Source organism: Macaca nemestrina, chromosome X (assembly GCF_043159975.1).
Source record: "Macaca nemestrina isolate mMacNem1 chromosome X, mMacNem.hap1, whole genome shotgun sequence".
In the NCBI taxonomy this organism is placed as follows: Eukaryota; Metazoa; Chordata; class Mammalia; order Primates; family Cercopithecidae; genus Macaca; species Macaca nemestrina.
In genome coordinates this window covers 136,700,294-136,822,189 of record NC_092145.1, presented here as the reverse complement: position 1 = coordinate 136,822,189, position 121,896 = coordinate 136,700,294, and the positions used below count along the sequence as shown (strand labels likewise).

General features: G+C 42.8%; 2 protein-coding genes across 5 annotated transcripts; one reads left to right on the top strand and one right to left on the bottom strand.

Moving 5' to 3' along the window:
- Positions 1-424: 424 nt before the first annotated feature.
- On the bottom strand, positions 425-75,739 carry LOC105478233 (apolipoprotein O). Of its 2 annotated transcripts, none has more exons than XM_011735356.3 (9): positions 75,494-75,739; positions 48,573-48,680; positions 46,669-46,788; positions 42,067-42,121; positions 36,508-36,603; positions 25,474-25,565; positions 23,121-23,201; positions 6,719-6,783; positions 425-682 (listed from the first exon to the last, which is right to left on the bottom strand). In XM_011735356.3, exons 1-8 carry the CDS (start codon positions 75,500-75,502, stop codon positions 6,748-6,750), a joined length of 597 nt encoding a protein of 198 aa, XP_011733658.1. In that variant the 5' UTR covers positions 75,503-75,739; the 3' UTR covers positions 425-682; positions 6,719-6,747. The 2 variants fall into 2 exon arrangements, with proteins under 2 accessions (XP_011733658.1, XP_011733657.1); XM_011735355.2 differs by having other exon boundaries at positions 425-580; positions 75,494-75,698.
- Positions 75,740-75,804: 65 nt separating this feature from the next.
- Positions 75,805-108,357, top strand: CXHXorf58 (chromosome X CXorf58 homolog). 3 transcript variants are annotated; one of them, XM_011735361.3, is made up of 9 exons: positions 75,805-76,128; positions 78,673-78,808; positions 80,128-80,227; positions 84,468-84,562; positions 84,985-85,096; positions 95,539-95,670; positions 103,920-104,149; positions 107,393-107,540; positions 108,090-108,357. In XM_011735361.3, exons 2-9 carry the CDS (start codon positions 78,693-78,695, stop codon positions 108,147-108,149), a joined length of 993 nt encoding a protein of 330 aa, XP_011733663.1. In that variant the 5' UTR covers positions 75,805-76,128; positions 78,673-78,692; the 3' UTR covers positions 108,150-108,357. The 3 variants fall into 3 exon arrangements, with proteins under 3 accessions (XP_011733663.1, XP_011733660.1, XP_011733661.1); XM_011735358.3 differs by having other exon boundaries at positions 107,393-107,546; XM_011735359.3 differs by having other exon boundaries at positions 75,835-76,048; positions 107,393-107,546; positions 108,090-108,349.
- Positions 108,358-121,896: the final 13,539 nt, after the last annotated feature.

Genomic DNA, 121,896 nt, shown 5'->3' with positions numbered 1-121,896 from the left:
TTCATCCACTGGCAGAGGGCAGAGGCCTCTTCATTCTCAATCTCCCACTGGCAATCAAGAATTGCAAGTTCTGTACAAACTAGGAGGTGACAGCCACAAGAAGGGGTCACTGTTACTGTTTCCTTTTATATGTCTTCTAATCATTGTCAGGGAAACTGTATTACAAGTTTTGGTCCTTGTGCTGGTTATTGAAGCATCTTTCGGACTCCAGAGCTACTCTTCTATAGTATGTGTTGTGGGGCCCAGACTCTGCAGGCTGCAAGCTGATACTTCCCTAAGAAGAGTTACCTGTTGGCTCTAACTCACATACACCATCCATACCACACACACACACACAAACATGCACCACACACACAAACCATGCATACACACACCATACACACAGGCACCAGATACACTTAGACCGTCACTCGATGATACCGGATTTTTTTTTAACTTGGGTTTTAATTAGGTACATAAATAGCAACATGAGAACGAGGAGTTCTAAGGCTTGTACATTATCTCTAGGTGAAGGGATTCCAGATTAGTTTGCTTGTAGGATGATATCACAGAAGATAACAGAGGTCTGGTCTAGTTTTTCCTGAAGAAGAAAGCCAATTTAATACATTCAATACTGACTTCTCTGCCATTTTTCTGTAGAAATACTGATTTATTCTATGGAGTTTCCAATGTTTACCTATAACTAAAAGAAGGAAGAGAAAAACATAAGTAAACTGTGCCAGAAAAAATTTTGCATCATGAAAATTCTTCAGATTTAAATAGAGAAACCAGGCTGGGCGCGGTGGCCCATGCCTGTAATCCCAGCACTTTGGGAAGCTGAGGCGGGTCGATCACCTGAGGTCAGAAGTTCGAGATCAGCCTGGCCAACGTGGTGAAACCCCATCTCTACTAAAAATACAAAAAAATTAGCTGGGCATGGTGGCAGGTCCTGTAATCCCAGCTACTCAGGAGGCTGAGGCAGAAGAATTGCTTGAACCCAGGAGATGGAGGCTGTAATGAGCTGAGATCATGCCATTGCACTACAGCCTGGGCGACAAGGATGAAACTCTGTCTCAAAATAAATAAATAAATAAACAAATAAAGAGAAACCATAGACAATATTTACATCACCATTATATAACCATAAGAAACATGAGCCAGAGAAAACTGTAATTATTCCCATTTTACAGATAGTTAAACTAAGAATCAGAAAGAAGGCCGACTGTGGTGGCTCACGTGTGTAATCCCAGCACTTTAGGAGGCCGAGGCAGGTGGATCATCTGTGGTCCAGAGTTCGAGACCAGCCTGGCTAACATGGTGAAACCCCATCTCTACTAAAAATACAAAAAATTAGCCGGGCATGGTGGTGGGCGCCTGTAATCCCAGCTACTCGGAAGGCTGAGGCAGGAGAATTGCTTGAACCCGGGAGGCAGAGGATACAGTGAACTGAGATTGAGCCATTGCACTCTAGCCTAGGCGACAGAGCGAAACTCTGTCTCAAGAAAAAAAAAAAAAAGATTTTGTGTTCCATCAATAGTACATATACTACATTCAGATCCTCAATTGGCTGTGTACCTGAGCGTAATTAACCAAATGGATGGGTGAATAAATAAAAAATAAATGTCTAAATGGCACAGTACACATCACATCTGAAGATTAAACAACTACATTTCCATCTATCTGCTGGAAAGCATGATTACATCACCCTCAGTTTGATGTGTAATTTTCCTCACATCACCCTCATCATACTTTTCTGGAATAAAATACACATATATTCAAAGACAAGTCAAAGACAAACCGAGTCTTCTCCAGATTGCTTTTTTCATAATTTTTTTTTTTTTTTTTTTTTTTTGAGATGGAGTCTTGTTCTGTCACCCAAGCTGGAGTGCAGTGGTGCGATCTTGGCTCACTGTAACCTCTGCCTCCCGCGTTCAAACGACTCTCCTGCCTCAGCCTCCTGAGTAGCTAGGATTACAGGTGCCCGCCACCACGCCCAGCTAATTTTTTATATTTTTGGTAGAGACAGGGGTTTACCATGTTGGCCAGGCTGGTCTCAAACTCCTGACCTCAAGTGATCTGCCTGCCTCAGCTTCCCAAAGTGCTGGGATTACAGCCGTGAGCCACCACGTCTGGCTTTTTTTCATAATTTGTAATGAATATACTCAGCAATTAGAGATTTCTTTTTTTTTTTTTTTTTTTTGATTCAGAGTTTCGCTCTTGTTGCCTAGGCTGGAGTGCAGTGGTGCGATCTCGGTTCACTGCAACCTCCACCTCCCGGGTTCAAGCGATTCTCCTGCCTCAGTCTCCTGAGTAGCTGGGATTATAGACATGTGCCACCATGTCTGGCTAATTTTTTGTATTTTTAGTAGAGATGTGGTGGGGCAGGCTGGTCTCGAACTCCTGACCTGAGGTGATCCGCCCGCCTCAGCCTCCCAAAGTGCTGGAATTACAGGTGTGAGTCACCGTGCCTGGTGCAATTAGAGATTTCTAAATATTTTAGAGGCCAGTGACTATTCACTTGATTTTTTAATATACAACTAAAAATTCTTAAACATGTAAACTACTAGCTTATTTTTTCTATCTCAGTTTATTAATCTGTTTTTGTCTTCGGTAGGAATTTGACAGATTTATTGCATTGTTAAAAACTAAAAACTGGAAACAACCTATGTTGATAAGGATTAAGTAGATCATGGTAGTCCATACTAGGAAACCATTAAGCAACTAGAGAAGGAATGGGTAGATCTATAAGTACTGAAAGGGAAATATTTACACAATATGTTATATAAAACAAGTTCATTCATTCATTCAACATAGCTTAACATAGTACTGTCTATGGCATTCTTAGCAAAAAAAAAATTGAACCTAAGTCTAATTAAGCCTTCAAATCCAACTATAAGTTTATGGGAAATATAGAGAAGAAAGGAACCAAGAGATAAACAGAATGATACTAAATGGATACATTCGGCCACAGCCAGAACATGAGAAATTCTTTTTTTCCCCTCCCAGCTCAATCCTTGTAGAACACAGGAAATTCTAAAGGACAAATAAGCCAGGTTTTTCAACAAACAAATAGCAAGGAACAGAGAGGGAGCAGAAACTTTTACAGTTCTAAGAGACCTACCAAACACAACAGGCAGATCTTATTTGGATCCTGGTTCAAACGAACCAACTGTAAAAAGTTATTCATGGAACAACCAGGAAAATGTGTACATTGACTGGATATTAGATGATGTTAAGGAATTAGTGCTAATTTCTTTCTTTCTTTCTTTTTTTTTTTTTTTAGACGGAGTCTCTCTGTGTTGCCCAGGCTGGGAGTGTGCAGTGGCACGATCTTGGCTCACTGCGACCTCTACCTCCCAGGTTCAAGCAATTCTCCTGCCGCAGCCTCCTGAGTAATTTGAACTACAGGTATAAGCCACCATGCTCGGCCTTAATTTCTCTTTTTTTTTTTTTTTGAGACGGAGTCTCACTCTGTCACCCAGGCTGCAGTGCAGTGGCGTGATCTCGGCTCACTGCAACCTCTGCCTTCCGGGTTCAAGCGATTCCCCTGCCTCAGCCTCCCGAGTAGCTGGGACTACAGGTGCACGCCACCATGCCTGGCTAATTTTTGTATTTTTAGTAGAGACAGGGTTTCACCATATTGGCTAGGTGGTCTCAAACTCCTGACCTCATGATCCACCCGCCTCAGCTTCCCAAAGTGCTGGGACCACAGTCGTGAGCCACCGCGCCTGGCCCCGGCCTAATTTCTTTTTTTTTTTTTTTTTTTTTTGAGACGGAGTCTCGCTTTGTCGCCCAGGCTGGAGTGCAGTGGCCGGATCTCAGCTCACTGCAAGCTCCGCCTCCCGGGTTTACGCCATTCTCCTGCCTCAGCCTCCCGAGTAGCTGGGACTACAGGCGCCCACCACCTCGCCCGGCTAGTTTTTTGTATTTTTAGTAGAGACGGGGTTTCACCATATTAGCCAGGATGGTCTCGATCTCCTGACCTCGTGATCCGCCCGTCTCGGCCTCCCAAAGTGCTGGGATTACAGGCTTGAGCCACCGCGCCCGGCCGCCCCGGCCTAATTTCTTTATGTATGATAATAAAATTACAATTATATGCCTTCAGAAAGTTTTCTGTGCAGCTACTCAGAAGGGTGAAGTGGGAGGATCACTTAAACCCAGGAGTTGAAGTCCAGCCTGGGTAACACAGCAAGATCCCATCCCACCAGATAAATAACAGTAAAAAGAAAGTTTCCTGTGAACTTGCAGAACAATATGAGGAATATGATCCCATTTTGTCAAAAAAACAAAAACATGCATGTATGCATGAAAATATTATAAATATATAAATTTATTTAATTTATACATTTTAAATATAAATAAATACATATATATTTGTTTTTGAGACAGGGTGTCACTCTGTTGCCCAGGCTGGAGTGCAGTGGAGTGATCATGGCTCACTGCAACCTGTTTCTCCCAGGCTCAGGTGATCCTCCCACTTCAGCCTCCAAGTAACTGGGACTACAGGTGTTTGTCATCACACTCAGCTAATTTTTAAGTTTTTCTGTAGAGACAGGGTTTCGCTATATTGCCCAGGCTGTTCTTGAACTGCCAGACTCATGTAATCACCTACCTCGGCCTCCCAAAGCGCTAGGAGTACAGGTATGAGCCACTGCACCTGGCCTATCTATCTATCTATCTATCTATCTATCTATCTATCTATCTATCTATCTATCTATCTATCTTTAAAAGTCTGGAATGATACACCAAACTATTAACAAAAATTACCTCTGGAAACAAGAATAAAGCGGCCAGACATGGTGGCTCATACCGGTAATCCCAGCACTTTGGGAGGCCGAGGCAGGTGGATCACCTGAGGTCAGGAGTTCGAGACCAGCCTGACCAATATGGTAAAACCCTGTCTCTACTACAAATGCAAAATTAGTTGGGCATGGTGGCGCATGCATGTAATCCCAGCTACTTGGGAGGCTGAGGCAGGAGAATCACTAGAACCTGGGAGGCCTCTGAGGCTGCAGTGGGCGAGATTGCACCACTGCACTCCAGCCTGGGCAACAAGAGCGAAACTCCATCTCAAAAAAAAAAAAAAAAAAAAAAAGAAAAGAAAAGAAGAAAGGATAAGACAAGCTTTTAAAATAGTTAGCTAAAAACATTTTTTACAACCAACACGAATCACTTTTATAATTAAAAGCTACACCTCCTCCAATGAAGATCTAAAAACAATAAAGAATGAAATCAAGGTTGTGTATTACAGCAAGCTGAACTCTGGTGCAGAGTATCTTTGAAAACTGAAATGGATACTTACCTAATTTCCCTTTATTCTATGTCTTTTTCATTGTCCCTGTACAGAAATATAACCATTCTGGCTGACAAGGATTTAAAAAAATGAGAGAAATATAACCGTATTAAAAGTCAAGTCCCTAGAGGACATGTGTCACTCTGTGGCTGCTCACCCTCTAGTCATCCTTCTAATGGCACATCCCATGCATAACTGGCAGATATGCATTCCCATGCATTCACCAGAGATACTGATTCTGGGGTGGCCTTTGCCTTTTACCAACTCCCCGGGTAATAGTTTGTATCTGAGAACCTACTGATTTTGGGTTACTGTATGAACGGCTATGCAGTGAAAGAGGAACTGGATTTGTTTTCTGTGACCACTAAGGAGACATATTTTTGCTTAGCAGAAGAAACAGCTTCCAAAAAATCAGAATTGTCCCAGGATGGCTGCCCCATGGGGTGAGTTTCCCATCAGTGCTGGTGTAAAAGGAGGAACATACAGGGCTTCAGGGGAGTCTGCTTGAGGCTGGGGGTTCACTTTCAAATTCTCAGTTTATGTGACTCTTTGGGTCTCCAAAAATATAAAGAAAGCTTGAAGAAAAAACCCTTCAAACTCAGGGTTTTCCTAAATTTTAAGTAGGGGCCATGATTTACAATAAATGTAACACCAATTTTCAAAAAATTTTCTGATTATAAAACACATATTCATTGCAGAAAATTTTTAAAATACAGAAAGTTATAAAGAAGAAAAAATAGAAAAATCATCATACCACTGAACGATACACACTTTCTGTTGTATCTCCTGGCTTCTTCCCCTCTATAAACATATCACACTACCTTTTTTTCATTTAACAATAATTGTGCACATGTTCCCATGCAATTAAATACTGTAGAAACAGAATAATAATATTCCACTTTATGGATATACCATAATTAAGCCATTTTCCTATAGTTGAATATCTAGGTTGTTTCCAATTTCAATTATAGTCTTCTAATTACCAGGAAATCACAAGTGCTATTATACAATTTTTCAAATATACACAAACAATATAACTACTGTTTTGAGCCTCTGTGTAACTGTCATGCATTCCAGTGTACACTGAGTATTAGATAAATACAAGTGTACTTACTATAATAAAGTGTTGTTTGAAAAAAATAAACCTAAGGAATAATGACACTTTCCAATTGTTTGAAATACATTTGTAGACAAATCCCAACTGTCTGATTCTAGCTTGTCTAAAAAACCCAGGTAATATCAGTGGAACAAACACAAACATATAAGTCACAGCATTTAAGCCCAGAAATTAAAGATGGAAGAAAATATGACCCTTATGTTTTCACATCAGTGAAACTGTTTCACAACAGTTTCAACTGTTACAATTAAATTAAATTAATTAAACACAACTCATTTCAGCTGGCACTACAATGCTGAGAACAATCACAGAGATTTCTTGTTCTTTACCTGATTAAGATGGCAGAGCAAGGAGTTTTCTACTTAGTTCCAGGTGAATTCTTCACATTTCCTGGCTTTTAAAACAAAAGAAAGAGCTTGAATGCAGTTTGAAAAGAAATAGTGCAACTCCTTAGTGTCCTGAGTATTTGGCTGAACATGAACATTAAAAATTATTATGCGGGACAGGGTCAAACTATTTTATTGAGGACTTGGGGGGTTGTTGAAGAAAGGCTGAGGAGGACAATGAGATCCCACATTCTCGCAGTTGCCGACCATTAAATATTATTATACTGCAAAGTGATCCATCTCTCAGTAAATTGAAGAAGTTACTAGGGCTCTCTGAGGGCCCTGCTGTAGAATGACTTGGGCAGAGAGAGCAGGAAATAAAGCGCCATTAATCCTCATTACGCAGATTCAGCCAAACAGTTGATTCTATTAAAAAAATCAATATATCTTCCTATTTTATTTCCTGAAATAAAGGTTTTACACCTACGGGAAGGCTTCCTGTAGGTATTTACTCCATGCGTTATTCACCATTATCCACCATAAGGGCCAATCCACAAAACATGTTTACTGTGAAAGAAGTTAGACCACACCCATTCTGCCTAGTGGCCATCCGAGAACATATAATTAGGTCATGTAATCCATAAGAAGCAGTGTAAGAAAAGCTTCTAGTGGGAAAAGTTCACGTGCTAAACTTTTAAGGCCTTACTTTCTTTTCTATATGTTTTTTAGACTTTAATTCTCAAAACACATTAATAGAGATCAGATGGCAGTGTGAAAAACAGGAGGCTGCAGCTGGGTGGGCTACAGTGCTATGATTCTGTTGTATAGACTTGGAGCAGTTTCTCCCGGTGCCCCTCTTTCATAGTTATTCATGGTTGAAGGAAGGGGAAAAGGTGAGAAAGCAGGAGCACGTGACTAACCCTGTCATTTCAGAGCACGGTTTCTAGGCAACTTTGGGGCTCCCTGGAGTGGCTGAGAACTGGTCTATAAGTACTGTTTTATATCCATTGTCCCAGCATAATTAATAGTGTCCCCTTTCACTCTCAAGAGTATCCTGGTTTGCCGCGTGTGTTGGCTCACGCCTGTAATCCCAGCACTTTGGGAAGCCGGGGTGGGAGGATCCATTGAGCCTAGGAGTTCAAGACCAGCTTGGGCAACATTAAAAAAAAAAAAAAAGTTTTAAAAAAATGAATATCCTGGTTTTGATGATAAAGTATATGGTCACCACATCCGCTTGATGATGGAGTTCTGGGAAACAAGGCCATACGAACTGCTTGGTGGACCAATGATCAACAGACAATTCTCAGCTCTACTTGACATTCTGAACAGGAGTGCTACAGGACTGAGAATCTGTGCCCTTCTCCTCCAGAGCCACTCCCCACCCCGCCTCCTCACATGCATGCACACAAGCAAACACACATACACATACGTGAACACACACCCACCGACACCCCAGAGGCCTTTTTGCTGTTGCTCGAAATTGCCACACTCCCTATTGGGACAAGACCTTTGCAAAATATACCCCTTGACCAAGACCAGTCAATCCCAATTTTTGCCTAGCTAAATGTTATTCATCCTTTACATCGAGGCTTTCTTTGTACCCTGTCCTTCAATTTTGCAGAATCTTCTATTCCCTTTCACAGCACTCATGTACTTTCTGATTGTGTAATTATTTCTTTCATGTTTGAGTCTTTCATTAATCTGTAAGCTTCATGAGGGCACACTATCCCTAGGGCCTCCTAGCACATACTATTCAAATATTTGTTGCATAAACAAATCGAAAGCCGGGGCAGTGGCTCACATCTGTAATCCCAGCACTTCAGGAGGCCGAGGCAAGTGGATTACTTGAGCCCAGGACTTCAAGATCAGCCTGGGCAATGTGCTGAAATCCTGTCTCTACAAAAAAATACAAAAATTAGCCAGGTGGGATGACACATGCTTGTGGTCCCAGCTACTCAGGAGGCTGAGGTGGGAGGATCATTTAAGCCAGGGAGGTTGAGGCTGCAGCAAGTTGTAACTGCACCACTGCACTACAGCTTGGGCAACAGAGTGGGACCCTGTCTCAAAACAAACAAACAAACGGAATGGGGTAGAACTTAGAGATATGATGACTGTAAAAAAGTTTGGGTTTCTATTTTCTTAACACGTTCATGAACACGAATAACACTTTCTGTTAGCAAAATTAAAACTTTAAAAAAATCAAAACATTGATTTCTAATTAGTATGACTGCCATGTGAAGGCTGATTGCCAGCCAAACCTTTGAGGTACAGCAGCCTGCTGAAATGTCTGGGTCCCTCACCAGATTAATGAAGAACAAGAAGAGAGAAAAAAAGGCTTATGAGGGCCAGCGAGATAATCATGTCCAACAATTGGGTCTGGCATAAAAACAAGGTGGTTCTCGGCAGGGCGCAGTGACTCACACCTGTAATCCCAGCACTTTGGGAGGCCGAGGTGGGCGGATCACCTCAGGTTGGAAGTTCGAGACTAGCCTGAACAACAGGGAGAAACTCCAACTCTACTAAAAATACAAAATTAGCAGGGCATGGTGGCGCATGCCTGTAATCCCAGCTGCTCGGGAGGCTGAGGCAGGAGAATCACTTGAACCCAGGAGGCGGAGGTTGCAGTGAGCCGAGATCACGCCACTGCACTCCAGCCTGGGCAACAAGAGCGAAACTCCATCTCAAAAACAAACAAAAAAACAAGGTAGTTCTCTACCTAAATATAGTTTAGGTCTGAATTAACATACTGCTTGCCAAATACTTCCAATGATAATCTTATATATTCTACTATCTATACTCGCCAGTACCTCAATCTCAAAAAAAATAAGATGCTAAATTCACAAGCTTTTTTATCTTTTGGACAATAAGAAAATGAGCAAACAAAAGCATTCTTCTGATTCAGGAAAACAACTTTGTTGCTAGGAAAATTTCCTTGTTTGGTTACATATCACTTACAGTATAACAAAACATCACAGTCCAATATCTCATTAAAAAAACATTGAGCCCATCCACCACCCTATTACAAATCAGATCTCTCTTGGCAGAGAACTCCAAGATCTCAGACAAAACAACATTCTGACTTCAAAAAACAGTTCGTGATTTAGCACAACCCAGAAATCAATTTTTTTTTTTGCATTTTCAGACAGAGAAACAGTTTTATCTAGAATATTTTATAACTTAACCATTTTAATACATATCTGATTTCAGTTTTTATTTTCTTACCACGTCCATGAACACAAATGACAACTTTTTTTCTTTTGAGACAGAGTTTCCCTCTGTCACCCAGGATGGAGTGCAGTAGTGCAATCTCAGCTCATGTAACCTCCACCTCCTGGGTTCAAACGATTCTCCTACCTCAGCCTCCCGAGTAGCTGGGATTACAGGCGCCCACTACCACGCCCAGCTAATTATTATAGTTTTAGTGGAGACAGGGTTTCACCATGTTGGCCAGGCTGGTCTCAAGCTCCCGACCACAGGTGATTCACCTGCCTCGGCCTACAAAGCGCTGGGATTACAAGCGTGAGGCACCGTGCCTGGCCACAAATGACAATTTCTGCTAGCAAAACTGAAACTTTTTAAGAAAATCAAGACACTGATTTCTAATTAGTATGCCTGCCATGTGAAGGCTGATTGCCAGCCAAACCTTTGAGGTACAGCAGCCTACTGAAATGTCTGATTCCCTCACCAGTTGAATTATTTTAAACAATTACTTAACTTCTCCAAAATGCAGTTTCCTCACTTATAAATGGAGATAATAATAGAACCCACCTCAAAGACTCTTCCTGAGCAAAGAGCTTAGCGCCAAGGGCCAAGCTCACAGCAAGTAAGTGCTCAATAAACATTATCTATCCTATATGGTAGGCCACTTTATTTTTTGGATGAAGAAAATAAAAGGTAAGGATAAATGACCTGTTAAAGATCCCAACAAAATTCTAGTTTACTGGATGAGTAGGCAGAATAATGGCCCCTCAAAGATGTCTTCTATTTCTGGAACCTGTGACTGTTACCTTACATGGCAAAAGGAAATTAAGGTTGCATTGGAATTAAGTTTACTAATCAGTTGCCCTTAAAATAGTGAGATGATCTTGGATTATCTGGGTGGGCCTGATTCAAACATATGAGTGCCTGTAGTCTAAGAGGGAGGCAGAAGAAGGGGTCAGAGGGGGAACCTGCAAAGGACTTGTTGCAGGCTTTGACAATAGAGGAAGGAAGCTGGAAACAGCCCTCAGCCAGCAAAACAGACCTTGGTCCTACAACCTCGATGAACTGAGTTCTGTCAACAATCTAAATGATCAGGAAAGAAATTCTCCCCTAGGGCCTCGAGAAAGGAACGCAACCATGCTGACACCTTGATTTAGAATTGGACTTCTGACCTACAGAACTAAGATAATCATTTGCATTACTTTCAGCCTGTAAATTTGCAGTCATTTATTTTGGCAGCAATGGAAAACTAAAACAATGACATAAGAACTCCTGACTACAGGGTATGGTTCCATTTTCTATTAGTGGACATTATCTTCTCAGGCAGAAGCGAAAATGTGCAGTATCACATGAGTGGTGGTTAATGACAATCATGTGGCTAGAGTCCATCCATTGCATATGTTCCTCACACAGATAACCTTACTTAATCCTCAAAACAGCTCCAGGAGGGACTATGCCAGTTCCCACAGTGCTGGGGTAACTTCCCAAGGTTTCAGGGCTAGTTAGAGGCAATGGTGGGGTAGGAGTCTGGTGCTCCTGCTCCTCAGTCCACTGGACAACGCTGTATCCTGCCCACTGATACCAATAGTGCATTCCTTTCTAAGGAAGAGATGACAATTATTATTCAGGATTTCTAACTTTTTGTTTTGCCAAATAATGGTGTTTTTTAAAAAGAAAGAAAAAATCATTTCAAAATCATTTCCTAATACCTGTAGTTCTTAGAATTTTAGACAGCAAAAAATTACAAAGAACACAAATTCATAACTTTGTGGAAAACCCATCAAGCTGTCATTTAAAAAAAAATACAGTGGTAAGAATACTTAACATGACATCTGCCCTCTTGGCAGCTTTTTAAGCGTACAATACAGCACTGTTATCTATAGGCATGATGTTGTGCAAGGGGTCTCTAGAACTTATTCTCCTTGCTTGACTAAAACTTTGTGGATTACCAACTCCCTATTTCTCCCTCCCCCAATCCCTGGCAATTGCCATTCTATTCTCTGCCTCTATGAGTTTGACTATTTTAGATACCTCATACAAGTAGAATCATGCAGCATTTGTCCTTCTGTGACTAGCTTACTTCAAAGATGAACATTTTAAAACCACATGACTTACTTTCAGCCAAACTTTGCTGTGTTTAGAGAGCCGAGGAATTTCTAATGGAGGAAGAAAAAGCAGTGCATGTTTACTCAGGGTGGTGGTTGCTGCTTCCCTTTCATTTTCCTGCTGAGCCAGCAAGGGCCTGAATAAGACTATTAACAGCTCAGCTTTAGAAGTTCTGCTCAGTTTTCATGTTGGTAACAGGTTTATGCTTCTTTATTAATTTCCTGCCCTTTAAATAATTAGTGTTGGCCTTTAACAGTCATTCTACAATTCTGTGATAGTAATTTGTTGCATTAAAAAAAAAAGATAGTGAAAAACTAAAATATGATATTTATTGAGACATACTGCTGTGTTTAGCTAATTATAAGACAACTCTAGGCCGGGTGCGGTGGCTCACACCTGTAATCCCCTTCGAGGCCGAGGCAGGGGGATCACCTGAGGCCAGGGGTTTGAGACCAGCCTGGCCAACATGGCAAAACCCCGTCTCCACTAGAAGCACACAAAAAAATTAGCCAGGTGTAGTAGTGAATGCCTGTAATCCCAGCAACTTGGGAGGCTGAGGCGGAAGAATCGCTTGAACCCAGAAGGCGGAGGTTGCAGTGAACCAAGATGGTGCCATTGCACTCTAGGCTGGGCGATAGAGCGAGACTCCATCTCAAAAAAAAAAAAAAAAAAAAGACAACTCTAGTCTGGTGCAGTGGCTCACGCCTGTAGTCCCAACACTTTGGGAGGCTGAGGTGGGTGGATCACTTGAGGTCAGGAGCCCAGGACCAGCCTGGCCAAGATGGTGAAACCCCGTCTCTACTAAAAATACAAAAATTAGCCGGGCGTGGTGGTGCATGCCTGCAATCCCAGCTACTCGGGAGGCTGAGGTAGGAGAATTGCTTGAACCCAGGAGGTGGAGGGTGCAGTGAATGAGATCGCACCACTGTATCACTGCACTTCACCCTGGGCTATAGAGCAAGACTCCGTCTCAAAAAAAAAAAAAAAAAAAAAGACAACTCTAAAAGAGCCATCTGTGACCCTGAGGACTGACACCCACAACTGGCCTTCATCTCTGATACTGAGACCTTGGGTTAGGACTATTCTGAAAGGGTTTCAGATTAGCAATGGACAATCAATAAGTATTTCATGCTTTTATTAAGCTCCTAGAGTCAAAGAGTGAAAAACCATAATGGAAAAGGTCAATAAATCAACATGAAGAACTTCTGATCATCGAGACACCAAAACTGAAAAGACAAGTCATATTGAGAAAAGATATCTGCAAACATCTGGCCGAAACTATTAATATCTAGGAAAAAAAAATAAAGAACCCTTATAAATCAATAAGGGACAAATGACCCATATAAAAAGTGGCCAAAAGACATGAACAGGAATTTCAAGAAGAAGTCAATAAACCTGTGAAAAAATGTTCAACCTCATTAGTAATCAGGGCAACGTAAATGAAAACCATGATGCGAAATTCTGGGAACATCTTCACATGCTAGATAGTGAGGTAACTATCCAGACTACTTGGGTCATGTCAAGAGGACTCAGAACCAACTTCCACTAACAAAATGGGACAGTTTGAACTTGAATAAAGACCAAGAATTACAAAGCATTCAAAACTATCAAATATGTTTAAATCTATAAACCCATAATGATTTTTAATTTATTATTTTAAGAAACGGTCTCAGCCAGGCGTGGTGGCTCACGCCTGTAATCCCAGCACTTTGGGAGGCCGAGGTGGGCAGATCACGAGGTCAGATCAAGATCATCCTGGCTAACACGGTGAAACCTCGACTCTACTAAAAATACAAAAAAATTAGCCGGGCGTGGTGGCGGGCGCCTGTAGTCCCAGCTACTTGGGAGGCTGAGGCAGAATGGTGTGAATTCTCCTGCCTCAGCCTCCCGAGTAGCTGGAACTACAGGTGCATGCCACCACGCCCAGCTAATGTTTTTATTTTTTTTAGTAGAGACGGGGTTTCACCACGTTAGCCAGGATGGTCTTGATCTCCTAACCTTGTGATCCACCCGCTTCGAACCCTCAAAGTGCTGGGATTACAGGCGTGAGCCACCGTGCCTGGCCCTATTTTTTTGAGACAAAATCTCACTCTGTCACCCGGGCTGGAGTGCAGTGACGTGATCTTGGCTCACTGTAACCTCCACCTCCCAGGTTCAAGTGATTCTCCAGCCTTAGCCTCCCGAGTAGCTGGGACTATAGGTGCGTGCCACCACACCTGGCTAATTTTTTATTTTTTGTAGAGATGGGGTTTTACCATGTTGGCCAGGCTGGTCTCGAATTCCTGACCTCAGGTGATCCACCCGCCTTGGCCTGCCAAAGTGCTGGGATTACAGGCATGAGCCACCGCACTTGGCCGATATTTTTAAAGAAAAACTAACAGGTGATCTTCTGAGGAAAGGGAATGAATTCATTATTTTGAAACTGGATAAATAAGAGAAAAAAAATCAAGTAATTATCTTGTTTTTCCTATATAAACTATAACCGGGTAACTAGTAGATAAGGGGTTCTTTATCAAAATATTTCAGCTAATATGAAAAAATGAAACAACAGAAGTAAAACATCACCATTTTCTTTTTTTTTTTTTGAGACACAGTCTTGTTCTGTCACCCAGGCTGGAGTGCAGTGGCATGATCTTGGCTCACTGCCACCTCTGCCTCGCAGCTTCAAGCAATTCTCCTGACTCAGTCTCCTGAGTAGCTGGGACTACAGGCATGTGCCACCATGCGTGGCGAATTTTTTTTTTTTTTTTTTTGAGATGGAGTCTTGCTCTGTCCCCTAGCTGGAGTGCAGTGGTACGATCTCAGCTCACTGCAAGCTCCGCCTCCTGGGTTCACACCATTCTCCTGCCTCAGCCTCCCGAGTAGCTGGGACTACAGGCGCCTACCACCACGTCTGGCTAATTTTTTGCATTTTTAGTAGAGACAGCGTTTCACTGTGTTAGCCAGAATGGTCTCAATCTCCTGACCTCATGATCCATGTGCGGCTAATTTTTTTGTATTTTTAGTAGAGCTGGGGTTTCACCATGTTGGCCAGACTGGTCTTGAACTCCTGATTTCAAGTGATCTACCCTCCTCGGCCTCCCAAAGTGTTGGGATTACAGGTGTGAGCCACTACGCCCGGCCAGTATCACCATTTCTATCCCCCAAAGATTCAATGGGTCTAGGCATTGAGCATCCACAGCTGCTAAAACAAACAAAAACAAAGCAAAAACCAAACATATGTGCCTACGTGGATCTAGAGCCTTGCCAAAAGAATCAAACAGGATCTGGATCAAGTAGCCTGTGGATCTAGCTGCCAATGTGCAGCGAGTACAGAGAACACGTTAAACTACAGCATAAACATGTGCAAAACCCAAACTGTTAGAAACTCTATAGGTGAAATGTGCCAGATTGTTTTAACAGATAAACTGTAAGGAAGTCAACTCCAAAATATGGAAGGGGAGCCTGTAGATTAAGAGAGACGAAAGAAAGAAAGAAAAGAAAGAAAAGAAAGAAAAGAAAGAAAAGAAAGAAAAGAAAGAAAAGAAAGAAAAGAAAGAAAGAAAGAAAGAAAGAAAGAAAGAAAGAAAGAAAGAAAGAAAGAAAGGGCCGGGCATGGTGCCTCACGCCTGTAATCCCAGCACTTTGAGAAGCCGAGGCGGGTGGATTGCCTGAGGTCAGGAGTTTGAGACCAGCCTGACCAATATGGTGAAACCCTGTCTCTACTAAAAATACAAAAATTAGCCAGGTACGGTGGTGTGCGCCTGCGGTCCCAGCTACTCGCCAGGCTGAGGGAGAATTACTCGAACCCAGGAGGCAGAGGTTGCAGTGAGCCGACATCACGCCACTGCACTCCAGCCTGGGCGACAGAGTGACACTCCATCTCAAAAAAAAAAAAAAAAAAATCAAAAGTTGTTTAAGGCAAGTACGTTATTGGGGCAACTAGGGAAATTTGAACATGGGCCATATATTAGATAACATTTGTGTAAATAATGAAGTGTCAACTTTCCTGAGTACAATAACAGTATTGTGATTATATAAATGAATGTCCACGTTCTTTGGAAATACATGCTGAATTAGATACAAATGGAAAATGCAATGATATCTACAATTAATTCTCAAATGGTTCAGGAAAATAAAATATACTCGTGTGTATTAACACCATGCATAGGTAAAAAATAGATTATGCAAATGTAGCAAATGTTAGTGAATCTAAGTGAAGGGTATATTCATTGTACTAGTCCTGCACCTGATTTGTAGTTTTAAAATTTTCTCAAAATGAAAATTGGGAAATAAAGTAAAGCCACATACACATATACTCCACAATGAAAAACTCTTTTAAAGTCACCAGACTGGCAAAAATGGAAACAATTACTTGGCATCATCTAGTAAAACTGAAGATATGCAGACCTTATGAATCAGGAACCCTGGTCTAGAAAAACTGTTCACAAATTATGAAGCCATGCTGTGTTGTAATAGTAATATACTGAAACCCACCCAAGGAGCCACCAACATGGGTATTTTCCCATAAAGAAAATATGACCAGGCACGGTGGCTCATGCCTGTAATCCCAGCACTTTGGGAGGCCGAGGAAGGCGGATCACCTGAGGTTAGGAGTTTGAGACCAGCCTGACCAACATGGTAAAACCCTGTCTCTACTAAAAATACAAAAATTAGCCAGGGATGGTGGCGCATGCCTGTAGTCCCAGCTACTCAGGAGGCTGAGGTGGGAGAATTGTTTGAACCCAGCAGGCGGAAGTTGCAGTGAGTCATGATTGCACCACCGCACTCCAGCCTGAGCAACAGAGTGAGACTCCTAAAAACAAAAACAAAAACAAAACAAAACAAAAACACAAAGAAAACAGTCTACAGCAGTGAAAATGAATGCACTGCTGCCATACATAACCCATAAACAAAATGTTAAGGGAACAAAACAAGTTGCAAAACAATATGTAGTAAGATCCACCTAGATAAACTTATATATATATAATATGTTTATTTAGACTTAAATTTGGTATATTTTTATAAAGGCAAAACCAGGCAGGCTCAACTACAGTATTTCAGAATATATACATATATGGTTAAACTGGAAGAAAAGTTTAAAGAAAAACAATGGGATGAAATAAAATTCCAGATAGTGGTTCCCTCTGGGGAGACTTGGGGGTGAGGGGACCCATGGAAGACCTGAAAGGCACTGGTAATTTCCTTTTTTTTTTTTTGAGATGGAGGCTTGTTCTGTTGGCCAGGCTGGAGTGCAGTGGCGCGATCTCGGCTCACTGCAACCTCCGCCTCCCGGGTTCAAGCAATTCTCTGCCTCAGCCTCCCGAGTAGCTGGGATTACAGGCACCCGCCACCACGCCTGGATAATTTTTTTGTATTTTTAGTAGAGATGGGTTTTCACCATGTTGTCCAGGCTGGTCTTGAACTCCTGACCTCGTGATCCACCTGCCTCGGCCTCTCAAAGTGCTGGGATTACAGGTGTGAGCCACCGTGCCTGGCGGTAATTTCCTATTTTTAAAGGTAGATGATTGATTGGTACGTACATGGTCATTATAGTGTTGGACTTTAAACTGTATATATACGTTATATATTCTTGTAACTTAAAAGAAAGCCCCAGACTCTACCAAGATGACAATATTTCTGGACACACCTATCTTTGCTTCACAGTTCTGACAAAAAGTTCATTTTAACTGAAGCAGATAAATTCCTCTTAAGTAACCAATGATGACAAACTGAAACACCACTTTATTGGTAGAAGACTCAGCATAAACATTTAGAATTATTTTTTAAGAGGGAAAAGGGATGTGGCAGAGCAGCAAAATGCCACAGACTTGTTTGGGGTATTTCAGAGTAATATAGCCCCATGGGAAAAATACCGTTATGAATTGTGCCATCATTCCTAATTTAAAAATTTTCAGTGCCCTGTTTTATGTATGTATGTAGATATGTATTTAGAGACCGAGTCTCGCTCCTTTGCCCAGGCTGGAGTGCAGTGGCACAATCTCAGCTCACTGTAACCTCCGCCTCCCGGGTTCAAGTGATTCTTGTGCCTCCGCCTCCCAAGTGGGTGGGATTACAGGTGCATGCCACCACGACTGGCTAATTTTTGTGCTTTCAGTAGAGACAGGGTTTCGCCATGTTGTCCAGGCTGGTCTCAAACTTCTGGGCTCAAGTGATCCACCCGTCTCCACGTCCCAAAGTGCTGGGATTACAGGCATGAGCCACCACACCTGGCCAGCGCCCTGTTTTAAACACAATGTCCACAATTTCTCTGACTATGTACAACCAAAAGCCAGTACATCTGTTACATGATTAGAATACAAACAATTGGCTGGGAGCAGTGGCTCACGCCTGTAATCCCAGCACTTTGGGAGGCCGAGGCAGGCAGATCACGAGGTCAGGAGATCAAGACCATCCTGGACAACATGGTGAAACCCCACCTCTACTAAAAATACTAAACCCTGTCTCTACTAAAAATTAGCCAGGCATGGTGCCATGCACCTGTAATCCCAGCTACTCGGGAGGCTGAGGCAGGAGAATGGCTTGAACCCGGGAGGCAGAGGTTGCAGTGAGTTGAGATCGTGCCACTGCACCCCAGCCTGGGCCACAGAGCAAGACTCTGTCTCAAAACAAAAACAAAAACAAAAACAAACAAACAAACAAAATATATATATATATGAATTAGATGATACCTAATTGAGACTGGTAATTAAAGCCAGACTTGAAAACCAACTCCCTTGAAACAAGCTAAGAAACAAAAAAGTCTCCTTCATGAAGTGTCCCTTAATTCCCCTCAATGAAGACAAGATATCTTCATCCAAAAATCATACCTTTTTTCCTGTGCCTTTCTTCTGGCATTTATCACATTTTACCTTGTATTTTGGTCATATGCTTTCCTCATCTCCTTTACTAGATTATGAATTATTTGATAGTCTATGAAGAGAATATACTCAGCTCCAGGGTCCCAGAAAGATTCATTTTCCAGGGTAGCTTAAATCTTAGCTCTCATTAAAAAAACAAAAACAAGTCCGGGCCCGATGGCTCACGCCTGTAATCCCAGCACTTTGGGAGGCTGAGGCAGGTGGAGCACCTGAGACCAGCCTGACCAACATGGTGAAACCCCCATCTCTACTAAAAATACAAAAATCAGCCGGGTGTTGTGGTGTGGGCCTGTAGTCCCAGCTACTCAGGAGGCTGAGACAGGAGAATGGCTTGAACCCGGGAGGTGGAGGTTGCAGTAAGCCGAGATTGCGCCACTGCACTCCAGCCTGGGCAACAGGGTGAGATTCCATCTCAAAAAGAAATAAATAAACCAAAAAATAAAAAACAAAAACCCCCCTGAAGCCCATGAAATCTAAAGTGGGGGTGAAACAAGATCAACAAAAAACAATGACACTTCATTATATCAAGTAATTCCTGAACTCTAAGAATATTGAACTTTGAATTAATAGGGCCCTCTGCTATTTTTTCCTTTAAAACTTGTAATAGGCCAGGCATGGTGGCTCACGCCTCTAATCTCAGCACTTTGGGAGGCCGAGGCGGGCGGATCGCGAGGTCAGGAGATCGAGACCACCCTGGCTAACATGGCGAAACCCCGTCTCTACTAAAAATACAAAAAATTAGCCGGGCGTGGTGGCGGGCGCCTGTAGTCCCAGCTACTTGGGAGGCTGAGGCAGGAGAATGGCGTGAACCCAGGAGGCGGAGCTTGCAGTGAGCCGAGATTGCACCACTGCACTCCAGCCTGGGCGACAGAGCAAGACTCCATCTCAGAAAAAAAAAAAAAAACTTGTAATAAAAATTTAATGCAGTCAACATCAATTTTATTACCTTTTATTTTATTTTTTTTGAGACAGAGTCTTGCTCTGTTGCCCAGGCTGGAGTGCAGTGGCACGATCTCGGCTCACTGCAAGCTCCGACTCTCGGGTTCATGCCATTCTCCTGCCTCAGCCTCCCGAGTAGCTGGGACTACAGGCGCCTGCCACCACGCCCGGTTAATTTTTTGTATTTTTAGTAGAGACAGGGTTTCATCGTGTTAGCCAGGATGGTCTTGACCTCCTGACCTTGTGATCTGCCCACCTCAGCCTCCCAAAATTGTGGGATTACAGGCGTGAGCCACTGCGCCCAGCTGTTTTTTTTTCTTTTTGTTTTTTATACAGGGCTTCACTCCCATTCCCCAGGCTGGAGTGCAGTGGGGTGAACACGGCTCACCACAAACTCCACCTCCTGGGCTCATGAGATTCTCCTGCCTCAGCCTCCCAAGTAGATGGGACTACAGGTGCATGCCATCACACCTGGCTAATTTTTTTTTTTTTTGGTAGTTTTTGTAGAGACGGGGTTTTGCCATATTGCCCAGGCTGGTCTTGAACACCCAGGCTCAAAGCGATTTGCCTGCCTCAGCCTCCCAAAGTGCTGGGATTATAGGTATAAACCACTGTGCCTGGCCCTGATTTTATTACCTTCTACTGAGAACAGACAGCTGTCAGTAAAATTATGCTTGGAGAGTAACAAACAGGAGAAAGTCTTAAGTTCTCAATGACTCTGAAGAAGGCAAGGGTATAAAGAGAGAGAGAAACACAAACCAATTAAAAATCTTTATCACCTCACTCCAAAAAGATCTGCATACAAATTTGAGTAGTTTTAATATCTAATGTTTTCAAATTATCAGAAAATGTTGGCCTGCTTAACTGGTATTCTAACCACAGTCCAGTTGCTTCTGCACTGGGCTGAATTCTTAGCACAGTCAGAGAATGCCGTTTCCAAGCCAGAGGCTCCCACAGCCCCCACTTTAGCTTTGGTGTGCGTGTGTGTATGCACAGACACCACAGTGAGCACTCCAGGGAGCCTACGGGACTCCCTCCAGCTTTGGTGTGCCTCAGTCTGCAGTCACACCACAATGAAGGCTCGCAGTTGAGGCTTTTAGGCTCACTTTCCACATTTCTGTCTAGGGCTGTGTAGAGATTTCTTGATATTTTACTTCCTTTCCCATATAAAATTTAGTGGGCATTTGTTTTTTTGTTTGTTTTTGTTTTTTTGAGATGAAGTCTTGCTCTGTTGCCCAGGCTGGAGTGCAGTGGTGCAATCTTGGCTCACTGTAACCTCCACCTCCCAGGTTCAAGCAATTCTCCTGCCTCAGCCTCCCAAGTAGCTGGGATTACAGACGTGCATCACCATGCCCAGCTAATTTTTGTATTTTTTTTAGTAGAGACAGGGTTTTGCCATGTTGGCCAGGCTGGTCTCGAACTCCTGACCTCAGGTGCTCCACCCGCCTTGGCCTCCCAAAGTGCTGGGATTACAGGCGTGAGTCACCGTGCCCGGCTGCATTTGTTAAGGAATTTTTTAAGAAAGGAAGCTTCCATAGAAAATATCAGAGAAATAAAACAAAAACAAAAAAACACCTATGAATGTTTACTCTTTAAAAGGGATTGCCAAAAGACACTTGATATTGGTATAGTACTTCCTATTCAAGAGCTAGTTTAAATAGGCTCAAGAGGGACTAATTCCTTTAGAAACCACCAGTATAAAAAGTAGTGGGTTTTTTTTCTTTTTCATTTATTTATTTATTTATTTATTTAGAGACAGGGCCTCACTGTGTTGCTCAAGCTGGAGTGCAGTGGCGCAATCATGGCTCACTCTATTTAGCCCCTTACCTTCTGGGCTCAAGCAATCCTCCCACCTCAGCCTCCCAAAGTATGCTACCATGCCTGGCTAATTTTTTTATTTTTTGGAGAGATAGGGTCTCACTATGTTGCCTAGGCTGGTCTCAAACTCCTGGGCTCAAGTGATCCTCCCACCCTGGCCTCCCAACGTGCTGGGCGTGAGTCACTGCACCTGGTCAAAAAATGAGTCTTAAGATTTCACTGGAAGATTACTTATGTAAATAATAAAGGGGGCTTATAATTTATTCTGTTACTTCCAAATCCCAGTTCAAAATTCTGGATTTTAATTCTGAGATAGTTATTTATATGTATTTTTAAACTTAGTGATTTGAAGCTCATTTATATTTTTTAAAAAAGTATTTTCAGCCGGGAGCAGTGGCTCAAGCCTGTAATCCCAGCACTTTGGGAGGCCGAGACGGGTGGATCAGGAGGTCAGATCGAGACCATCCTGGCTAACACGGTGAAACCCCGTCTCTACTAAAAAAATACAAAAAATTAGCCGGGCGTGGTGGCGGGCGCCTGTAGTCCCAGCTACTCCGGAGGCTGAGCCAGGAGAATGGCGTGAACCTGGGAGCTGGGAGGTGGAGCTTGCAGTGAGCCGAGATCGCGCCACTGCACTCCAGCCTGGGCGACAGAACGAGACTCCTTCTCAAAAAAAAAATAAAGTATTTTCATTGAAAAATGAATTTTCTTCAATTAGTGATGTAGAAGGTATATTAATATAAGAAGTCCAATTCTTCCTTAGCTGGCTGTGCTTCTGAGTGCTTAGTAGAGACACGATACCTTATTCTCTACTCATTCTTCCTTATCAGTGGGAGAAGGGAATGTTCCAAGCGAACATAGGCAAGATTTAATCAGCTATGTGGCCACTAAAAGAGATGAAAGGTGACAAGTTCTTGCAATTACACAACTTCTTCCCTCCGTTGCTCATGTACTAGACAGCACAGAGAACGTGGCCTTTAGCTGGTAGCTAGTCCTCAACATACCATGGCTCACACCCTCAGCTGAGTTGAGAAGCCTGGGGGATAAACAGAAACGGCAGTGCTAGGGAAAGAACAGAACTTATGATAAGTGAAAAACCAAGAGGAAGAGGCTCTCAATTATGTCTTTTTCCTGGGAGCACAGTACATTCCCTTTGAATTCAGTTTCAATAAAACTTTTAAATAATATGCTATACTTGGAGGAAACTATGAATACACTATAATGGAAAATATGGTCTAAGACTATGGTGGAATGCATTGCATTTTATGGTCAGCACTTATTTGGCCCTGCTGATAATAACCAAATGCTCAGAAGTTCTACTGCTCTACCAAGGAAGGTCACCTGAAAAATCTGAGCTGGAGACATAACTAGAAGCAAACAGAAAAAGCAATAAATCAACAGGGTTATCAAATATTTTACAAAACCCTAGAGAAACCACATATTTAAACCAAAAGGAAGAAGATGAAAAAGATGTTTCTCACCTTTTGAAAGTTCTCCTTCCACAAATCTTCTATGACTATATATCCTCGTAAACCCCAGTCATATAATCTCTCCCCACTGACCTTGAAACAAAATAGAAAAGATCTTACCATTTGACCCAGCAATCCCTACTATTGGGAATAATAATGGAATGATGGAATATAAATCATTTTACTATAAAGATATATGCATGCATATGTTCATCATAGCAGTATGCATAATAGCAAAACATGGAATCAACCTAAATGCCCATCAATGGTAGATTTTTTTTTTTTTTTTTTGAGATGGAGTTTTCGCTCATTGCCCAGGCTGGAGTGGAATGGCGCAATCTTGGCTCACTGCAACCTCTGCCTCCTGGGTTCAAGCAATTCTCCTGCCTCAGCCTCCCAAGTAGCTGGGATTACAGGCACCCGCCACCACACCCAGCTAATTTTTTGTACTTAGTAGAGACAGGGTTTCACCACATTGGTCAGCATGGTCTCGAACTCCTGGCCTCAGGTGATCCACCTGCCTCAGCCTCCCAAAGTGCTGGGATTACAGGTGTGGGCCACCATGCCCGGCCAATGGTAGACTTGATAAAGAAAATGTGGTACTTATACACCACAAAATACTATGCAGCCAAAAAGAATGAGCTCATGTCCTTTGCAGGGACAGGGATGGAGCTGGGGGCCATTATCTTAAGTGAACTAACATAGGAACAGAAAATGAAATACCACATGTTCTTACTTGTAAGTGGAAACTAAACCTTGACAACAAATGGACACAAAGAAGAGAACAGAGACCAAGGCCTACTTGAGGGTGGAGGGTGAGAAGAGGGCGAGGATCAAAAAACTACCCATCAGGTACTAGTCTAATTACCCAGGTAACAAAATAATCTGTACACCCAACCCTCATGACACACAACTTACAATAACAAACCTGCACATGTACCCCTAAAGCTAAAAGTTAAAATAGAAAGAAATTAAAAAAAAAAAAAAAAAAAAAGAGACTCCTACTCTGGAGACAGCCACATAGGCTTCTCAACCAGCAACCAAGTTCACCCTCTCCACTCCAGCCATTTACTGCTTAAACCATAACAGGCTGAAATAATGTTTCATTATTTTTATATCTAGGGCTGGAAGATGTTACTCACTGTTCCTGGCCTGGGGCTGGAGCAGGGACAGAAGCATTAACTATCTGCCTCCAGGACTGTTACAAACAATGTTGAGCAAATGCTGGAAAGTATTGGTATTTGTCACCAAAGCCATCAAGCTCCCTGAGCTGGGGCCACTGGACTCCCACATACAACCGTAGCCCACTTTAGGCATCTGGACTCAATTCTGTCATGAACAACCAAGGGAGCGCAGTCTCAGGTCAGTCTGGCTCAGAGTCCAATTCGGGTGACTGCACTGGGTCTGCTCCTGGAACTGAGTTTCCATGTGATGTGGTAGTTCGAGCAACTAAAGTCCCTGTGTCCACAATCTGCCCAGGACCTCAAAACCTAGAGCCTGCCTTGCTCTTACCAGTTTCTGAGGGACACCATCTCTAGCGTTCCACTAACTCCAGGTATCACCCTTTTCAGACTACCTACTGGTCTCCATCAGTGGTTCTCAAACAACATAGGCATTAATAACAAACCACCGGAGGGCTTGCTAAAACACAGACTGCTGGCCCTTATTCCCAGAGCTTCTGATTCAGCCAGTCTGGGGTGGGGCCTGACAGTTTGCATTTCTAACAAGTTCTCAGGTGATGCTGCTGCTTCTGGTCTGGTAATGCACTTTGAGAATCGGTGGTACAACTTTATCCATGTTGCCTGCCACTGTGATCGACCTGCCTGCCAGGGTACCATAAGACTGAGGCTTCAAGGGTAAGAAAGGAGCAGTCAATTGAAAGCCCCGAAAAGGGCACTCCCAGCAGAGGGGATTACAGTCCCCAAAGTCCTCAGCAAGGAAAGCAAGGGCACCAGTACCAGGGAGTAGAGGAGGTCAGAGCAGTCTGTGTCTACAATACCAACAAGAGCAGGTTGTGACTGGACACGCATAAACTGAGTGACCCATAATTATCAGCTTTGGAATTTGAGTCTGTAGACTTTCATGTAAGTATACAAAAAATGTATCTTAAATTTTTGCTGATGAATATTCAAACAATCATGCAAATTCGTGTTCAAATTCTGTGAACACTGGCATTACTGGAAGAAGGACCAGAACTGAGACATATAGTGGAGAAAATAATTTAAATTTGCTGTATTCACCTATATGTACAAACAAATTTTAGTCTGGTGTCATAAGAACTGCAAAATAAAATAAAATTAAGCGTCAGATTCATACACACACAAACAAGAATGAGGGACATCAGGGATTACAGAGTTTCTCTTACCTGGGCAAACACGATGGCTTGTTGTGGATAATAGAGGGAGGCAGCTAATCCCATGAAACCAGGCGGATACACTAGCTTCTTTATTTTTGAACCTAATAAATAAAAGGTTGTACACGCCATCAGATGATTCATTATCCTCACCATCACAATTTACCTTATCCATTTAACACGGAACGAGGCCAGGCACAGTGGCTCACGCCTGTAATCCAAAAGCTTTGGGAGGCCAAGGCGGAAGGATCACTTGAGGCCAGGAGTGTGACACCAGCCTGGGCAACATAGTCAGATCCTGTATCTACAAAAGTTAAAATAAAAAAATTAGCCAGGCGTGGTAGTGTGCGCCTATAGTCCTAACTACTTGGGAGGCTGAGGTGGGAGGATTCCTTGAGCCCAGGAGTTCGAAGTTACAATGAGCTATGATCACACTCTGCACTCCAGCCTGGGTGACAGAGCAAGACCGTGTCTCTTAAGAAACCCAAACAACAAAACCAAAATAACCCCACCAATGAATAAGATTTCTTTGGTCCTAAACTGAAAGAATGTGCCAAATAAAGTCGTGTGCACCAAAACGCTTTTGCACAGCTTTATTGAGATAAAATTCACATTCACCCATTTAAAGTACAGTTCAATGGCTTTTAGTATATTGACAGAGGTTTGTAACCATCATTACAATTAATTTTACAGCTTTTTCATAAATCACCAAAAGAAACCCATTAGCAGTCACTCCTCAACTCCCCTGTACTGTCCAGCCCTAGGCAACCACTGATCTACTTTCTATCTCTTTATGTTTGCCTACTCTGGATATTTCTTTCTTTCTTTCTTTTTTTTTTTTTTTTTTTTTTTGAGAGTTTTGCTCTTGTCACCCAGGCTGTAGTGCAATGGTGCAATCTGGGCTCACTGCAACCTCTGCCTCTTGGGTTCAGGCAATTCTCCTACCTCAGCCTCTCGAGTAGCTGGGGCTACAGGCACACACCACCACGCCCTGCTAATTTTGTATTTTTAGTAGAGATGGGGTTTCGCCATGTTGGCCAGGCTGGTCTCGAACTCCTGACCTCAGGTGATCCACCCGCCACAGCCTCCCAAAGTGCTGAGATTACAGGTGTAAGCCACTGCGCCCGGCCCTCTGGATATTTCATATAAATGGAATCATGCAGTAAATATATGGTCCTTTGTGACTGGCTTCTTTCACTCAGCACCAAGTATTTTCAAGAGAACACCTTTTTTTCCCTAAGAGAGCAGAAAAAAAGATCGTTTTAAAAACAAACAAATGAGTATTTTGGTTTCTAGGGTTTATGTTCTTTTACAGCAGTCTGGCTTCCTATTTAAACACAAGCGTTCCTCTTCTCCCCTTTCTGCAACCCTGTTAAAAAAACAGTAAGAAAAAACATTAATAAGCCAGGCGTGGTGGCTCACACCTGTAATCCCAGCACTTTGGGAGGCCGAGGTGGGTAGATCACAAGGTCAGGAGATCGAGACCATCCTGGCTAACATGGCGAAACCCTGTCTCTACTAAAAAAAATACAAAAAAAATTAGCTAGGCGTGGTGGTGGGCACCTATAGTCCCAGCTACTTGGGAGGCTGAGGCAGGAGAATGGCGTGAACCCAGGAGGCGGAGCTTGCAGTGAGCAGAGACCATGGGCCACTGCACTCCAGCCTGGGTGGCAGAGCAAGACTCCATCTCAAAAAAAAAAAAAAAAGGAAAAAACATTAATAAATCCACTATGAAGAGAAAATGTGTGGAGGGGCCACTGGCAGACAGGAAGTGTCAATCAATTTTCAGAAAATGGAGAGTGAATGGAAATAAGAGGACACACTGCCTTGAAATCTTGAAATCTTGAGGAGGAGTGCGGCCTCAGAGGGAGCGGATCTGTCCCAGGCAGCCCCAGGGAGATTCCAGATCCAGAGACGGCAGGTACTGTGGGGAGTGGAGATGGCAACCAGGGGGCAAGACAGGGGGACAGGACAAATGCAAGTCCGATGCAGGGACCAGCACGGCCCTTGCTTCCCCTATGCCATCCCAGTACAAAACTACCCCTGGCCAGGAAGTCACACCAGGTCAAAATGTTAAAAAGGGGCAGGGTTACTGGACACGGTGGCTCACATCTGTAATCCTAGCACTTTGGGAGGTCAAGGCATAAGGATTGCTTGAGGCCAGGAATTGAGACCAGCTGGAGTAACATAGCGAGACTCCGTCTCCATTTCTTTTCTGTTGAGAGAGGGTCTCACTTGGTCTCCCAGGCTGGAATGCAGTGACACAATCATGGCTCACTGCAGCCTCGACCTCCCAGGTTCAAACTATCTTCCTGCCTCAGTCCCTCAAGTAGTTGGGACTAGAGGTGCAAGCCATCATGCCTGGTTAATTTTTTTTTTTTTTTGTAGTTTTTGTAGATACGGGGTTTCCTCACATTGCCCAGGCTGGTCTTGAACTCCTGAGCTCAAGCAATCCACCTGCCTCAGCCTCCCAAAGTGCTGGGATTACAGGCGTGAGCCAGTATGCCTAGCCCCCTATCTCTATTTCTTAAAAAAAAAAAAAAAAAAAGTGAGCCAGATGCAGTGGCTCACACCTGCAATCCCAGCACTTTGGGAGGCTGAGGTGGGAGGACTGACTGAGCCTAAGAGTTTGAGACGAGCCTGGGCAACTTAGGGAGACCACATCTCTACAAAAATTAAAAAATTATCAGGTGTGGTGGCATGGGCCTGTGGTCCTAGTTTCTCAGGAGATTGAGGCAGGAGGATTGCTTGAGACCAGGAGTTCAAGGCTGCTGTGAGCAGTGTCTATGCCACTGCACTCTAGACTGGGTAATAATTTGGATGTTGTTCCCTCTGAATCTCATATTAAACTGTAATCCCCAATGTTGGAGGTGGGGCCTGGTGGGACCTGACTGGATCATGAAGGTGGATTTCTCACAGATGGTTTAATGCCATTCCCTTGGTGCTGTCCATGTGCAACAGTGAGTTCTCTTGAGATCTGGTTGTTTAAAAATGTGTGACACCTCCCCCACCTCTTTCTCTTGGTTGCACTCTTGCCATGTGAGACACCAGCTCCCCCTTTGCCTTCCACCATGATTGTAAGCAGCGCAAGGCCTCACCAGAAGCCGAGGAGATGCTGGTGCCAGGCTTCCTGTACAGCCTGCAGAACTGTGAGCCAAATAAACCTCTTTTCTTTATAAATTACCCAGTGTTAGGTTATAGCAATGCAAGAATGGCTTAACACACTGGGTGGCAAAGCAAGATCCTGTCTCAAAAAAAAAAAAAAAGAGTTAAAACAGTAGGGGCAGGGTATCACTAAAGAAACACCATGGATTTCCTGCTGAGAACCAAGAGAGCTGGAAGGGGTGAGTATGTCAGTGCCTGAGAGTAAAGCCCTCTTCACACTGGCACCCTCGTATATGGTCACTTCCTGTCCAGCTCCCCTGAGGTAGAACCTGCCTGTCAGTGGGTCCCATGTATGGACAGGGAGTTCTTTTTTTTTTTTTTTTTTTTTTTGAGATGAAGTCTCACTCTGTTGCCCAGGCTGGAGTGCAGTGGCGCCATCTCAGCTCACTGCAACCTCCACCTCCTGGGTTCAAGCGATTCTCCAGCCTCAGCCTCCTGAGTAGCTGGGATTACAGACACCCTCCACCACACCTGGCTATTTTTTGTATTTTTAGTAGAGATGGGGTTTTGCCACGTTGGCCAGGCTGGTCTTGAACTCCTGACCTCAGATGATACTCCCGCCTCAGCCTCCCAAAGTGCTGGGATTACAGGTGAGAGTTCTTATTAGCATTTCAGCTGCCTCACTTTGAAACATGACTGGATAACCCAGAATCACCAGTCATTTGTGGAAAGTCTGAAGCATAAAGGAGAAAGACCAAGACAAGCCCAAAGAAAAAAAAAAAAAAGACCCCACAGGAAACAGAATTTCAAAACAAAAATAAACCTATTACTAAGTATCATCAAATAAATTTTAAAAGCCACTACATTAAAATAAAAAAGAATTCTATGAAAAAAAGAACATTCAAAGAACAGGAAGGAGCTCTTGGAAATGACCAAAGCAAAAAAAAATTCAAAAGGAACAAAATAAAGTAATCAAGAAAATATAAGAGACGCATAGGGTCCTTTTAAATAACCCAATTGCTAATTAATGAGTTGAGGAAGGAAAAAGAATGAGAGTAAATTTTCAAAGATACACAAGATAGGCTGGGTGTAGTGGCTCATGCCTGTAATCCTAGCACTTTGGGAGGCTGAGGAAGGAAGACTACTTGAGCTCAGGAGTTTGAGACCAGCCTGGGCAACATGGTGACACCTGGTCTCCACAAAAAATACAAAAATTAGTCAGGCGTGGTGGTGCACACCTATAGTCACAGCTACTCAGGAGGCTGACATGGGAGGACTGCTTGAGCCTGGGGAGGTCAAGACTGCAGTGATCCTTGATCATGCCACTGCACTACAACCTGGGTGACAGAGTGAGACCATCTCTCGGGAAGGGGAAGGGAAAAGGAAAGAGAAGGGAAGGATAGAAAGAAGGAGGGAGGGAGGGAGGAAAATAAGATACTTTCCTTCAGCTGGATGCTGCAAGCCACCATATTGTTTAAGCAAGAATGAAAACACCTATATCCAAGGCCGGGCATGGTGGCTCATGCCTGTAATCCCAGCACTTTGGGAGGCTGACGCGGGTGGATCACTGGAGGTCAGGAGTTCAAGACCAGCCTGGCCAACGTGGTGAAATCCCGTGTCTACTAAAAACACAAAAATTGGCCGGGCGCGGTGGCTCAAGTCTGTAATCCCAGCACTTTGGGAGGCCGAGACAGGCGGATCACGAGGTCAGGAGATCGAGACCATCCTGGCTAACACGGTGAAACCCCGTCTCTACTAAAAAATACAAAAAACTAGCCGGGCGAGGTGGCGGGCGCCTGTAGTCCCAGCTACTCGGGAGGCTGAGCCAGGAGAATGGCGTGAACCCGGGGGTGGAGCTTGCAGTGAGCTGAGATCTGGCCACTGCACTCCAGCCTGGGCAACAGAGCGAGACTCTGTCTCAAAAAAAAAAAAAAACAAAAAAAACACAAAAATTAGCCAGGCGTGGTGGTGCATGCCTGTAATCCCAGCTAATCGGGAGGCTGAAGCACGAGAATCACTTGAACCCAGAGGTGGAGGAGGTTGCAGTGAGTGGAGATTGTGACAGTGCACTCCAGCCTGGGCGACAGAGACTCTGTCTCAAAAAAAAAGAAAAGACCTCTATCTAGTCACAACACCACAGAAATCCAGAACACTAAAGATTCACAAAAGATCTTCAAAGCTTCCAGGAAGAAAAAAAAAATGTATCACCTGTTCAGAAGCAGCAAATATCCAGACTGGCTATTGACTCACATCTACAATGCCAGATGCTAGAATACATGGCTTTGAAAGTTTCGATGGCAAACAAATTCAGTGTCCAACCAAACTATCACATGGTATGAGGGCAGAAAGTGATTTTCAGACATGGAAGGTCTTGGGAAGTTTACCTCCAACTTGGTATGCTTGGGAAGCATACCTGCACATGCTTTTTTGAAAGTGACTTAAGCATGTAGTTCGATAGCATGGCAGAGTAAACCAAGGAGAAGATGACATGGAACCCAGGAAAAGAGGGCTTAAACCCAAGAAAGTGTGAAGAAGACCAGTCCCAAAACAAGAACTGTGTTGAAGTCTCAGGCCAGATTGTAGGAGGATATAGAGCTGTGGAGCAAGGGGAATGGACAGAAGAGATAGCAGGACACAGAACTTGGAGAAACCTGAGAATGAGGTTTAAAAAACCAGTAGAGGATGAAACTAGAGAATACACATGGCCTTGACTCCACTGAGAGGCACAGTGTTTTTGTTATGGGACCCATATATATGTTAGCAGAATGTGTGTGTTATTGATTTTTTTTTTTTTTTTTTTGATAGAGTTTTGCTATTGCTGCCCAGGCTGGAGTGCAATGGTACGATCTCGGCTCACTGCAATCTCTACCTCCTGGGTTCAAGTGATTCTCCTGCCTCAGCCTCCCAAGAATCTGGGATAACAGGCATGCGCCACCATGCCCAACTAATTTTGTATTTTTAGTAGAGATAGGATTTCACTATGTTGGTCAGTCTGGTCTCGAACTCCTGACCTCAGGTGATCCACGTGCCTCGGCCTCCCAAAGTGCTGGGATTACAGGTGTTAGCCACCATACCTGGCCGATTTTTTTTTTTGAAATGGGGTCTCGCTCTGTTGCTCAGGCTGGAGTGCAATGGTGCGATCTCGGCTTGCTGCAACCTCTGCCTCCCGGGTTCAAGTGATTCTCCTGCTTTCGCCTCCCAAGTAGCCAGGATTACAGGCGCCAGTCACCATGCCTGGCTAATGTTTATATTTTTAGTAGAGGTGGGGTTTCACCATGTTGGCCAGGTTGGTTTTCAACTCCTGACCTCAGGTGATTCATCCGCCTTGACCCTCCGAAGTGCTGGGATTACAGGTGTGAGCCACTGTGCCCCGCCAGAATGTGTATGTTAATCCTTAAACAGTTCTAATCATGTAAGTGCTGCTTATTGGCTTTAAAACTTTAAACAGACAAATCCCCAAAGATGGAACTGGGGTTGCTGAAGAGAATACAAATATTATCAACCTAGACTATTAATGATTTACTGTTTCTCTCTTGATCCTGTTGCGTGAATTGAAAGGGTGTAATTCTCCTGGAAGAGAAAAGCCTGTCATAACCCTGCATAGTGCTTCTCCCCTGCTCCCACCCACTTGAAGCAGCTCACCCAAGTGAGGACCAGGGAAAGAGCAGCCAACCTGCCACCCAGTCATTTCTCACTCCTCCAGGGAGAGCCGAGAAGTGGCAGCTCTCGGGCCTCCAGCTCCTGCTGGTTCACACAATGAGCTGGGGACCCCAGAACTTCAGGAAGGAGGTGTAATCATATTCACCGGCCCCTACTTCCATGCCCACATCTCCCAAGAGGCCAGTGGTATGGGTTGTCACTATCAGCACTGCCAGGGGCTGGGGGAACCACTGGTGCCAATGCTGGGGAGAGCCACCAGAAAGCAACAATAGTGTCAACAACCATGTGTCATCTTGGAGTGGTCCGGCTGGGCCCACCTCCTCTGAATGAACATCCATTCACCTCTCTGAGAGCCTCTTGTCACCATCACAGTCATGGCAATCCTCATCAACTGAAGCAGACTACCTTAGCAGATATGCTCAAGAAACGCCACCAGGCTGGGCATGGTGGCTCGCAACTATGATCCCAGCACTTTGGGAGGCTGAGGCGGGAGGATCACTTGAGGTCAGGAGTTCAAAGACCAGCCTGGTCAACATGGTGAAACCTCGTGTCTACTAAAAATACAAAAATTAGCCAGGCATGGTGGTGCATGCCTGTAGTCCCGGCTACTTGGGAGGCTGAGGCAGGAAAATCACCTGAACCCAGGAGGCGGGGTTGTGGTGAGCCTGAGATCATACCACTGCACTCCAGCCTGGATGACATAGCAAGACTCTGTCTCAAAAAAAAAAAAAAAGGAACCCCATCAGGAGGGACCTTCTGCACCTACCCATCCTGCTGCTGCCCTCAAAAGGGACCATCCACCTGGAGGGGCCTGCAAACCACTCTGGCTACCCACAGACATCCCTACCACCCCACTCATCCTGCTTGGTGAACCCCTCTGATGCTACTCACCTCAGGCCTTTCTATACCCAGAGCTCGGGGGAAAAGACCTGCTAGTGCACATGTGTATGTGCGTGGCTGCATGAAATATTTGTGAAAAAGAACTAAGGTGTCAAATTATTTTAATACTACCAAGCTCTCCCCAGGAAAAGGAAGAAGAGAGATAGAAACAAACAAAATCAGAGAACTAGGACCCACTGTAGCAGATATCCTCATGCTGCTGCTCTGGCCAGGAGAGCACGGTCTCCAATCCTCCTTAGGATGGTCACCCTAGTGGGTGTGCCGGGGACAAACTCTCGGCACTGTAGGAACGTACCCACAGCACAGAAAAAGTTTTCTTTGGACCTGGAAGACTTCCCTAGGGCCACGCTCTAACCACGGAGAGGGAGGGGGAAGCTCCTCTCACTCACTTCTACATTCCTATCTCCCTAACAATAGCTGAAATCCCAACACCCTGGCCTTGGGATGTTCATCAATCTCAAACACTATCTAAATAAGACCGAATGCTCTTTTGAACAGCTTTGCAAGAAATGAGGTGAAAGAAGTTTAGGGGAAAATGTTGGTTCATACGTTTATGACAAAAAATAAGCTGGAAATTTAATTCTGACATATTCTGCATGAGACGGGAGGAGGGCATGAAGACTGTGACATGAGTTGCTTTCACAGGTGAGCTGGTAGTGCCACCAGGGCAGTGTCTACCCTCCAGATTAAAAAATAACAGCCATTAGCAGGGCACGGCAGCTCATGCCTATAATCCCAGCACTTTGGGGGGCACCAAGGGAGGTGGATGGCTTGAGTTCAGGAGTTCAAGACCAGCCTGGGCAACATAGTGAAACCCCATCTCGGCCGGGCGCGGTGGCTCAAGCCTGTAATCCCAGCACTTTGGGAGGCCGAGGCGGGTGGATCACGAGGTCAGGAGATCGAGACTATCCTGGCTAACATGGTGAAACCCCGTCTCTACTAAAAATACAAAAAACTAGCCGGGCGTGGTGGCGGGCGCCTGTAGTCTCAGCTACTTGGGAGGCTGAGGCGGGAGAATGGCGTGAACCCAGGAGGCGGAGCTTGCAGTGAGCCGAGATCATGCCACTGCACTCCAGCCTGGGAGACACAGCGAGACTCCGTCTCAAAAAAAAAAAAAAGAAACCCCGTCTCTACTAAAAATACAAAAATTACCTGGGCATGGTGGCAGGCGCCTGTAATCCCAGCTACTTGAAAGACTGAGGTGAGAGGATCACTTGAGCCCAGGAGGTCCAGGCTGCAGTGAGCTATGATCACACCACTGCACTCCAGCCTGGGTGACAGAGTGAGACCCTGTCTCAAAAAAGAAATCAACTTAAAAAAATAAAATAAGGCTGGGCGTGGTAGCTCACACCTGTAATCCCAGCACTTTGGGACATTGAGGCAAGCCAATCACTTGAGGTCAGGAGTTGGAGACCAGCCTGGCCAACACGATGAAACCCCATCTCTACTAAAAATACAAAAATTAGTTGGGCGTGGTGGTGCACATCTATAATCCCAGCTACTTGGGAGGTTGAGGCAGGAGAATCATTTGAATCCAGGAGGCGGAGCGTGCAGTGAGCTGAGATTGTGCCACTGCACTCCAGCCTGGGCGACAGAGCAAGATTCTATCTCAAACTAAACTAAACTAAAGTAACAACTATTGCATGTAGAGGGAAGATTTTTTAAATTGGAGGAATAGGACTGATACAGTTTTAATGATTCTATCCTCCAAATCTCATGTTGAAATGTGAATCCCCATGCTGGGAGGTGTTTGGGTCATGGGGGTGGATCCCACATGAATGGCTTGGTGCCCTCCCAGTGGTAATGAGTAATTTCTCACTCTGTTAGTTCACACGAGGGCTGGTTGTTTAAAAGAGCCTGGCATCTCTCTAGCTCCCTCCCTCACCATGTGACGCACCTGCTCCCCCTTTGCTTTCCACCACGATTGGAAGCTTTCTGAAGCCCTCAACAGAAATAGATGCTGATGCCATGCTTCTTGTACAGCTTACAGAACTGTGAGCCAAATAAACCGCTTTTCTTTTTTTTTTTTTTTTTTTTGAGATGGAGTCTCGCACTGTCACCCAGGCTGGAGTGCAGTGGCTCGATCTCAGCTCACTGAAAGCCCCGCCCCCCAGGTTCACGCCATTCTCCTGCCTCAGCATCCCAAGTAGCTGGGACTACAGGCGCCTGCCACCACGCCTGGCTAATTTTTTTGTATTTTTAGTAGAGACGGGGTTTCACCGTGTTAGCCAGGATGGTCTCGATCTCCTGACCTTGTGATCCGCCTGCCTCGGCCTCCCAAAGTGCTGGAATTACAGGCGTGAGTCGCCATGCCCAGCACCTCTTTATAATTACCCAGCCTCAGATATTCCTTTAGAGCAATGCAAAACAAACTAATACAGGGACCAAACTAGTCTCTATGGTTCTTTTACTGCGGTCTGATTACAGGGTTCATAAACTTTCTTCATTAGGAACGATGGTAACGTCAGAATTTTATATCATAAACATTAAGTTTCCAACCAGTGAAACTTCAAGTAGTTCATAACAAACTCATCTCATCATAGCAAAGTATTTTATCAGCCTTTATTTCCTATAGATATTTTATAATTTAGCAGTATAGTAATACTTTTAAGTTGGCATTTGTTAGCATTTAATTTTAAGCATTTTTAAAGTTTTTGTCATCACTGAAGTCATGACAAATCAAGAAGGTAATAAAATCTCTATTAAATCACTGCCGTATTTACTGTGATTAATATAGCCTGATCTTTTTTTTTTTTTTTTTTTTTTTGAGACGGAGTCTCGCTGTGTCGCCCAGGCTGGAGTGCAGTGGCCGGATCTCAGCTCACTGCAAGCTCCGCCCCCCGGGTTTACGCCATTCTCCTGCCTCAGCCTCCCGAGTAGCTGGGACTACAGGCGCCCGCTACCTTGCCCGGCTAGTTTTTTTTTTTGTATTTTTTAGTAGAGACAGGGTTTCACCGTGTTAGCCAGGATGGTCTCGATCTCCTGACCTCATGATCCGCCCGTCTCGGCCTCCCAAAGTGCTGGGATTACAGGCTTGAGCCACCGCGCCCGGCCTAGCCTGATCTTAATAGTGAAATGTTTAGGAACAGTTTCTCAGGTGTGAAAGACTTTAAAATTTTGCTCTTTCTGGACCGAAGAACAATAGAGATTTGATCAAGTAAATGTGCCTATAAAGGATAACTTCTTTTTTTTTACCAAGATTATACAATTTCTATTTATGTTTAAAATCAAATATGATAACCGTATCAATTATACATTAAGAAAGCCATATTTAGGAACCAACTCATTATTCTGAAACCTGGTAAATGAAGGGAAAGAATGAAACATATATTCTATCTCTGCTTTATGAGCTGACTGTTAAACCCACAAAATTGCACCTACCTCTAGCCAAAAGGAGTCCAATAAGGCCAGCAAAACCAATAACACCAAGTCTTGGAAAAAATCCAGGAGGTGCATTTTGGAGATAATCATAGCTGTCTACAATAGAATTAGACCAGGAAGCAGTTCCATAAATTTCTCATTAAAAAACAAAACAAAAAGTCTTATACAGTATATAATATGTATATACAATATCAAGGGCTTTTCAAATCACATATTCTCTGCATTCTGCTACTGTACTTCTTTTCAACATATTCTTTTTATGTAACATATAAACAAGATTTACTATTCACATAACAAGTGTCCAATTTTCTTTTCTTTCTTTTTTTTTTTTTTTGAGATGCAGTTTTGCTCTTGTTGCCCAGGCTGGAGTGCAATGGTATGATCTCAGCTCACAGCAACCTCTGCCTCCCGAGTTCAAGCGATTCTCCTGCCTCAGCCTCGAGTAGCTGGGATTCCAGGCGCCCACCACCTCACCCGGCTAACTTTTGTATTTTTAGTAGAGATGTGCTTTCACCATGTTGGCTAGGTTGGTCTCGAACTCCTGACCTCAGGTGACCCACCCGCCTCAGCTTCCCAAAGTGCTGGGATTACAGGTGTGAGCCACTGCGCCTGCCTGCAAGTGTCCAATTTTCAACTACCTTTGGTCTAACAACTTACTGACAATGAAGTAATGTTAAATTACTTTCATATTCCTGAAAGCAACAGATCTGAATCAGCAATTTGCACAGGGAGGAATACAAACACAGGGATCCTATGCTATTCAAATTCTTGTTATGTAAACACAAAAACAGAATAGATTTGGATAAATCTTTGGATAGATCTATTGCTATCTGAAGCTTTGCTACTTGCTCTCTGAAACTCAGGAACCAAAAACAAGCTGTGAGTGATGGCTCATCCCTATAAGCTCAACACTTTTCAAGGGTAAGGCAGAAGAATCACTTGAGTCCAGGAGTTCAACGCTGCAGTGAGCTAGGTCCGCACCACTGTACTCCAGCCTGACAGCCTGAGCCACAGAGCAAGACACAGCCTCTTAAAAAAAAAAAAAAAAAAAAAAAAAAAAAAGGCCAGGCGCGGTGGCTCACTCCTGTAATCCCAGCACTTTGGGAGGCCGAGGGGGGAGGATCACAAGGTCAGGAGTTCGAGACCAGCCTGACCAACATGGTAAAACCCCATCTCTACTAAAAATACAAAAAAATTAGCTGGGCGTGGTAGCACATGCCTGTAATCCCAGCTACTCAGGAGGCTGAGGCAGGAGAATTACTTGAACCCGAGAGGTGGAGGCTGCAGTGAGCCAAGATCATGCCACTGCACTCCAGCCTGGGTGACAGAGTGAGACTCCTCAAAAGAAAAAAAAAAGAAATCAAATACCTTAGACTCAGAAAAATAAGTATCCTTTGCCATCTGAACTCATTATTCAAACTCAAGAACAGAATAAATTTGGATAATAAAGGAAACTTGTAAGTTCACTCAGGAAATAGCCACTGTTGACCACCGCTGATGGTGATAGAATCAATAAAAATAAGTACAACATGTGAACCTATTCATCATGCCTGAACATGCCTTCTGACTTCATTCACATAATGCCTCCTCTCCTTTCCACTGAGCCAATCCCACCTCATAAAAGCCAGCTTGAGTCCTACCTCTACACAAAAGCCTTTCCTAAGCTCATCAGTCCATACCTCTCTCCCTCCTCTAAAGTCCCATCATATTTATTCTCTGTACCATCACTTGGTACCTAATCCTATAGTACCCTGTGTTTAATTATTCAGGTGTGTATCTGGTGTCTCCCCAAGGAGAATGTAAGCTCCATAATGATGGATTGCTTATACTCCTGTGTTATCTTCCTTCAGTGGTAATAACGGATGTTCATTCAATAGATATTTATTAAGAATGATGGCCGGGTGTGGTGGTTCACACCCGTAATCCCAGCACTTTGGGAGGCCAAGGTAGGAGGACTGCTTGAGTCCAGGAGTTCAAGAACAGCCTGGGCAACATGGCAAAACCCTGTCTCTCCAAAAAGTTTTAAAAAAATTAGCCAGGGGTGGTGATGCATGTCTGTGGTCCCAGCTACTTGGGAGGCTGAGGTGGGAGGATTGCTTCAGTCCAGGAGGTCAAGGCTGCAGTGAGCTATGATCATGCCACTACACTACAGCCTAGGTGACTGAGACCCTGTCTCCAAACAAAAACAGGCCAGGCGTGGTGGCTCACGCCTGTAATCCCAGCACTTTGGGAGGCTGGTGAGGGTAGATCACAAAGTCAGGAGTTCGAGACCAGCCTGACTAACATGGTGAAACCCCGTCTCTACAGAAAATACAAAAATTAGCCAGGCGTAGTGGCGTGTGCCTGTAATCCCAGCTACCCAGGAGGCTGGGGCAGGAGAATCACTTGAACCTGGGAGGCAGAGGTTGCAGTGAGCCGAGATCATGCCATTGCACTCCAGCCTGAGCAACAGAGCAAGACTCCGTCTCAAAAAAAAAAAAAAAAAAAAAAAAAAAAAATCACACTGCCAGGAGTTGATAAATACTGGATGAATTAACAAATGATTTTTAGCTAGGTCATGACTTAAACAAAGCCCTTGTCTCCTTCTCAATCTCATCTTCAGCACTCCCTATCTGCTTAGGGTTCCTCAAACATCCAATACCAACTCACACCTCTAAGCCTGATCATGCTGTGACCAGTGCGCAATGCCTGCTTCCAGCAGTCCCATCCCCACCTTTTGGTGTGGCTAACACTGTTCCTTCAAGATTCACTTCAGAAATCCTTCCCTGACTGCTCCCACCTCCTCAATTTCGATTAAACTAATTTCCTTCCTCTGAACCTTCAATAACGGTCTGTGATTATCTCTGTATTTGCACTAGTACTGAATAATGTGTTACATGCATCTCAGTGGTTGTGACCACTGTCTTAACCAATCTCAATTTTCAAGGTCTGGCAGAATGGTGACTTGAAAATATATGCAGAACTGAAGTAATAAACTGGAAAATTCAGTAATTCTGTCCCCTAAGTAATACCAGATACATGCCAGTTTTCCTTTTCCTGGGTTCTTTGGGAAATGTGATCATTTTAAATACGACTATAGGACTTGTATTATGTTTGCATTAATTACTGTCTGGCCTGTTACTTATTTTGCCTTTAGCCTAGTTTTTACTTTCCATCCTCTAGTCTGGGTCATTTGAGGCAATTTTTTACTTCCCTTTATTTTTGCCTACTAGCCCAGTGTTGCTCAATTCTAGATGTGTACACAGAGCAGTTGACAGAGGGACACCCAGATGGCTGTGGTGAGCTGGGCCAAAGTGGGTAAATCACAAAGAAAGGGGAAAGAAGATATGTTTTAAGACTGCACAGAGTCTGGGCAACAAAGTGAGACCCTGTCTCTACAAAAAAATGGAAAAAATTAGCTGGGTGTGATGGCACATGCCTGTAATCCTAGTTATTCGGGAGGATGAGCTGGGAGGATTGCTTGAGCCCAGGAAGTCGAGGCTGCAGTGAGCTATGATCATATCACTGCATTCCAGCCTAGATGACAGAGTAAGTTCCTGTCTCAGAAAAATTTAAACAAGAGACCTCTCAGCCACACACGTACAGATAAAAGACTATATCAGGAGTTCTCTAGTTTCCTCAGATAAAAATGAAGATAATAAGGTATCTGTCAGGTTGTTATGAGGATTAAATTAATATATATATATATATATATTTCAAATTTTTGTGGGTACATAGTAGGTATATATATTTACGGAGTAAAGGAGGTATTTTGGTTCAGCCATACAATGCATAATAATCACATCAGGGTAAATGAGGTATCCTTTACCTCAAGTATTTATCATTTTTCTTTGTGTTACAAGCATCCCAATTCTACTCTTTTAGTTTATTTACAATAACTAAAAGAGTATAGCTTTTTTAGTTAAATAAAATGTACAATAAGCCAGGCATGGCGGCTCACACCTGTAATCCCAGCACTTTGGGAGGCCGAGGTGGGTGGATCGCCTGAGGTCAGGAGTTCGATACCAGCCTGACCAATATGGTGAAACCCGTCTCTACTAAAAATACAAAAAATAGGCTGGGCGTGGTGGTGTGCGCCTGTAGTGCTAGCTATTCGGGAGGCTGAGACAGAATTGCTTGAACCTGGGAGGCGGAGGTTGCAGTGAGCCAAGACAGTGCCACTGCACTCCAGCCTGGGCAACAGAGTGAGAATCTGTCTCATAGAAATAAAAAATAATAAAATAATAAAAAATAAAATGTACAATAAAGTCTTGTTGACTGCAGTCACCCTACTGTGCTATCAAATACTAAGTATTATTCATTCTAACTATATTTTTGTACTCATTAACCATCCTTACTCCTCCCCCAATAAACTGGAATTTTTAAAGCACTTAGAATAGTACCTGACATTTAAGTCTTAAATAAGTGTTTATGAAATTAATAAAATTAAGATGTTACTTATTAACATGCCTTAATAATTTAAAGAACAAGTAGGGGGCCGGGTACAGTGGCTCACACCTATAATCCCAATACTTTGGGCCAAGGTGGGCAGATCACTTGAGGTCAGGAATTTGAGACCAGCCCGGCTAACAAGGTGAAACCCTGTCTCTACTAAAAATACAAAAATTAGCTGGACATGGGGTGCACGCTTGTAATCCCAGCTACTCGGGAAGCTGAGGTGGGAGAATCGCTTGAACCTGAGAGACAAAGGTATTAGTGAGCTGAGATTGTGTCACTGCACTCTAGCCGGAGTGACAGTGAGATTTTGTCTCAAAAAAAAAAAAAAAAAAAAGAACCAGTAGGCAGCTATTACTATGTCTGTCTTCTAATGATAAATTTATCTGACAGTCTCAGAAATATCAGGACATCAATACACTATGATGATCTTAGCAAAGAAATAAACTGTATTCATGTTTATTTTGTTCTATCATGGAAACAAACCCTTGTAAAAACAAGATTTTGTTTCCGAGATACCGAATAAGGGGAATGAAATACGATCGGCAGCTTTACTAAATTCACCAGTCTCTGATGAACATTAGTCAGAACATGGACTGTGAATCCAGTTTGTGAGTATATGTGATAAGTGGCCCACAACTGAAAAACAATCAAGGAAAATAAAACCAAATGAAAAAAAAAAATGTAAGAACACTATCAATTATGCAATAAGACCTTTCACAGGAGTACCAGCTCAGCTCCTTCCTGCTTCAAAACTTCTAGAGCATGTAATTGCAATGCAAATGAACTATTCCGATTCAGAAAATCTATTGATGAATTAGTATGGTGTATTACACTGCACCTGGAAATGAGATTCTTTTTTTTTTTTTAAGCAGTGTATCTGTACTTGCTAGCCCAAGAATCCTAACGATCTGGAAGAGACTTACCTGACTATTTGGGGACACTAGTTGCCTGAAATCTGATGAAAACAACAGTTCCTCTTCCCAGAAAAATCCACATAGCTCTGAAATTCTGCATATACTTTTAAGGAATCCACAGATTTCTTGGAGCTCATTCATGGAACTCCGATTAAAGAGTTCAATGTTAATGAAGTAGCTGATTATGCCTAATTTAAAATCAACTTACCTAACCCCCATTGAACCAAATTTTGCATCTTGGGCTTAGTTTGGGAGTACGTTTCCTAAAAAGGTAAAAAGAAACTGAATGAAACTATTCACAGGATCTGCTGATTAGAAAGTTAACAGAATAAATATACTTGTCTTTACTGAATAAATTATCATGTTATTAACACTTTTTGAACAAAGGGATACACTGTCTATCTGGGTCTTTTTGTTTGTTTTTCCTATTATAATCTTCCCTTCACTGCAAATAACTCAGCAGAATGGCTTATTACTGCCACAGGAAGCAGATTCCAAGCAGAGTGGTTTCAACAATCCAGCCGTTTCACTCTTCCATTAAAATGGAAAAAACAGACTAAAAACCAATCTCCTTGATACTTAACTGGCAAGCTTTTCTCCATGAGATTAAATCTGTCTTTCATATTAACTACTTCCTGATCTGCCATTAATTAGAGCCTACATCTGGAAACTGCCCATTTGAAGCAAGAATGACCAGCTTTAATGAGACAAAGAAGCCTATAGCCCAAAGCAAATGAGGTGTCAACATTCTCTTAAAAACAATAAAAAGGCTTTGTGGCCAGGAATGATGGCTCCCTCCTGTAATCCCAGCACTTTGGGAAGCCAAGTTGGGCAGATCACCTGAGGTCAGGAGTTGGAGACCAGCCTGACAAACATGGTGAAACCCTGTCTCTACTAAAAATACAAAAATTAGCCGGGTGTGGTGGCACGCGCCTCTAGTCCTAGCTACTCAGGAGGCTGAAACAGGAGAGTCACTTGAATCCAGGAAGCGGAGGTTGCAGTGAGCCGAGATGGTGCCACTGCACTCCAGCCTGGGTGACAGAGCGAGACTCTGTCTCCAAAAAAAAAAAAAAAAAGGCTTTCTACATGAACATCACATGACCCTAAAGAAAACAAGGGGACCGCAAGAAGGTACCCACCTTCAAGAAGTCTACAGTGAAGACAAGAAGAAATACATGGGTATCAGAAGGTATCAAAACTAGTTGCCATTTGGAAAAGGATTTTTTTATTTTTATTTTTATTAATTTTTTTTTTTTTTTTGAGATAGAGTTTCGCTCTTGTCGCCCAGGCTGGAGTGCAGTGGCGCAATCTCTGCTCACTGCAACCTCCGCCTCCTGGGTTCAAGTGATTGTCCTGCCTCAGCCTCCTGAGCAGCTGCGATTACAGGCGCCCACCACCACACCCAGCTAATTTTCGTATTTTTGGTAGAGACAGAGTTGCACTATGTTGGCCAGGCTGGTCTCCAACTCCTGACCTCAGGTGATCCGCCTGCCTCAGCCTCCCAAAGTGCTGGGATTATAGGCGTGAACCACTGCGCCCCGCCTGGAAAAGGATTTGTTTTGTGTGCTTCAGTTCAAGTCAGGACAAGCTATCCTCATTCTTTTAAATGACCTGAAACAATAAATGCCGAATTAGGCAGAAGATCTAAAGAACTGAATATCACTTCATTAGAATCCATTATTTCACACCTGTAATCCCAGTACTTTGGGAGGCTAAGGCAGGAGTATCTCGTGAGGTCAGGAATTTGAGACCAGCCTGGGCAACAGCAGAGACCCCATCTCTACAAAAAAATAAAAATATTAGCTGGGCATGGTGGTATGTGTCTGTAGTCCGAGCTACTTGAGAGGCTGAGGTGGGCAGATCTCTTGAGCCCAGGAGTTCGAGATCAGCCTGGGCAACACGGTGAAACCTTGTCTCTACTAAAAAAAAAAAAAAAGAAAAAAGAAAAGAAAGGAAAGGAAAGGAAAAGAAAGGAAAGGAAAGGAAAGGAAAAGAAAAGAAACGAAACCTTCAGATCAATATCTAGAATGATTGCCCACTTCTTTTGATAGCTTAATATTTTTACTATTAAAAAAAATTTAAGGCTGGGCACAGTGGGTCATGCCTGTAATCTCAGCACTTTGGGAGGCCGAGGTGGGTGGATCACAAGGTCAAGAGATCAAGACCATCCTGGCCAACATGGTGAAATCCCATCTCTACTAAAAATACAAAAATTAGCTGGGTGTAGTGGCACATGCCTGTAGTCCCAGCTACTTGGCAGGCTGAGGCAGGAGAATCACTTGAACCCGGGAGGTGGAGGTTGCAGTGAGCTGAGACTGCGCCACTGCACTCCAGTCTGGCGACAGAGCGAGACTCCGTCCCAAAAAAACAAAAACAAAAAACAAAAACAAACTTAAATTGGTTCTTCAAGAAAAGGGCCAGAAATTCCTGGTCTGAAAAAGGAACCAGGAATTAGAAATATTCCTATTCACGAAGACTTTGTTCTACCCAGGAAAATAAAACCATTATAATTACAAAAGCTATTATAATTACGAGAAAGTTTTTATATTTAGTAGTAGTGGAAATAAACATGTAGATAACTAATCTATCATCCAGAGAGCTATTTTGCTGCACTGAGTATCACGCATGGAAGAAAAGGTAAAAAACAAAAAGCAACCTTAGGCTAAAAGGTACAAAGTACTTTTATTGCCAAAAAAAAAAAAAAAAAGACAGACTACAAATAACAGTAGTCATGCCTACATGATACAAAAATATCCACACAAATTTGCTGACTATATCTTAACTACCAGAAGTTTAAAAATCTTTTAGAACAAGAGAATAAAGTCTAGTCATTTTACAACACATTATGTATAAAGTCTTTAGGTATTACTTAACTCAATAATATGGTTATGATACTTAAGTATAACGGCCTAATTTATATTGTTGATAGAGTCCATGCTTACTATTTTCTTTCTAAATTGGTGAACAAAAGTTCAACAGCAGCATAGGCAAAGGAAATTAAAAATTTTTAAACAAGCTCTGGATGAAAATTGAATTTAGGCCAGGCATGGTGGCTCACACCTATAATCCCAGCACTTGAGGAGGCCAAGGTGGGCAGATCACTTGAGGTCAGGAGTTCAAGATCAGCCTGGCCAACATGGCGAAACCCCATCTCTACTAAAAATACAAAAATTAGCCAGGCATGGTGGCTCGTGCCTATAATCCCAGCTACTCGGGAGGCTGAGGTGGGAGAATTGCTTGAACCCGGGAGGTGGAGGTTGCAGTGAGCCGAGAGCACACTACTGCACTCCAGCCTGGGCAACAGAGCGAGAATCCGTCTCAAAAAACAAACAAAATAAAAAAACAAAAACCAGGCCGGGCGCGGTGGCTCAAGCCTGTAATCCCAGCACTTTGGGAGGCCGAGACGGGCAGATCACGAGGTCAGGAGATCGAGACCATCCTGGCTAACACGGTGAAACCCCGTCTCTACTAAAAAATACAAAAAACTAGCCGGGCGAGGTGGCGGGCGCCTGTAGTCCCAGCTACTCGGGAGGCTGAGGCAGGAGAATGGCGTAAACCCGGGAGGCGGAGCTTGCAGTGAGCTGAGATCCGGCCACTGCACTCCAGCTCAGATGACAGAGCGAGACTCCGTCTCAAAAAAAAAAAAAACAAAAACAAAAACCAAAAAACCAAAAAGACTAAATTTATAAATCTCAAGCAAGGTAAATCTAGACAATTTCCCACACATCTACATCTATTAGTTTTTATTAAATTTGTCCTCAATTTTCAAAATCAGGATCAAGTATAGCAAATATATGTATCAAAGCCTACAAAAGCATTCTATAGATTGTAAACGTTGGTTACTTATGTTAAAAATCACATAAATACTTTTCATTTACGTAATGACAAATGCCTGACCTAAAACGCAGGCAGGGACAGACACCCATCTGTATATGTAGTTCTTTGGTCACTAGGACAAACAATTCAGTAATCTAGTATGGAATTCTACCCTATTTTAGTATCTACCCTCCTATTATGGCATTCAAAATGCCATTTCCACTCCTGGTTTAAGTGGCACTGATTTGTATACTGGGGGAGAAAAACTTCGCAATTTTTATGTAAGTGTTTACACTGCATCTTTTTCCTTTGTTTAGAGTTCCAGGCCACAAGCCTCCCCTGGTAGACAACAATGTTTTCATAACTGCAAGCAACAAGGTAGTTCCTAGCCCCTCTGCTCTCTAGTCAAGGTGTTACGCACTGCCCAGGGAGAGGGAAATTCTCTCTGCAGCTGTGGCAACAGCTGTCACCAGGAAGCTAGAGCATCTCTACACCCCCTCCTCAGATGGCACTGAAGAACATCTGTAAGTCAGGCACTTTTAACTTGGAGCCTGTTATTTAAAATTTTTTTGTGGGTATGCAGTAGGTACACACATTTATGGGGTACATGAGACGTGTTGACACAGGCATGCAATGTGAAATAAGCACAATATGGAGAATGGGGAATTCATCCCCTCAAGCATTTATCCTTAGTGTTACAAACAATCCAATTACACTCTTTAAGTTATTTTAAAATGTACAATTAAATTATTGACTGTAGTCACCCTGTTGTGCTATCAAATAGTAGATTTTATTCATTCTTGCTATTTTTTTTTTGCACCCAGTAGCCATCCCCACCTTTCCCCCAGACCCCCACCCACTACCCTTCCCAGCCTCTGTCAGCCATCTCAGGGCCCTTTATCATGCCTTTTTCCAAAAACATGCAGCCAATACAGACTTTTCTCTATTGACTCTAAACAGAAATGCGTTCACTCCATTTTCAGAACAGTTGTACCTGACACCAGGTTGTGTATGGCTCGCAATAGTGTCGGAGCTGTGAGATGCTTTCTTCAAGCTGGCTCCTTGCCTCCTCCACATACTTCGATTGACCCTCGGGAACTGAATAGAGTGAAAGCTGCACACATTAAAACAAAACAAATATTTAAAAGACGTATTTTCTACAGGATAAATTTACCAAATTTGTAAGTATTTAATATAATATTTCTAATAATTCATGAATTACAGTGACTCTGTGGTCGGGTGTGGTGGTTCACGCTTGTAATCCCAGCACTTTGAGAAGCCAAGGCAGGCGGATCACTTAAGGTCAGGAGTTCGAGACCAGCCTGGCCAACATGCCGAAACCCCATCTCTACTAAAAATACAAAACTTAGTCAGGTGTTGCGGTAGGCGCCTGTAAACCCAGCTACTCGAGAGGCTGAGGCAGGATAATCGCTTGAACCTGGGAAGTGGAGGGAGCGGTAAGCCAAGATCTTGCCACTGCACTCCAGCCTGGGCGAGAGTGAGACTCCATCTCAAAAACAGTAATAACACTTCATGAATTCCAGTGACTCTTAAGGGTTACGAGCAACCTGAACTTTACCTCGAACCATCTCTGCACCTTATTTCCTTAATCAACAAGGCCAAGGCCAAAAGGGCAGGGCTATGAGGTGTCCTACCTTCTCCCCACCCACTGACTGCAAACAAAGCAGCTCCTCTTTATCCATTTTATATACTGGTATTTGGTATTCCACCTTAGATTGAGTTTGGAAAAAGGATTTTATTACTCTAAAGGGTGGGTAAAGGGGTTAAAAAAGCTTGAGAGTAACCAAAGGGCATGTCATTCAGTTCAAATGATTGGTCTGATGTTAATCAAAGCAGGAGAGCAGGTTTGTTCCCCACCCAGAGAACTTCTCACAGCCACGGCTGGCTGCCTTCTTCACCCTCAAAAAATGCCACTGTGCCAAGGCCTGAGAAGAGAGTAAAGGGCAAAAGATAAGCTAATTAGCTTTATGTAAACACCAATCAAGTAACCCTACCCAGGACTGAAGGTAGATCCTTACCTCACTTTATTCAAAGGCAACAGAAACTGAATATCCAAAATAGTTAGTGGGAAGTACAGACCAAAAAGGAATGTAAACAGTAGAGAGAAGATTTCTTGTTTTTTTAAATTTAGTATTTATTAAGTATATACTTATGAGCGTCTCCTCCAGCCAAGAAACAGAAAGGATCCAGATCTCTAATTTCTTAGAGAAGAAAAAATGTGAGTATCTTCTTGGCTTGATAAGAATCAAGATAAGCCAAGAATCAGAGAGACCACTTAGAAAAGTGAGTTGTGCTTATAACCTATCTGGACACAGTGGATTCCCCAGTAAACATTTATAAACTATTCCTTAATTGTGCCCTTAGCTAAGTATCATTAAAGTTTACCTGTTGAAAAAGCCATAGTTTAATAATTTCCCACAAATTAAACAAACTATAAGGAAATATATTTTCTCCGTTTAAATGTCTTCCGGCTGGGCACGGTGGCTCACGCTTGTAATCCCAGAACTTTGGGAGGCTGAGGCGGGTGGATCACCTGAGGTCGGAAGTTTGAGACTAGCCTGGCCAACATGGTGAAACCTCGTCTCTACTAAAAATACAAAATTAGCCAGGTGTGGTGGCACATGCCTGTAATCCCAGCTACTTGGGAGGCTGAGGCAGGAAAATGGCTTGAACCCAGGAGAAGGAGGATGCAGTGAGCTGAGATCGCACCATTACACTCCAGCCTGGGCAACAAGAGCGAAACTCTGTCTCTAAATAAATAAATTAATTAATGTCTTTTAAACAGTCACATCTTCCTGATATACAATTTGAAAAAAATTATCCTACAGTAACTAAATCAGACACTCAAAATATATCACAACATGAACAACATGTTACCTCATCGACCTTCACGGAATTTTTGGGAGGTGAGTCCTTTTTTGGTGCTGCATAGACTTTGAAGGTGAGCAAGCTCAGGCTGGCTGGCCCCACGGACCTCTGAATTACCTGAAATGCAGAAGCAATCTTAAACCTTCTATCTTACAAACCGAATGTGAAGAACATGAGCATATTTATAACCTCAGCCACTCCACACCCTGAAAAGCTTACTGTGCTTTATTTTAATTTATTTTTATGTTTTCGAGATGGAGTCTTGCTCTGTTGCCCAGGCTGGGCTGTAGTGGCGTGATCTCAGCTCACTGCAACCTCCACCTCCCAGGTTCAAGCGATTCTCCTACCTTAGCCTCCCAAGTAGCTGGGATTACAGGCGTCTGCCACCACACCCGGCTAATTTTTGTATTTTTAGTAGAGATGGGGTTTCGCCATGTTGGCCAGGCTGGTCTTAAACTCCCGACCTCGGGTAATCCGCTCGCCTCGGCCTCCCAAAGTGCTGGGATTATAGGCATGAGCCACTGCATCTGGCCTACAAAATATATTTTTTTAAAAATCAGCCAGGCATGGTGGTATGTGCCTGTAGTCCCAGCTACTCAGGAGACTGAGGTGGGAGAACTCTTGAGTTTGAGGCTGCAGTAAGCCATGATTATGCCACTACACTACAGCCTGGGCAACAGAGTGAGACTCTGTTTCACACACACAAAATAACTGCTCCAAAAAAAAAAAAAAAAAAAAAAAAAAAATGATGGGCTGAGAGGAGGGGAGAGCTTTGGGTTTATTAATTTAAACTGTAAATATAAAAAATCTGCTCACGCCTGTAATCCCAGCACTTTGGAAGGCAAAGGCAGGTGGATCACCAGGTCAAGCGTTCGAGACCAGCCTGACCAACATAGTGAAATCCCGTCTCTACTAAAAATACAAAAAAAAAAAAAAAGAAAAAAAATTTAGCGGGGCATGGTGGCAGGTGCCCATAATCCCAGCTACTCAGAAGGCTGAGGCAGGAGAATCACTTGAACCTGGGAGGTGGAGGTTGCAGTGAACCGAGATTGTGCCACTGCACTCCAGCCTGGGTGACAGTGCCAGACTCCATCTCAAAAAAAAAAAAAAAAAAAAAAAAAAAAAAAAAATTCGGACCCCTCCTGTGAAGGTCGTGGCAGTTTTCTAGGAGGGATATTGCTCTCCTTAGGTTGTATCCTGGTGCTGCTGGTTCTGCCTAATAACTGTGATGGGCACAAACCACATGAACAAATGTAGCTGGCTAACACGTATTGCAGAAGCAAAAGAAATCTATAGCAAAACTGCCTTGAAATTAAGACCTCAAGCTGCATACTTAATACTTCAAGATGTATCAATTATTTTTAAACCAGTTAAAGTAATAACCACTCTTTTTTTTCTTAATGGATTTCAGCTCTTTATTTGCTTCTGAAATATGGGAATTTGCAGGCATACATTTCAACAGACATCTTTGTTATATTTTAGCTGGTATTACGCTTTGCATTACAGAACAGCCTCGTCTTTCACATTATAGGCACTGCAAATCTCAGTAATATGATTTCCAAGATACTAAATCATGCCCAAATAGTTAGACAGAAATCAATCACTCATTTATTTTTCACCTCTCCTCCATCCATTTCCTTTGTCTCATTTTAGCAGGAAATAAACAATTATTGAGCATGCCTTGTGTGTTAGGTACAGCCACAGAAATAGGAATATGGAGTAAGACATATCCTCACCCTGAAAGGGCTTCCATTCTGGTAGGAAGAACTCGATAGATGTAAAAAAATGGACAAACTTTTTTTTTTTTTTTTTTTTTACACAGGGTCTTACACTGTCGCCTAGGCTAGAGTGCAGCGGCAGGATACCTGCTCACTGCAACCTCCCCATCCCAGGTTCAAGCACTCCTCCTATCTCAGTCTCCCGAGTAGCTGGGACTACAGGAGTGCACCACCATGCCCAGCTAATGTTTGTATTTTTTTGTAGAGACAGGGTTTTGCCATGTTGCCCAGGCTGGTCTCAAACTCCTGGATTCAAACGATCCACCCACCTTGGCCTCCCAAAGTGCTGAGATTATAGGCATGAGCCACTGCACTTGGCCTGGGACGAATTAAAAAATAAAATAAGGGAGGCTGAGGCACAAGAATCGCTTGAACCCGGGAGGTGGGGATTGCAGTGAGCCAAGATACTGCCACTGCACTCCAGCCTGGGCGACAGAGCGAGACTCTGTCTCAAAAAAATAAATAAATAAAATAAAAGTGATAGGGGAGGGGCAGGCAGGGAAATGCTGGGTAGAGAAGGGCATGGTCCCTGGCTAGGGCTCCACCCCGGGCCTGTGCCCACAGACCTAGGTGAGGACAGGCATTTCTGTTTTTGTGCCCAAATGCTGCATTTCCCAAGACTACCCTGGCCCACCACACCCCCAATCTTGTGCCTATAAAAACCCCGAGACCCTAGCACGCAGGCACACAAGTGGCTGGACGTCGAGAGGAACACACCGGCAGAAGAGCACACAAGCAGCTGGACGTCAAGAGAAGCAGAGGCGAGGAAGAACACACCAGCAGAAGAACACACTGACAGACGCCGGCAGGCCACCAACAGCAGAATGGCAGGACAACGCAGAGTTTGGCTGAGGGCGGTCGGAGGAGAGCCCGGCTGCTAAGCGGTCTGACTCCAGGGGAAAACCACCTTCCCACTCCATATCCCTTCTGGCTCTGTTTCCATCTGCTGAGCGCTACTCCCACCATTCAATAAAACCTTGCACTCATTCTCCAAGCCCACGTGTGATCCTATTTTTCTGGTATACTCAGGCAAGAACCCCAGGATACAGAAAGCCCTCTGTTCTTGCGATAAGGCAGAGGGTCTAATTGAGCTGATGAACACAAGCTGCCTACTGACAGCAACACTAAAAGAGCACATGGTAACACATGCCCACTGGGGCTTCAGAAGCTGTAAACATCCACCCCTAGATGCTACCATGGGGTTGGAGCCCACACTCCCCACAACCTGCCCGTCTGCCTGCTTCCTCTAGGGGTTTTCGGCAGTGGGGCACCTAAGAAGTGAGCCACACCCCCATCACATACCCTGTAAGAGGGACAAGGGAAATTTCCTCGTTTCAAAAGCATGAATTCTCCCTGCTCTTAGGCAGTTCTACAGAAAGACAAAACAAGCATAGGACATTACAGACAGAGGAATCAGCATGTGTGAAGCCATGAAGCTAGGAAACCGCATGGGAGAAACATAGGGAGTTGGAGTTTTGTGGGAGGGGACAGAGTGACAGAGACTCAGAGAAGCTGGTTGTAGCCAGATCACAATGCGACTCGTGTGGCTCACATGAAAGTCCTCGGTAATAAATACCAAAAGATCTCAAATAAGGATACAATATAGAATCGAGTTTGCGTTTTAGAAAGACACATTTCTCAGTGTGGTGGTTTAAGTCATTAAAGGGCCAGATGACCAGTTATGGTGCTGCTAAAACAATGCAGGAAAGAAATGAGGGCCCAAGGAAAGACTGCACAGGAGATGAGAAAGAGGGGAAAGTAGAATTGAGATAGTTTAATAGGCAGAATTAGCAGGACTTAGTGACCAAGGGGAAAGGAGGAGTGACAATGACCTTGGTTTCTTTTTCATTTTTCATTTATTTTTAAATTAATTTTTAAACTGACAAGAATTGTATATATTTATTGTGTACAACATGCTGTTTTGAAATATGTATACATTGTGGAATGGCTAAATTGAGCTAATTAACATATGCATTACCTCACAATTTCTGTGGAATCTAAAAATGTTGAACTAATGGAAGTAGACAGCACAGTGGTAGCTACCAGGGGCAGGGGCTGGGGGTAGTTGGGGAGATACGGGTCAAAAGTACAAAGTTTCAGTTAGACAGGACGAGTAGTTCAAGAGATCTGTTGTACAACGTGGTGACTACAGTTAATAACAACGTATTGTATTCTTGAAAATCAGGAAAAGAGTAGATTTTAAGTGACCTTGGAGTTTCTGATGAGTTTTTCTAGTTGGGTGGTGACACAGCATTCCTGAGAGAGGAAGTAGAAAAAGAGGGGCAAGTCTGAGGGAAAAATGATGAGTTGGTTTTGGACATGTTCCAGAGACAGAGAGACAGCTAGAGTCTAGTCATCTATCTATGTATCTTTTATTTTACTTGTAAAGCGAAAGTAGACAAACTTAGAAACTGTTGTATTTTGGAAATTAAGAAAAAGTTGACCTGAAATTTTAAGTCCATGAGAACATGTTTTTTGGGTCTGGACTTCCTCAGCACTTCAGGGGTGCATTTATTTCTCACAAAGCACAGTAAGGCTGGATGCGGTGGCTCACGCCTGTCATCCCAGCACTTTAGGAGGCCAAGGTGCGCGGATTACCTGAGGTCGGAGTTCGAGACCAGCCTGGCCAACATGATGAAACCCAGTCTCTACTAAAAATACAAAAATTAGCCAGGCATGGTGGCAGACGCCTATAATCCCAGCTACTCGGGAGGCTGAGGCAGGAGAATTGCTTGAAACTGGGAGGCGGGGGTTGCAGTGAGCTGAGATTGCGCCACTGCACTCCAGCATGGGCAAATATATACATATATATTATATATATTTCTCTCTCTCTATATATATATATAACTATACATGTAACTATATATATATTACACTCTCTCTATATATTACTATATATATAGTACAGACAGGGTCTCATCATGTTACTCAAGCTGGTCTCGAACTCCTGAGCTCAAGCAATCCTCCCGCCTTGGCCTCCCAAAGTGCTGGGATTACAGGTGTGAGCCAACATGCTCAGCCTATCTTTGATTTTTAAATCTCAGCTCATTTACTTTAACATTTTATTGGATTCTTAATTATTAATTTCTACTTTACCTTTCCCTCTTATCTTACTTGTTTTTCTAGTTTTAATATTATTCTAGGCCTGCCTCCCTTTACTGCCTAAACTGTTTTCTTCTTCCTCTTCTCCTATTAGTTTTCCTCCCTAAGCCCACCCTGATACCCATCCCGCAGCAAGAATTGTGGCCACAAGGATGGTAGCACCAAAGAAAGCTGGCTCCTGCAGTGGCCTTCTCAGCTTCCAGCAGGCTCTCAACAGACAAGCAAACAAAACAAAGAAAAAGCAAACCTCACCCCAGGAGACCTGGGAGACCTACAAATGAACACTCCCCAGGGCCATAAATCCTAGGTTGCAGAGAACACATGATTTACTCGAGGATTTCTCAAACTCAGCACTACTGACATTTGGGCTGGGTCCTTCTTCGTCGTGGGGCTGTCCTGTGCACTGCAGGAAGTTTGGCAGCATCCCTAGTCTCTACCCACTAGATGCCAGTAGCACCTCCTCCCAGTCACAAGAGTCAAAAACATCTCCAGACACTGCCAAATGTCTCCTGGGGAGCAACTCTCCCACTGAGAACCTCTGATTTACTTGAGTAAGTATTACTTTCTGACATCTCTCACCATCCAGACTTGAAGAAAATCTGTATGTTTTAAAACCCATGGCTTCAAACATAGTGAAAGAAACCAGAACAATCACTACTAGGCTGGGGAGGTGGGAGTTGGAAGTGGACTTACTGAGAAGGGGCACAAGTGAACTTTCTGGGGTGAAATAATCTGTATCTTGATTGGGGTGTGGGTTATTCAAGGTGTATACATTTGTCAAAGCTCAAATTGTACAACTAAGATTGTACAACTTAAAAATCTATGTATTTCACTCTATGTAAATCAGACTTTAAAAAAAATCCATCAGCTCTAGCATACCTAATCCATGCCAAGCTCATTCCTAAGAAGGAGCCAGCCACACACCTGACCATGGTAAGGAACTGGTATAGATCTGTGTGATGGAAACCCATGGGAGGAGCCTTGGTAAAAGGTCCCCAGGCAGACAAGGTTGAAGGTGATGCACTCAACATCTTGGCTGATTCATCTTCCTTTCCGGCATCAAAGGGGGCTCCTCCTGGTGTGAGATGACCCCACCCTGCCTCAGCATGCTCACCACCTTTCCCTCTAACAGTAAAAAGGAAGCTGGCCAGACGATGTCATCACAAATGGCCATCTTCGACACTGTGTGCCTGCCAGGTGGTTATCATAATTTGTTAGGGATCATATTGAGTATTCAGGCCAACCTATTCAAAATCAGGATTTCAGAAGGGAAAGGCTAAGATGCGTAGAGATCACCCCAGGACAGTGTAAGGGCACAAAGAGGAGATGAAGAACCTTCTTCAATATTTTGTCTCCCCAAGGAAGAACAATTCAGTTCTTTGAAGAAACAATCAACTTTCAGGGTCTGGGACATAATAAAAAAAATCTCTAGCTTTATCAACTTTCCTCCTGTTCACACTCTGGATGGGTTGCTTTCTAAGACATGAACACAAAGGTATTCTTCTCTCCATGAGGAGTCCTGACCCATTATGGTATGATGGGACTGAATATACCTCCCAAGAAGTGAAATCTCCCCCAGACTTTTTCTTTTTCCCTTTTTTTTTTTTTTTTTTTTAAGGCGGAGTCTCCCTCTGTTGCCAGGCTGGAGTGCAGTGGCGTGATCTTGGCTCACTGCAACCTCCGCCTCCCGGGTTCAAGCCATTCTCCTGCCTCAGCCTCCCAAGTAGCTGGGACCACAGGCGCGCACCACCACACGCGGCTAATCTTTGTATTTTTAGCAGAGACGGGGTTTCACCATGTTGGCCAGGATGGTCTCAATCTCTTGACCTCGTGATCCGTCTGCCTCGGCCTCCCAAAGTACTGGGATTACAGGCGTGAGCCACCGTGCCCGGCCTCCCCCAGACTTTTTCTGATGCAGGGCTGGAATCTCTAAACTGCAAGTACCCATGCCCTGAGCACTCCCTGTCCCAAGTGACAGTCCTTGAGAAGCCTGTTGCCAGGTACACTCCCCGGTCAGGGCAGAAGACTTGGCTCAGAAAATGAGTACATATGCACCTGCCAAGAACTGATTAGATATGGTCTACTTTGCATTATATGAGTTAGGCTTGCTCAAAGTCAAGCAAGCTCTGTTAAGAGCTGAATCTCCAATTAGTGCTAAGTTATAGGCTAGATTAAAGGTGGCATTTCTTTAGATCCAGCCCCTCAGGAGTGTACCCTTCAGTTACTAAATGCCTTTCTTGGAATTCAGCTAGTTGGGAGTCTCAAAGTAAGGGCTCTAACGTGTTGGCTTCTCTGAGGTTTTGAAGCTGTAAGACCCATAGTTACAGAGAAAATGAAAATTTGGCTTAAAGGTAAACTGGTGGCCTTTAGCTCTGCAAACCTCAGAGGGAGTGTCATTGAGTTTTCTCACTCTTGTGGCTAACTCTCCTTTCTTTCTGGTCTGATCCTACTCCCCAGCAAAGTATCACGGTACACTCTATCTTGGACCTTGGACTCTCTGCGTCTCAACACTTTTGTTTCACACAGCCCGCAAGGTGCTTGTCAATGGAAACAGAGCTACCAGGATTGGTGCTGGGTTAGATGAGGCGCTAACAAGAAATGTAAAGGGGTAGGCTGTCATTATCTTAAAGACATTTATTTGGTTCTTACTCTCTCTCCACTGAAGCTTGCCAAGGACTGATGTCGGCAAAACAAATCTGGTCAGGCAAGCGAGGTCATATGTAACAATTAGAAGAGGTCAACCAGGGTTTTATTTCTAAAACAAATATTTACTGCACACCCACAACATGTCAGGCATGGTGCTAAACAGATACAACATATAAGCAGACATGGTCCCTGCTCTTACAGAGCTTCCAGGAAGCTTATGAATGTAAACAGAGAGTCAGGCCACAATTTAAAAAATAAATTAACATTCAAAAAAAGATTCAGGGCCCAGCACGGTGGCTCACACCTGTAATCCCAGCACTTTGGGAGGCTGAGGCGGGTGGTTCACAAGGTCAGGAGTTCAAGACCAGCCTGGCCAACATAGTGAAACCCCATCTCTACTAAAAATACAAAAATTAGCTGGGCATGGTGGCATGTGCCTGTAGTCCTAGCTATTCGGGAGGCTGAGGCAAGAGAATCACTTGAACCCAGGAGGTGTAGGTTGCAGTGAGCCAAAATCACACTACTGCACTCCAGCTTGGGCAACAGAGTGAGACTTCATCTCAGGAAAGAAAAAAAAAAAAAGATTCAGGCTTAAGATTGACTTTATTAGGAGGCTGAGGTGGGAGGATCACTTGAGGCCAGGAGTTTGAGACCAGCCTGGGCAACATAACAAGACTCCATCTCTACAAAAAAAAAAAATTAGCTGGGTGTGGTGGGGCATGCGTATGGTCTCAGCTACTTGGGAGGCTGAGGTGGGAGCATTACTTGAGCCCAGGAGGTCAAGGATGCAGTGAGCTATAATCGCATCACTGCATTCCAGCCTAAGTGACAGAGCAAGACTCTGCCTCAAAAAAAAAAAAAAGAAAGAAAAAGATTGAGTTTATCAGTCAGCTCCCTCAGCTTTAAAGGTAGATTCTTAGACACAGATTACCAAGACATGAATCTGGTGAGGTTGTTAACAAACAAATCATAATGGGTACCTAGAAGGCTAAACTGTTTCTTGCTTTGCAAATAAAAGTACACTGCCCAGGATTCCATAGCTCTGGGATCACATTGTGATCTGTAAAAAAAAAATATATAGGCTGGGTGTGGTGGCCTGTATTTTTCCAGTAAAACTGCCTTAAAGACAAATAAAAACCTTAAGCTAAATAAGACATCCTCAGAATTATTCAGACTCTCATGAATGGTGTGGCTCAAATCCCTAACAACTAGTTTTCTTTTTCAAGTCTATAGAGAATCTAGTGTATAGTCTCTCTCATTTAAAAAAAGGGTGACTCTTTTCTCCCACACTTACAGAACTATTATCTTATTAAACTTCCATTTATAATATATGCCAGCTTCATGATAGAAGGCCTTTGCAGGCCTGTGTACACAAGAGGTTTCAGAATTACCTGGGGATTTTTTTTTTTTCTTTGAGACGGAGTCTCACTCTCTCGCCCAGGCTGGAGTGCAGTGGCACGATCTCGGCTCACTGCAAGCTCCACCTCTTGGGTTCCTGCCATTCTCCTGCCTCAGCCTCCCCAGTAGCTGGGTCTACAGGCACCCATCACCACGCCCGGCTAATGTTTTCTATTTTTAGTAGAGACCGGTTTTCACCGTGTTAGCCAGGATGGTTTTGATCTCCTGACCTCGTGATCCACCCACCTCGGCCTCCCAAAGTGCTGGGATTATAGGCGTGAGCCACCGCGCCCGGCCCACCTGGGGAGTTTTTTAAAAGCATAGACTCTAACACCTTCCCCCAGAGTGTCTGACTCAGCGAATCTAAGAGGAGCCCAAGAATCTATTCCCAAGATAAGCAAAGTTTTGAAAACCACTATTCCACAAACATATGCTTAAAGAACAGTTATTCAACTTAAGTTTGTGTAAGTACTCAAACATACTTTTAAAAACATTTGAAAGTATAAAATGAAAACTGTCCTAAACATAAAAAGAAACAGAGTGACTGGTCACCCACTAGAGAAATTATGACATTTATTTACATTCAAGAAAATCTCTCCCATCTAAACAAAACACAACAAATACCTTCCACCCCTAATTCCCTCTCTAACTACTACCTTACCCTTCTACCAACCTCCATTGACAAATTATTTTAAAAGTAGACTATGGTTAGAAGGCAGAATAGTGGATACCCTTAGCAAGCCGGGGAGTGACTAGAAGGGCCATGAGAAGAGCTTCTAGAGTGCTAGTATGTTTAGTTTGTAAAAATTCACTTATGACCCGTTTACTTCCCTATATGTATGTTATACAAATGGTCTCCGACTTACAAATGGTTCAACCTTATGATGGTGCAGAAGCGATACGCATTCCGTAGAAATCGCACTTTGAGTACCCATGTAACCATTCTGCTTTTCACTTTCAGTACAGTATTCAATAATGTACATGAAACATTCAATAGTTTATTATAAAATAGGCTTTGTGTTAGATGGTTCTGCCCAACTGTGGGCTACTGGAAGTGTTCTGAGTACATTTAAGGGAGGGTAGGCTAAATTATGATGTTTGGTAGGTTAGGTGTGTTAAATGCATTTCTGACTTAATGGTATTTTCAACTTATGATAGGTTTATCAGATGCAACCCCACCACAAGCTGAGGAGCATACACATTTAAGCACAAAGTCAAAAAGACAGACTCTGTTTGCTTTCTCAATTTTTATCTCCTCCTCCCTTTACTACTCAATACACCTAAAACCTTTCTTCCCAAGGCCACCAATGGCCTCCCAGTTGCTAAACCCCAATGGACATCTGGTATCCTACAGATGTCCTACATCTTCAAACCCTTTCTTCGGCTTACAGGATTCTACCCTACCCCTATTCTAGAAGCTTTCTAGGTACTCTCCTCCCCTTTTGGGCCTTCTCTTCCTCTGCATAGCTCTTCAAGGTTGATGAGTCATGGAGTAGTCTTTAACTCTCTCCTCTTCTCACTCCAGGGCAATTTCACTGAAATCTAATTCTTTTTTTTTTTTTTTCTTTCAGACAGAGTCTCCGCTCTGTCACCCAGACGGGAGTCCAGTGGCACGATCTCGGCTCACTACAATCTCCACCTCCCGGGTTCAAGGTATCCTCATGCTTCAGCCTCCCAAGTAGCTGGGATTACAGGCACCCGCCACCACGCCCAGTTAATTTTTGTGTTTTTAGCAGAGACGGGGTTTCGCCATGTTGGCCAGGCTGGTCTCAGACTCCTGGACTCAAGTGATCCACTGTGCCTCGGCCTCCCAAAGTGCTGGGATTATAGGCATGAGCCACCGCGCCTGGCCAAAATCTAAGTCTTTAACTCCCACCCATATGCTACTGATGCTCATATCAGTATCCCTAGCCTGGGCCTCTCCCTAAGCCTCAGGCTTGTGTGTTTCTTGTGTTTCTAACTCCCTGATGGACATGTTACCAGGCTTTTCAACTGCTACTTCAAACACACTATATCCAAAGGTGACCTTTTTTTTTTTGAAGTGATGGAATATATTATTTCTTTTATATTTTCCATATATATAATTTAAACTCTCTATATATAAGTATATACTTACACTACCTTACCCTTCTACCAAGTTTATATATGTATATAAACGATGTGTCTATACATACTTATATATACATATATACTTAAAAATAGTTTAAATATATATATAGTTTAAGTATATATAATATAGTTTATGTATTTCTATATATAGTTTAAATTTATATATTTAAAATGTATGACATTATGTTTTCAACTATCTTTCTCCAAAACCTGTTTTCCTGAGATTGTCTACCTTATTTAATGATCCTACAAGACACACAAAGGACAACATAAAAGCAACTCTTCAATGATAAAGAATGAAAAAAAAAAAAATTTTTGTTGAGACAAAGTTTTGCTCTTTCGCCCAAGCTGGAGTGAAGTGGCGTGATCTCAGCTCACTGCAACCTCTGCCCCCCTGGGATTCAAGCAATTCTCCTGCCTCAGCCTCCCAAGTAGCTAGGATTACAGGTGGCCGCCACCACACCAATTTTTCTTTTTTTTTTTTTTTTGAGATGGAGTCTCGCACTGTCACCCAGCCAGGAGTGCAGTGGCATGATTTCCGCTCACTGCAACCTCCATCTCCCGGGTTCAAGCAATTCTCCTGCCTCAGCCTCCCAAGTAGCTGGCATTACAGGTGCCTGCCACCATGCCCGGCTAGTTTTTTTGTATTTTTAGTAGAGACAGGGTTTCACCATGTTGGCTAGGCTGGTGGTCTCAAACTCCTGACCTCAGGTGATCTGCCTGCCTTGGTCTCCCAAAGTGCTGGGATTTGCTGAGGCGGGCGGATTACAAGGTCAGGAGATCAAGACCATCCTAACACGGTGAAACCCCGTCTCTACTAAAAATACAAAAAATTAGCAGGGCATGGTGGCAGGTGCCCGTAGTCCCAGCTACTCGGGAGGCTGAGGCAGGAGAATGGCGTGAACCTGGGAGGTGGAGCTTGCAGTGAGCTGAGATCATGCCACTGCACTCCAGCCTGGGTGACAGAGGGAGACTCCATCTCAAAATAAATAAATAAAAATAAATAAAAATCAGGAGAAATAAAATGAGTCCATAATTCTTGAAACGTCAAAAGAATATAGAATACTCTCCTCCATAAGGAGCATTCAGGACAGTACTTACATTTTATACAGCAATCTCTTATTTTATTTTTATATTTTTTATTTTTTGAGACAGAGTTTCACTCTTGCCACCCAGGCTGGAGTGCAGTGCCGCAATCTCGGCTCACTGCAACCTCCGCCTCCTGGGTTCAAGTGATTCTCCAGCCTCCTGAGTAGCAGGAATAATAGGTGCCCGCCACCACGCCCAGCTAATTTTTTTTTGTATTTTCAGTAGAGACAGGGTTTCTCCATGTTGGCCAGCCTGGTCTCGAACTTCTGACCTCTGGTGATCTGCCCGCCTCAGCTTTCCAAAGTGCTAGGATTATAGGCATGAGCCACCAGGCTCGGCCAGCAATCCTTTCTAATCTGGAGGGTCACACACCAAACAGAACAGAGGCTTTCTCTGGGAAGGGGGCTGGCAGGAGGCAGACAATAGCAACCTAATCAACTGCACTATTTTGACTTTTTACAAGGAAAAGGTATTTCAGTATTACTTATAACATTTAAAAAAAAATAGACGTGGCCGGGCGCGGTGGCTCAAGCCTGTAATCCCAGCACTTTGGGAGGCTGAGACGGGCGGATCACGAGGTCAGGAGATCGAGACCATCCTGGCTAACACGGTGAAACCCCGTCTCTACTAAAAAATACAAAAAACTAGCCGGGCGAGGTGGCGGGCGCCTGTAGTCCCAGCTACTCGGGAGGCTGAGGCAGGAGAATGGTCTAAACCCGGGAGGCGGAGCTTGCAGTGAGCTGAGATCCGGCCACTGCACCCCAGCCTGGGCGACAGAGCAAGACTCTGTCTCAAAAAAAAAAAAAAAAAAAATAGACGTTTTCTTTTCAAAGCAGTTACCTTGATAAATCATATGTGGAGTCGGAATTTATTGCAACTATTTATATAAATTTCATAAGTGAAATTTATTTTTTAAAATTATTATTATTATTATTTTTTGAGACAGAGTCTCGCCCTGTCACCCAGGCTGGAGTGCAGTGGTGTGATCTCGTCTCACTGCCACCTCCGCCTCCCGGGTTTAAGTGATTCTCCTACCTCAGCCTCCCAAGTAGCTGGGATGACAGGCACACGTCACCATGCCTGGCTAATTTTTGTATTTTTAGTAGAGATGGGGTTTTGCCATGTTGGTCAGGCTGGTCTTGAACTCCTGACCTCAGGTGATTCACCCACCTTGGCTTCCCAAAGTGCTGGGATTACAGACATGAGCCACCACACTCAACCAAAATTTACTTTTAATATGTAATCATATGGCTTCCATTTCTAAATGCCTTCAGATCACATTTTAAGCCTAAAAGACAATCAGTCTCGGCCAGGCGCAGTGGCTCACACCTGTAATCCCAGCACTTTGGGAAGCCAAGGTGGGTAGATCACCTGAGGTCAGGAGTTTGAGAGTAGCCAGGCTAACATGGTGAAACCCCGTTTCTACTCAAAATAGAAAAAATTAGCCAGGCATGGTGGCGTGTGCCTGTAATCCCAGCTACTCAGGAAGCTGAGGCAGGAGAATTGCTTGAACCCTGGAGGCGGAGGTTGCAGTGAGCCGAGATCACGCCACTGCACTCCAGCTTGGGCAACAAGAGTGAAACTCCATCTTAAAAAAAAAAAAAAGTAAAGAAAACCACTCTCAATTTTATTTTATTTTATTTTATTTTATTTATTTATTTTTTTTGTCGCCGGGGCTGGAGTACAGTGGCCGGATCTCAGCTCACTGCAAGCTCCGCCTCCCGGGTTTACGCCATTCTCCTGCCTCAGCCTCCCAAGTAGCTGGGACTACAGGCACCCGTCACCTCGCCCGGCTAGTTTTTTGTATTTTTTTAGTAGAGACGGGGTTTCACCGTGTTAGCCAGGATGGTCTCGATCTCCTGACCTCGTGATCCGCCCGTCTCGGCCTCCCAAAGTGCTGGGATTACAGGCTTGAGCCACCGCGCCCGGCCAACCACTCTCAATTTTAAATAAGACTGGTAAAGAATAGAAAATGGGCCGGATGCAGTGGCTCAGGCCTGTAATCCCAGCACTTTGGGAGGCCAACGCAGCCAGATCACCTGAGGTCAGGAGTTTGAGACAAGCCTGGCCAACATAGTGAAACCCTGTCTCTACTAAAAATACAAAAATTAGCCGGGCATGGCGGTGGGCTCCTGTAGCCCCAGCTACTCAGGAGGCTGAGGCAGGAGAATCGCTTGAACCCAGGAGGCAAAAGGCTGCAGTGAGCCGAGATCGTGTCACTGCATTCCTGCCTGGGCAACGAAGTGAGACTCTGCCTCAAAAAAAAAAAAAAAAAAGAATCACTATCTCCACACACACACACAAAGATTAGAAAATGGCATCTGTACACGTATGTTTATTGCAGCACTATTTACAATAGCAAAAACTTGGAAGCAACCCAAATGCCTACCAATGATAGACTGGATAAAGAAAATGTGGCACATATACACCATGGAATACTATGCAGCCATAAAAGAGAGTGAGTTCTTTGCAGGGACATGGATGATCCTGGAAGCCATCATTCTCAGCAAACTGACACAGGAACAGAAAACCAAACACCACATGTTCTCACTCATAAGTGGGAGTTGAACAGTGATAACACATGGAAGGGAACATCACACACCGAGGCCTATCAGGGGGTGGAGGGCAAGAGGAGGGAGACCATTGGGACAATTACCTAATGCATGCAGGGCTTAAAACCTAGATGACAGGTTGATAGGTGCAGCAAACCAACATGGCACATGTATACCTATGTAACAAACCTGCACATTCTGCACATGTATCCCAGGACTTAAAGTAAAATAGAAAAAAAAAATTACAGTATTAGTCATCATTAAAACAATCTCTACTTGAATCTTTTCTACATCTCCCAATTAAACATAGTGTCCAACATAAGCTTTTCTTTCTGTAGTGGTGGTGGTAAAGAATCAAGCTTTATGTAAACTTGATCAATAATAAGATTATCTCATTCTACAAAAAAAAAAGAAAAAAAGAAAAAAAAATGGCATTTGTTTTAAAAAAAAAAAGGGGGGGGGGAAGGGGACTTGTAGTATTATTCCACTGAGTTTTTTGAAAATGTCATACCAAGGGTATATTTGAATATGTCCAGAATGGAGTCTAAAAAGATGTTAGGGTCGGGTGCGGTGGCTCACGCCTGTAATCCCAGCACTTTGGGAGGCTGAGGTGGGCAGACCACGAGGTCAGGAGTTCGAGACCAGCATGACCAACACGGTGAAACCCTGTCTCTACTAAAAACACAAAAATTAGCTGGACATGGTGGCACGCGCCTGTAACCCCAGCTACTCAGGAGGCTGAGGCAAGAGAATCACTTGAACCCGGGAGGCGAAGGTTGCAGTGAGCCAAGATCATGCCACTGCACTCCAGCCTGGGCAACAGAGTGAGACTCCGTCTCAACAACAACAACAAAAAAGATGTTAACAGTGGCTGTCTATAGGTGGTGATATTAAAGGTAATTCTTAATATTATCTGTATTTCCTAAAGTTTTTACAAAAAAACATTGATTTGTTTTGTAACATGCAAAGAACAAAAATGGCTTGCTCCTGAGAATATTCTAAAGAGCTTGCCACAAAGTTTGAAGATAATTCCAAACGAGGAAGAGCAAAAATGCTTTGATCAGTAATAGAATTTTTGGAATAAATATATTGACAGTATAATTAAATCTATCCTCTCAAAACAACTGTTTTGATGCATTCATTTGAATGTAAAATTTGAGAGCACTCATACTTAACAATAACAATAAAAGCCATAATCATTTTGATCTGTTTCACAGCAAAGGAGGTTATAAAGCCAATAATTTATCCCCCTTTGTCACTCAGGCTGGAGTGCAGTGGTATAATCACAGCTCACCGTGGCCTTGAACTCCTGGGCTCACCTAATCCTTCTGCTTCAACCTCTCAAATACCTAGGACCATGGGTGCAATGGAGCACACTCGGCTATTTTTTTCTTTTCTTTTTTTTTGGTAGAGATGGGGGTCTCACTACATTTCCCAGGCTGGTCTCGAACTCCTGGCCTCAAGCAATCCTCCTGCCTTGGCCTCCCAAAGCGCTGGGATTACAGGTGTGAACCACCATGCCCAGTAAAGTTCAGACTTTAAACAATATAAAAAAACTCTTCCTGCTGGGGCAAATGTAGAACTATTTTATGAGAAATTTTTAATTCTTTAGTTCTGTACTACAGTAATTGGTATTTCCTAGTTCTTTCTCACCCACTATAAACAGACTACAATCTAAAGAGATAAGCAAAGAAAAAAATGAGACTGTTTTCGAGACTAATATTATCTTTTTCTCACAGAAAACCGAGTTTTATCTTATCTTTGGAGGGTAGAATTCACCACAAAATTAGGTCAGCAAAGCAAACAAAATGTCTCATCTGCAATTGTTTCATTTTCTAGTCTTTAAAAATAGCGATTAGATTTTATAAAATTCATGTAGAAAAATAATAAACTTGTGTGATAAACGGGAAGAAAACCTCAGGGCCAAAGAGTGAGATAATTGTTCATTTAGGCAGGTTTTGAGTCATCCAGTTGGGCTATACTGGTTTCAAAGACTTGGAACACAGATAATATGTAATTTATCAGGTTCAGAATTTATTTTGAACTTCCTCATCCAGACAGAAATTTACTGCTACCTAAGACTCCTACATATATATGCTTTTTTCTCTATTAGAATGGCATCCTGGGATCCACTCAATCTTTTCTGAATTAAGGGAACATAGGGAGAAAAAAATCATAAGGGAACATTTACTTCAAGTTTAGCTTTTCTAATGCATCTATGTTTTCAAGCAACTAATAAAATGTACATCATTTAATAGGAGAGCTATTCTGTCAAAGTAAAATCTATCTGGGCTGGGTATGCTGGCTCACACCTGTAATCCCAGCACTTTGGGAGGCCGAGGCAGGCAGATCCTTTGAGCCCAGGAGTTCAAGACTAGCCTGGGCAACAGGCTGAAGGTGAAACCCCTTCTCTACAAAAAATACAAAAAATTATCTGGGCATGGTGGCACGTGCCTATAGTCCCAGCTACCCAGGAGGTTGAGGTAGGATTGCTTGAGCCTGGGAGGTGGACGTTGCAGTGAGCTAAGATTGCACCACTGCACTCCAGCCTGGGCGACAGAGCATGACTCTGTCTCAAAAAAAAAAAAAAAAAAAATCTATCTAGACACATGGCTCTGTCTCAAAAAACAAAAAAAATCTATCTAGACACAGGTTTCTATCTAGACATACGACTCTCAAAACAAAACTCTATCTAGACACAGGTTTCATATCTCTTTTTTTTGCGGGGGGGGATAGGGTCTCGTTCTGTCACTCAGGCTGGAATGCAGTGGCACGATCACAGCTCACTGCAGCCTCAACCTCCTGGGCTCAAGTGATCCTCCCATCTCAGCCTCTTGAGTAGCTGGGACTACAGGCAGGCGCCACCACACCCAGCTAATTTTTGCATTGTTTGTAGAGACGGGGTTTAACCAAGTTGCCCAGGCTGGCCTCGAACTCCTGGGCTCAAGGAATTCTCCTGCCTCAGCCTCCCAAAGTGCTGGGATTACAGGTGTGAGCCACCACGTTGGGCCTTGACCCAGGTTTCATATCTTAACAGCCCACCATGTGCACAGAGAACTCTGAACTCACTAATAAAAACTGCCTTCAACTTCATCTCAGTTACTCATGTGCATGCTTCTTCTTTAAGGAAAACTGTAAGCCTTTTTTGAAAAAAAAAAAAAAAAAATCACATACAAGACTCAATTTGGCTGATGACCATCTGACCTCATAATGAAAATCTGCAAAAATAAGGAACAAAAACAAGGAAAGTAAATGTTTGGACTATACCCAGCAACTTCAACAGGACTCCCAGATGGTGTGACTCCACAAACAGGCTCAGTTCTATCTGCCAAGTGAGGTAAACCATTAACAGACAATTTAGGAAACTTCTTGGAGCCCTCATAATCACTTTTTGCTTACTTACTCACTCACCAGTCTAACCCATGTCACATGAATCAGCACCTCTAATAGGAGAGGAGACTCATTTCAGCAAGCACAAAGAAAAACAGGCTAGTTCACAAGGACTGAAGTTTGTGGAATGGGGGAAGAGAAAAAAGAACCTTTATTAGTTAGTTTCATATATCCTATTTTAAAAGACTGTTCAGAAGAAGGAATAGACATATCTGAAAAAAAAACTACTGGGAATTCCTCCACACTAAGGCAATGAACATGTACTTGTGGATCTATCTCTAGCTACCACAGAGGGGGCTCCTCATCCTCATGGAACCAAACAAAGAAGTCCTTAAGCGGGAGCCAGTGTGGGCTTTGAATAAAACACTCTGCATTGCTTCAAACAGCCAGAAATAGGAAGACAAAGGGTAACTGTACTTAAAGTGCCTTTAAAACAATATTCACTCAAAATTCAACTATACTATCCATAATGCATAAAGCTGTATCAGGAAAATATAGCTCAACAATCAAAGTTATAGGCTTTCAGCATACTGAAAACTCTACGACCCTTGCCCTACATTCCTGCTTCTCCAAGTTTTAGTGAACACCGAAAATAAGTTTAAAAACCTACCACATTAAGAAATTGGCACTGATTAAATTTTCTAACAAAACTGGCACGAGGCCATACAAAAATTAGGAAAAACTCAGCAAAAGTGAAAAATAAATAACTTCCAAATTCTAAAATATATCTTCAGACTAGGATTTTTTTGCCCCTGAAAATATATAAAGTTTCATGCTATATGAACTAACTGTAAAATTCCACTTAAGCATTAGTGGGGAAAATCAACTGATACACTCTAAAAATTCCTTTATTTTAAAGATCTTTTAGTACTTTCTTGTCGTATTAAAAATAAGTCTAAACTTTTTGAAACAGATATCTTTGCTATTGAGATTTATTATATACCTAATAACTTGCATTTATATATCTAATTTTAAATGTACAATACAAACAAACATGAAAGTTCATTTCCTAGCCTCTAAGAAGTCCCAGTCTAGCCTAGAAAGGACATGGGTGTAGAACACATATACATGTAGATTATAAATTAAACCTTTATGTCATAAAAGTCTATAAACATCAACACGCCTCATGGGGTAATCAATTCATTTATCATAAATGTCTGGTACATTATCTACTTTTTTCCTCCACTGTGTCTCTAATCTCCCCATTTTTTTAATGTATCGTTTTACCTCTTCTTTCTCCTCTTCCACTGTTAGTTACAACTGTGAGGCTATCTGCATTTTAGAAGTAGATAGAAGAATGCTACAGTGTCCTGAGCAGAATTCATTTCCAAATGATAAGTGAAATAACCCAAGTTAATTCACTTTTTAGAGTTGTTAAGTCCAGAGTGCTAACCTGCAAGCATAGATCACTTCAGTGGACAAATGTGATACAAGAGGAACAGAAAACACCTTACACTGATATAGTACTTTGTAGTTCACAGTTCTTTTCACGTATCATCTCATTTGAATCTCCCAACAACCCTGTGAGATACGGAGGGACATAACACTATCCCCACAGGATCATGATCAGAGGACACTGAGAGATTAAGAAATCTCAACGGGCCGGGCGTGGTGGCTCATGCCTGTAATCCCAGCACTCTGGGAGGCCAAGGAGGGCAGATCACTTAAGGTCAGGAGTTCGAGACCAGTCTGGCCAACATGGTGAAACCCCATCTCTAATAAAAATACAAAAACTAGCCAGGCGTGGTGGTGCATGCCTGTAGTCCCAGCTACCTGGGAGGCTGAGGCAGGAGAACGGCTTGAACCCAGGAGTCGGAGGGTGCGGTGAGCCAAGACTGCGCCACTGCACTCCAGCCTGGGTGACAGGGCAAGACTCTGGTGCAAAAAAAAAAAAAAAGAAAAGAAATCTCAACAAGGGCGCTCAGCCAGAAACACAACTAGAACCTGAGGCTGAAAAGATCGCATCCAGAGCTACAGAGCAGTTTTTTCTTTGTCTCTGTGATCTACTGTCTAACTTCTTTGAAAGGTAAGAAAGAAAAAAGAAACAACCAATTAATTCTGTACATAAAAAATGTATTTGTGTGAGTAAAAATGTAGTTACTATAATTCCTCAAGAATTCCCTTGAAGATGCTTAAACTGTTAGGGAAAAAAACCTTTATTATCTTTCCAAATATGTGGCTTTTAAAATAATGTTCAAGTATAAAAGTTACATTACTCTTCCAATTTACAGATGATTTTCCTTTTCCATTTAGCATTGTAATTCTCCCTCAGTTTGTACTAGTAACATACTAGTAACATGGTAAGAAAATTAATTTCAGGAAGACAGGCAATGTAAGTATTACACTAAGCCACAAAGAATGTGTGAGGTAATAACGCCTTATAGCCATGGACATGTTCACTCAGGCTCCTCAGTGTGGTGAGCTCTGAGTACAGGTCACATTACTTGTCCTTGAGGAAGGAAGTGACACAGACCAGTTTTCACTAGGCCACCTTCTTGCCCTGGAGGCTTCAGTTAGCAGCTGACGATTTCCCAATTTCCAGTCCACGTCTGAGGCAGGAAAAGTCCATACCCTTGGGTTCTACGTCAACTGATTTCCCCCTCCCAATGCCCAGATATTTCAACAAGCCCAACCCGCTCAAAACCAAACCGTCACCTCCCCTTCAAACCAAACTCAACCTTCTTCCACTTTCCCACCTCAATGAATAGTTCCCACAGTCAAAAGTCAAAAGCCTGGGCAGAATCCTCAATTTATCCTTCTCCCTCATCTGCCACATCCAACTGACTACCAGTTTTGAAATAAAAAATACTTTTGGAGAGCCCCAAGACTGTGCACTACCGTAACACTATGTTAGCAGCCTCTTACAAGATGCCAACTAAAAGTAACAGCTCACATTTCCTGAGCCCTTACTTTGAGTCAAGCATTGTTCTAAGCTTTGGGTAGGAATGAATTTAATCCACGCAATAATTTGAGGTTGGTAAGCATCTCATCCTTGTTTTACAAATGAGGAAGCAGCTACAGAAAACTTTAGTATCTCTCACAAGGAACACAATGAAGCCCAAGGTCTTAACATTGTTCTGAACTCTCTCACACTTCTGTGTCCTTGCATGCGCTTTTCTTCTCTGTTTGGAAGGCCCTTTCAACCTTGTCTGCCTAGCTCCAAAGGTCAGCATAGGCATGTTCTCTATAAAGCCTTCTGATGCCCCCTGCTGTTGCTCTTCCCTTTCTCTAAGCCAGTAGTTCTCAAGGCTGGCTGCTTGCTCCAAAAACTAGATGCCTAATCCTACCCCTAGAGATTTCTGATGTCATTGGTATAGGTTCTAGACTGGGCATTGGGACTTTTAAAAGCTCCCCAGGTGGCTCTAACATGCCAAGGTCAAGGTTGAAACCCACTGCATCGTAATGGACCTTTAATGTCTGTGCTGGTAACTGCATTGTAAGCTTCTGAAATGAAAGTTTCATAATCACCTTGGGGGGCTTTTTCAAAACTAGTGGTTCCTGGACTCCACCTAAAAAGTCAGTCAGAACCATGGGCAGGGGCTTCGAAACTGTCTCCTTGAATAATTCTGATGTGTGGCCAGATTTGGGACCTCTCTCCTAGATAAGAACTGGGTCTTTTCACTTGTACCCACCAGAGTCCAGCATGATGCCCAGCCCATAGTTGGACTAGGATAAAATCTGTATAATGAAGGAAATCTAATAACGTGAATCTGGGTATATGTATCCAATATTCAAACTCCTGCAGCAGCACAAGGATAAGCTGCTTCCTACAATGGAATGCGAATACTGGGCAGCTTTTCAAATGTGTTTTTTAATCCACCAATGCCCCCTAGTGACCTGAAGATGAATAACTATATCAAAACATTACAGTATATATTTTAAGTACAGTGTGTACTTAATATGCACATAACTAGTCAGACACATTGTACTTGTACCACCATTGTACTTTTACTACCAACACCTATACTATTAACTCCTTTGCCCTCCAGTTATAGTTGACCCAAGCTGTTAACTCCCAAATCCCGATCAATCCTACCGTTCACTCCACCCCCAGTCTGCACAAACATGCAGGAGGAGCGCTCTCAGTAGAGCCCTCAAAGGGTCTGGCCTATCTTTTTGTTCCTTGGTCAGTGCCAGTCCCAAATCCCACCACGTTCATAAAACCATCCATCTTGAAAACACAAGAACCATTCATCTACTGATTTGCCTCCATTCTTGCTATTCAAAGGGGACCAACGAAAACTACAGAACCCGGAGCTAGTCAAAAAATGGAGAATCTGGCCTGGTGCGGTGGCTCACGTCTGTAATCCCAGCATGGTGGGAGGCCGAGGCAGGCAGATCACAAGGTCAGGAGTTTGAGACCAGCCTGGCCAGCCTGGTGAAACCTCGTCTCTACTAAAAATACAAAAAATTAGCCAGACATGATGGCGTGTGCCTGTCAATCCCAGCTACTCAGGAGGTTGAGGCAGGAGAATTGCTTGAACCGGGAGGCAGAGGTTGCAATGAGCAGAAACTGCACCACTGCACTCCCGCCTGGGTGATAGAGCGAGATTCCATCTCGGAAAAAAAAAAAATGGAGAATCTGAGGCCACATACCAGACCTACTGAATTGGAATCCATTTTAACAAGAGTCACATGCCCGTTAAAGTTTGACAAGTACTGGTTCTCAACTACTAGACCTAACATCACCATTTTATGACAAATATTTTGTGACACTCTTTTGGTATCCTGAAATAAAATTCATCACTAAGTTACATGCATAAGTCCAAAATGTAAATCAGTATAGTATGATGGTAGCATAAAGGTGAATAAAAAGGAAAGATTTATGTGAATTATATTTCAGTATGTAAATGTTCAACACAACTAAAGACATAAAGAACAACCCCATTTCCAGCTATAATTTTTGTAACGTTAAAAAAAAAAAAAAAAAAGAGGGCTGGGCACAGTGGCTCACGCCTGTAATCCCAGCACTTTGGGAGGCTGAGGCGGGCGGATCATGAGGTCAGGAGATCGAGACCATCCTGGCTAACACAGTGAAACCCCATCTCTACTAAAAATACAAAAAATTAGCCGGGCGTGGTGGCGGACGCCTATAGTCCCAGCTACTCGGGAAGCTGAGGCAGGAGAATGGCGTGAACCCGGGATGTGGAGGTTGCAGTGAGCCAAGATCGCACCACTGCACTCCAGCCTAGGCAACAGAGTGAGACTCCGTCTCAAAAAAAAAAAAAAAAGAACAATCCCACAAGTTTCCAAAATGTACCATTCTGTATAGTCATACCATTCTATAGAGAACCACTGGTCTACAATCCCTCGCACCTTTCTTTTCCTTCCATCTGTCGGGTGGGAATCTCTCTTCCTTGCAAAGCTGAGGTATTCTCTCTAGAATCTTGACTGAACATATCCTTCTAGTTACCAAATTCTCTCTCCTTTCCTTGACAGTCAAGCTTATCAACCACCATAGTGTCCATTTACTCAGCCCTCAGTCACCAACCCAGGTTAATCTACCCTTCACTTCAATCAATAAACCTAAAGTTTAAGGATCATGAAAGCTTTCCAAAGTGCCCAAACGAACACACCTCATGATATCTAACTAACTCATATCTCATCTAGCTTATATCTCCGTCATGGACATTGTTGGTTGCATATCCAATCTCTATTCTCCCTCTTCCTTCCTAAAAGAACTCCATTGTGTTCATGAATGCATTCCTCTCCCCTGTGATTAAGTGATACCACCCTGGGTTGATCCTGTTTAGTCTAAGCCAATAAGATCATGTCATTCCTCTGACAACTGTTATAGGGTCAGACAACTGACCTAAGTTGGTCCAATCAGACTGAAGGACCAATTGTGGGAGTTTTTTCTCTCTCCTCCTCTTGCTCTAGAGAATGAGAAAGTGTGTATGCTACTGATAGTCATTTTGCAACCCTAAAGGAAACCAACCTGACTGTGGAAAGCCAAGAAGAGATGGGTCCTTGATGACACTGTTGACCAACCGAATCAGAACCTGGAATCCATTCTTCCTCTGGACTTTGTGAGAGAATTTTCCTTACTATTTAAGCAATTGGGTTTTCCCAGCTGAAAGTATCCTAATATAGCCATTTTTCCTTGAAACTTTTCTCTCTCGATTTTCTAAACATCACTCTTTTCTGCTTCTACTGCTACTTCTCAAGTCTGGCCTCCCCCTTTCCTCTGCCTACTCCTTATATTTTGGTGTCCTCCAAGGTTTGTTGTGATCTTTCTACTTTTCTACTCAAAGTGCACGTTCACCTGAAATAATCTCAGTTCAGTCAGGCGCGGTGGGTCACACCTGTAATCCCAACACTTTGGGAGGCTGAGGCGGGCGAATCACGAGATCAGGAGTTTGGAGATCGAGACCAGCCTGGCCAACATGGTGAAACCCCATCTTTACTAAAAATGCAAAAAAATTAGCTGGGTGTGGTGGCAGGCGCCTGTAATCCTAGCTACTGGGGAGGCTGAGACAGGAGAATCACTTGAACCCGGGAGGCGGAGGTTGCAGTGAGCCGAGATCGCACCACTGCACTCCAGCCCGGGCAACAGGGCCAGACTCTGTCTGAAAAAAATAATGATAACAATAATAATCATCTCAGCTCACTGTATCTTTCCCTTGACACATCAAAACTGAGTTTCCAGCACTTCCCCCAATGGAATACCACTGATGTTCCCCCGCTCATTTACCTGAAGAACTCCTACCTGTCTCAAAACTAAATTTAAGTGTCCCGTCTGTGAAGCCTTCTCTGAAGTCCCCAGGGGTTCTTTACCTTTTGCTGTGCCATGGACCTCTTTGGCCGTCGGTGAGACCTATAGACCCCTTCTCAAAATGATGCCTCTAATTGCATACAAAAAAGTGCCAACTATATTGAAATAATCTTATTTTTTAAACACAAATATCTGATATAAACAGTATGTGCTTCTTTACTAGCCCACTAAACAAAAAGATCTAGCAGTGAGTCTTATTAACTACCATAGTTCTGAAGTAGTAATGAGCATAAATGATATTTTGAGATCTGCAACAACTGTAATGTGATATGAAAATGTCTGTGACTTGTACTGATACTGTGACTTCCACTGGTAACAGGTACTGCTAATACTACTGTGGTTTGTTAAGGTAGGAGCTTGTAAAATGAATGGCCCCAGTGAAGTGCACCAACTCATGTCTATGACCTTGTGTAGTTCCCCACTGTATCAACTCTGGACTTGGCTGCGTGACTTGTTTTGACATCAGCAAACATGATGCTGTGTTTGTGCCTTGGGACTTGCCCTCTTGGAAGTCAGTAACCAAGTGAGGAAGTCCAAGCTAGGCACACGGAGGGGCACCAAGCCCCCAGACATGCGAGTGAGGCCAACTTTCAGTCAAGCCACCAGCAGAACTACCCAGCCAACCCATAGATTTTGAGAAACAATTCTTGTTTTAAGGCACTGGTTTGCAGTGATTTGTTACCCAACAATAGATAATTGAAACATTACCCATAACTAAAGGAAGTGCTCAATTCCAATTGGAGATTGCTAAAAATAGTTATATTTTTTCCCCATCAGAGTTCAGGGACCCCCTGAAATTTATGTGCAGGTCCTTTGAGGAGCTGAGGGCCCCAGGTTAGGAACCCCTGGTTAAGCCAAGTGGATCCTGCTCTCCTTTTCACTACCTTACTACAGTGTTGGTACACATATAGTTAAACTGGCCACAGCATATCTTTCCTTGTTGTAACCCTGAAATGGAGCTGAGCTCCTAGCACATAACAGGTGTTTAATACACAAATTTATCAAATGAATGTTGATTATAGGATCTGTCTTCCTGACTAAACTGTGAGCTGCCTGAAAACAGAGTAAGAGCAAATACTAGGCCTTTTCCAAGTGCTTTACACATACCAACTTACTTACTCCTTATAACAACCCTATGAGGTAGATGTTATTACACCAATTTCACCAAAAAAGAAGATAGGCACAGAGAAGGTAAGTGACTTGCCCAAGGTCACACAGCTAGAAAGTGGCAATGCCAGGACTAGAAGGCAGAATGCATGTTGATTTTACAGCCTTTATTAACGTACCCAAAGCACATTGCAGAGCTCAACAAAACTTTTAAATGAATACTACAATTCTGAGATTTCATTAGCACTATTTTATGGGTACTATGCTTCTTGAAGACTCAATTTTGTAGATTAATTTCTGGTAGCCTGTGATTTTTTATGACAAAATACATATAATTTACTTTTTAAAAAGTAGAATAATGGCTTTATACTACAGTGCAGATTTTCGAAATTAAGTCTTCATTGTAAAAGTCTATTTTTTTCCCAAAGGACACGAGTTCACAAAACGCAGGGAAGGGGGTCCACTGGTCCGTATTAAATAATGTTCCCTGGGGAGTGGAGCAAAGCTCCAGCTTTCGTCGTCACCCAGCCATCCCACCCCAGCCTCCCCCATACCCTGCACAGCTTCTCCTAAAATGACCCTCCCCCATCCACACATCAGGTTCTGAAACCTGACCCTGCCAGGCAACTAAAGCCGCGAACCCCGCAGTGCCCTGAGCTGGCCTCCCCCTACCCACGATCCCAAGAGGGCACCAGCCGAAGGGATGGGTACTTTGGGGGAAGGCACTTTACATTTTCAAAGTGTTTAATTCACGAAAGCACAACCCAAAGGGCCGCCCCCACCCACCCGGGGGTCTCTCGCCTCCGCCCGGCAGCCGCTCATCCACAGTAGACCAGTGAATGAACCGCGGGGCCGGGACGCAGCCGGCCCAGTGGCGGGAAAAGCCTCGGGCCTGGCCTGCGGAGAGGCCCCAAGAGAGCGCGGGGAGGGCTCGGGCAGCCGGGAGGGGGCGGTGACAGCTGTGACCCGGCTCCACGCTCTCACCTTGAACATGTCGCTAGCAGCGGTGGCTCCGGCAGGGTCACCCCGGCCTCGGCCACGCCCACTACAGAGAGGTGACTACGGAGGCCCGGTAGGGCCTTGATTTCTCCAACCGCAAGCGGGCCGCGGTGCGGGTAACGGCCGTACTGCAAACTCGGTGCGGCGAAGGCTTAGTTCAATCACCCCGTTCTAGAAGCCGCGTCGCTGAGCTGCAGCGCGTCGCGCCCGGGCGGCGGATGAACGCAAACCCCGCCCTCCAAGAGGCTCCGCCCCTGCGCCGGCGGTTGCTAGGCGGCAAGAAAGCGCCGGCTCTGTGTGGGTGGTACGCGGAGGCGCGAGGAGGGAGGTGCCTGGCGTCGCGCGGCGCTGGGAAACGGTCTTTGCCGCGGCGACCGGGCGCCCAGCGGCGTGGACTGGGATTTCTGTGAGCAGAGGCTGCCGGGAGAGGGCGCTTGGAGGGTCTCGGGCGACTTCGAAAGCCTCGCAGCCGGAAGCCGCCGGTTGGCGGCCTGGATTTATCTTACGAAAGGTTTTAACCGTGGACTGGAGGTTTCTCAGGTTTTAAATTTAAACTAATATGCTGTGTCCTTTAATCGGAAAAGGCTCTGACCTTATTTTTTCCCTTTAAGAAACAAGCGGTAAGCCTCCTCTCTGGGAATCAAATGTTTGTCCCTTAATACTTGTAGAAGTAAATGATAATGGCAATAATTATCTTATTAACAAGAGTAACAAGCACTGATACAGCACTTTGATATGCGCAGTCATGATCTAAGTTCTTTATTCACATTTATCTAATCTTTCCAACGACGGAAGTAGGTGGGCATGGTTATTATTCCCAATACATACATGAAGAAACTGAGGCACATAGAAGTAATTTGTACGAGACCACACAGAAAGTGGGAAGCTAGGATCCAAACCCATTAGTCTGCCTTTGAAACCTGTGTTCTAGCCAAAACAATTGTTTCACTGTCTCATAATGAGGATGTATTTCCTATTTCATTCTGTATTTCTGCCCTAATCCTATAAAAAGTGTAAGCCCTATCCGGGCGGGCATCTGGAAAAATTTGGAATTTGTGCAGTGATGTGCCACTGCCCTCCAGCCAAAGACCACTAGGGGCACACCTGTAGTTGAAGAAAATGGGTTTCTCATTGCTCCAAGGAGAACGCACATGTAGGAACACAGTGGCATATTTCAGTAAAAGAGTTAGATTTATTATAGGATTTGGGCTTTGGTTCGGTGATTTTGGGGTACGTTCAAGGAAGCAGGAGCTTTGCTCTGGATCGGGTGTTGTTAGGAAGCAGTGGTAACACCAAGGCCCAGCTGTGACTGCCAGCCAACTCCCAGATGTTAAGGGCTGCTTTTCTCTTTCTTAAGAGGATTGTATATTCCAAGGCATCCCCAAGGAGAAATATTGAATAGACTCAGAAGGCTCTCTGCATCAGCAGTGTAACATCACACATACGTAAAAGTGTGAAACATATTGATAAATTAGGGCAGAAGGTCTTAATTCATGGGGTGTGCGAACTTGTATGGGGGAAAAAATGACAACTTCATTTTCACTAACCTCTAACTGAACTTTGTTTCTTTCAATTATAGTGTAGACAACAAGCCACAGTAGTATTAGCATTGATGACTTTGTCATCAATGGAAAGCACAGATATTTTCATGTTACATTGCAGTCATGTCAGAGATCTTGAAATATTTACGTTCATTACTGCTTCAAAAATACAGTAGTCATTAGAGCTCATTTAATGCATTAAGACACATTTACTATAATTTTGTTTTAAAAAATATTTTAATGATTTCAGTATAATTGGAACACTTTGTAATCCTATGTATGTTATGCGGTTTTTTGTTTTTTGTTTTTTGTTTTTTTGAGACGGAGTCTCACTCTGTCGCCCAGGCTGGAGTGCAGTGGCACGATCTCCACTCACTGCAAGCTCCGCCTCCCGGGTTCACGGCATTCTCCTGCCTCAGCCTCCCATGTAGCTGAGACTACAGGCGCCCGCCACCCCGCCCAGCTAGTTTTTGTATTTTTAGTAGAGACGGGGGTTTCACCGTGTTAGCCAGGGTGGTCTCGATCTGCTGACCTCGTGATCCGCCCGTCTCGGCCTCCCAAAGTGCTGGGATTACAGGAGTGAGCCACCGCGCCCGGCCATGTTATGCGTTTTAAAGAGATCTGTCCCTAGGGGGTCCATGGCACCAAAAGAAATGATAACGAGCCCCTGGTTTAGTAACAAAGACCAAGCAGTGACTAAGAATTTGGGAGCTGCATCCAAATTGGAGTATTACTGCATCCAGATTGGATGCTTTAAAGAATAGAAAGTTGGAGGTGGAATCAGAAATTTAGTGTATACCCTCTCACTTTACCAAGGAGGGAACTGAACCACTGAGAGGTTAAGTGACTTGCTCAAAGTCTCACTGCTATTTGATGATAAAACTGGGACAAAACGTTTTTAGACAAACATGTAAAAACTCTCCGCTGTGCTAGGCACTGAGGACTCCATAGTCAACAAGATGCCTCCTGCCCTCAATGAGCTTGTTGGTAGACAGCTGGGGAGTGATGAGATTGAATTATTGAGTTAAAAAGTTAACTCCGGGTGTAGTGTGGAAGATGAATAAGAGGAGAAAAAGACTGGAGACAGACCAGTTATAAGGCTGTGGATAGATTTATTTGTCTTTTCCATATACCATATAATATTTTTAGTACACAATGTAAACTGTAAGCAACTTTAAGAGATCCACAATGCCTTCTTTTTTTTTTTTTTTTTTTTTTGAGACGGAGTCTCGCTCTGTCGCCCAGGCTGGAGTGCAGTGGCCGGATCTCAGCTCACTGCAAGCTCCGCCTCCCGGGTTCACGCCATTCTCCTGCCTCAGCCTCCCGAGTAGCTGGGACTACAGGCGCCCGCCACCTCGCCCGGCTAGTTTTTTGTATTTTTTTTAGTAGAGACGGGGTTTCACCGTGTTAGCCAGGATGGTCTCGATCTCCCGACCTCGTGATCCGCCCGTCTCGGCCTCCCAAAGTGCTGGGATTACAGGCTTGAGCCACCGCGCCCGGCCCCAATGCCTTCTTTTTTAAAGGATTCAGAATTAGTACAACAATCATAAGGCACTTGAGTCTTGTCCAAACAGTGTAATAGTATAAATTATGACCTCAAAGGCTTAATTTATGTACTTTCAGATTACTTCATTGGAGGGAAAATGAACCGTTCCTCAAATGTACCAGGTAAAGGTATTCTGAAATCAGGTACAAAATCCTTAGGAAAAGTTCGCAGAGTACGTTTCGCAAATGCACCAAATTCAAGATCATTACTATCGTAAGTACCCGTATTTTGCCTTGTGTTATTTTCCACAACTGTACAGTTTCCAAACAGTACTTATCCAGATAATTTCAAATGCTTCTTGTTTTGTAAATCAGAGATTTTGTGTTTTAAAATTACTTTCAAATTGAATAATTATAATTGCATTTTCTAATTTACAAAGCATATTAACACACATCTACTCGATCCTGATACAACCTTGTGAAACAATTTTTATATTTTATAAATGAAATAGTAGCAACCGGGAGAAGGTAAGTGGCTTGAAGAAAGTTAACAGCTAATAAATGGCATCAGATAGGATTCAAAGGTTTGTCTCCATACTTCAGGCTTTTTCCTTTTTTTTGAGATGGAGTCTCGCTGTGTCACCCAGGCTGGAGTGCAGTGGTGCGATCTCGGCTCGCTGCAACCTCCATCTGCCGGATTCAAGCAATTCTCCTGCCTCAGCCTCCCGAGTAGCTGAGATTACAGGCGTGCACCACCATGCATGTCAATTTTTATATTTTTAGTAGAGACGGGGTTTCACCATGTTGGCCAGGCTGGTCTCGATCTCCTGGCCTCAGGTGATCCCTCCCGCCTCGGCCTCCCAAAGTGCTGAGATTACAGGCGTGAGCCACTGCACCTGGCCTAGCCTTTTCTTCTTTATATCTTGTAGCTTGCATTTTGCCAGCCAATGGGTAGCATTATGCAGGAGTACCTGTCTTTGTACATAGCACTGTAAGGGGTAATGACGGAGTGAGAAGGTATGAAGGAGGAGACCCCTACAACCTGCCAGTGCTGGGATATGACCAAAAGTAGAATAATTCTGACTTGACCTGGATGAGCCTGGTTCAAACAAAGATCAGAGAAGGAAGTTTCTTTTTCTAGGGTGTAGTCGTCCATCCCCAGAAGAGAACTGGGCCTCCTGTAACTTTGACTATTCCCCATTCCATTTTCATAGCACTTGAACTAGTTGTATGTTTCATTTCAGGTCGTGAATGTTTTTGGGAAGTGAGCTTGTCTCCTCACACTTTTTATTTATAATATATATGCCTCTTAATGATACATTTATATTTTATATGCCTTTTGATGATAAAGTTTTAGCCAGGACTTTTTTTTTTAAATCTCAGGGGAAATCTCCTCAAGTATTTCATATCCTCATTCTGAGTAGGTTCTGCAAATGACCACTTCCAATTACCACATCCAAATGTTCCTCATTAGGTCAGTCTTAGAGTGGAGGATGGGGAGGTACAGGAGGAGGAAGCATAAATTGATAGTTCTCTAAGGTTTTAGGAAAATGAAAACTACTTTATAAATATTAACCTCTTTTTTTCTCTCAGAATGCTTAAAGACATTTCAGCTCAAATAATACAGAGGGCTTGGTTATCTCATACAAACAAAATGATATTTCGACTCCTGAAACACGCAATTTGTGCAGCGGTAAGTAGTTTGCTTTTTTTTTTCTCTCATGGATTTAATTATCAAGCCAAAAGATCTATTAATTAAAGATCGAATAGATAACCTTCTTTATCTCTTTTTTTTTTTTTTTTTTTTTTTTTTTTTGAGATGGAGTCTCGCTCTTTCACCCAGGCTGGAGTGCAGTGGCACAATCTTGGCTCACTGCAACCTCTGCCTCCCGGGTTCAAGTGATTCTCCTGCCTCAGCCTCCTGAGTAGCTGGGATTACCGGCACCTGCCACCACACCCGGCTAATTTTTTGTATTTTTAGTAGAGACGGGATATCACCATGTTAGCCACGATGATCTCGCTCTCCTGACCTTGTGATCTTCCCGCCTCAGCCTCCCAAAATGCTGGGATTACAGGCTTGAGCCACCACACCCGGCCCTTTTTTTATCTCCTATTTGGATCTAATAATATTGCATGGAGTTCTGGAATTGTTTTTTCTGTTATCCCTAAATGAATATTTCTGGATTTTTTGAAATGTGGATGACTATTATTTTTTCTGAAATTAATATACTGCTTGTTTTGTTTTGTTTTTAAATTTGATTCCTTATTTGAAAATGTGAAACAGTTCTCTTCCAACAATAAAAAACTCCGAATCTGTAAGGTGCAGTGTCTCACACCTGTAATCCCAGCACTTTGGGAGGCCAAGGCAGGGAGGGCCAGGAGTTCAAGACCAGTCTGGCCAACATTGAGAAATGCTTTCTCTACTAAAATACAAAAAGATAGCCAGGCGTGGTGGCATGCACCTGTAGTCACAGCTACTTGGGAGGCTGAGGCAGGAGAATTGCTTGAACCCAGGAGGCACAGGTTATGGTGAGCTGAGATCATGCCACTACACTCCAGCCTGGGCGGCAGAGTGAGACTCTGTCCCCCCTCAAAAAGCTCTGAATTAAAAGTTCCCTTACCTTTCATCCAGCAATTTTACCTCTTAGAATCTATTCTACAATACATATACAATTTGATTGCACCATTGTTTGTAACAGCAAAGGAAGTAAACTGTATAATATCTAGTGATAGGATGCTGGTTAAATAAATGTTGCTGCTTTTATTTTTTTTTTTTTGTTTTTTTTATTTTTTTTTTTTTTTGAGACGGAGTCTCACTCTGTCGCCCAGGCTGGAGTGCAGTGGCTGGATCTCGGCTCACTGCAAGCTCCGCCTCCCGGGTTTACACCATTCTCCTGCCTCAGCCTCCCGAGTAGCTGGGACTACAGGCGCCCGCCACCTCACCCGGCTAGTTTTTTGTATTTTTTAGTAGAGACGGGGTTTCACTGGGTTAGCCAGGATGGTCTCGATCTGCTGACCTCGTGATCCGCCCGTCTCGGCCTCCCAAAGTGCTGGGATTACAGGCTTGAGCCACCGCGCCCGGCCATGTTGCTGCTTTTATAGTGTTAAACTTTGCAGCTTTAACATGATTATGCAATAGAAAGAAAAAGGAAGATAGCTCATCAGTTAAAAAAGCAAGCACCAGACAGTATGAAGAATATGATCCTACTTGAACGAAAAACAAAACCAAAAAAAAAAAAATGCATATCCCCCCTCCTCCAGAAAGCAACTCTGGCAACCTTAGCAGAGACTTCCTTGGTATAGTACCAAATATTCTAATAAAACAACCTATAAATCCAGTAGTCTATTACTAGTGATACTCTTTTTTTTTTTTCTTGAGATGAAGTCTCACTCTGTCGCCCAGGCTGAAGTGCAGTGGCATGATCTTGGCTCACTGCAACCTCCACCGCCCAGGTTCAAATGATTATCCTGCCTCAGCTTCCCTAATAGCTGGGACTACAGGTGCGTGCCACCATGCCCAGCTAATTTTTTCTTTTTTTGTATTTTTAGTAGAGACAGGGTTTCACCATGTTAGCCAGGCTGGTCTCGAACTCCTGACCTCAGGTGATCCGCCCGCCTTGGCCTCCCAAAGTGCTGGGATTACAGGCATGAACCACCACACCTGCCCAATTAGTGATACTCTTAAGGGAATTTTAGCAGCTCTGAAAAAAATAATAAAGTCTGAGCAATGTATACACCGTTCATCTGACCCACAAACCTATTTCTGATGTCAGTAAAAGCAGAATACGGCCGGGCACAGTGGCTCACGCCTGTAATCCCAGCATGAGCTGGGATCTTTAGGAGGCCGAGGCAGGTGGATTGCCTGAGGTCAGGAGTTTGAGACCAGTCTGGCCAACATGGTGGAAACCCATCTCTATTAAAAATACAAAAAAATTAGCTGAGCGTGGTGGGGTGTGCCTGTAATCTCAGCTACTCGGGAGGCTGAGGCAGGGGAATTCCTTGAACCAAGGAGGTGGAGGTTGTAGTGAGCCGAGATTGCGCCACTGCACTCTAACCTGGGTGACAGAACAAGACTCCATCTGAATACTTCGGAGAAAACCCACCCAGGTAAACTCCTGACATTTCAGGTCTATTATCCATTGTCTTCAAATATGGAACTTGTATTTAATTTTATAATGCTGGTTTCATAGTATTTTTAGACTCTTCTGTAACAGAAGGAAATTCTTTTTTATCTGTTATAGTAATGCTTTAAGTTAATACCTTAAATTAATAATGTTTTATCCTTTTAAAAGCTATTTATTTATTTATTTTGAGATAGAGTCTCACTCTGTCACCCAGGCTGGAGTGCAGTGGCATGATCTCGGCTTACTGCAACCTCTACCTCCCAAGTTCAAGCAATTCTCCTGCTTCAGCCTCCAAAGTAGCTTGGACTACAGGCACCCGCCATCACGCCCGGCTAATTTTTGTATTTTTAGTAGAGATGGAGTTTCACCATGTTGGCCAGGTTGGTCTCGAACTCCTGACCTCAGGTGATCCTCCTGCTTTGGCCTCCCAAAGTGCCAGGATTATAGGTGTGAGCCACAGCACCCAGCCTAAAAGCCCTTTAGTGTACATTTTTATGTGATTATCTTAAGCATAAAGGGGTTGTTTGGGATTGTTTGGGGGAAAGAGTTGGGGCTTTAGAGTCAAACAGAACTAAATGAATCCTGGCTTCCCAATTTACTACCTGTGTGCCTTTTTATAAATTACAAAAATTCCCTGAGCCTCAACCTTCTCTTCTGTAAAACAGGCATGATAACAGTCTCATAATGGGCCAGGTGCAGTGGCTCACACCTGTAATCCCAGCACTTTGGGAGGCTGAGGTGGGTGGATCACCTGAGGTCAGGAGCTCGAGACCAGCCTGACCAACATGAAGAAACCCCATCTCCATTAAAAATACAAAATTAACCCGGCATGGTGACACATGCCTGTAATCCCAGCTACTCAGGAGGCTGAGGCAGGAGAATCGCTTGAACCCAGGAGGTGGAGGTTGCAGTGAGCTGAGATCGTGCCATTGCACTCCAGCCTGCTTGGTGGCTCACACCTGTAATTCCAGCACTTTGGGAGGCCAAGGCAGGTGGATCACAAAGTCAGGAGTTTGAGGCCAGCCTGGCCAATATGGTGAAACCCTGTCTCTACTAAAAAAATACAAAATTAGCCAGGCGTGGTGGCAGGTGCCTGAAGTCTCAGCTACTCGGGAGGCTGAGGCAGGAGAATTGCTTGAACCTGGGAGGCAGAGGTTGCGGTGGGTGGAGGTTGAGGTGGGCAGAGGTTGCAGTGAGCTGAGATCACGCCACTGCACTCCAGCCTGGGCGACAGAGTGAGACTCCGTCTGAAAACGAACAATTCTCATAGTGTTGCTGGTGTAAGGATTAAATGAGCTGATGTATATAAGGCACCTAACATAGTATATGGTGCATAAAAGGTACTTAAAAGCTAGTAACTTATTACTATTGTCATCCTCATCTTACAGTGATTCATTCAACAAATACTTGTTAAGCATCTGCTGTGTTCCAGGCACTGTATTAGATGCTAGGAATATAGTGGTAAAGAGAAAAGCCACCATGCCTACCTTCATGAAGTTTACAGTCTAGTAGGAGGCACAAACAAGTTAATAAGTAATTATAATATATTGTGAAAAGTGCTGTCATAGGGAAATAATAGTACCTTTGATCTCAAAGAGGGACAGATACCCAAACTTGGAAGCAAAAATGATTAAGTAACTGGCTTAAGGCTACACAGATGGTAAGTGGAGGTGCCAAAACAAAAACCCACCCCTTCAGAACTCCAAGGCTAGCGTACTGTTCACTTTACCACGTTGCCTCTGTTATAGTCCATAAATTATGTCTGGGTGGGATACTGCTTTCCCTTTACAGTTCTGTCCTCTATTTCAGGAATTCTGTGTGACACATGAAATACTGAAGAAAGTGTCCCCCTTAGAGGCTAAGCTTATTAAGGATCCTACCATGCAGTGTAAAATTAGATTCAGGTAATGTATCTATGCTGATTTATTTCAAGAAGTACTTAGTTAATATGAGGAAATCTTAGATATGGATTTTTTTAATCCTCATAACTTCTCAGAACTTAATTACAAAGTAAATGTGTTATCTTTATTTACATTTGTTATGTGAAGAAACTGAGGCATGACTCTGTGGCTAAAAGTTGCGATGAGAGTAGCTCTCATCTCCCATTCGGTATTCAGTCTTACACAGGTGTGAGAATAGTTGTGAGCACACCAAAGTGTGGGTCTTACCTCCTACGTGATCCATTTAATTACCAGTTCTTTATATGCTCTGACATAGCTTTTACCCTGTACGCAAGAAACTATACAAACTATCTTAAGTATAAGGGGGAAAAGCAACTGAGCCCAAAACCTGATGCCAAATAACTAATTTTTTATCTTTATTTCAGATTTAGAGGTGAAACGTTTCCACCTTTCATCGTGTTTAAAATTTTTCTTCATACTGATGGCCACGGTTACAAGTATTTTAGCGGAAAAAATGTATTAATGCCGTCAAGTGAGGTGACGTTTCATGATGTACATTTTATGTTAATTTAGCTTCTTAACATTTATGTAGTATCTGAATTGCATTCAAATTATACAGAATTAGTTATTTCACCATGAAACAGCCCACCAGGTAGTGTGTGTGTGTGTGTGTGTGTGTGTGTGTGTGTGTTTTAAGCACCATGTTTCAAAGTGTCTCCACTTATTACCTAAAAATAAATTTGGAGTGAATTACTTAATTAAGACTCTAGAAAATATCCATCCATTTTTTGTATTAAAATTTTGATTTGTTAATAATAGACTAGGCCAGGCACAGTGACTGATGCCTGTAATGCTAGCACTTTGGGAGGCCGAGGTGGGCAGATCACCTGAGGTCAAGAGTTTGAGACCAGCCTGGCCAACGTGGTGAAATCCCGTCTCTACTAAAGATATAAAAATTAGCCAGGTATGGTGGCACATTCCTGTGATCCCAGCTACTCGGGAGGCTGAGGCAGGAGAATCGCTTGAACCCAGGAGGCAGAGGCTACAGTGAGCCAAGATCGTACCACTGCACTCCAGCCTGGGTGACATAGTGAGATTCCATCTCAAAATTAAAAAAAGACTAAAATTGGTGAGGGCTCTTAAATTATGCAGAACATTTAATGCCATTTTATTTGTTTTAATGGAATGTTATTGTTTCTTTGATTCTGGTAGCACATTTAGAAACAAAATTTGCTGGACTATGCTTTTGAAAATGAACTTTCAGCCGGGCGCAGTGGCTCACGCCTGTAATCCCAGCACTTTGGGAGGCCAAGGCAGGCAAATCACCTGAGGTCAGGAGTTCGAGACCAGCCTGGCCAACGTGGTGAAACCCCGTCTTTACTAAAAATACAAAAATTAGGCGAGCGTGGTGGTGCATGCCTGTAATCCCAGATACTCGGGAGGCTGAGGCAGGAGAACTGCTTGAACCCAGGAGGCAGAGGTTGTGGTGAGCTGAGATCGCACCACTGCACCCCAGCCTGGGCAACAGAGTGAGACTCTATCTCAAAAAAAAAAAGAAAAAGAAAAAAAAAAAGAAAATGAACTTTCAAAATATTTATCCTTTTTTCACATGAATTATCATCATACTTATTTATTTATTTCTTTATTTTGAGACAGAGTTTCGCTCTTGTTGCCCAGGCTAGAGTGCAATGGTGCGATCTCAGCTCACCACAACCTCTGCCTCCCAGGTTCAAGCGATTCTCCCACCTCAGTCTCCCGGGTAGCTGGGATTACGGGCATGCGCCACCACACCTGGATAATTTTTGTATTTTTAGTAAAGATGGGGTTTCACCATGTTGGCCAGGCTGGTCTCGAACTCCTGACCTCAGGTGATTTGCCCGCCTCAGCCTCCCAAAGTGCTGGGATTACAGGCATGAGCCACCACGCCTGGCACTCTCCCCATACTTTTAAGTTTCATGAATATTCACCACAAATTGTGTCTACAGTACAGGAATCACCTGGGAATCTTGTTAAAATGCTGCCGCTGCTGCTGGTCCATAAACCACACTTTTTAAAAAATTCATTCAGCCACTCTATATCTTTTGATTGGAGAGTTTAGTCCATTTACATGAATGTTATTACTGATAAGTACAGACTTATTTTTGCCATTTTCTTATTTGTTCTGGTTGTTTTGTTGTTTTCTTCTCTTCCTTCTTTCCTTCCTTCCTGCCTGCCTTTTAGTGAAGGTGATTTTCTCTGGTGGTATGTTTTAATTTCTTGCTTTTTATTTTTTGTGTATCTGTTGTATGTTTTTGGATTTGAGGTTACCATGAGGCTTGCAAACAATATCTTCTAACCCATTATTTTAAACTGATGACAGATTAACACAGATTGCATCAACAAACAAACTCCGTCTCAAAAAAACAAACAAAAAAAACAAAAAAAAAATCACAAGCAAAGAGAAACCAAGTAAAAACTCTGCACTTTAACTTCATCTCCCCACTTTTTAACCTTTTGTTGTTTCTGTTAATATCTTATTGTATTATGTCTTGAAAAGTTATTGTAGTTATTATTTTTGATCAGTTCATCTTTTAGTCTTTCTATTCAATATATGAGTAGCTTACACACTACAATTGCAATGTTATAATACTCTGTTTTTCTGTGTACTTACTATTACCAGTGAATTTTGTAGTTTCAGATGATTTCTTATTGTTTATTAATGACCTTTTCTTTCAGATTGAAGAATTCCCTTTAGCATTTCTTGTAGGACAAGTATGTTATTGACAAAATTCCTAAGCTTTTGTCTGAGAAAGTCTTTCTCCTTCATGTTTGAAGGATATTTTCACTGCATATACTATTCTAGGATAAAAGTTTTTTTTTTTTCCTTCAGCACTTTAAATATGTTACATCACTCTCTCAGCCTGTAAGGTTTCCAATGAGAAGTCTGCTGCCAGACGTATTGGAACTCCTTTGCATGTTGTTTGTTTCTTTTCTCTTGCTGATTTCAGGATTCTTTATTTATCCTTGACCTTTGGGAGTTTGATTATTAAATACCTTGAGGTAGTCTTTGGGTTAAATCTGCTTGGTGTTCTGTAACCTTCTTTACTTGAATATTGATATCGGTCTCTGAATTTGGGAAGTTCTCTGCTATTATCCCTTTGAATAAACTTTCTACCCTGATCTATCTCTACCTCCTTTTTAGGGCCAATAATTCTTAGATTCACCCTTTTGAGGCTATTTTCTAGATCTTGTAGGCATGCATCATCCTTTTTAAATTTTTTTTTCTTTTGTCTGCTCTGATTGTGTATTTTCAAATAGCCTGTCTTCAAGGTCACTAATTCTTCTGCGTGATCAGTTCCTCTGTTAGGAGACTCTGATGCATTCTTCAGTGTGTCCATTGCATTTTTCAGCTCCAGAATTTCTGCTTGATTTTTAATTATTTCAGTCTCTTTGTTAAATTTATCTGATAGGTTTCTGAATTCCTTCTCTGTGTTATCTTGAATTTTGTTGAGCTTTCTGAAAACAACTATTTTGTTTGTTTGTTTTTTGTTTTTTTACGTCAGAACATGAACACAAAAACAGCTATTTTGAATTCTCTATCTGAAAGGTTACATACCTCTGTCTCTCTAGGATTGATCACTGGTGCCTTATTTAGTTTCTTTGAGGTCATGTTTTCCCGAATGGTCTTGATGCTTATGGATGTTTGCCAATGTCTGGGCATTGAAGAGTTAGGTATTGTAGTATTTATTGTAGTCTTTACAGTCTGGGCTTGTTTGTAACCTGTCCTTTGTGAAAAGGCTTTCCAAGTATTCAAAGGGACTCAGGTGTCGTGATCTAAATCTTTGGTCACTGCAGCCATATCTGCATTAGGGGGCACCCCAAGCCCAGTAATGCTGTGGCTCTTACAGACTTGTAGAGGTACTGCCTTGTTGTTCTTGGCTAAGATCTGAAAGAATTCCCTGGATTACCAGGCAGAGACTCTTGTTCTCTTTCCTTACTTTTTCTCCAATAAATGGAATCTCTCTCTTTCTGTACTGAGCAGCCTGGAGCTGGGGGAGGGGTAAAACAAGCACCCTTGTGGCCACCACCACCACTGGGACTGCATTGGGTCAGACCTGAAGCAGGCACAGCACTGGGTCTCTCCCAAAGGCCCACAGTGACCACTGCTTGGCTACCATTTATGTTCACTCAAGGCCCAAGGGCTCTACAGTCAGCAGGTGGCGAATCCGGACAGGCTTGTGATATAAACCACACTTTTAATAGCAAGGCTCTACAGTACAGGTTTTACTCCTTGGACCCTTATATGTGACTATAATTAAGTTTAAAAAAGATGGACATTCTCATATTTAGCCATTTGTAAACCACACATCAAAGGTTATTTTTCTGTAACCCCGGCAAGATTCTGCTTCTGGAAATGTTGTACACAAAAACTATGGCCCATCTTAAATCATGAGTTCTAGCACGTATGCAGGAGGGAAGACCACACAGCCTGGCAGTTTCTGATCAGATCCTGCATGTGCGGCATTGACTCTGAAGAGTTTTAGAAAAGGAAAAGGGACTACTTTTCTCTGTGTTCTCAGGTAGTATCAGATAAAATTTAACTTTATTTCAGAAATATATCAAATGAGGCCAGGCACGGTAGCTCACACCTATAATCCCAGCACTTTGAGAGGCCGAGGCGGGAGGATCACCTGAGGTCAGGAGTTCGAGACCAGCCTGACCAACATGGTGAAACCCTGTCTCTACTTAAAATATAAAATTAGCCAGATGTGGTGGTGGGCGCCTGTAATCCCTACTACTTGGGAGGCTGAGGCAAGGGAATCGCTTGAACCCGGGAGGCAGAGGTTGCAGTGAGCCAAGATTACACCATTGCACTCCAGCCTGGGCCACAAAAGCAAAACTCTGTCAAAAAAAAAGAAAGAAAGAAAGAAAGAAAAAACCTAGAAAATGAGCTACATGTTTTCATTATGGAATATGGTATTTCAAGAACATTAATATTTATATAGATTGACTTCAAATGTGGAAGTATATGTTTATCCTATTTGAAGGATAAATTTATGCCACATTTACGTATGGAATAAGCTTGTAGTTACCCCTATAACACATCATCAATTGTTTCTTTCCTAAGATTATATAATGAGGCTTTTTCAAGAACTGAGATCCTCCTGGGTCTCCTCCTGCCAGCCCCCATGCTGTACATGGGTTTGAGCAAATGAGAAACTTAGAGGCAGTGATCGGAAATCACTGCTTATGCATTAAAACTCATCATAATGCTGTATAATAACTTAAATGTTTGTTTAAATTAGCCCACAGATAGAAAAATATGCCTCTGTGCCTTTATCTTCTGTGCTACAACTTTCACTCTCCTGGGGTAGTCATTGTTAATGGTTTGCTGTGTATCCTTCATGTTTCCCATGAAAATATACACACAGAGATTTTAAAATTTTGTTCTTATTATAAAAATGTGGTCATACTATTGACCTTGAATTTTTCACTAACCATCATAATGGGTTTCAAATGATCAGAACATACCCAACTTGAAGAGAACAGTTTAAGGTTCCTTTTTCCCTTTAGTTCGGCTTCAAAACAAGATTTGTGGTTGATACAAAACTTATAAATATGGAATTTTTCTTACTCTAAGCTTACTCAACTCTATTGTTCTTTGTCTTTTTGTGTTTGGTGTTTGTTTGTTTTTTAAGACAAGGTCTTAATCTGTTGCCAAGGCTGGAGTGCAGTGGGGCAATCTCGCAATCTCGGCTCACTACAACCTCCTGCTCCCAGGCTCAAGCAATTCTTATGTCTCAGCCAGCTGAGTAGCTGGGATTACAAACATGTGCCACCACGTCTGGCTAATTTTTGTATATTTTTTAGTAGAGACAAGGTTTTGCTATGCTGGCCAGGCTGATCTCAAACTCCTGGCCTCAAGCGATCTGTCCACTTCAGCCTCCCAAAGTGTTGTGCCTATTGAGCACTTTCTGTTAAATATGATCTTAAACATTTTATGTACATTACTATATTTAATTATCATAAACACTACAGTGTATTTTCTGTTATTATCCTCATTTTAAAAAAGACTGAGGGCCGGGTGCTGTGGCTCACGCCTGTAATCCTAACACTTTGGGAGGCCAAGGCAGGTGGATCACTTGAGGTCAGGAGTTCAAGACCAGCCTGGCCAACATGGTGAAACCCCGTCTCTACTAAAAATACAAAAATTAGCCAAGCGTGGTGGCACATGCCTGTAATCCCAGCTACTTGAGAGGCTAAGGCAGGAGGATCACTTGAACCCAGGAGGTGGAGGTTGCAATGAGCCGAGATTGCACCACTGCACTCCAGCCTGAGTGACAGACTGAGATTCTGTCTCAAAACAAAACAAAACAAACAAACAAACAAAAAAACACTAAGTAACTTGCCTGAAGTCTCATACCTAGAAAGTGAAGGAACTGAGATCAAGACCTAGTTAGCCTGTCTCCAAAGTCCAATTTCTTAACCACTCCTGAGATTTAGGAACTATGCTAAACAGCAGCATACACATTCTCTTCGATGGCCCTGCAATAACTCTGGTTAGGGACACATTGTTCCCATTTTCCCTGTTAGGAAGCTAGAAGTTAGAAAGACTTGCCAGGAGCATAACTGAGACTTGAACACTTCTCTGTGTTTCCACTGTACTATATACATTTTGAGGTTAAAACAACCATGCAGTTATGGTGGTTTTGTTTATTCTGAGCCTGTATATAATTGAACTGTTCCAAACCAAGAAACTGTTCCAATGCAGGGATACCAGTTATTACCTCCTCCATGAATGACAGTTCCCAGTAGGAACGGGAAAGTGTCTTGAGATACTAGAGTAGCTTTACAAGCCCAAGTGTGGATCTAGGCCAGCAAATAGCCACAGAGCTGTGGGGGCTTCTGGCCACAGAGATGCTGAGTATCAGGATAAGTGCCAGATTTAGAGATGGCCCCCTTTGACCCTTTGAGTCACCCACCAAGAACAGAACCTGCATCTTGAATCATACCCTGATTGGCTGGTATCCTGGAATCTTTGCCTAGTTTTTGCCCTTGCTTTTCTCCTGGCTCTGGGCTCTTCTTTCCCATTGCTTCCTATGGAGAAGGACTTTCTTGAATTTGGCCATACACTGCAGATGTCTGAGAAAGAATATCTTGGCCATTGGATGGCAAACATTTTTCAAACCCCTCTCATAGGTGGCCAGAGAGCTTGCCCTATGCTGCCAGGCGTGTTTTTCTTTGGCTGAGGGACCAGAATGGGCCAGACACAGATGAGGCACACAGCTGAGACACTGCACACATAAGGAAACTGGATCTTGGAGAGATTGGTGGTGGTGACTGAGTAGGGCAGTGTAGGGAGGACCTGTCAATAAATACCTTTTTGGGAGGCTAAGGTGGGCGGATCACTTGAGGTCATTTCAGGACCAGCGTGGCCAAAATGGCAAAACTGTCTCCACTAAAAATACAAAAAAAAAAAAAAAAAAAATTAGCCAGGCATGGTGGCACGTGCCTGTAGTCCCAGCTACCCAGGAGGCTGAAGCAGGAGTATTGTTTGAACCCAGGAGGCAGAGGTTGCAGTGAGTCAAGATGGCACTACTGCACTCCAGCCCGGGCGATAGAGGGAGACTCTGTCTCAAAAAAAAAAAAAAAAAAAAAAAAAAAAAACCTAAATAAATACCTTTTGTACTGTGGCTCACACCTGTAGTCCTAACACTTTGGGAGGCCAAGGTGGGTGGAACAGAAGGTCAGGAGTTCGACACCAGCCTGGCCAACATGGTGAAACCCCGTCTCTACTGAAGATACAAAAATTAGCTGGGCGTAATCCCAACACTTTGGGAGGCTGAGGTGGGCGGAACAGAAGATCAGGAGTTCGAGACCAGCCTGGCCAACATGATGAAACCCCATCTCTACTGAAAATACAAAAATTAGCTGAGCATAATCCTAACACTTTGGGAGGCTGAGGCGGGTGGAATAGAAGGTCAAGAGTTCGAGACCAGCCTGGCCAACATGGTGAAACCCCGTCTCTACTGAAAATACAAAAATTAGCTGGGCGTGGTGGCATGCGCCTGTAATCCCAGCTACTGAGGAGGGGCAGGAGAATCGCTTGAGCCCGGGAGGCGGAGGTTGCGGTAAGCCGAGATGGCACCACTGCACTCCAGCCTGGGTGACAGAGCAAGACTCTGTCTAAAAAAATAATAATAAAAATTTAAAAAACCCTTTTTTAGTAACGAGCTAAAGTAAATTATAGTTATGCCTACAGAAATTCCTAAAGCAGAAATTATATGGTCTTCATACCTGTTCAGTGTACAATTACTTGTTTTTACCTTTAGTGTCACTGTGGGGCTGGTTAATTAGAACCATAAAATGTTGGAAATTAATTGCAAGAAAACATAATGGAGAGATTTGCCAATACTATAATTAATTAATTAATTAATTTTTGACATGGAGTCTTACTCTGTCGCCCAGGCTGGAGTGCAGTGGCACGATCTTGGCTCAGTGCAACCTCCGCCTCCCGGGTTCAAGCGATTCTCCTGCCTCAGCCTCCCAAGTAGCTGGGATTACAGGTGCTCACCAGCTCGCCCTACTAGTTTTGGTATTTTTTAGTAGAGACAGGGTTTCACCATGTTGGCCAGGCTGGAATCAAACTCCTGACCTCAGGTGATCCACCCCCTTCGGCCTCCCAGAATGCTGGGATTACAAGCGTGAGCTACTACACCTGGCCTATGTTTTCTTTAGTTGTGTAATGTATAAAGAAATTAATGAAATATAAAGCAAAAATGATCTACCTAAAGGAAAGCTCCGTGTCACATTTTCACTAAACTGTTTGTCTCTTCAGTTCTATACATTAGGAATAAAACTTCAACCATTCAACCATTTGAATGTTTTCTTCCTTTTTCGTTTTCTGCATGTGTCTGTGATATTCTAAGCTCTGGAATTTAAAAAAATAAATAAAGGAATAGTCTGAATAACAAAAGTGAGAATTGGAATAGAAAATGCATTATAGCTTGCTGTTGTGTGTTAAGTAAAAAGAACAATGATTCTCAGTTTTGATCCTGTCTCAACCACTCTTTCTTTTTTCTTTTTCTTTTCTTTTTTCCTTTTTTTTTTTTTTTTTTTGAGACAGCATCTCGCCCTGTCACCCAGGCTGGAGTGCAGTGGCATGATCTCAGCTCACTGCAACCTCCGCCTCTCAGGTTTAAGGGATCCTCCTGCCTCAGCCTCCCGAGTAGCTGGGTTTACAGGCACACGCCACCATGCTAGGCTAATTTTTGTATTTTTAGTTGAAACAGGGTTTTGCCATGTTTGCCAGGCTGATCTCGAACTCCTGACCTCAGGTGATCCACCTGCCTCGGCCTTCCAAAGTGCTGAGATTACAGGTGTGAGCCACCGTGCCTGGCCTCAACCACTCTTTTAGGCCTTGTATCAACATTATAACACAGAGTTCCCATACTTTCACAAATACCACATTCTGACATACAAAGGAAAAAAGAAACTTATCTGGAATCAAAAGATATTTGAATTTTCTTTTCTTTTCTTTTTCTTTTTCTTTTTTTTTTTTTTTTGAGACGGAGTCTTGCTGTGTCCCCTAGGCTGGAGTACAGTGGTGCGATCTCTGCTCACTGCAACCTCCACCTCCCGGATTCAAGCGATTCTCCTGCCTCAGCCTCCCGAGTAGCTGAGATTATAAGTGCCTGCCACCACGCCCGGCTAAGTTTTGTATTTTTATAGAGACGGGGTTTCACCATGTTGGCCAGGTTGGTCTCGACCCCCTGACCTCAGGTGATCCACCTGCCTCGGCCTCCCAAAGTGCTGGAATTATAGATGTGAGCCACCATGCCCACCCTGAATTTTCTTTTGTGCTATCCTTCCTCCATATAAACATACCCTTTGTGGCCAGAAGTACAGATCTGTAATATAAATATATGTTAGAAGAGTCAGCATATACTTATGGGGGGGGTGCAAAGTACTTAAGTCTCTACTCACAGTCTATGTATAGCTCTTAGCACAGGATACTTATATGTGGAAGGGTATGGTGTAAGTAGGGCCCAACAGGATTTGAGCTTCCATGTATTCTGTGATTCTTCTGTCTCTGACCTCTCAGGTGCTTTCCTTGAGCATAAAATGTTGACATTTGGAAGAGAAAAGAAAACCCCTTTATTTGCTACTTTTTAGCTGCTGAGAATGAAGTCTGAAGGGAGGGAGGCTTAAACAATCTGAAACATACATGTTTCCACTTACTGGCAGTGTATAAATACATAAAAGAGAGGTGGTACCAGTTGACACCTTTCATTGCAGTTCCTACGATAACTCATTGAATCACCAGATAAGTTTTCTCTGCATTGACAGCACAAATGATGTTATAGGTTTGTTTTGCTTTTTAAAATAAAAGGATTAAAAGTCTTTTAATGGGAAAAACCAGCTGTTTTAAAACTATGTTCTCTGAGGATTCTGGACTCAGCAATTCCTCTAGCTGCATTTGAAAACTATGTAGATGGCCTGGTGTGGTGGCTCATACCTGTAATCCCAGCACTTTGGGAGGCCGAGGCGAGCGGATCACGAGGTCAGGAGATGGATACCATCCTGGCTAACACGGTGAAACCCCGTCTCTACTAAAAATACAAAAAATTAGCCAGGTGTGGTGGCAGGCGCCTGTAGTCCCAGCTACTCCGGAGGTGGAGGCGGGAGAATCTCTTGAACCCCAGGAGGCGAAGGTTGCAGTGAGCCGAGATGGCGCCACTGTTCTCCAGCCTAGGTGACAAAGCAACACTCCATTTCAAAAAAAAAAAAGCTATGTAGATAAGGCTATGGAAATAATTTTAAGTGGTTTAATAATCCCTGTATGATCTCTTTGCAAATGCAACTTTTCTATTGAATAGCAAGCTGCTAGAAGAAAGGAACAATATTTGATGTATTTGTCAGAAGAAATATGTAAAGGGTGTGCTGATAATTAATGCTGTTCTACTATTTTTAAAGCCTGTTTCCTATTCTCTTTACAGGCAGTGGTTGATGCTTGCAAACTAATGGGGGAAAGGAAATTTCACCGTATGATTGTGGAAGATGAGCGGATTTTCCCAAAGTCCAAAGTAACTGATATAATGGATGTTGTCACCATGCAAGATTATATACAAGTAAGGAATTTAGATTTAGATGTTGAAAAACAAACCAAGCAAGTCTTCCTAACTCTGTCCTCCAAGAAGAAAGAATCATACTTTTGCCGGGCGCGGTGGCTCACGCCTGTAATCCCAGCACTTTGGGAGGCCGAGGCGGGCGGATCACAAGGTCAGGAGATCAAGACCACGGTGAAACCCCGTTTCTACTAAAAATACAAAAAAAATTAGCCGGGCGCGGTGGCGGGCGCCTGTAGTCCCAGCTACTCAGGAGGCTGAGGCAGGAGAATGGCGTGAACCCGGGAGGCGGAGCTTGCAGTGAGCCGAGATTGCGCCACTGCACTCCAGCCTGGGCGACAGAGCGAGACTCCGTCTCAAAAAAAAAAAAAAAAAAAAGAATCATACTTTTTTATTATGGTAAAATATAACACAATATAAAATTTACTATTTTATTATATTTTATTTTATTTTTCAAATATATTCTATAGAATGAAACTTATTTTTGGATACCCAAGCACTAGAACTTTCTTTTTAAATTTTTTAAAATTCAACTTTTATTTTAAGTTCAGGGGTACATGTGCAAGTTTGTTATTGTATATAGGTAAACTTGTGTCAAGGGAGTTTGTTGTTCAGATTATTTTGTCACCCAAGTATTAGGCCTAGTACCCATTAGTTATTTTTCCTGATCCTCTCCCTCCTCCCACCCTCCACCCTCTGGTAAGCCCCAGTGTGTGTTTTTCCCCTCTATGTGTCCATGTGTTGTCATCATAAAATTGACCATTTTAAAGTGTACAATTCAGGGGCATTAAGTACATTCACAGGGTTGTGCAAGCATCACCACCATCTAGTTCCAGAACCTTTTCATTATCCCAAAAGGAAACCCTGCATCCAGTAAGCAGTCACTCTCCATTCCTGCATCATTCCAGCCCCGTAAACTACCACTCTGCCTTCTGTCTCTATGGATTTGCCTAATCCGAATATTTCATATAAAGGAAATCATGTGATATATGGCTTTTTGTATGTAGGGAGGGTGATAGCTAAGGAATTTGGGGGTTCTTTTGGGGTGATGGAAATATTCTGAAATATTCATAGGACGTGGTAATAGTTGCACAACATTGTGAATATACCAAAAACCATTGAGTTGAGTTGCATACCTTTTTTTTTTTTTTTTTTTTGAGACGGAGTTTCGCTCTTTTCGTCCAGGCTGGAGTGCAGTGGTGCAATCTCAGCTCACTGCAACCTCTGCCTCCCAGGTTCAAGCGATTCTCCTGCCTCAGCCTCCCAAGTAGCTGGGATTACAGGCGTGCACCACCATGCCCAGCTAAATTTTTTGTATTTTTAGTAGAAACGGGATTTCACCATATTGGCCAGGCTGGTCTTGAACTCCTGACCTCCGGTGATCCGCCCGTCACAGCCTCCCAAAGTGCTGGGATTACAGGCGTGAGCCACTGCACCTAGCCGATATTGTGTTTTCACAAATGGAAGGTTTGTGGCAAACCTGCATCAAGCAAATCTATCGGTGCCTTTTTTCCAATAGCATGTGCTTGCTTTGTGTCTCTGTGTCACGTTTTGGTCACTCTTGCAATATTTCAAATGTTTTCATTATTATTATATCTGTTATGGTGATCTGTGATCAGTGATCTTTGATGTCACTATTGTAATTGTTTTGGGGTACCACAAACTGAACCCATATAAGATGGCAAACTTAACCAATAAATGTGTGTGTTCTGACTGCTCTACCAACCAGCCATTCCATTATCTCTCTCTCTCTCCTCTCTTGTCTCTCTATTTTCTGAGATACAACAATATTGAAATTAGGCCAATTAATAATCCTACAATGGCCTGTAAGTGTTCAAGTGAAAGAGTCACACACCTCTCACTTTAAATCAAAAGCTAGAAATGACGAAACTTAGTGAGGAAGGCATGTCAAAAGCTGAGATAGGCCAAAAGCTACACCTTTGCACCAAAGAGTTAAACGTGTTGTGAATGCAAAGGAAAAATTTATGAAGGAAATTAAAAGTGCTACTCCAGCAAATACATAAATGATAAGAAAGCAATACAGCCTTATTGCTGATATGGAGGAAGTGTTAGTGGTCTGGATAGAAGATTAAACCAGCCACAACATTCTCTTAAACCAAAGCCTAATCCAGAGCAAGGCCTTTGCTCTCTTCAGTTCTGTGAAGGATCAGAGAGGTGAGGAAGCTGCAGAAGAAACTTTGGAAGCTAGCAGAGGTTGGTTCATGAAGTTTAGGGAAAGAAGCCATCTTTATAACATAAAAGTGCATGGTGAAGCAGCAAGTGCGGATGGAGAAGCTGCAGCAAGTTATCCAGGAGATCTCGCTAAGATAATTGTTGAAGGTGGCTGCACTAAACAACAGATTTTCAATGTAGACAAAACAGCCTTATACTGTTGGAAGGTGCCCTCTTGGGCTTTCACAGCTAGAGAGGAGAAGTCAATGGCTTCAAAGGACAGGTGAAGCCTGGCTTCAAAGGACAGGCTGAGTCTCTTGTTAGGGGCTGATGCAGATGGTAACTTTAACTTAAAGTCAGTTCTCATTTACCATTCTGAAAATTTTAGGGCCCTTAAGAATTATGCTAAATCTGGCTGGGCGCAGTGGCTCAGGCCTATAATCCCAGCACTTTGGGAGGCCAAGGCGGGCAGATGACTTGAGGTCAGGAGCTCGAGACCAGCCTGGCCAATATGGTGAAACCCCGTCTCTACTAAAAATACAAAAATTAGCCGGGCATGGCGGCACATGCCTGTAGTCCCAGCTACTCAGGAGGCTGAGACAGGAGAATTGCTTGAGCCCGGGAGGTGGAGGTTGCAGTGAGCTAAGATTGCACCACTGCACTCTAGGCTGGGCAACAGAACAAGACTCTGTCTAAAAAAAAAAAAAAAAAAAAAAAGAAAAGAAAAGGAATTATGCTAAATCTATTCTGTATAGAGTAATTATATAGCCTGTGCTCTATAAATGGAATAACAAAGCCTGGACGACAGCACATATATTTACAGCATGGTTTACTGAATATTTTAAGCCCCCTGTTGAAACCTACTGCTCAGATCAAAAAAAAAAAAAGATTCCTTTCAAAGTATTACAGCTCATTGACAAGGCACCTGGTCACCCAGGAGCTCTGATGGAGCTGTACAAGGAGATGAATATCTTCATGCCTGCTAATACAACATCCATTCTACAGCCCATGGATCAAGGAGTAATTTCAACTTTCAAGTCTTACTATTTAAGAAATACATTTCATAAGGCTATAGCTGCCATAGACAATGATTCCTCTGATGGATCTAGGTAAAGTAAATTTTAAAAATCCAGAAAAGATTCACCATTCTAGATGCTATTGAGAACATTCATGAGCTGGGCACGGTGGCTCATGGCTGTAATCCCAGTACTTTGGAAGGCTGAGATGGGAGGATCTCTTGAAGACAGTTTGAGACCAGCCTGGGCAATATAGGGAGACCCTGTCTCTACAAAAATTACCCCCCCAAAATTAGCCAGGTATGGTAGTATGCCCCTGTGGTCCCAGCTACTCAGGAAGCTGATGTGGGAGGATTGCTTTAGCCATGATTGCACCACTGCACTCCAGCCTGGGCGACAGAGTGAGACCCTGTCTCAAAAAAAAAAAAAAAAAAAAAAGCCACATCCACCCCAACCTTCAGTAACCAGTACCCTGATCAGTCAGCAGCCATCCACATGAAGGCAAGGCTCTCCACCAGCAAAAAGAATAGGACTCACTGAAGGCTCAGATGATCATTAGCATTTTTTAGCAATAAAGTATTTTTTTTTCTTGTTGTGGAGATGGGGCCTTGCTATGTTTGCCAGGCTGGTCTCAAACTTCTGGACACAAGTGATCCTGTCAGCTCTTCCTCTGTAAGTTCTGGCATTACAGGCATCAGCCATTGTGCCCAGCCACAACAAAGTATTTTTGAATTAAAGTATGTACATTTTTTTGAAATAATGCTGTTACACACTTAACAAACTACAGTATAATGTAGACATAACTTTTATACGCACTGGGAAACCAAAAAATTAGCATGACTCTATTTGCAATATTCACTTTATTACTGTGGTCTGCAACTGGACCCGCAATATCTCTGAGGTATGTCTGTATACAGTCTTAACTATTCACTCATTTGCTTCAGTGTGAAACATGAAATTAATGCAATGCCTTAGAGACTCACAATTATGTTTTTCTTTTAGAGTCTTAGCCTATGAGTTTAGGGAAGTGAACCAGGAAATAAATAGAGGCAGGGATGGCAACTATCTTTGCTAAGGACAAAGGCCACATACTTTCAGATTGTGAACATGTCAAGGATTAGTGTCAGAGAGAGGAGTCCCCAGATAGACATATTGGAAGAGAGAGATAAGATCATTGTTGACGTTTGTTGAGTCCTTATACGGGTGTGGCACTGTCTTTATCTCTTTACATGCATATTATCTTCTTTCATCTTCAAGTTTGTAAATTATGTGACCTTTTTTTACAAAAGAGAAAAATGAAGTTTAACAAGCCTCAAAAAAACTTGCCTGAGGTCACAGACAGATCTGCTAAGTGACTGCGCAGATGATTGACGGAGCTATGATATTTACCCATTTTGCAACTTCACTGAGGAAAAAAAAAATACACAGTCTTACTTTGCATGTCATTGCAGGACCATAAAAATGACCAGCAAATTGAAACCATGCAAAACAAACTTAATATCTGGGGGGAAAATTGTGATTGTCCTGTGACTTTTCAAAATGTTTGTCTGTAGTCCCAGCTACTCGGGAGGCTGAGGCAAGAGGATCACTTAGGTCTGGGAGTTTGAGGGTAGCCTGGGCAACATAGTGAGACCCCATCTCTAAAAAAAAAAAAATCTTCTTTATCAAAACATTAAAAACTCTTTTGCTGTCTCTTATAAATACGTAGGAAAATGGAAGGAAAAAACCCAACACATTTAGTACACTTTTAGTACACTATAATTTAAAACATTAGAAACACAGACAAAGTGTTTTGTTTCTTCATAAAATATCTTCCCAACTGTGAATATACGGGAAACCATTGAATTGTACACTTTAAATGGTGGATTGTATGGTATGTGAACCTCAATAAAGCTGTGAAAAAAAAAAAACTTACCAAGAGTACTTTAAATAGTGCTTGCCTTCTTGTTCTTCTAGTACCACTTATAAGCATCTTTTCTATGTCTTGGTGTATTGTCATATTCCTTTTAAAATTTGGATCAGCTGCCAACATTTTATTCTTTGCGCTTTAAATGTTGCAAAATATCTCAGAGTTCCTTCAGTATGAAGGTTTTTTTGGCCAGCATCACTTCCACTGGGAAAGCTTCATCCTTTTATCACAGCCACTTTCCTCATTTATGTTGATAAGTTCATCCTCACCAAGTTCCTATAGCTGTAGATCTGCAACGTCTTGAATGATGGCAGTGTCAGCATCCCCACAGTCACCTATTTCTTCTAGAACTCCATGTACGGTTGATTCCAATTTCACTTCAAGTGGTACCACTTTTTGTTTCTTTGATGGCCAATTCCCTCTTTTGATTTTCCATTTTTGTAAAATGTCACATGGGTTTATCACTGGGAGACAAAAAGGCAACACAACTGTTTACTTTGCTGTTTGTGTGTGAAATGAATAACAGATTCACAGTGACCAGTCACTGATTGACTTTGGAAGCTATGACATGATTTGTCACTAATCATGATGAACATCTGTCATTTATATTGTGATCTTTGAGCTGAAGAGCTAGCAACAGGAGGCCGGGCATGGTGGCTCATGCCTGTAATCCCAGCACTTTGAGAGGCTGAGGTGGGTGGATCACCTGAGGTCAGGAGTTCGAGACCAGCCTGGCCAACATGGTGAAACCCTGTCTCTACTAAAAATACAAAAATTAGCCGGGCCTGGTGGCACACGCCTATAATCCCAGCTACTGGGGAGGCTGAGGCAGGGGAATCGCTTGAACCCAGGAGGCGGAGGTTGCAGTGAACCGAGATTACGTCACTGCACTCCAGCCTGGGTGATAAAGCAAGACTCCATCTCAAAAAAAAAAAGTTTGAAAAGGCCGGGTGCGGTGGCTCATGTCTGTAATCCTAGCACTTGGGGAGGCAGAGGCCGGAGGATCGCTTGAGCCCAGGAGTTTGAGACCTGCCTGGGCAACGTAGCGAGACCCCATTCTCCAGAAAAGGGAAAAAAAAGATGAAATGGTGCAAAAATAGGATTGCCTGTGTGTGTGTATGTGTGCGAGTGTGTATGTGTATATGTGAGTGTGAGGGTGTGTGTTGAGAGTGTATGCATATGTGCATCTGTGTGTGTGTGCTTGAAAACATGAATGTGACTGTGTAATATACCCTAAAGGCCTTGTTGTTATTCTGTTTCCTAGCACTGTAACTTCTCCTGCCCTATCCCTGGCTCTTAAATGCACAATTATAATGTTAAATTGATGATATATATTTGGTATTTTTAATTCCTAATTTGATATCATTTTAAATTGGAAAAAAAGAAAAGTGGGATTTCTACAAATACTCTAAATGAAAATAGTGAAATTCTCCACTTCATACTAGAGATGTACTCATATTTCTAAAAAGGTTTGTGCAAAAGTCCTCTCAACAACCTGGGCAACATAGTGAGACCCTATCTCTACAAAAATTAAAAAATTGGCCAGGCATGGTGGCTCACACCTGTAATCTCAGCACTTTGGGAGGCTGAGATGAGTGGATCACCTGAGGTCAGGAGTTCGAGACCAGCCTGGCCAACGTGGCGAAACCCCATCTCTACTAAAAATACAAAAAAATAGCTGGGTGTGGTGGCATGCACCTGTAATCCCAGCTACTCAGGAAGCTGAGGCAGGAGAATCACTTGAACCTGGGAGGCAGAGGTTGCTGTGAGCCGAGATCGAGTCACTGCTCTCTAGCCTGGGCAACAGGAGCGAAACTCCGTCTCAGTAAAAAAAAAAAGCCAGACATGGTGGCATGTACCTGTAGTCCCAGCTACTCAGGAGGATCACTGGAACCCGGGAGGTTGAGGCTGCTAGCCATGATCATGTCACTGCACTCCAGCCTGGATGACAGAATGAGACCCTGTCTCAAAAAAAAAAAAAGTCCTCTCAACCCAAGCATGTCATGAACAAGCTCTACCAGGTATGCAGAACACATAGCTATTATCATTAATTTTTAGGCCCATCTGAGTTTAACTTATCTGAGTTATATTTGCCATAAAAATTTTGATGCATTAAATAAATATTTAGTGAGTATGATACTATGTGCATGATAATGTGTAGCATAGCTCCTGCCTTCCAATAAGGGAGCTAAGTCATACACAGATGACTAAAACATTGAGTAGTCAGTAATAAGAGTCATAGAAGAGAGATCCCAATAAAGTTCAGAGATGGGATCAAAGAACACCTTTTGGATGAAGCGACATTTGAATAGAACCATGAGAAATGTGTCTAAAAACATTTAGAGCGCCCACAACCAATCAATTTTTTTTTTTTTTTTGAGACAGGGTCTTACTCTGTCACCCCAGCTGGAGTGCAGTGGTGCAGTCTCGGCTCACTGCAACCTCTGCCTCCTGGGCTCAGGTGATCCTCCTGCCTCAGCCTCCCAAGTAGCTGGGACTACAGATATGCGCCACCAGGCCTGGCTAATTTTTGGATTTTTTTTATTATTATACTTTAAGTTCTAGGGTACATGTGCACAACATGCAGGTTTGTTACGTATGTATACGTGTGCCATGTTGGTGTGCTGCACTCATTGACTCGTCATTTACATTAGGTATATCTCTTGATGCTATCAGGTTTCACCATGTTGGCCAAGCTGGTCTCGAACTCCCGACCTCAAGTGACCCAACGGCCTCAGCCTGCCAAAGTCCTGGGCTTACAGGTGTGAGCCACCGCACCTGGCCAACTATTCATTCTTGTTTCTCTTTTTCTTTTTCTTTCTTTCTTTTTTTTTTTTTAATTGAGATGGAGTCACTCTGTCACCCAGGCTGGAGTGCAGTGGCACGATCTTGGCTCACCACAACCTCTGCCTCCCGGGTTCAAGCAATTCTGCTGCCTCAGCCTCCCAAGTAGCTGGAACTACAGGCGCATGCCACCATGCCTGGCTAACTTTTGTATTTTTAGTAGAGATGGGTTTTCACCATGTTGGCCAGGCTGGTCTGGAACTCCTGACTTCAGGTGATCCACCCACCTCAGCCTCCCAAAGTTGTGGGATTACAGGTGTGAGCCACCACACCTGGCCAACTAATCGTTCTTAATTGTTTTTTCCTCACAGTATCGCAGTTTTTTCGATGAGGCCCCTGCATTTTCTGGCGGCAGAAATAACAGCTGGCGCAAATTAAATCTTGAAAGTATTCCCAGGACAATGCTAATGTATGACATAGTTCATTATTCAGAGTCTGGAGTAATCTCAAACCGTCTACGAAATGAAATGAAGTTTCTATTACAGAGACCAGTAACGCAAGAGATCCATAAGCACCAGCTACGGATTGTTTCTGAAAACAGGTAAAACAGATTCTTCACTGGGGTTACAATACTAGGGGTATATCTGAAAATGTTCACATTCTGCCAGATAGCTCACTAAAGATAATAGGATATATGGGAAAAATAGAGTTGGGGCAGATTGCTCAAAACATATGCAACTTTGTAAACACAGCACCAACAAAAAGGACAATTTGTACTTGGGGAGATGACTTGTACCACCAGACAGGCAACTCAGTGTAGCTGGAGGCTGCCACAGAAAATATAAAAAATGAACAACCATCGAGTGGAGATGCTGGCAACTCTTTCATTAGAGCAGTTAGTGGGCATGGAGACAGTGCACATGGAAGTGGGACCCTGGGCCAGCGTGGTTGCCTTTTTTTTTTTTTTTTTGAGATGGAGTCTCACTGTGTTCCCCAGGCTAGAGTACAATGGCGCAATCTCGGCTCACTGCAACCTCCGACTCCCGGATTCAAGCGATTCTCCTGCCTCAGCCTCCCGAGTAACTGGTATTACAGCTGCCCGCCAGCATGCCCGGCTAATTTTTGTATTTTTAGTAGAGACTGATTTTCACCATATTGGCCAGGCTGGTCTCGAACTCCTGATCTTGTGATCCGCCTACCTCAGCCTCCCACAGTGCTGGGATTACAAGTGTGAGCCACAGTGCCCGGCTGCATGGTTGCCTTTTAAGTGGACATGAGAGGCAGTGCGATCTGCCAAGAACCAGGAGCCATCCAAGGCCGGAGTGGGGGTAGGGGAGGAGTAGGGTGAAGGGCAGCGAGGGTGAGTTGGGGGTGGGGTGCGCCTCTCTGGGAAGGCAGCACTTGATGCGGGTGCTCATTTTTGTTTTCATGAATACAGCCAAAAGGGCTACCCTTGCCCATGCAGCACAGAACTAAGGGCTTTTTCCTTTTTTTGCTGAAGGTTATAATTCTATTCTTGCTACTCTGGCTCCCCTTGCCTAAGATAAATTGCATATAAATTAGAGTGACGTCATTCCCCTTTTTACCAATAGCATGTGAGCCAGTTCACATTGTAGAAATGGATGTTGTAGCAAAATAGATGTATTATGATCTGAAACAACATGGACAGAATATAACCGCTCCCATTATATTCCTTTTCTCTTTCCATTACTAAGCCTCACTTAGCCCATCTTACTTACAAATTAGCTGCTTTCTTAAAAGAAGAAAGAGATAATAATATGTAAGAGGACCTACTGGTAATCTATTTTCACACTCTTATAATTAAAATGAAAAATACTCCCTTTGTGCCTGAAGAAGACACTGATGACCCACTGTCAAGAAAACACGCTGGGTTTTTTTTTCAGGAGTAGAGATGAGTGATTCTGACCCAATAACATAATTTAACCCATATATTTTATGATCAAGGCTATACATTTGCCAGACAGATGGCCTGGTTTAGGGCACAGTCTGTCATGAAATAGATTTTCTCTAACTCATCCATATGAGCACTGAGTATAGAATTTAACCCTATTACCACCAAGGTCAAATAAATGATGTAATTTTCTCTGCCACCATATATAACTCCAATCTCCCTGCTATTTGGATTTGTCCTACTGAGTATCCAAGAATAAGTCATTTCAGAGCCAAATAAGTAGCCGAATTATTAATCAATTGAATAGAAAAAATCCTTTCATAAAGCCATCTTTGAATGCAGTTGTAGTTTAGCATCTCCCAGAAGCAAACCCTGAGACAGAGATTTGGGAGGTGATCTCAGGAACAACTGAAGGGAGAGGGTAGAAAAGTGGAAGGCAGCCAAAACAGTGTGTGTTAGCAAGCAAGTTACCACTGTGGGTAACTGGAGCTTAATCCCCCCTGGGAATGTGAGATTCAATGTAGAACATGCAACTTAGAATTATCCCACAAGGGACAAGGGAATTACAGTATTGATACATCAACACCCATCAGTCATTGGTTAAGGGTTGCTTAGGAAGGGACATATTAATTCTCAGGCACTTTTGACCTTCCCTGCACATGGGCTTTTTTCTTTTCTTTCTTTTTTTTTTAGACCGAGTTTCGCTCTTGTTGCCCAGGCTGGAGTGCAGTGGCGCGATCTCGGCTCACTGCAACCTGCGCCTCCCGGGTTCAAGCGATTCTCCTGCCTCAGCCTTCCTGAGTAGCTGGGATTACAGGCATGCGCCACCACGCCTGGCTAATTTTGTATTTTTAATAGAGACAGGGTTTCTCCATGCTGATCAGGTTGGTCTCTAACTCCTGAACTCAGATGATCCGCCCGCCTCGGCCTCCCAAAGTCCTGGGATTACAGGCATGAGCCACCGCGCCGGCGGGCTTTTCTTTTCAAAGAAAGTTTTCAGACTGAGTGATGCAGATGCTGGCAGTTGAAAGTTGAGTCTATGTGCCTTATAATAGTAAGGACAGGGGGCATAGCATCTGATCCCAGCACTGACAAAAACAGCTTGTCTGTCCAACCATTATGAAATGTAATACTTTTTTTTTTTTTTTTTGAGACGGAGTCTCGCTCTGTCGCCCAGGCTGGAGTGCAGTGGCGTGATCTCTGCTCACTGCAAGCTCTGCCTCCCGGGTTCACGCCATTCTCCTGCCTCAGCCTCCCAAGTAGCTGGGACTACAGGCGCCCGCCTCCACGCCTGGCTAATTTTTTGTATTTTCGGTAGAGACGGGGTTTCACCGTGTTAGCCAGGATGGTCTCGATCTCCTGACCTCGTGATCCACCCGCCTCGGCCTCCCAAGTAGCTGGGATTAAAGGCACCCGCCACCACACCCAGCTAATTTTTGTATTTTTTTTTTTTAGTAGAGACAGGGTTTCACCATGTTGGCCAGGCTGGTCTCGAACTCCTGACGTCAGGTGATCTGCTTGCCTCAGCCTCCCAAAGTGCTGGGATTACAGGCATGAGCCACCACGCCTGGCCGAAATGTAATACTTTTTTGTGTTAGTATATGGTGTAAAAAAATAAGATTCAAATGGCTACTACACAGTATTTTCTAGGAAAGCTAATTTTAAATTGATAACAGGTTTTATAATTTTTATAATCATTGCTGTCAATATCATCATCTGTACACCTTCATAAGTGCCAGATAAAGAACTATGCTATGTAAACTCAAGCAGAAATGATAACTTTAACCTAAAAGCTTACATGAAATGCTGCTCCAATGTTGCTGAGGTTTATGATATATTTGCTAGAGAAAGCTTTAATAAAATTTGGAACTTGCTTTGCATTTAAATTTTATTCTGTGTGATTTTTCTCTTTTTAATACAAACATTTTCTAGGGGTCCATCCTTAACTGTCCAACCTCTGTATCGGCCCTACAAACAGCAAAATCAAGTTAAATTTCTGGGTCGCCGGTCCAAGCAAGCTCAAATGAAAGTTGAAAAAATGAGAAAGGTGTATTTGGCAAAAGAAAAAAATACTTCTGAGGTGACTGTAAGTTTAACTTGTACTGAATTCATTGTTTTGGACAATATTCAAACTGTCTGTAAAGTAGCTGTACTTACGTAAATGAAATTTTCCTAATCTAAAGTTCAAGGCTGAAACACATTTGACACATTTATCATGGGTAGTATAAAGCGAATTTCATCTTGGTAATATTTTTTAAAAATTCTTAATATTGGTAGCAATTCTGATAAAAACCAGCTGTTTTGACTCCATATCAGCATGAGTTGGCAAAAAAAAATTATTTTCTCTGTATGTTCACACTGTTGATTCAGCACATCTCTGATGGTGGTTTTCTCAAAATGGAAGTCATTTCTATCTAAATTTATTAAGAACTATGCTATATAAAGTCTGCCTCAGTATACTTTTACATCATAGGAATTTACAACAGACATGTATTCATGTATTACTTTGTAATTTAAAAAATCGCTGTAAATATTTTGAGATGAGGATAAATATAGTCAAATATTAAAATATAAAGTAGTAAAAACCAAATATATAACACTTCCTACTTTTATTGATAATTCTGCCTAGGAACCAAAAACGGACCCATCAGGTACAAAGGATAACTGTCATCTCCACTCCATCTTTTGACATTGTGAAAACTAAGGAATCTATGTCAGAGCATCAGCTGGAAAAAGAAAAAAGAGGACTCATTTTCCTGGTATCAAAACTTGGCAGTTGGTGATTCTCCATCATGATAATGCACAGTTAATTGACAGAAAACCAAAGTTGTTTAACAATCTGCTTGTCTGTCTATAAATGATGAGTATGAGTAATAAAGGAAAATAACATAGAATAAGTCCTGAGTATGCTCTCTTAACTAAATGTGTGACATATTTTAAGCCTTTTTGAATTGCCATAGGAACAAATTCTTTTTGGGTTTTTTTTTGTTTTTTGTTTTTTTTTTTGAGACAGAGTCTCGCTCTGTCGCCCAGGCTGGAGTGCAGTGGCGCAATCTCGGCTCACTGCAAGCTCTGCCTCCCGGGTTCACGCCATTCTCCTGCCTCAGCCTCCCGAGTAGCTGGGACTACAGGCGCCCGCCACCTCGCCCGGCTAGTTTTTTTTGTATTTTTTAGTGGAGATGGGGTTTCACCGGGTTAGCCAGGGTGGTCTCCATCTCCTGACCTCGTGATCCGCCCGTCTCGGCCTCCCAAAGTGCTGGGATTACAAGCTTGAGCCACCGCGCCCGGCCAGGAACAAATTCTTTTACTGACAGAATTTTAATCTAAACAAATTATTTCTATTAGATGCCCTTGAACTAGCAGTATACAGTTTTGTTCAAGAGATCAGTCTGTGGGACTTTTATTCAAGTTTGATTTTCCTTCATTTAAACAAATATCTGAACAGGCCATGCTTAGCATAAATATTAGAATTCATAGAATGGGGCCGGGCGCGGTGGCTCAAGCCTGTAATCCCAGCACTTTGGGAGGCCGAGACGGGCGGATCACGAGGTCAGGAGATCGAGACCATCCTGGCTAATATGGTGAAACCCCGTCTCTACTAAAAATACAAAAAACTAGCCAGGCGAGGTGGTGGGCGCCTGTAGTCCCAGCTACTCGGGAGGCTGAGGCAGGAGAATGGCGTAAACCCGGGAGGCGGAGCTTGCAGTGAGCTGAGATCCGTCCACTGCACTCCAGCCTGGGCGACAAAGCGAGACTCCGTCTCAAAAAAAAAAAAAAAAAAAAAAAAAAAAAGAAAGAAAGTAGAATTACACATAATCCCATCACCATAATATAACAACTGTTTTAATTTGCTTATACCTTTCTAATCTGTCTAGATGCACACATATTTTTCACATAGTTGTAATAATAGCTAACATATAGATTTAAACTTTTCACTTATACCTTTTTTTTTTTTTGAGATGGAGCTATGCTCTTGTTGCCCAGGCTGGAGTGCAATGGCATGATCTTGGCTCACTGCAACCTCTGCCTACCAGGTTCAAGCAATTCTCCTGCCTCAGCCTCCTAAGCAGCTGGGATTACAGGCATGCACCACCCGCCTGGCTAATTTTGTATTTTTAGTAGAGACAGGGTTTCTCCATGTTGGTCAGGCTGGTCTTGAACTCCTGACTTCAGGTGATCGCCCGCCTTGGCTTCCCAAAGTGCTGGGATTGCAGGCGTGAGCCACCATGCCCGGTCACTTTTCACTTATATCTTAAACGTAATCCACTTAAAAATAATTTAATGGGTATACAATAGCCCATTGAATTGATAAAGCATAATTTATCTAGCCATACTCATATCATTGGATATTTCAGTTGTTTCTATTTTTTTTTTACTACTACAGGTAATTAACATTAGAATGAACATTTTCATACACAGTCTTCTTTTGTTTTTTTTTTGTTATTTATTTTTAGCATAATTGCACTATAATCGGAGAGTATGATTTGTATGATACTGATTCTGGGAAGCTTGTTGAGACTTGCTTTACAGCTAAGTGCATTGTCCATTTTCATAAATGTTTCTTGTACTCTTAAGAAAAAATGTGCATTCGGCCGGACACAGTGGCTCAAGTGATCCTCCCGCCTCAGGTTCCCTCAGCTTCCCAAAGTACTGGAATTATAGGCATGAGCCACCACTCCTGGTCCCTTTATTCCTAATAATGCATTTTGCTTGGAAGACTTTTTTGTTTGTTTTTTGGTGTTTTTTTTTGTTTTGAGACGGAGTCTTGCTGTGTTGCCCAGGCTGGAGTACAGTGGTTCAATCATAGCTCACCACAACCTCTACCTCCTGGGTTCGAGTGATTCTCCTTGCTAGCCTCCCGAGTAGCTGGGATCACAGGCATGCACCACCATGCCCAGCTAATTTTAAAAAATATTTTTAGTAGAGGCAGGGTTTCACCATTTTGGCCAGGCTGGTCTTGAACTCCTGACCCCAGGTGATCCACATGCATCAGCCTCCCAGAGTGCTGGGATTACAGGCGTGAACCACCACGCCCGGCTGGAAGACTATTTTGTCTCATGTGAACAGAGCTACTCTAGCGTTCTTCTGGTTAGTGTCTGCCTGGCATATCCCTTTCCATCTTTTTAAATTTTCAACCTTTTCATGTGTCAGAAACTGGCTAGATGCTCACTGACTTCATTTTCTCTTCCTGAGAACACATTTCCCAACATTTTTTTGCAGCTCTGTTGGGACCCTGTGAACTGACTTCTGGCTAGAGGAATGTGAGCAGAAGTGATGTATACCACTTCTAGCCTTGGCCCCTAAAATAAATGTGGTCTTCTATTCCCCGCTCCCCTTCCTCTCGTTCCTGTGGCTGGAGGCAAAGAACTCCATGGTGGTAGAAGCAGGATTGAAGGATTCCAGATTCCTATTCTCCTTCAATCCTATGACTGATTGAAGAAGAGACAGCCAGAGCAGCAGCCTGACTTGATGAACTGTAATGTGAGCAAGAAATAAATTTCGTTGTGTTAAGTCCCAATAATCTCAGGAGTTATTTGCTACAACAGATAACATCAATCATTCTGATATAATGTCAAATACACTGTCTTTGTGTTTTAGGTTTTCTCTAGGATACTGCAAATATCTAGATTGTTTTTGTTTTAATTCAATCCCAGGACATCTTTAACTGGTGAGTTTAATTCATTTATACTTTATTGCAATTTTAATTAATTGCTAACATATTTGGAATTATTTTTACCATTTTATTTTGTGCTATCTCTCCTGCATTTTCTTTTTCTTTCCCCTGCCGTTCCTGTTTTCTTTCAGATTTCAATTCTACATTTTTCCCCCTACTATTTTGGAAGTTATACACTCTGGGTTTGTTGTTGTTGTTTTTGAGACGGTGTCTTGCTTTGTCACTCAGACTGGAGTGCAGTGACTCGATCTCAGCTCACTGCAACCTCCGCCTCCCGGGGTCGAGCGATTCTCCTTCCTAGCCTCCCGAGTAGTTGGGATCACATGCATGCGCCACCATGCACAGCTAATTTTAAAAAATATTTTTAGTAGAGGCAGGGTTTCACCATGTTGGCTAGGCTGGTCTCAAACTCCTGGCCTCAAGCGATCCTCCTGCCTCAGCCTCCCAAAGTGGTGGGATTACAGGCACGAGCCACCGCGCCTGGCCGACTCTGTTTTTATTCTTAGTGATTATGTGTAAATTTTGGCACGTGTACTTACAATCTAAAGTTAATCAATAGCCCCACTCTCCTCCCAAACTAAGAATGCTAATCACCATCCTTTTGTCATACAGGTTATTGCTATATCTAATATTTTAGCACTATCTTGTTTTTAACTTCCAGCTTAGATATTATTATTGTTAATCTCAGACTTTCCTTCTGAGATCATTTTTCTTTATCCTGATGTGTATTCTTAAAAGCTCCTTTAAGGAGCATCTTTTGGTAATAATTACTCTTTCAGTTTTTGGTTTTCTGAAAATGTCCTCATTTTGCCCCTATTCTTAAATATGTAATTTAGGTAGGTGTCAAATTCTACATTGGCTGTGGTTTTCTCTCTGCAATGCGAAGTCTTGTTCCACTGTCTTCTGGCTGCTGCCTCCAGTCTAATTGTTATTCCTTTTAAATGATCTCTTTTTTTTCTCTGACAACTTTGAAGATGTTCTCTTCATATTTTGTGTTTCTCATTTATACTGAAGAAGACTATCTCTTCCATGTTCTTTCTCTATTTACATTTCTTTTTACCTTACTGTCCTTTGAGGGTCTGACTTTATGTAGAGGTCTCATTGTCAACCCCCTACTTTCCCTGAGCACAAGAGCTTGTCTTCTACACACCTGAGATCATTAAAATCAAAACTCGGCCGGGCACAGTGGTGGCTCACGCCTGTAATCCCAGCACTTTGGGAGACCGAGGAGGGTGGATCACCTGAGGTAAGGAGTTCAAGACCAGCCTGACCAACATGGTAAAACCCCATCTCTACTAAAATACAAAAATTAGCCAGGTGTGGTGGTGGGAGCCTGTAATCCCAGTTACTCAGGAGGCTGAGGCAGGAGAATCGCTTGAACCCAGGAGGCAGAATTTGCAGTGAGCCGAGATTGTGCTATTGCACTCCAGCCTGGGCAATAGGAGACAAACTGCATCTAAAAAAAAAAAAAAAAAAAAAAACCCCGAAACTTTAGATCCCTGGTGTTGACACAAGTGCCCAGGGTTTCAGTCATTTACCTTGCTAGTGTGTAGCTTTCTCTTTATTTTTCACTCCTGAGGACTTTTCCTTCTTACAAGCTCAATTATGCCTTTTAAAAGATGTTTTTGCATTTTATCTAGAATTTCTATGGTTTTTACAATGGGTTGGTTTTTTTCAGGATATTTGGTCTACTGATTTCTCCGAAGCCAGAGTCCATGTTGTCACTTCATTATGTTTAATTATAGGCTTAGGCTAAAATCTTGAGAGTGGTACTACTTACATCAGAGATTTTAAACATTTTTATAGCTGTTTATATGCATTGTCATATTGCTTTTCAGCCGTTTGCTCTTTGAGTGGTGTGATATTGATGTTTGTTTATACTTCATGGAGGCAGAGTGCTATGATAGAGTATGGGCTTTGAATCTGCCAAATTTGGTTCTCTCTCTCCCTATGGTCATCTCTCCCTCAACCTCTCCATTATTTACATATATAGAGATTAGAGAACATTTTTTCCTTAAATGTTTTGTTGTGGTTTGAAATGTGAGAGAATTAAGAAAAAAGGTGCCATTTGAGAGGGAGAGAAGGAAGATATATGTAGGAGAACTTCTGGCTAAAAATGCTGGCTTGAGCATCGAAGTCTCTTTCCCCCTTCAAACGCCACTTCAATAACAGTAAGGAGGTTTTTTTAGAGCCTAAACCTTGATGAAGAAGAGAAATCAGAGAAAACAGTAGCAACATCTTGTCAGCCAGAAAGCTTTTAAATGAGTGCTGGTTGAATAGCAGATCTGAGAAAACTGAGTTTTAAACTGGTGTTGAAAAACAACTAAGAAGCAAATCAGTTTACACTGAGGGAACCCCCTAGAAGACTCAGGAATTGGCAACAGCAGGTAACCTTTGGAAGTGAGGGGTGAAGTAGAAGGAGTTGGTTGAAAATTTGTTTAACAAGCAGTTACAGCACCAAATCCCTTCCCCACTGTTAGGGGTTGAATTGTGACTACCCCGCCACCTCTCATCCCTCCAACCCTCCTCTGAAAAAATATGTTGAAGTCCTAACCCCCAGTACTTTAGAATGTGACCTTATTTGGAGATAGGGTTGTTGCAGATGTAATTCATTAAGATGAGGTCATACAGAGTACGTTGGGCCCCTAATCCAATATGACTGTTGTCCTTATAAGAAGACAGCCATGTAAAAACAAAGACCCATGGGGAGAACACCACGTAATGATAAAGAGACTGGAGTTATGCACTTTCAAGCCAAGGGATGTCAAAGATTGCCAGCAAACCACCACAAACTACACAGAGGCAGGGAAAGAGTCTCCTCTGCAGGTTTCAGGGGGAACATGGCCCTGCAGACACCTTGATCGTGGACTTCTAGCCTCCAGAACTGTGAGACAATAAATTTCTGTTGTGTTAAGTCATCCACTTTGGAGTATTTTGTTACTGCAAATACCTAGGAGACTAATATAACCACCTTGCAGTCAGGCAACTGCTTCTCCTTCACTTGGGCACAAAACCGGACACTTTTTTGTCTAGAGAGAGCAAAGCAAAAGTTCTCTGAACTGGAAAACATAAGGGACAGCTAGGGGCCAAGGTACTGTCCTGAGGACAGCGGTTAAGCAAAAGTTGACATATTGAATGTTGAGACTCCTGCCTCCTTCTCCCACCAGGCACTCAAAATGCTGGCCGTTAGGGTTACACCCTCCATGAAATTTGGAAGAGACTTCTCTGGAGAGTCTGGCCAACAAGGGAAAAGACTTCAAAATACTGGTATGAAGGGAGTCTTACAACTCATGGCCCAACTAGGCAGGGAAGCTTATAGCTTCTGTGTAGCCAACTACACAGAGCCTCCAATCTTGTTTTTTTGGCTCCCCACTTATAAATAAGCACAGATGGCTGGGCGCGGTGGCTCACACCAGTAATCCCAGCGCTTTGGGAGGCTGAGGTGGGTGGATCACCTGAGGTCAGGAGTTCAAGACCAGCCTGGCCAACATGGCAAAACCCTGTCTCTACTAAAAATTCAAAAAATTAGCTGGGTGTGGTGGCATGCGCCTGTAGTCCCAGCTACTCGGGAGGCTGAGGCACGAGAATCACTTGAACCCAGAAGATAGAGGTTGCAGTGAGCTGAGATCACGTCACTGCACTTCAGCCTGGGAGACAGAGTGAGACTCCGTCTCAAAAAAACAAATAAAATAATAAGAAACAGGCCGGGCGTGGTGGCTCAAGCCTGTAATCCCAGCACTTTGGGAGGCTGAGACGGGCGGATCACTAGGTCAGGAGATCAAGACCATCCTGGCTAACAAGGTGAAACCCCGTCTCTACTAAAAAATACAAAAAACTAGCCGGGCGTGGTGGCGGGCGCCTGTAGTCCCAGCTACTCCGGAGGCTGAGGCAGGAGAATGGCGTAAACCCGGGAGGCGGAGCTTGCTGTGAGCTGAGATCCGGCCACTGCACTCCAGCCTGGGCGACAGAGCCAGACTCTGCCTCAAAAAAAGAAGAGGAAGAGGAAGAGGAAGAAGAAGAGGAAGTAGGAGAAGGAGAAGGAAATAAGCACAGATAACCAGCCATCACTGGACATCTGAGGAAAGCTTGTGGCATGAAAGACAGAGAAGCAAACAGAGGAGAAAACTTGAAGGAAATAAATGATCCAAATATAGACACCTCAAAAAAAAAAAAAAAAAACATACCACTAATAAGATACAAGAAAAGATACTGCCTTCATGAAATAAGAACAGCATGGTTGGCTAGGCACAGTGGCTCACACTTGTAATCCCAGCACTTTGGGAGGCCAAGGTGGGTGGATCACCTGAGGTTGGGAGTTCGAGACCAGCCTGACGAACATGGAGAAACCCTGTCTCTACTAAAAATACAAAATTAGCTGGGCGTGGTGGTGCATGCCTGTAATCCCAGCTACTCGGGAGGCTGAGGCAAGAGAATCGCTTGAACCTGGGAGGCAGTGGTTGCGGTGAGCCGAAATCACGCCATTGCATTCCAGCCTGGGCAACCAGTGAAACTCTGCCTCAAAAAAGAAAAGAAAAGAAAAAAGAACAGCATGGTTATATGTATGTGTGTGTATGAAAATTCTAATTGTTTTGGATTTTAAAGCCTCAAAGATTTGAATTTAAAGTTAAGGAAGTCAAGGCCAGGCACAGTGGCTCACACTCGTCATCCCAGCACTTTGGGAGGCTGAAGCAGGTGGATCACTTGAGCCTGGGTTCGAGACCAGCCTGGGCAATATGGCAAAACCATGTTTAATTTAATTTTGTATTTAATTTTTTTTTTTTTTTTTTTTTTTTTTTTTTTTTTTTTGAGACGGAGTCTCGCTCTGTCACCCAGGCTGGAGTTCAGTGGCCGGATCTCAGCTCACTGCAAGCTCTGCCTCCCGGGTTCACGCCATTCTCCTGCCTCAGCCTCCCGAGTAGCTGGGACTACAGGCGCCTGCCACCTCGCCCGGCTAAGTTTTTGTATTTTTAGTAGAGACGGGGTTTCACTGTGTTACCCAGGATGGTCTCGATCTCCTGACCTCGTGATCCGCCCGTCTCGGCCTCCCAAAGTGCTGGGATTACAGGCTTGAGCCACCGCGCCCGGCCTGTATTTAATTTTTAATTATGAAAATTAGCCAGATGTGGTGGCACACACCTGTGGTCCCAGCAACTCAGGAAGCTGAGGTGAGAGGATTGCTTGAGCTCAGGAGGCGGAGGTTGTAGTGAGCTGAGATTGCCCCACTTCACTCCAGCCTGGGCAAAGGAACAAGACCCTATCTCAAAAAAATATATAAAAATAAAGTTAACAAACTCTTCCAGGAGTAAATCAGAACCACAAGGTTTCATTGTAAAATTTTAAAATACTGGGGACAAAGACAAAGAAATGGTCCCATAAATTTCCAGAGAGGAGAAACTGATTTTACATATAGAATCAAGATCAGACTTCTCAACAGCAACACTGAAGCAATCAATGTCTTTATAATTCTGAGGAAAATCATTTCCTAGCTAGAATTCTAAAATCAGGCAAACTCTAAATGAGTTTAAGGGCAGAATAAGGACATTTTCAGACATGCAAGAGTACAGGAATTTTTACCTCCCATATGCATTTCTCAAGAAACTTTAGAGGATGTTGTTTCACCAATACAAAAGTATAAACAAGGAAAGAAGGTGAATATGGGATCCAAGAAACAGGGGATGCAGCGTAAGAGAGGTAAAGGGAATCCCTGATGAGAAAGTCTCCAAATAGCAGACATTGAGCAGACTTAGAGAAACAAATCCAGATTGGAGCAGACCACATGGTTCCAGAAGAGACTTTTTAGGTAGATGAACTCATAAACTTAATATGTTTGAATATGAAGGATTTATGCAAGTGAGAGAAAGTCTGAGGATATGGATTTAGGAAACCAAACAAAAGGGGAAAAATGAGAAAAAAAGAAACCCAGAACAGTAATTAGCTTCAGGAAAAAACCAAAAAGTTGGAAAGGAAGAATAATCATAGTATATTACACATCTGAGCAGTAAATAACATTTTCCTTTACTGATCTAACTAAAATTAGAATATAACCATATGTGAAACCTGGAGGGATAGGAAATGTGTATGTGTGTAGCTGGGTAGGGAATGAGAGAGAATTTAATCCTTACGTCCCATAATGGAAAGTCAATAAATGATGTCTGTCTTAGTCTGTTCAGGCTACTATAACAGAGTACCATAAACAGGGCGGTTTATAAACAACAGAAATTTCTCACAGTTCTGGAGGCTGAGAAGTCCAAAATCAAGGCACTGGCAGATTCAGAGTCTGGTGAGGCCTTGCTTCCTGGCTTGTAGGTGGCTGTCTTTTCCCATGACAGAAACGGGCAAGTAAGCTCTCTGGGGTCTCTTATGAGGGCACTAATCCCATTCATGAGAGCTCTACCCTAGTGACCTATATCACTTCCCAAAGGCCCCATCTCTACCATCACACTGGAGGTTAGAATTTCAACATATGAATTGGAGTGGAGGTGGGAACACAATCATTCAGTCTATAGCCATGTCCAAAACTGAAAAATCAAGAGGTATCTAATTTTGAGAGGTGGAGGTCAATACCAAAAGAATCAGATAAAATACTTGAAACTGCTGCCTCTGAGGATCAGAAAATGGAGAACTATTTGATTTTTAAAACTGCAAGTATGCATTTGCTTTTAAAAACTAAATTTAAAAAGCACAAGAAAGTTGGGGAATTGTTAGGATGAATACAAGAGTGTGCTAAAGTGGCTCACACTTAGCTTGCTGTTGTTAAATTTTTAACACTCATTGTTAAATTTTCAGGAATTTTGTGAGCTGGTTGTTAAGTATAGCCATTATTAAAAATTAAATTGTAGTCAGGCACAGTGGCTCATGCCTGTAATCCCAGTGCTTTGGGAGGCTGAGACAGGTGGATCACTTGAGCACAGGAGTTTGAGACCAGCCTGGGCAACATGGCAAAACCCCATCTCTACAAAAAAAGTTTTTTAATTAGCTGAGCATGGTGGCATACTCCTGTAGTCCCAGCTACTTGGGAGACTGAAGTGGGAGGATCGCTTGAGTCTGGGAGGCAGAGGCTGCAGTAAGCTGAGATCGTACCACTGCACTCCAGCTTGAGCAACAGAGCCAGACACTGTCTCAAAAAGAAAAAAAAATTGAATTGTATAAACTTGCAATTGTATAGTTTACTTAGGTAAGCTATATTAAAATTACAGGTAAAACTACTCAAAAAGCATCACTTCTAATTATTTTAATTATTATTTAAGGAGAATCATTCTAATGATTCTCTGCATATATGTATATTTCTTGTTGTGTATTTCTTAAACTTTTAAAAGTATAACACATCTGTAGAAAATCATATAAAATGATTTTACAGTTGAATGCATTATTGTAAGGCAAGACGCCTTTGTAACTACCATCCATGTCAGAAGAAAGAATCATACCTGACCACCCTAGAAACCTTCTACCCGGCCTTGCACCCTGTCTCTTAAGAGTAACCATTCTCCTGGCTTTTATGGTAATCACCTCATTTTTTTATAGTTTCCTCACCTAAGCACGCACCCAGACACACTGTAGTTTAATTTTGCCTCTTTTTTTTATATGGCTTTTATTTCTTTTTAATCTGTAGGTTCCCTATCTGCCTCTTTTGTTCTCCCCCTTTACAATTTGTTAATGAAACTAGATCATTCATTCTGTAACATTTCCCATGATCTAGACTTTGCTGATTGAATTCCTTGGTGTAGCTAACACGTAAGTCTGTCCGCTGTATTTCCTGTAAATTGGATCTAGAGAATCATTCTTTTTCTTCTTCTTCTTTTTTTTTTTTTTTTTTTTTTGAGACAAGTTTTCACTCTGTGGCTCAGGCTGGAGTGCAATGGCATGATCTCGGCTCACTGCAACCTCCACCTCCCAGGCTCAAGCAATCCTCCCACCTCAGCCCCCCAAGTAGCTGGGACTACAGGCTGTGCCACCACGCCCAGCTAATGTTTGTGTTTTTTGTAGAGGCAGGGTTTCACCATGTTGCCCAGGCTGGTCTTGAACTCCTGAGCTCAAGCGATCGGGCCACCTCAGCTTCCCAAGGTATTGGGTGACCCACCATTCCTGGCCTTAAGAGATTAATTCTTTATTATTAAAAACAGTGACAACAACAAAAATACGAATTCAGCAAATATATGTTGAATATCTACTACATGCCTGAATAGGATAAAAATATGAAGTAATTATTAAGGATGTTTATCATTTTAGGCAACTTGGCAGGATCTTCTCGGGGGACAAATTGTTGTGGTTTACTCTGTGCCCTTAGGTTGGTCATCAGCTCAGGAGATAGCTCCAAGAACGTGAGGCCTTATGGGTGAAATACATATTAACTGACAAAGGGACTCCTCAGAATAGCATAGAAATAGTGTAGCAGTGCCTTTCTGAAGAAATTATTAACTGCGTGACCACTTGTATAGAAACAGTTGTCTATTTTTCAAGGCTGGTTTTAACAATGGTACATTGACCAAGCACCACTGACAATGATTACAAATTTTGTAGGAACAATTTGCAGGAATTCAGCAATCAAGGATTTTTAAAAAGAAGAGGAATAAATTTACTACATATTTCTATTATTAGAACCTATAATTAGAAATTATCAGAACCTTAAGTTTAAAAAGGACACAGAAGGCTGAGTGCAGTGTCTCACGCCTGTAATGCCAACACTTTGGGGGGCCGAGGCGGACAGATCACCTGAGGTCACGGGTTCAAGACCAGCCTGGCCAACATGGTAAAACCCCATCTCTACTAAAAATACCAAAAAAAAAAAAAAATTAGCTAGGCATGGTGGCGGGTGCCTCTAATCCCAGCTACTTGGGAGGCTGAGGCAGGAAAATTGGTTGAACCCAGGAAGCAGAGGTTGCAGTGAGCCAGGATTGTGCCACTGCACTCCAGCCTGGGTGACAAGAGTGACTCTCTCTCAAAATAAATAAATAAATAAATAAATAAATAAATAAATAAATAAATAAAATAAAATGAAAAGGACACAGAATAATAAGATTCTATAACCTGATGCTCTCTATCACTTTTTCCTATAGTGAACCAATAACACAGTCTCCCTAACCAATGCTAATTATTTGTAGAATAATATTGACAACTTGAAGAAATGTTGATTTGCTTGAAAGCAAACAGCAAGCCTTCCTTTTCATTAACAGTATTTGGCTAAATTATTTTAAGTGTGGCTTAAGTTACAATTGTTTTGTAGCTTATTTTCATAATGTACTGGTGAATGTGTATACTGTTTATACAATTAATGAAGTTTTAGAAACATGAAAACTTACTTTACCTCTCCTATTAAAATCTTTGTAAGTAAGGTGAGTTGCTCAGATTTCTGGGCCAGGAAGATGTGAAAGAGTGAAGATTGTCCAAAGTCCAAAAATTTTCAACCCTAATCTATAAATTTACAGTATTATATTGGCTATGATTCATAGAAATCACATTAAGTTTAAAATATTCATGCATATTATTTTTTAAAGTTCTCCAAGAGTAAGTCATTTCCTTCTGTATTTTTGGAAAAGTGAATATTCATTTCTCCCTGGTAATATTAAATTATGACAATCTTTAGCATTCAAATTAACCTGTCAAATTATATTCTTCAAAATTCTCCAACATTTGCAGAGCTATGAGAAACTTCTGAAAGTGAAAAATATCAAGATTTGGTGGCTATGGACCAGAGTGAAAAAAATAAATACCAAAAATTATACAATTCCATCATAGACTATTAAGAAAGAATCAGATACAACCTAAGCATATTTTGGATCAATAATTATTACAGATTTCTATGAATAAAAAAACCTCCAGTGTTAAAAGACGTTGGATTAGCATTTCCAGAAATCTATGACTAATGCCATTATACTCTCTGTCCCAGGGATTTTATTATTACATCATCTCTTAAGAAACTTTAAATATTAATCCATAGGTTATTCTCGGCATGCAACCCATTACCTTTTTTTCTCATTCAGGGTACCTTCTCATTTAGCACAAATAAATTAATGTAATTCTTTTAACATGCTAAAGTAAAGAGAATAAGATGATGATATTTAAGTTTGCATTAATTTAAAGTGAATAGAAATACTCTATGCAAAGACTGTACCTTGCCAGTCTCTTTTTGTCTTCACAGATTATTTCTGAAGGCACAACCTCAAAGGAGTATTATTTTTGACAAATAAACCCCCAGAAATATTCTATAATTTAAGTAATCTTGAAATAAATCACAACATTCACATTTTCCTCCTAAAATCATACAAATCCTTCTTCGGAAGATAATTTCTCTCACGTGTTAACAAGGTAAGTCTCCTACCCTGCTGTGACACACGCAGGTGTAGGTGGGCTGCCTTTATCCTCTCACCTTTACCACTTCTGAGCACACAGCTTGACTTCAAACGTACCAGCTCAAGGACTTCTTTGTTTAGGGCATTCTCCGTTGCTGGAACCCACTGCCACTGGTGCTTATGCAAGCAGGCCAGAAGTGCCAGGGAATGAATGCCCCTCTGGTTGCTCTCACTCAATGCCTGAGAGAAGTGGGTGTATAAATATCTCAGCTCTTTCTGCCCTGGGTGGAATAACCGAGGTGTATGTGTGTGTTTTGTACTGGTTCTCAGAATGTCCCCAGGACCAGTAAGTTCCAGGAACCCACAGTGGTAACTGACTTAGTAATACATCATTTATTGGCTGCCTTGCCTTTCTTACTTCCCCAGTAACTTCCCCATTCTACTGTGGTGGTTTCTTTTTGGTTTGTTTTGGTTTT

What these genes read in the sequence shown, in the direction of transcription:
- LOC105478233 (XM_011735356.3), bottom strand. An exon ending in TGGACTCCTTTTGGCTAGAG is followed by an intron (nt 25,566 to 36,507) that starts GTAGGTGCAATT and finishes TTTATTTATTAG; the next exon opens with GTTCAAAAATAAAGAAGCTA. An exon ending in GGAAGGAGAACTTTCAAAAG is followed by an intron (nt 6,784 to 23,120) that starts GTGAGAAACATC and finishes TTGTTTTAAAAG; the next exon opens with CCAGGAAATGTGAAGAATTC.
- CXHXorf58 (XM_011735358.3), top strand. Translation starts at nt 78,693, where the DNA reads ATGAACCGTTCCTCAAATGTACCAGGTAAAGGTATTCTGAAATCAGGT. An exon ending in TATTAATGCCGTCAAGTGAG is followed by an intron (nt 85,097 to 95,538) that starts GTGACGTTTCAT and finishes TTCTCTTTACAG; the next exon opens with GCAGTGGTTGATGCTTGCAA. An exon ending in CGGATTGTTTCTGAAAACAG is followed by an intron (nt 104,150 to 107,392) that starts GTAAAACAGATT and finishes AACATTTTCTAG; the next exon opens with GGGTCCATCCTTAACTGTCC.